General features: G+C 50.5%; 9 protein-coding genes and 2 long non-coding RNA genes across 26 annotated transcripts; 7 read left to right on the top strand and 4 right to left on the bottom strand.

Moving 5' to 3' along the window:
* The first annotated feature begins 8,488 nt into the window (after positions 1 to 8,488).
* Positions 8,489 to 11,868, top strand: FAM110D (family with sequence similarity 110 member D). The gene is made up of 2 exons (XM_033855620.2): positions 8,489 to 8,641; positions 10,433 to 11,868. The coding sequence occupies exons 1-2, from the start codon at positions 8,634 to 8,636 to the stop codon at positions 11,337 to 11,339; spliced, it is 915 nt and encodes a 304-aa protein (XP_033711511.1). The 5' UTR covers positions 8,489 to 8,633; the 3' UTR covers positions 11,340 to 11,868.
* An 855-nt stretch (positions 11,869 to 12,723) lies between these two features.
* C1H1orf232 (chromosome 1 C1orf232 homolog) lies at positions 12,724 to 17,534 on the bottom strand. Its single transcript, XM_033855544.2, has 4 exons — positions 16,100 to 17,534; positions 14,696 to 14,779; positions 14,487 to 14,584; positions 12,724 to 13,065 (listed from the first exon to the last, which is right to left on the bottom strand). Exons 1-4 carry the CDS (start codon positions 16,181 to 16,183, stop codon positions 12,783 to 12,785), a joined length of 549 nt encoding a protein of 182 aa, XP_033711435.1. The 5' UTR covers positions 16,184 to 17,534; the 3' UTR covers positions 12,724 to 12,782.
* Positions 17,483 to 18,457, top strand: ZNF593 (zinc finger protein 593). Its single transcript, XM_033840582.2, has 3 exons — positions 17,483 to 17,777; positions 18,013 to 18,075; positions 18,166 to 18,457. The coding sequence occupies exons 1-3, from the start codon at positions 17,578 to 17,580 to the stop codon at positions 18,305 to 18,307; spliced, it is 405 nt and encodes a 134-aa protein (XP_033696473.1). The 5' UTR covers positions 17,483 to 17,577; the 3' UTR covers positions 18,308 to 18,457.
* Positions 18,458 to 18,797: 340 nt separating this feature from the next.
* On the bottom strand, positions 18,798 to 19,274 carry ZNF593OS (ZNF593 opposite strand). The gene is made up of 2 exons (XM_073804107.1): positions 19,230 to 19,274; positions 18,798 to 18,944 (listed from the first exon to the last, which is right to left on the bottom strand). Exons 1-2 carry the CDS (start codon positions 19,272 to 19,274, stop codon positions 18,798 to 18,800), a joined length of 192 nt encoding a protein of 63 aa, XP_073660208.1.
* Positions 19,275 to 23,514: 4,240 nt separating this feature from the next.
* On the top strand, positions 23,515 to 33,970 carry CNKSR1 (connector enhancer of kinase suppressor of Ras 1). Of its 2 annotated transcripts, XM_033840551.2 has the most exons (21): positions 23,516 to 23,671; positions 26,492 to 26,649; positions 26,752 to 26,933; positions 27,512 to 27,596; positions 28,020 to 28,061; positions 28,141 to 28,245; positions 28,976 to 29,035; positions 29,148 to 29,216; positions 29,499 to 29,600; positions 29,687 to 29,757; positions 29,849 to 29,925; positions 30,069 to 30,175; positions 30,254 to 30,284; positions 30,698 to 30,870; positions 31,723 to 31,796; positions 31,960 to 32,031; positions 32,298 to 32,371; positions 32,520 to 32,581; positions 32,663 to 32,762; positions 32,854 to 33,035; positions 33,322 to 33,970. In XM_033840551.2, exons 1-21 carry the CDS (start codon positions 23,620 to 23,622, stop codon positions 33,574 to 33,576), a joined length of 2,133 nt encoding a protein of 710 aa, XP_033696442.1. In that variant the 5' UTR covers positions 23,516 to 23,619; the 3' UTR covers positions 33,577 to 33,970. The 2 variants fall into 2 exon arrangements, with proteins under 2 accessions (XP_073649894.1, XP_033696442.1); XM_073793793.1 differs by lacking the exons at positions 32,298 to 32,371; positions 33,322 to 33,970 and adding an exon at positions 32,203 to 32,257 and having other exon boundaries at positions 23,515 to 23,671; positions 32,854 to 33,029.
* Positions 25,666 to 28,599, bottom strand: LOC141276773 (uncharacterized). The gene is made up of 2 exons (XR_012326783.1): positions 28,534 to 28,599; positions 25,666 to 27,005 (listed from the first exon to the last, which is right to left on the bottom strand). It is a non-coding gene; the product is annotated as an uncharacterized lncRNA (long non-coding RNA).
* Positions 33,971 to 34,508: 538 nt separating the features above from the next.
* CATSPER4 (cation channel sperm associated 4) lies at positions 34,509 to 50,989 on the top strand. Of its 2 annotated transcripts, XM_033840570.2 has the most exons (11): positions 34,509 to 34,782; positions 34,910 to 34,984; positions 35,463 to 35,606; positions 38,793 to 38,894; positions 44,857 to 44,954; positions 45,122 to 45,242; positions 45,436 to 45,569; positions 46,849 to 47,023; positions 47,784 to 47,995; positions 48,541 to 48,706; positions 49,328 to 50,989. In XM_033840570.2, exons 1-11 carry the CDS (start codon positions 34,711 to 34,713, stop codon positions 49,379 to 49,381), a joined length of 1,353 nt encoding a protein of 450 aa, XP_033696461.1. In that variant the 5' UTR covers positions 34,509 to 34,710; the 3' UTR covers positions 49,382 to 50,989. The 2 variants fall into 2 exon arrangements, with proteins under 2 accessions (XP_033696461.1, XP_019793982.1); XM_019938423.3 differs by lacking the exons at positions 34,509 to 34,782; positions 34,910 to 34,984; positions 35,463 to 35,606; positions 38,793 to 38,894 and having other exon boundaries at positions 43,205 to 44,954; positions 45,493 to 45,569.
* A 12,889-nt stretch (positions 50,990 to 63,878) lies between these two features.
* Positions 63,879 to 65,609, top strand: LOC117312136 (uncharacterized). The gene is made up of 3 exons (XR_004526321.2): positions 63,879 to 64,085; positions 64,660 to 64,692; positions 65,235 to 65,609. It is a non-coding gene; the product is annotated as an uncharacterized lncRNA (long non-coding RNA).
* A 3,573-nt stretch (positions 65,610 to 69,182) lies between these two features.
* Positions 69,183 to 102,448, top strand: CEP85 (centrosomal protein 85). 4 transcript variants are annotated; one of them, XM_033840485.2, is made up of 14 exons: positions 69,183 to 69,301; positions 75,953 to 76,026; positions 79,632 to 79,784; positions 85,398 to 86,089; positions 86,911 to 87,044; positions 87,457 to 87,574; positions 88,635 to 88,820; positions 93,448 to 93,600; positions 93,824 to 93,978; positions 95,115 to 95,229; positions 96,160 to 96,210; positions 98,851 to 98,958; positions 100,113 to 100,338; positions 100,730 to 102,448. In XM_033840485.2, the coding sequence occupies exons 2-14, from the start codon at positions 75,972 to 75,974 to the stop codon at positions 100,888 to 100,890; spliced, it is 2,307 nt and encodes a 768-aa protein (XP_033696376.1). In that variant the 5' UTR covers positions 69,183 to 69,301; positions 75,953 to 75,971; the 3' UTR covers positions 100,891 to 102,448. The 4 variants fall into 4 exon arrangements, with proteins under 4 accessions (XP_033696376.1, XP_033696391.1, XP_073649843.1 ...); XM_033840491.2 differs by having other exon boundaries at positions 69,188 to 69,301; positions 75,878 to 76,026; XM_033840500.2 differs by lacking the exon at positions 98,851 to 98,958.
* A 1,134-nt stretch (positions 102,449 to 103,582) lies between these two features.
* On the top strand, positions 103,583 to 105,154 carry SH3BGRL3 (SH3 domain binding glutamate rich protein like 3). The gene is made up of 3 exons (XM_033840542.2): positions 103,583 to 103,824; positions 104,405 to 104,572; positions 104,686 to 105,154. Exons 1-3 carry the CDS (start codon positions 103,657 to 103,659, stop codon positions 104,749 to 104,751), a joined length of 402 nt encoding a protein of 133 aa, XP_033696433.1. The 5' UTR covers positions 103,583 to 103,656; the 3' UTR covers positions 104,752 to 105,154.
* UBXN11 (UBX domain protein 11) lies at positions 104,942 to 127,966 on the bottom strand. 11 transcript variants are annotated; one of them, XM_073793753.1, is made up of 15 exons: positions 127,917 to 127,966; positions 123,661 to 123,766; positions 122,887 to 122,915; positions 122,214 to 122,312; positions 119,688 to 119,788; positions 119,186 to 119,240; positions 118,643 to 118,719; positions 116,629 to 116,737; positions 109,225 to 109,439; positions 108,851 to 108,928; positions 107,801 to 107,918; positions 107,573 to 107,676; positions 106,275 to 106,324; positions 106,060 to 106,200; positions 104,942 to 105,979 (listed from the first exon to the last, which is right to left on the bottom strand). In XM_073793753.1, exons 2-15 carry the CDS (start codon positions 123,729 to 123,731, stop codon positions 105,823 to 105,825), a joined length of 1,404 nt encoding a protein of 467 aa, XP_073649854.1. In that variant the 5' UTR covers positions 123,732 to 123,766; positions 127,917 to 127,966; the 3' UTR covers positions 104,942 to 105,822. The 11 variants fall into 11 exon arrangements, with proteins under 11 accessions (XP_073649854.1, XP_073649848.1, XP_073649847.1 ...); XM_073793747.1 differs by adding an exon at positions 124,425 to 124,508 and having other exon boundaries at positions 104,942 to 106,200; positions 127,917 to 127,959; XM_073793763.1 differs by having other exon boundaries at positions 105,787 to 105,979; positions 106,086 to 106,200.
* Between the last annotated feature and the right edge of the window lie 9,202 nt (positions 127,967 to 137,168).

The following is a 137,168-nucleotide window of genomic DNA, read 5'->3' as shown; positions in this document are numbered from 1 at the left end:
AGTGAAGTCTTTAGCTTTCCCTCAAGCGAAATGAGGAGCCTTTTCTGGAATTTGAGCAGAGAAGTGACATGATTGACTTTTTTTTTTTTTTTTTTTTTTGGTACGCAGGCCTCTCACTGCTGTGGCCTCTCCCGTTGCGGAGCACAGGCTCCGGACGCGCAGGCTCAGCAGCCATGGCTCACGGACCCAGCCGCTCTGCGGCATGTGGGATCCTCCCGGACCGGGGCACGAACCCGTGTCCCCTGCATCGGCAGGCGGACTCTCAACCACTGCGCCACCAGGGAAGCCCTGACTTATATTTTTAAAGGATTGATCGAGCTGTTATGCTGAGAGTAGACTATTAGGGATGAGGTTAGAAGAAGGGAGACTTAGAGACTATTGCAGTAATCCAGGCAAGAGATGGTGATGGCTTGGACCAGGGTGGTAGGAGTGGAGGAGGATAGAAGTGATTAAGTCTGGATGTCTTCTGGAGATGGAGCCAACAGATGCTGCTGATGGATGAGACGTGGAACGTGAGAGAGATGTGTCCAAGATTACTCCAATTGGAAGGATGCTGAGATAGAGAGGGATCAACTGAGATGAGGAAGGCAGGAGTGGGAGAGATTTGGGGGAACAGGAGATAGATCAGTCGTTGAGCTTTGGACACGTTGATTCTTGGGTTCCCAGCGATTAGCATCAATTCAAAGCTAATGTCTAGTATTTCCTAAAAGGTCTGAATTTCCCCTTCCCCCTTCCTTGGAGGAAGATTTACAGCATATGCTTGTGGCATTGCTACAAGGTCCTCCCTGAAGGGACCTGGCCTCCTATTCAATCAGGACTTCAGGTCTGTGAACTGGCTTCGATGTGGAAAGGTTGAGATGAAAGGTTGAGATGCTCCCTTGTGACAACAATTTAAGTTAGCCTTCTGCCCATAAGACATGGAGGTTTTTCTGTTACATAGCTCAATCATATTTAGTAAGTTGCTCATCTATTTCATTCCTAGAGACACTGATCAAAGATCCCTGCAAGCCAAGGGAATTTCCTGGCGGTCCAGTGGTTAGGGCTCCATGCTTCCACTGCTGGGGACCCGGGTTCGATCCCTGGTCGGAGAACAAAGATCCTGCAAGCTCTGCGGTGCTGCCAAAAAAAAAAAAAAAAAATTCCCAGCAAGCCGGCACATCCTGATTCTTACTTCATCCTGCCTCATGTTACAGTAAAGGCGCCCGCCTTGCTTCAGGCAGTTCGGCCGCTTGGCCTCTTCTCCTCTAGGACCCCATCATCCCCAGTGAAGTCAGGGAGCCCATCTCAACAGTGCCTCCTTCAATATCCAAACTACAGAGGACACCCACCGTAAAATTTTTCAAGGATACTGATGCTGCTGTCACTAATGCTTATCTCAACACCTAGGTGAAGAATTATTCTCTGAGCCCTCTTGGGAATGTACTTGTTGGGAATAGGGAGTATATGCAATTTCATGCGCTAAATCTTCTCCAACATTCCTATCTTTTTAGACGTCAGATACATTCACCAGGAGAATGCTGGTATCTCCACCTCACAGAATACAGGTCACGCTGAGTACTAGGTTCAGTCAATCGAACAAGCCAACTATGAGAGCTACTTTCAGCTGCAAAACATATTAAATCTAGAATCTCCAGTAAGGGCGCTCATAACAATAAAATCAGTCTGATCCAGTGTTGTAGTCTTTCCTCCTTGACTCCACCCCAGCTCTACTCAGTTAGATTCTCCAAGGATGGAGGCCTGGCATCTGTCTTGTTAACAAGCATCCCAGGGAATTCCCTGATGGTCCAATGGTTAGGACTCAGAGCTTTCACTGCCAGGGAACTAAGGTTCCGCAAGTCGCCCAGCACAGCCAGAAAAAAACCATCCCAGGTAAACTTCATGTAGCCAACTGGAATCCACCCAAGGACCAGCTTTGGGGAACCACTGGTCTGATCCACTTTCCTCCTCTTAACAGATCAGAATCTGAGGGTGGAGAGAGAAAGTGACGTGCTCCAGACCAAAAGTGAGTTCATGTCCAAGTCAGGACCATAACTTTGGTCTCTTGACTCCTTATGGGAACTTCTGCTGCTCTTCCAGGCCAGCTTTACCACAAACCTGGAAATATCTGGTCAGCATACCTGAGAAATTCGTGTGGAGATGGGTTGGACTGGTGGGCAAACCAAGGCTGCACATGTTCAATGCTACAGGCACTGGGATGAAGGTGACCTAGTTTGGGAGAGAATGATGTGTTTCCTTCTGGTTGATCTTGGTTGTAAGGGACTATAAAATCAACCCAACAGGGTTAAGCCAAAAAGAAACGTACTGGCTCACCCGGTGTCAAGACCACGTGTAGGTTTGCTTCACACGTGATGAGATACGGAGGCTCCGCTCATCCAGGTTGGTTTTCACTGTCTGTTCTCTGCTGACTCTGTCCTCGGGCAGGCTGTCCTCTCAGGGCTCTGTCTTCCCAGTTTCTTGCATAGCAGAGAACAGAGGGAAGCTTTGTCTCAGTCGTCGCAGCAAAAGTCTCATCGGCTGTAATCAAGTTACATGTCCAGCTTTAAATGACGTACTGTAGCCAGAGAAATGTGATAGGCTTTTTGACCCACACTTAGGTCAAGTGCCCCACTGAGTCATGTTACCCCACTCTGGGAGCACAGGGACTGAGAGTGGGAGAAAAGTGGCCAAGATCAGGGTAAGAATGCCAGGAGAAAGATGAGTCATTGCTGAAAGGTCAAAACTGCAGATGTTCCCAGTCCTAGGAACGATGGGGAACCTGACAACGGCCCTGGAGAAGGTGGCGGTTATAATCCGGTGGTGATGTTAAGGTGTTGGTTATAATGCAGTGGTGGTGTGAGAGACGGTGGTTATAATGCCCACCTCTTGGGGTGTCCGCCTAGTCCTCAACCTCCACTTTCTCTGGGAATTGCCCTCTTCACGTATAAAAGGGTAGGTCCTCACCTTCGGGTATGTTCAGTGTGACACAACACCTCCGTGGCCATAGCTCAGTGGTACATTTACAAGTGACCAGAGAGGCTCCCACCCGTAAAGGGCCCTTGATATAAAAAGTACCCCAAAAGTCATTTATTAAGGACCACATGGGCATCTGCCACTCAGGACACAGTGCTCAGCGCTGCACAGTGTAAACTCAAACCCTCAGCATCTACTCAGCCCTAACACCATTCAGCCCCAGGGAAACAGACGTTTCTCCACACCTCTTGCCTCGTCCTCCAAACAAAAGACGATTGCATCGCTCTGCCGGAAGGTTTCCACTGCTGCTGAAATTGCAGACAGCCACTGTTTGGAGTGTGGGGGAGACTGGGGAAAGCCCTTAGGTAAGAGAAAATGCAGATTAATTAACTGGTCAAATCTTTCCTCTCAGGGAGCATGAATGTGTAGATTCCTTCATAAGGAAGTATTGTTTCCCAGAAAACGCTAGCATCCATTTTCTTGCTTCACTTCGTGTTCCAGTGGGTAGTGTGGTATTTGCCATAGTAGCGTATGATGGCTGAGGAACGTTCTGCAGCATTAAACAATGCATTTTACACTTAAATTTGTAAATGAAGGTGAAGCATAATATGGAAGATATATTCTTGCCGATTCTCTACTGTTATGAATCTAGACATTGCTTAATGAGATGGTAAAAGTCGTGATATAAGATATAGGGATTTATATGATGTCATTAAGATACATTGTAATATGTTCTGTGCTGATGATAATTTATCATATATACACCATTTAAATATTTGAACATGTTATGTAACACTTATGATTCATCTCTAAATTTAAGTATTAAGTATTGAAAATTTATTTTCAATTCTAACTGCTACTACCTCAGCAGACCAAAGTTTCCTCAAATTGAAATTTTAAAAACCTGAAAAAAAAAAAATCAGACTAAGGAAAGGTGGTCTAATTAGACATTACTATCAGCAGAATACAAATTATGTGAAAATTTAATTATAGCAACACAATTGGTAATTTTGCTGAAATCAAAGCAAGAAAACTAGGTTTTATGGAATGAAGATATAATAATTTATTAATTATTCACATCTTTGTTTTTTCACTCATCTAACATTGCTGACCCTCATCTAACAAAACACCCCTGTATGCTCAATGATAATTAAATTCAATCATCTTTGGTACTTTGATGACTTTCTCTGTATAAAAAAATCAAAACATATTTTTCAGTGTGTCATTATGAAAGCGTATTTGTCAAGGTAGGAGGATAGATTTCTTGCCATTGCTTTCTATGAGAAGCTCCTGATTCCCTTCCACGTGTTCCTCTACTTTCCTTAGTGTAGACTGGTTGCTTTTTGTTCCTTGTGCTCTATCTAAAGGCTACTTGGTGAAGACAGTGGTGGAAGGTGGAATGCTGGAGATGTTGTTGATAAAGACGGGATGATGCAAGTGTAGGTGATAAGGCCTGGAGCACAATGCAGTTGGGGCTGACCTCCTTCCAATCCTTGCTTGGGTCCAGAAGACTTGAAGTCCTGCCCAGCCAACAGAAAAGCAAGGCAGGAGGGCCAGCGGGCAGGGAGAGCAGACTTGCTTGAGCCCCGCCTGAGGGGTAGAATCGAGGCAGGCTGTGCTGCTCAGTGGGTAGGAGCCGGCTCTGGAGTCCCAGCTCTACCATCTGCAAGCTGTGTGACCCTAGGTGAGTTACTTTGCCTCTCTCTGCCTCTGTTTACTCACCACGTCACATGGGGTTTTGTGAGGAGTAAGAGAGGTACTGAGAGTCCAGCACTTAGCAGAGCGCCTAGCACAGAGTAAACCCTCAGTAAACGCAGTTGGTTTTGTTCTAACTCTAGGTTGTAAGCTCCTGAGAGCAGAAATCCTATCTGTTTTATTTCCGTTGTTCGTTAGCATCTTGTAGGTGTTCCGGGGGAAGAATGTTTAATGCCACCCTCCTCCCCTCTTCGGCCGCCCCCGCGGCGAGTAGCGGGCAGCAGGCGGCGCCGGCTCTGCCCAGAAGCCACACCCCCGGAGGGAGAGGGCGCGGGAGCCAGGCTATTGTTGTGGTCGAGATTCCTTCCGAAACGGAAAGCCCGGAATTAGGGGATAGCGGCTCTAATCTGTGCGGGGCTCACCCACGGCCGGCGGAGGGGGGCTCCTCCCGTGGTGCCGGGCGTTACAGACCCCAGCCTGAGCCCCTCCCTCTCTCTGAACTCTCCACCTCCCACTGAACCCCCGTCCCCTGCCCTGAGGCCCCACCTCTCCTCTAAGCCCCCTTCTCTCACTGAGCCTGCCTTTGCTCGGTGTCCCCATCGCCTCCCTGCACCCATCTCCTCACAGAAACCCCTCTCTTCCCTGCACCCCCTCTTCTCTCTAAGCCCTCTTGAGCACCGGCCCCCCTTCCCTCTCAGCAGCCGCCTTCCCTAGCCTCTTGCCCTCACTGAGACCCGGGCTCCTGCTGTCCCCTTAGCCTATTGCTCTCACCATCCCTCCCTCAACGACACGGCCCCCCCCCCCCGACCCTGCCCTCTACAGCCTCCCCTCCCTCCCATCCCACCCCCGTCAGAAATCCCCTGCAGACCCAGATCTGATACCCCCTCCTCTTTGAAAGCTTCCCACCCCAGCCCGGGCAGAACAGATGCCCCCCATGTGCCCTGCTTTGTTCAGCTTTGTAACAGCAGCGCTGCTCACACTTGAGCTGTGATCAGTCCTTCACACTTCTGTTCCCCCCACCCCTGCAGCAGGGTGAGCTCCCTGAGAGCAAAAGCCAGGTCTGACCCATCTGCTTGCACAGGGCAGTGTTCAGAAAGACTTGGTGATGTGGCTGAGAGTGAGACTGTGGGATTAGAAAAAAAGACTTAGGCCATCAGTGTCGGGGAAGGCGCTGGAGGGCGGGACCTGAGAAGCCAAGACTCCTGAAATTTACAAGCACCTGAGGCACCAGGTGCTTTCTCAGGCACCACTTCTTCGTGCCACACAAAAGCTGGTCTTGCTCTCATTTTACACAGAAGGAAACTCAGAGAGGTTAAGTTCTTGCCTGAGGCCACAGAGCCAGTGACTGACTGACCAGGATTAGAATCAGAGGCACCGAGGTGTGGTTGCCTGTGGTGAGGGGGCAGTAAGTAGCTGGCTGGTGAGGGAAGTGACACATTTCTCCTCTGTGACAGTGTGGATCTGGGGCCTGAGGCTGGAGCTGAAGGGTCTCCTGACCTGTCCTCATCACTCCTGACACTGACCAGAGATGTGTCCCCATCCTCCCACCACCCTCTCCTGGAAGGAGCCAGTTCTGACTCAGCCATTCCCATCTACCCTCATCCTCAAGGTGATCCGGGAATGAGCTCGGAAATAGGAAGGAAACATCCCTCGGATTTGGCCTCCCCCCTCAACAAAGGTCCTGGCTCTAGGGCCAGAAGGAGTCACTTTAAGGCTCTCCCTGGGGACCCATGACCAGAAAGACAGATGATCCGATTCAAGTCAAGTGTGACCAAGCAACGGGCAGAGCAGGCAGCTGGATCTCTCATGATCTCCTCCACCTCCCACCTCTTTCAGGGCTGACTCCTTCAGGGCTCTCTCAGCCGAAAGCCAACCCACTCAAACCTCGCCCCCACGACTCTGCTCTCCAGGACGGTAGTATGTGTCTATTGACATCCTGGGATAGGGTACCGTCACCCCTCAGACTGGGAGCTCCTGAAAGCAGGGCTCTTTGACCAGTCCCCACCCCCAGACTCCTGAGGGCAGGGCTGTGTCTGGCCCTTCTGACTGGAGACTTCCCAGGGCTGGGGCTGTGTCTCCCTACTCTGAGCACTCCTGAGGGGAGGTGGGCTCACTTTTAGTCACCCTCATCGGCCTGGGGGCTACCCCAGGGCAGCACCTGCATTGCACTCTGAATCCCCCTCTTTCTGTAGCCCAGTATCTGTCTGGAGCTGAGAAGGAGGCCCCTGCCTGCCCTGCCACCCAACCCGGATGCTCCTTTAAGACCAAAGGGATGGGGGTTGTATAAGAGTCAGACACAACAGCCCCATCCTCCCCCTCCTTCACAGGCCAGGTTTCCTGCCATTGACAGCATCCCAGCTGGGCCCTGCCCGGCCTCATGCTTAACCCCTTCATGACCAGATCTCAGGGCTACTGGCCTGCACCTGCAACCTTCATCTATAAAATTAGGAAAATAATTGGGTTGTTTTGAGGATTAAATGTGTTAATCATTGTGTGAAGTACTCAGAACAGTGCCCTAGGATATATTAGTCTCTCAATAAAAATTAATTGTTCTTCCTAACTGTGTGAGCTTGGGTGAGTCATTTCACGTATCTGAGCCTCAGTCTCTTTAGCAGTCAAATGGAGAAAATAACAAACCTACTTCCGAAACATAGTCCTGGGGATGAATTGTGATCATGTATACGGGAGCATTTTGTAGAGTGCTGTAACAACACAATATGGAACTATCTATCATGAACAACAAAAAAATACTCCCTCTAACTAGGTAATAAAAATCTCTTACCAGGAGATGGGCCTTCTGGTTTTCAGACTTATTACCTTACTTGACAGGCAGAGGGTGCATTGGAAAGAGTGGATTTGGGGTTGGAATTAAGTACCCCCCTTTAATCCTGTTTCCTTACCCATAAAGTGGGGTGGTCACTCCTGCTGGGTCCTCTGTTTAGGGTCCTTGGGAGGGACAAAGGAGATCAGAGAGCACAGGTGTGAATGTGCTTTGCAAACATTAAAAAGTGCTAGAAGGGAGGGAAAGGGATTTGTGAAAAGTGGCCATGGGGTGGTGGTGCAAGAACCGCTTGGCAAGGACATTGGTCTTTGAGCTCTGGGTACTGCAGAGTTTACCCACTGGGGAGAGAAGAGGGGCTCTCTTGGAACCAGCGTTGTGGAGCCAGGGCTCCCCCTGAAGACATGAGGTGTCAAATAAGAAGCTGTGCTAGCTCTAGAATTTCCCAATGGGGGCAGAGAAGGAAGGGGGTCCTTTACCCAGGCTTGGCCCCAGAATCATCCCGTCATCACCCTCTTCCCAGACAATCCCATTTGCCATCAGAGGACCTTGAGCAGAGGCAGCTCCAATGGGCTCCCTTGTGACCTTCATGACAAGACTTGCTGGGAGGGGCTCACCTAGCACATCTGCAGCACCACGGCCCCCCGCCTTTAGGTTGCAGATTCCTGGCCTCACCCCTCGGGAGAGCAAGCTTGACACCATCCACACACCTGGACCAGGACAGGTCTAAACCTGCTACAGAGGGAAAAAGCTGGTTAACTAGAACCCTGCGCCTTCTCATCTGAATGAGGATGATCTGCCAAGGCCCAGCAGAGGGGGCTGACCCCACGTGAATCGCATGTCCCCACCCCAGGCTCTGGAGGAAGCTTGGGAATCAGGAGACCTTGTTTGGGGTGCTGGCTGTGCCCCAAGCTCACTGTGCCTCTGTGCAAATCACTTAACCTGTCAGGGACCGTATGACCATCTATAAAGTAAAGGAGCTGGACGTGGTCCAAAGGTCCTCTCCAGCACTGAGACTGTGACCAGGAAGGAGTTAACAGAGGCCAGGCTCCAGGTCAGGAAGGCAAGGGTTAACCTGGGGGGGTGGAGGCTCTCTTGGCTTTTCCTGTGTAGAGTGAGGTTTGGCTGCCACCAAAGTTACTTCCAGTCCCTGCTGTCCCTCCTGCCTTCAGTCTGGACCTGCCTGGGGACCCTGGCATTCAGCCTCACCATGCAGAGGTGAGTGCATCCTGAGCCCAGGGCTGGGGTGGGAGGGCACCCAGGGACCCAAGGGCAAGGAGGCTGGCACCAAGCCAGTGAGCACAGTCCCCTAGCCTGCATCTGCATCCAAAGCCAAATGCTTGGGCAAAGTTCGGACCACTAACCCCAGTACCGGGAGAGGGTGGGCAAAGGGATGGCGGGCGCAAAGATGTCTGCCAGCCTTCTAGGGTGGAATGTCTGTGGTTGGGCACCAAGGCAGCCCAGAAGGCAGGGAAGAGGCAGTGGACAGCAAACTATTTTGGTCCCTGTGTTTAGGAACTTTTTATAGCCGCCTGCTCAGGGCTCGGAAGAGAAGGAGGGGACGGGAGGGTACCCTTGAGGTCAGACAAGCACAGTGCCCTCCTGGGACCTTGGAATCTGACCTATTGCCAAGTTTAGTCCTAAGGAGGGCACTGCCAGGCTTTCCTTGTTGCCTGGTTTCCCAGTCACCAACTACCTATGGACTGACTTGCTAGACCCTAGATGGGTGTGTGTGTGTATGTGTGTGTGTGTATACACACAGGCTGCCCTGGGGTGGGTAGGGTTGGCAGTCTCTGCCCCAAGGCCCCTTACCAAGGCTCCCCTTCCCCCATCCCTGGTAAGTTCTGTTCCTTTGTTGCCTGCAGACCCGAGGTCTCCTCAGCCCCCAGAACTGATGTGTCCCTCTCAGCTGAATGGAGGATGGGGGGAGCAGGGAAACAGGGATGGGGTAGAGTGTACTGAGCCGTGTGGGTGGCCCATTCTGTTACTGCCAGGGGAACTGTCAGCTCTTGATTTACAACCCCTCCGGCCCCCCTTCCCCAGCAGAAGGGAGCTGGATGAGAAGGGTCACGGGGTTTTAGGACGAGGGACCCTGAGGGCAGATTTCTGGGAGCGCAGGTTATTGGGAAGAATTAGTGGAAGGAAATTTTTAGTGAGATAAGGGGCCAATCTCTAGCAGAAAGTGCTTGGTTTTATAGCAGCAGGAATAGAAGCAAAACATAGAGGAAAGTTTTGATAGGCAAGTGAGATACTCATTTGGAACTAGTTCTGGACTGTAAAGCAAAGAGATCTGGGTTCCCGTCCTGGGCCCAAACTCTCAGTAAGGCCTGAACAAGCCTCCTCCTCCCTGGGCCAGTTTTCTCTTCTATGAAATGGAAATGCAGAGGTAAACAAGGTATACAGTTGGGCATTGTGGAATTCCCTTCGCAGGGGCACAGAGTAGGTGGCAGGTAGCTGGCTGAAGTGACCTGGTGACCACCTCCCTCTCTTTCCCTGATGGCCCTGCTGGGCCTGGGCAGGGCAGTTGGCTGCAATTACTGGAGGCTCCTACCCTGTGGTTATATCCCTGACCTCTGTGTTTGGGGGCGGGATGGGTGGGTCCTGCTGGAGCCAGCATGTGGCTGGGAAGCCTCCTTGTCTTGGACTCAAAGTTGCTAGGTTGGGAAGAGGTATTTTTTCCGGTTGAGGCTACTGTCGGGAATTGGGCAGGGACCAGCCCCATTTCCTTTTCCAAGTGTCCTGCTTGCCGATGCCTGCTTGGCATGGCCCTGTGGCCAGAATGGGGCACCCTCAAAGGGGCATATGCTTCTGGGTGGCCAGGGAGCCCCTGCCCATTGTCTCTGAGGGATGGGCGTGGGAGGGATACCTGAGCCTCTGCCCCCTGGGCATGGCACCTGGCTGACTTGGATGGGGGAGGGGTGGCTGGCTGAGCCTATTCCCAGGAATGCCTGCAGGAGAGGCGCAGGGACATTTCCTACTCTCCCCCTGACCATTCCTCTTTCTCCACAGGTCCCAGGAGGCCCCAGCCAATTGCTCTCAGCTCCTCAACTATCTGCCTACCTCCAGTGGCTTATGGGGCACCGTCCTGCCCAGTTCTGCTAAGATGCTCCTGGCCTCTCCCTCCACCCCATCCAGGGGACGGACCCCCAGCGCTGTGGAGAGGCTGGAGGCCGACAAAGCCAAGTATGTCAAGACGCACCAAGTGATAGCGCGACGCCAGGAGCCAGCTCTGCGTGGGGGTCCCGGGCCGCTCACCCCGCACCCCTGCAACGAGCTGGGGCCCCCTCCGTCGCCCAGGACGCCCAGACCTGCCCGCCGGGGCAGTGGCAGGCGGCTGCCAAGGCCTGATTCCCTCATATTCTACCGCCAGAAGCGCGAATGCAAGGCTTCAGTGAACAAAGAGAACGCCAAGGGCCAGGGGCTCGTGCGTCGCCTCTTCCTGGGCGCCCCCCGAGACGTCGCTTCAAGCAGCCCAGGCTCAACGGAGCGACCCGCGGCTCCTGGGGGTTGGGCCGCGCCCCAAGATGCCCCAGACGCAGCGGGAAAGCGGGCATTGTGCCCCACGTGCTCGCTGCCCCTGTCGGAGAAGGAGCGCTTCTTCAACTACTGCGGTCTGGAGCGCGCGCTGGTGGAGGTGCTGGGCGCCGAGCGCTTCTCTCCGCAGAGCTGGGGCGCCGACGCCAGCCCCCAGCCCGGAACGTCGCCGCCGCCCGGCTCTGGGGACGCCAGCGACTGGACGTCCAGCGACGGCGGCGCAGAACGCCGGGACCGTGCGGAGTGCGGTGGCTCGGAAGCGGCGGGCTCGGCGCGGGACGGGCGCCCCCAGGTGTCGGTGGTGGAGCGCAACGCGCGCGTCATCCAGTGGCTGTACGGCTGCCAGCGCGCCCGCGGCCCGCCGCGCGAGTCCGAGGTGTGACCGCCGCCGCTCGTGAGCAGGCTCTGGTGGAGTCCGGGGTCCGGGGAAGGGCAAGGGGTGAGCGCGGGGCTGGACCCAGGCACGGGCGGGGACACCCTGCCTCTCACGCGCCGGGTGCTTTTGGGCAAACCCTTCCCTTTGGATCTCGGTTTCCCCTCGTGAACCTTGGGAGGATGGGACAAAAAGATCCCGAAGGCCCTTCCCAGCGCAGGCGGCGGACGGGGAGGGGGCGGCCTCGTGGCCCCTGTGGAGGCCGGGAGGCTAGTGAAGACTGGGCGAGTGAAGACTCGGGTGGGAGATCAGAGAACCTGCTGAATAAAGTCAAAAAGTTATTTAAAGGAGTCGAGAGGCTGGATTACAGAGCAGACGCGCGAGGGTTTTGGAGTGTGGGTTCCAGGCAGACTGTGCCTCTCGGGACCGCAGACACACCCCCTCGGTGATCAAAGTATATTTGAAATGGTCACAAAGCGCTTGGCAAAGTTCCTGGCATATAGGAAGTGCTCAATAAACGAAGCCGCTATGACCACCACCGAATTAGCACTAACACTATTATGATCGTCTCCGCCACCGACTCCCTCCAGGAGGGTCCAAATTAGAGCTGGGAGCCAGGAATCGCGCGTTTGGGGAGTTTTGGGGAGGGGTCTGCTCCAGAAATCTGGGGTTCACCAGCCCCTGAAGGCTCCCATTCCTGGAGCCTTGCTACCCATTTTGGTTACTAGATATGAAGGGCTGAGATGTGGAGGATCCAGAATCGAGGACAATAAAGGACTCTTCAAACCAGGCCTTTGCAACCCGCAGGCTCACATCTTGTCACCGTCTTCCTTTCCCTCAAAGACAAACAAGGTCACCTGTTTCCTCACACGTTCACACCTGTAAGTCTTTGTTCACGGCCTTCTCCCTTTGCCTGGGTTACCTTCCCCTTTCTCTCCACTCATCCTTCTAAGATTACATATACGCATTCTCTCTCAGGAACTCCTGAATTTCCCAGCCGGGGTCATCTCCTCTGAGCTCCCAACTACAGCCTTATTTTTGTGCCTCAACTTGACCCGCTGGTAGTCTGGGTTCTCTTGTTAGTCACTGACCTTCCCCTAGTACAGGGACAGCCCACGTAGCAAGGCCACAAGAAACGTCTGTCGAATTAAAAAGGGCTGGACAGGGCGGCGGGACTTGTCCTTTAGGGTTCCCCAGATTCCTGGAAAGTTGTACCCTAAATCGAACACAATCTACCCTGATACCTAAGAGGTCTCTGGTCATTTTCTCCTTGTACGTTTGTGGGGGGAGAAGGCGAGGACCACTCCAGCTGGACCCTGCCCTGAGGTTGCCCACCCAAAAGCAGCCTTCCCCGCCGTATGGAAAAAAGCACGCGGTCACACGGAGTGTCGGGCCAGGGTTTTTTTTTTTATCGTGGGAGGGGAGGAGCGGTCGCCCAGTTAGGCCGGCAGACTAGTCGCCCTTGGGCGCAGCTTTCACCCTCATCTCGGCCAGTTTGTGGGTGAGAAAGCCCCACTTGAAGCCGGCTGCGGGATCGGCTTCCCGCGGCTCGGGGCGCTCGGCGGCCTCGTCCCCGGCTTCAGGGTCCCGGTCCGGAGTGGGTTCCGCGCCGCTCAGCATGGACGCTGCCGCCGCCTGCTGCTGCTGCTGCTGCCACCTGCTGGCGAACACGTCCCAGAACCCGGTCCCGCGCGTCTCCGCCGCCTCCTGAGAGGAGGGCTGCGCCGCCAGCGGGCTGCAGGAGAGAGGCGGGGTCAGGGGCTGGCCGAGAGGCCCCGGAGAGGACAAAGGACAGGAGGCGGGGTCACGGGACCAGTAGTGGGGCCAGTGGGGCCCGGGTGAGGTCAAGGGCTGGAGGGGCCCGGGAGACTGGCGGCAGGGCCTGGAGGCAAGGGGAAGGCTCAGAGGCATTGGGAAAGGGGGCTGGGGTGGGACAGGGTCAGGGGATTAGGTGAGGGGTCTGGGAAGAGGGGACCGGGATCAGGATCCCTGGGGAGAGAGCTGGGGTCAGGGGTTTAGGGTAGAGGAGAAGGGCGAGGCCAGAGGAGGCGAGCCAGAGGCGCAGGGTCTGGGAAGGTGGAGGAGGAGGAGCCCTGAAAGAGGGGCGGGCGGAAGGATGCGAAGAGACTGTGGGACCCGAATGGGAACGTTAGATCCGGGGAGGGGGCGGGGTCAGACTCTGGGGGCGGTCGTTCCGGAACCCGAGGGCAGAGCCCTGGGGAAGGAGACGGGGCGGGGACAGCGTTCTGGCTCCGGGATGGAGGAAAAGAGGGTCCAGAAAAATGAGGGTCGCTGGGTAGAAGGATGGGTGGAGCGACCCCGAGGGAAGGAGAAAGGCCTAGATCAAAGGCTTACGGGAGAGGGGAACTAGGGAGGTAGCAAGTAGATGTGGGGGAAAGGGCAATCAAGGAGCAGTGATGAGGCTTGAGGTAGGGAGAGGGGGTGAGCGGGAGGGAGAAAAGGAACCCTGGGGCAGGAGAGATGGGTGGGTCAGGGGGAACCTAGGGAAGAAAGGAATAGGGGAATGCCAAAAGGGAAGTGTGACTGGGCTGGAGGAAAGGGCAGAGATGAAGTGTGTGCCAAAATGGAGCTAGGAGGAAGACAAGGCCCCGGATCTGACCCTCTACGCCCCCAGCATCAAAGACCTGCTAAGACAGTGGTTCCTAAACTATTGTCCTCAAGTCTTCAGGGAGCTCGCTGAAAATATAGATACCAGGCCTCAGTCAACACCGGCTGAATCAAAATCTTTGAGGGAGGGTCTGGGAATTTGTGTTTGTCTCAAGTTCCCTGGGAGGATGAGGGTTAGACCAATACTTGGGAACCACTGATCTGAACCACTCGCTGTTCCAAACACCTAAAACTTCTCTCCTGGGTTCCCTTCTTCTAGGGAGATGACCCCTCCCACATGGATGGGGAGAGAGAGCCCGTAATACCTTTTAGCATCTCAATCCCAACAGCTGGTAAATTCCTCCTGAGATCTAACCTAATCTCCCAGATATGCTGATTGGGCCTCTTTCCTGCTGAGAGAAACAGAAACAGCCAGGGGCTGGCCCTCCCCAGTCCTCCGTAGTCAGAAAGACAAACAAACCAGAGGAAAGGACATGGGAGAAGGGGATCCCCAGGCCCATCCCAGACCCCCTCAACACACACACGTACTGGTCAGCACAGGGCTCTGGTGGCAGCAGCTTGTCCTCGTCTTCTTTGTTAAACAGAGACGACATTGTCAGCCAGCCTCTCACCCCAACCCCCTGAACCTGGGAGAGAGGGGCTGGGAGTCAAGGAGGGCCCCCAGCACCACCTCCCAGGACTCCACAGCAGCTTCTGCCAGGCTCCCCAGGGTTGGGGTGGAAGAAGGGAGAACTCACCCGGCGGGCCAGCTGTGACATGGGATTGAAGGCCTCTTCAGCTGGTTCTGCTGCTTCAGACTCCACTAACGCTGGGTTCTCCTTCTGGGACACAAGACCCCTACCCAGCGTGAGAGAGGCCCCAGAGGAATATGACTTCCCTCCCCCACTGCTAGCCTGGTACACATAGACCTGGCACCTCCAAACCCCATGGAACAAGACGCACACCTAGGCCCCTGACACCCTCCAAAAATACACGCAGCTGTACCTCTACGCAAATCTACCTGTCACACATTTCCTGTACAGTCAATGCCCGCAGACACCTTTGAGCTCACATACTGCCCACCCACAGACACATGCAAAACATGTGGACAAGAGCTTGCACGCCAGTGTAGACACACACCTGTACAGGAGCGTGCCTCCGCATGGCTACAACTCTTCCCCTGTATGTACACAGATATATGTGCTGTGAGGCACCTACACAAGGACACTTACACAGTTATACCATTCACACCTGTGCACTTCCACAACTGAAGACAGCTGCACGGAGACCCACTCACAGCACACAGAACCTCTCCACTCATCCAGACACCAAGACACAGATGTTCACACACACCCAAACACACACGCCATACAAACATAGTACCTGCGAATGCCTGCATGCCTCTGTAGACTTCTGCCCCAAAAAACACACCTGAAAACACCTGTAACCAGTTCACACCTGCACACACACCTTAAATGGGGGTTCCACGTGGACGCCAATCCCAATACTGACCCACAGACACTTCTACACAGGGCCAGCCCTAGACACCAACCTGTGTAGACAGACACGTGTTCACACTGACATACACACACCCCAGCACTAGTTCCTGCCTCTGCCGTGTCTGTTTGTGCAATTGCCATTTATCGCAGCCTCCAGAGGTAAGGCTGTTTTGGAGCCTTTTCAGTTTTTCTTTTTAAACGTCAGAATAAACATGGTCCAAGTATGGCTCTGTTCTGTTGCTGCTACAGTAACCCTCAGTGTACAAGTGCCACTTCCCCTACTTCCCGGGGGCTTGCTTCCTCTCAAGGTGAGTCATCCTGCTTTTGCTCAGCTCTGCCCATTAGAAAGTTGTGTCAAGCTGAGTGTATCTGTGTGGGTACTGTGCATTGGTCCTAAAAGGATCCCTTCCGTGTGGCAGCCCTTGAGATCTTTGGAGACAGTGGCCACTCTTCCAGTGCCCCCCAAGTCTTTTCTTCCTTGGTTTTCTGGAACGTCCTGACTTTCTGACACTGCACCGTGCTGTTGGTCATCCATGAATTGATAGTTGCTTCTGTACAAATCTCTCTTTCTCTCTCTCTCATAGCTAGTCCCTTGCCCTTAGTATCTTTCACTCCTGCTGCCCCTCTGCCCATGCCCCACCCAGCAAGCAGGATACTACCCACCTCCTCTGCCGGGTCCTCCTTAGATTCCCCACTCAGGGTCTGTAGGACTTTGGACTTGTAGGTTTTCCAGAAGGTTTGGTTCATGGCTGCAGGGGAAATGGGCCTGGCACCCAGGCACGGGAAGCACCCAGTGTGTCTGGCTCCAGGAACTTGGTGAGGCTGAGAGCCTGTCCCAGGGATCAGGTGACCTCATTAAAGATGCACCAGCCTCCCCAGATGGCACAGTGCCCAGCAGGTGAACCCGATCCAAAGGAGTCTGTGGTGAGAGCCAGCTTCTGCCACTTCAGCCCCTCGTCTTGACCCATATTCGCCAAGTATAATGAAGACTCCCTCCACAGAAGCCTCCTTCCTGGACCTAGGAGTTCTTGAATTTGATCATTTGGAATGGCTCCAGAAATATCCTCTTCCATTCACGAATTCCATTTACAAAGTCCTTGGGCTCAGGACCCACAGTGGTTCCCCCTGTGACTGTAGCCATACCAGCTGTGCCCTCAACAGGGCTCTGCCCTATGTCTGCACTCAGCCTCTGTGAACTGGAGTGGGAAGGTCCCAAAGGCTCCCAGTCGGTGCCCTGGGCTTACATTTCACTGCTTTGTCTGGGCTGGAAACTGATTCCTCTCCCCAGGGATGCACGTGCTGGTCTCCCTGTTTCCTGGCAACAGGTTCCAAAGAACCGGAGCCCCTGAATTATTGCTGAGTTCCTCTGGTCAGCCTGGAAGGCACCAGGCTCTGGTGCATGGGAAAAGGCTCTCTGGCCCTCTCCCCACTCTGAGCACACAACACCTGGGCTGTATCTCTCCCTTTGATGCCAGCCCACGCCTGGGAGTCCAGGGCTCAGAGAAGGGGCTCAAAGATGGGAGGTCCTTCTGTGAGCATCTCCTTTTCTTGTGAGAGGAGCCGACCCCTCTTGAGTCTGACAGTACGCCTAAGCACTGTGATCTCTGGGGAGGAATAACTGGGGAGGGGTGAGAAGTGGCGAGGGCTTTCTCAGGGACTAGAGGTATTTCTGTGGGGGCCGGGATCCCAAACTTATTCACTCTCGTTCATTTATTAATTTATTAACATCACAGACATTTTTCAGTGCCTCCCAAAGATGCAGCATCCCCCCCCACACGCGCAACGTGGAGTCTAAGATCTGGGAACCAGGAAGGGGTGATAAGGCCAGAGGACGGTGCTGTGGGCCAGGCGGGGCGGGCAGGGCAGCGGACGGGCCGGCATCCCCCCAGGGCACGCACCACCCTGCCCTTCCAGCGACGGAAGAGGACGCTTCGCGGGGCCCGGCCCCGAGCTCCGTCACTGACATCGACGGCCGCCTGGGGGCGCTCGAGGCGCGGCCCGCGCAAGTGACGTCATCAGAGGCGGTCTGGCTGAGCCTGATCATTCCCAGGGCGTCACAAGGCGTCATTGAGCAGTCCGGAAGCGCCCACACGTGTTCTCCCAGCTCGGCTCTGGGACCCCTAGTCCTGCTGTCACCCGCCATGGGTCGCTCCCGCCGGACGGGCGCGCACCGAGCGCACTCCCTGGCCCGCCAGATGAAGGCGAAGCGGCGGCGGCCGGACCTGGATGAGATTCACCGCGATTTGCGGCTCCAGGTTGCCGCACGGCCCCAGCCAGACCCAAGCGCGGAACCCGATCCCGACCTGCCAGGGGGCGGCCTGCATCGCTGTCTGGCCTGCGCGTGAGTTACGGCCGGGCCCAGTCTGAGGAGGAGAAGGGTCTGCGGGACGGGCCGGGGGTGTGAGATCCGGGTCCCGGGACGCGCAGGGTCTCTTCTCCTGGGACCAGTGGGTCTGCCGGCCTCCCATCCCTTCAAGCCCGGAGCCTAGCATCAGGGAATGAGCTAGGGTCAGGGAAATAGGCGTACCTGAGAGGCATCACCTTCTAACTATCCTCCTTACCCCCCATCCCTACAGGAGGTACTTCATCGATTCTGCCAACCTGAAGACCCACTTCCGATCCAAAGACCACAAGAAAAGGTATGAAGTAGTAAGGAGAGGATTGATGGATGTGTCCCGGGCAGACAGGGCTTGCATCTGGTCAGCTCTCAACTCCTATTCTTTTTCCAGGCTGAAGCAGCTGAGTGTGGAGCCCTACAGTCAGGAAGAAGCAGAGAGGGCAGCGGGTATGGGTTCCTATATGCCTCCCCAAAGGCTGCCAGTGCCCACAGAAGTATCCACCGCGGTCCCTGAGATGGACACGTCTACCTGACATGGCCTGAGGATGCAAGGCAGAGGAGCTGCCCATGGACAGTGATGCAAGGGCCAGGCTGTGAGAGACTATGCCAGTCTCTTTTGGTTTGGGAAGTAGATGGCCTCTGCCGGGTGCCCTCCCTCCCAATAAAGGAACTGGATAAGGAGAGCTTGCCTCTGACTCACTAACCTCCAGGCCACTCCTCCAAATTCAAGCCCTGTAAGGGTTTCTCTCTACTCCTGTGTACAGGGCCCAGGGTGTTTGCTCCCTACTTGACTCAGCTTTAGAACCTGCATCCTTTCCTTCCCTCAGGGGTCCTAGCATCTGAGCTGAAGCCCCCCATTGCAGCCCAGGTGTGTGGGGAGGATGGGTAGGATCAGGTTTATACTACCTTGCTTCCAATGAGGGCAGGGAGTGACCCCCCCTCAGAAAAGAAGTAGGCTTCTGAGATTGTAGCCCCCGCGAGTCACCTACCCCCCAGGGCCCAGGTGAGAGGCTGCCTACTTCATCATGGAGCCTGTGGCGGCCGCCGCTGCCCCACCATCTTCCAGACAGCATAGCAGGAGCCGCCCAGCCCGAGGATAGCCAGCAGTGCAGCCACGATCCCCACCAGCGGACTCCGGGGCTCTGCCTTCAGGTCCCCGGCTATCTGCATCTGGAGGTGCACAGAGGGTCCACCTGAGGGGTCAGCTGAGACTTCTGGGAAGGTGGGGGGTGGAAAGGGGCTGAGAAGCTACAGCTGCGGCAAGGAGATATGGATACCATTGCTGCCCCAGGGAGATTCCACCCCAATCTCTCTCGCTTCACTGCCTATGTGGGCTATGTGGGCCCTGGCTGCTCAGGCGGCAGGGAACGTGACAGCCTGGCTGCTGGGTATCATCCCAGCCATGGTAGGGGGAGGAAGGGGTCGGTCCCAGAAGCCACCATTTGGGGTGCTTACCTGTAGCACTCGGAAGTAGCCAGGTGTCAGGCGTCGAAATCGCATGGTGGGTGCCGCTAGTCCTCCTGATGTCCTGGGGGATGGAAGCGGGAATGAGGACCAGTGGCATTCATGGTACCAAGAAGCGGAAATCAGGACAGAGAGGATGCTCACCAGCGTCTGCCTTCCCAGGTCTGGCAGGGGGCGGGGCAGCTAGACCTTTAAATCTGTCCCTTCCCCCTCCTGCCCGCCCTGCCAGCCTTAGGAGCAGCTGTCAGGAGAGATCAGCATCAGGCCTGAGCAGCACCTCCCCCACCCACCAGGGAGTCCAGCCCGGGTAGGCAGGAGAGGCCTTGCCTGGCAGTGTTGAGAAGTCTCAGGCCTGGACCAGGTATGGGAGGGCCTCCCAGCCCTAGTCGTGGCCCTAACCCTACCTCAGACGATTGGATGTCACCAGTCAGCTCTCAGCAAAGGAGGGGTTGGGTGCCTTATTAGCACCCCCTCCGAACAGGAATAGGCCTTTTTCACTTGGTTTCTGTTGGATCAACCACACCTACCTTGGGGGAAGGCACATTCCACCACTTTCCCCAAGATGGAGTTCCTGTAGGGACTTCCTTACCCCAGCTTGGGGACAATAATAAAAGATCTGCATCTTAAGAAAGCTGTCTGAGGGCTTCCCTGGTGGTGCAGTGGTTAAGAATCCGCCTGCCAATGCAGGGGACACGTGTTTGAGCCCTGGTCCGGGAAGATCCCACATGCCGCAGAGCAACTAAGCCTGTGCACCACATCTACTGAGCCTGCGCTCTAGAGCCCGCGAGCCACAACTACTGAGCCCGTGTGACACAACTACTGAAGCCCACATGCCTAGAGCCTGTGCTCCGCAACAAGAGAAGCCACCACAATGAGATGCCTGCGAACCGCAACGAAGAGTAGCCCCCGATCGCCGCAACTAGAGAAAGCCTGTGCACAGCAGCAAAGACCCAATGCAGCCAAAAATAAATAAATAAAAATAAATAATAATAACATTAAAAAAAAAGAAAGCTGTCTGAGGTGTGCTAAAAAATAGTAGCTGACTGGGAGTTCCCTGGTGGCCTAGTGGTTAGGATTCCAGGCTTTCACTGCCATGGCTTGGGTGCAATACCTGGATCCTGCAAGCCACGTGGTGTGGCCAAAAAAAAATAGTAGTTGACTGTGCTGGGCATTATTCGTATGATTTCATTTGGTATTGATTAACTCATAAAAAGGGGGGGACAAGCATATTTCCAGAATACCATGTAGAGTATCTGCATATAGAGAGAATGGAAGAACACCCAGAAAACTTAACAGTGGCCCAACCTGGGCAACAGGATGGGGACATGCTGGGGAAAGGGCATGTCCTCCTTCCACTTAATGACCTACTGTTATCGCTGAAATTTTTACAGCAAATAGATCCAAAGACCTTTCATAAACTCACAAAACTACCTTCAGAATAGAAGCTGCCGTTTACTGTGCCCCTCACTGCCTATAGCCCTGCCACGTGTTGGGGACCCAGAGTAAAGGCACTGGTGTGGTTGTTAGGACCCCAGTCCTTTACAGGGAGTATCTGAGTACACGTGGTGAGTTCTTGTTGGTTTCTCCCCTACAGGATTGTGAGTTCAGGGAGGGCAGGGGCTGGCTGGCTTCTCCCCTCTATCTTGTGCCAGCTCAGGGTAGGTGTTTGATGAAATCAGGATGGTGGAGATAGGTCTGTGTTTATTGGATTTCCCCAGAGTGCCACAGGGAGGCCAGTGTAAGAAGAGGCAAAAACATTAAAGGGGAAAGCACCGAGGAGTGTTAAAGGGATACACACAGTGCAGCATATGAGGACGTGAGGCCAAGGACAAAGCCAGAGAGGCGAGGGCCAAATTGCAAATTGGGAGCCTACTGGTTCACAAATGAGGGAGCAAGTCCTATGGGGACCTGGTGAACTGGAGTCCCCTTGAAAGGAAGCAGCCGACGACGTGCACTCATGTTTGATGCCACGTGTGAAGGTGGGATGGGGTGAACAGAGCTGGCCAAGTTTCAAAGAACTCAATTTGTATGTGAAATTGTTAAATGATGACAAAACACACACACCACATGGACGTCTGTGGGCCAAATTCAGACTTCAGGTCTCTGGGTGACAATCAAGATCATGACAGGCTTTGGAGGCCAGGTATTGGGGCACTGGTAGAGATTCCAAGTTAGGTGACACAAAGGGGGCAGGCCTCCCAGGCCCCTCCCCACGGAATTAAAGCAATAATAACTCATATCTACCTCATATTACAGATTTCAAAATATTTAAAAGACATCCTCACAGAGCTAAGGTCTAGTCACACACACCCCCCCCCCAGCCCCTGGGTTTTAGAGAGGAAGAAACAGGTTCAGAGAGGTGTAAGGGGTGGGCTCAGTCACATAGCAAGTGGAACTGATTTTTTTTTTTTTTTTTTGGCTGCCCTGGGTCTTAGTTGAGGCACACGGGATCTTTTATAGTTGCAGCACGTGGACTCTTAGTTGCGGTGTGTGGAATCTAGTTCCCAGCAGGGATCCAACCCAGGCCCCCTGAATTGGGAGCATGGAGTCTTAACCACTGGACCACCAGGGAAGTCCCGGAACTGATTTTTTTTTTTAATTGAGATGTAGTTAATTTACAATGTCTTAGTTTCAGGTGTACAGCAAAGTGATTCAGTGATATATATATATATATATATATATATATATATGAATACATATTATATATATTTTATTTTTTTCTTTTTTCTTTTTTTGGCAGCACCACATGGCATGCGAAACTTCCCTGAGCAGGGATCAAACCCGTGCCCCCTGCAGTGTAAGCGCAGCGTCTTAACCACCACCACCAGGGAAGTCCAAGAATATATATATATTCTCGCATATATATTCAAATTCTTTTCCCTTATAGATTAGCACAAAGTATTGAGCATAGTTCCCTGTGCTATATAGTAGGTCCTCGCTGGTTATCTATTTTATACATAACAGTGTGTATGTTCATCTCAAACAAGTGGAACTGATTCTGCCTGATTCCAAAGTCCTGGGAGTCCCCTGGCCTGGGATGATGATAACTGCAGACACTTAGTCTGTGTCAGACATTGCTCTAGAGGAAGGCTCTTAACCTGGGCTTCCCAACTCAGGGGGCCTATAAACTTGCATGGCAAAAAAATTATATATTTATTTTCACTAACCTCTAACTAAAATTTACCATTTCCTTCTTTATGGATTGAAATATTAGCAGTATCTGTGGCTTTGTCACCAGTAGAAATCACAGATATTTTCATATCAAATTGTAGTTATCACAAGTATCCCAAAATATCACTTACGCTCATAACGATCTCAAAATGGTGACAGTTATTAACCCACTGCTAAATCACACTGTTTCAGACATTCCTGCAGCATAGCTGCCATTGATGGTGCCCAGTAGAGGGTCAGTGACCAAATGGTGACTCCATCTGCTCTCACATTGGTCACCCAGCTTATCTGTGACTCTCTTGCATCCCCTATCTGTAGGTGTTTGCTGATCAATAAGTGCAAGGAGGTGAGTCAGAGACCACCTCCACAGTTCGGTGTTATTCATGCTGAGTAACAACATGCTGATCGTTAGAAAAGGAATTTAATTTGCCAGTCTTGTTATTTAATGCTGATAAATGCATATTACTATATCATAAATTTGTGGGGTTTAATATATTTTGATAATAACTGTCCTCCTTGTAATCTTCAGCATTTTGCCTTATGCTTTTAAAAGCCTCATTCTAAGAAACTGTCCAGGGTTTCCACCAGATTGCCAAAAGGGTCCACGGTGCAAAACAAGAGGGGGCTAAAAACCAGTTCTAAAGGTTGTAGAGCTATTAACACAGGTACTCTGCATAGCAGCCCTCTGAAGTAGGAACTATTATATCCATTTTACAGACAGGGAAAGTGATGCCTGGTGGGTAAGCTTAGCCCTTGGTCACACAGCTAACAAGCTGCCAGGTCAAGATTTGCACCCAGGCTCTGGCTTCCTAACCTCTGCGCTTTGCTGCCGTGCTCACTGCTCACTTTTTGGCCCCTTTTTGAGGAGCCTTGAAGGTCAGGGTCGCACCCTGCCATTTGAGGCCAGTTTTGGGCGGCGATCCCAGGCCAGCTCTGAGGTCCCCTGGGTCACACATCAGTGGCACCACCCCCAGGTCTGGCAGCCCAGCTGCCCTAGGATGCCTGAAGGGCAGGGCAGGAGGTGGACAGGCAGTAGGCCAATGGCTGTCACAGCACCTCACCTAGCCAGCTTTGTGGGCCCAGGTATGCTAGTGGCTCCGCCCCCAGCCCAGCCCAGCCTCTCCCCAGGTCAGAGCTCTGGGAGCGGAAATTCCTGCGCGGGCGAGACGGAGCACGGAGCGGGTGCGGATCCGAGAAGCCGAGCTTGGCCATGGAGCCAGTAGCGACCTGGACCCCCGGGAAGGTGGCGGCTTGGCTGAGAGGTGGGTGGGGCTGGGGCAGTGTCGGGCTTGAGGGGCACTGGGACGGGGAGAGGAAAAGGACAAAGGACGTGCCGAGTCTGTCAGTTGGTTAGTCAGTCAACAAGTATTTACAGAGTGTCTGCCGTGAACCTGGCAGAAGGATAATGGACGTGACCCGGGGGGGGCCCCCCCGAGGACCCAGAGGAGGTCTCCCATCCCCCCAGAAGCCCAAGAAGCCTCCAGGGTGGCAATGGGGAGGCAGTGGTTGTGTAAGGAACACAGACGGTGTCTCCCCAGCTGCCCGCCCCCACTGTATCTCCTTCATCTTCCCTCTGCCCCAGGGCGCAGTGGGCTCTTATTAAACGTATTTTTCAGAAGCCGAAAACTACACACTGAGCCAGGAAGTGATTTGCGGAGGCTTTGGAATAGGGCCGGTGGGGTGTCTTTTCCCTTCCCCCCCACCCCGAAGCTCCCAGTGAGAGCGGAAGCCCCGGCCTGACTGGAAGGGTCAGCACAGCCCCTCCCTAGGCCTCCAGGAGGGATGAGCCCAGTTGGGTGGGAAAGGTCCCAGACTGTCAGCCAACTCAGAGAAGCGAAGACCTTCTGACCTGCAGCTGGGAGCCGGGAGGTGAGTCAGGACACTCCTCCTACAGGGAGGAGCCAGAGTGGAGGGGGCTGCCGGAGTCCACTGAGGGCAGGCTCAGGGTGACCAGCCCCGGTGAAAGCAGGGATGCAGGGCTGGCATCAGACTCCCAGACTGAGTTCCAGGCCCAGCCCCTCCACTCACCAGTTCTGTGACCACAAGTCTCAGTTTCCCTATCCATCAAATGGGAAAGGCAACTCTGATCTCATGAAGTGAACCAAATAAGACAATCAGGTTGAGGGCCTGGCACGTGCAGTTCCACATCAGGGTCTGTTGGGAGGGAGGCAGCACAGCACATTTGCTGTGTGCACAGGGAGGTGCTCGAGGGCCCAGAGCCACGGAGCCACAGGTTCACGAACTCCTAGTCAAGTGCTCTTAATGTCACACAGGGAATGAGGGAGAGCTATTGATCACAAAAGACCCTGGCTTGGAATGGCAGGGGTTCCTTCAAAGAGTGAGAAAGCTAACTGTTAACCTCTATTTGTATGTTTTCCCACCTGTGGAATGAGGGTAACAGTATCTCTGCTTTCTAGATTCGGTGAGGATTAAATGTGTTAATATGTATAAAGCCCTTAAATTTTTCCTAACACATAGTAAGCATTCACTAGATATTTTTCTTACTTGTGAGTGTCTACCTTGTAAGAGGCCTGGGCTGGAATGAGAGATGAACACTTGTTTAAGGCCCAGTCCTGGCAGAGCTCGTGATCAAGTAGGAGAGCTTAGTGCTTTGATGCAGGGGTTTGTGGAGGTGCAAGGGGCAGTGAGAGCAGCAGAGGACCCCAACCCAGCCTGGGGAGTTGTGGAAGGCTTCCTGGAAGGAGTAAGATGGAAAAGGACGTGAAGGAGCTGGAAGAGCACTCCAGGCAGAAGGAAGAGCACATCTGAGGACCCTGAGGCAAGACAGCATTCCAAGAGCTGCAGGGAGTTAGTGCTCTGGATCTGAAGTGTTGAGTTTGAGGGGCTGTGCGCCAAGAGATGACTGTAGAGGCAGGTGGTGGCCGGATCATACAGGGCCTTGGGGATCACGGTAAAGAGTCTGGCGATAATAATACGGGGGCTGTTACTGTCTACCATGAACCAAGGCAGCTGGCCAAGTGCTTGACATGTGTCGTGTCATTTAATACACATGATTAGAAGGTAGGCGTTTTTATTTTCCCCATTTTATAGGTGAGGAAACTGAGGCACGGAGTAAGTAATTAAGCTCAGTCGCTGTCACTCAGGTCTCCCTGCCTCCAAAGCCCCATCAAGCATGACTTCAGCAGCATCAGAACACCGGGAGGATTTGTTAATGCAAATTGCTGGGCCCTGCCCCTGAGTTCTGATTCAGCAGATGTGAGAATTCGTTTGTTTTTGTTTTTTTGGCCATGCCGTGTGGCTTGCGGGATTTTCGTTCCCCGACCAGGGATTGAGCCTTGAGCCGGGGCCATGGCAGTGAAAGCCCAGAATCCTAACCATAGTCACCATGCTGTACATTACATCCCCCAAACTGACATAAATAGAAGTTTGTACCTTTGGACCACCTTCACCCATTTCCCCTACCCCCTCCTACCCTGCCTCTGGCAATCATCAATCTGTTCTCTGTGTCTATGAATTTGGGTGTTTGGGATTCCACATGTAAGTGAGATAATACAGTATTTGTCTTTCTCTGATTTATTTCTCTTAGCATAATGCCCTCAAGGTCCATCCATGTTGCTGCAAATGGCAAGATTTCCTTCTTTATGCCTGAATAATATTCCCGTGTGTGTGTGTGCGTGTGTGTGTGTGTGTGTGTGGCATCTTCTTTATCCATTCATCTGTCAGTGGGCACTTAGGTTGTTTCCATGTTTTGGCTATTTCTCTTTTTTTTTCTTTTTGGCCATGCCACACGGCTTGAGGGATCTTAGTTCTCCGACCAGGAATTGAACCCGGGCCACAGCTGTGAAAACACTGAGTCCTAACCACTGGACCACCAGGGATTTCCCAGAATTTGTATTTCTAACAAGTTTTCCAGTGAGGCTGCGGCTGCTGGTCTGGGGACCATCCTTTGAGAACCACTGCCCTATATGACCCTACTTCTCAACTCAGTAGGCTTATTTGTGAAATGGGCAGGGCAGAACACTGCCTGGGTCTCAGGGTCATTAGGAGAAGGACTTTTGCACTGACCAGAAAGGCCTTGACACCCCCTGGCTCCCCCATGCTGACCCTCGTTCTTCCACCAGGCCTCGATGATTCCCTGGAGGACTATCACTTTGAGGACTGGGAGCTGCCTGGCAAGTACCTGCTCCAGCTCTGCCCCCGAAGCCTGGAAGCGCTAACTGTGTGGCCTCTGGGCCACCAGGAGCTCATCCTGGAAGGGGTGGAACAGCTCCGGGCCCTGGTGAGTGAATGGCGGCCACACTGGCTGCAGCTTCCACCCACCTTGGGGTGCTGATGGGGGGCTGGCCGCTGCCAGGAATTAACCTGCCCTTCTGTGGTACAGAGCTCCGGGCTACAGTCAGAGAACCTGCAGAGCCTGACAGAGGGGCTGCTGGAGGGGATCCGGGTATTCCAGAGCTTAGTCCAAGGTCGCCTGGGGGGCTGTGCTGAGCCTCCTGCAGATGTCCTCAGCGCGGCCATGGAGCTGGTGCATGAGGCCCGTTCCCTCCTCTTCTGGCTCAACAGGTACTTCGGTCTCCTCCTAGGGTCTGAGTAACTGGTGAGGGGACCCTTCTCATCCTTGGCTTCCTCTGGGACCTGGGAGAGAAAAATAGAGCTTTGCTCTTGTTCAGATGTAGTGGAACTGGGCAAAGAGGTTAATTGGTCTGTGTAGGGGCCCTGGGTTGCCTGGGTTCCCACCCCACCTCCTGCTTGTAATCATGACAGTCACATCAACAGCATTATATAAAGAGCTCTCTACCCCCTTCACTGGCCGCTGCTTGTCCCATAGGTCCCAGCTCTAATGTCACCTCCTCAGGGAAGCCTTTCCTGTTACACACTCTCAGAGCTCCCTACACTTCACAGCAGTAGAAGTTAAATCATTATTGATGTAATTATATGTTTAATGTCTGTCTCCCCAGTGCCTAGAACAGGGCCTGGCATTTATTAGGCACTTGACTAAGGCCTTTAGATGTATCAGTCATCTCCTTTACCCCAAATCAAAACCCATCAGAGTCTCAGATGTGTAGCCGGTGCAGGGTGGTTCAGTGGCTTGACTGTTAAGCTCAGTTCCCTAACCACTGCTCCATCCTTCCCTCTGCCAGGTACCTCTTCTCCCACTTAAATGACTTCTCATCCTGCCAGGAGATTGGGGAATTGTGCGGGGAGCTGGGCCAGGCCTTGCAGGAGGTAGGAGAACCAGAGGCCAGGCTTGGCCCAGGCTGTAGAGACCAAGTCAGGCTAGAGCTTTTTATAACTTGTGAATCAGCACAGGATCAGGTGTGAGAGCCGGAAGAGGCGAGGGCAGAAAGAGAGGAGGCCCGGCCACTGGGTAGGGGGTGATGGGGGCATGGGAGCTCCTAGCTGGTGAGGGCAGCACAGGAAGTCTGATTCTCAGGAGGGGGTGAAGCAGGGGAGGGCATGTGTGGTGACTTCTGGGGGCCTGGCGTCAGGGGGATGAGACCTTGGGGCGAAAGCTCTAAGGCCATGTAGTTCTGGGAAGGGGGCCAGGGTACGGGACGCCGGGAGGGACTGCAGGAAATCCCCCTGCCCTCAGGCGAAGGCAGTGCGCCCTGCTCAGGGCAGGCCCCTGCTCTCTCACTCTGCTTCCAGGACTGTCCAGCGGCTGAGAAGGAGAGCAAAGTCTTGAGGATTGTGAGTCTGGGGGGTGAGTGGGGTGTGGGGATGGGGTGGGACGGGGCTCAGGCTAGACATCCTGCTCTCCATCCGCCAGAGCAGCCACGTGGCCGGGATCTGCCACAACATCCTGAGCTGCAGCCCAGAGGAGCTGCTGGAGCAGAAGGCCGTGCTACAGCACGTGCCGCTGGACGATCCTTCGGTGAGCCCTGACCCCTCAACTCTCACCCCTGACCCCTCGGCAGCCTTGTCTGGGCCCTGAAATCTGGTTCTAGGATCCTATACTGAACCAGAATCCTATACTGTCACAGCTGGAAGGCCCTGTTTTTTTCTTTTTTTGGCCAAACCGCGTGGCATGTGGGATCTTAGTTCCCCCACCAGGGATCAAACTTGCGCCCCCTGCAGTGCAAGCATGGAATCTTAACCACTGGACTTCCAGGGAATTTTTGTACAGATGTTAAAGGCCCAGGGGACTTCCCTGGGGTCTCACCGTCATTCAGCCCCTTCTCCGGTCCTGAGGGGCTGCAGCTGGTGTGGTCTCAGGTGACACATCCCAGCCCTGGGACACGGACCTAGGGGAGAGGGGAGAGGACATGAACTTTTTTGCTTTAATCTTTGACCAGTTGGGAAAACCAGAGGCCCCAGCCCTGCCCTGTCCCGCTCCTGTCCCTGAGGTATGAGATTCTTCAGGAAAGTTGCTGAGCATCTCATACCTCAGAAGTCTGCAACCTGCTCCCCTCAGCCCTTAGGGGAGGAAGAGGCAGAGCCCAGAGAGGTGCAGTGGTGAGCCCAAAGTCACATGACAAGTCGAGCGGTGCCAAGCTGAGGCCAGCTCTCTCCCCCATTCCACTCACCTGTGAGTCCTGGTGCCTAGCAGGCGTCCTGGTCCGGCGGTCCCCACACCCTTAGTGACTGCAGCCTCTGCCCTGCAGGGCCTGGAGATCTACACCACCAGCAACTGCCTGCACTTTGTGTCTCGAGTGGGCACCCAGGTGAGGCTCCTATACCCTTCTCAGGCGCCCACCCCTGTGGCCCTCCAACCTGCCAGCCAAGCCTGCTTCCAGCTCCATGAGGGTGCACTCTCTGAATCCCACCCCCCACCAGGTCCCCACTGATTCCCGGCTGCAGATCCTGCCTGGAGACGAGATTGTCCAGATCAATGAGCAAGTGGTGGTGAGGGGAGGGGAGGAGCGTGGTGGGAGGAAGGGGGTCCTGAGTAGAACTCAGGTTAGTGGGTGGAGAGGTTCCCTTGGGGAGACCAGGGCTGTGGGAGCTGCCTTCCGTGAAGCCAACCAGCTCACACAGGTCAGAGGGGCTCGTGGAGGCTTCCTGGAGGAGGACAAGGTGAGGCTGAGGGAGTGCTCCGAGGCCGAGGGCTGTCGGGTTGCCTCAGAGCCTCCTGCCCAGTTCAGTCCCGCCCAGCATCCCTGCCCTGCCCTCTGCCCTGTCCCCCAGGTGGGCTGGCCCCATAAAAACGTGGTGAGGGAGCTGCTCCGGGAGCCAGACGGGGTCAGCTTAGTGCTGAAGAAGGTCCCAGTGCCGGAGACACCCTCACAGGTACCTGCCGCCCACCCCTGCCCCCAGTCTGCTTTCAGACCCCTGTCTGTCGCCAGCTCCATCACCTGTTTCTGATTATTCCTCAGACCCCTCCTCAGGCCCCAGGCCCCCCACGTCCAGTGAGCCCATCGCTGGCTTCGGCCCTGCCGTCTCCCAGGTGACAGGCTCGGGCCCCGGGTAGGTCTTGGCCCCAGGTAGGTCTTGGCAGGTGGGCCATGGCTCACCTCATCTCTCCCTGATCTCTCCAGGGCCCCATCGGAAGATGTCTTCACCTCCGACCTGACTTCAAACCCAAGTCCAGGACCCAGCCCTGCTGCCTGGACAGGTAATTTCAAAGCCCCACCAGTCAGCAGATGCCCTGGACAAGGCATGTGGGCTGCCTGACCCTGGACTCTTAAACCCCCACCCTACCACTGGGCCCGGTTCTGAGCTCAGGGACACTCCCTCTCTCTCCTCCCTCCCTGACAGCCTCGACCTCCCTTGACCCGGAGCCCCTGCCTAGCCCCCATGCACCCTCAGCCACACTCCTAGCTGGGGTAGCAGATGCTCCAGAGCCCCCAGAACACCCTGACAAGGTAAGCTCTGGGGCTTAGCAAGGAGGGGTCTGTGGCTTTGTACCCATATGCTTCTCTAACCTCCTGTGGTCCTTTCAGAGTCCTGTCCCTGGCCGCAAGAAATCAAAAGGTATGAAATGCACCTGACGGGGTGCCCTTCAAGTCTTTACAGTGCTGGGCAAGCTCTTACAAGTCTTTACAGTGCTGGGCAAGACCCGCCCCCGCTACCAACACACACTTCACACACAGCCTCTCCTAGAAACAGCTCTGTTTCTGGGGTCAGACAGACCTATGCTCCCAGCCTGGGCCTCTCGCCAGCTCTGTGACTTTGGACAAATAAGCTTGTCCTCTGATCTTCAGCTTCCCTGTCTCTAAAATGGGAAGAGTCATCCCCACCTCAGAAGTGACACGTGTCACATTCTGAGCCCAGAGCACGGGTTCAGAAATATCAGCTGGGGGTGCTCGTGGGGGGCAAGGGAGCAGGTTGGGGGTCCGGGACACCCCGCCAGCCCCTCACTGACCAGCCGCGCTGTGCTGCTGCAGGCGTGGCGATGCAGCTGAGCCGCCGGCGGGTGTCCTGCCGGGAACTGGGCCGGCCTGACTGTGACGGCTGGCTCCTGCTGCGCAAGGTGCCCGGGGGCTTCATGGGCCCGCGCTGGCGCCGCTGCTGGTTTGTGCTCAAGGGACACACGCTCTACTGGTATCGCCAGCCCCAGGTGAGACCCCATACACACACAGGTAAGCAAGTGAGTCACCTCAGGGCCTCGGCTCTTGTCCCTCCTCCACGGTCCACTCCCATCTGTGGTCGCAGGTGTGCCCCAGTGTTCCTATGTGTAAAACGGGGACAGTCTTCAGAGAGAACTGAGCCGATGTGTGTATAAAAGCGGTCTGGAAAAGGTATCACAGGCTGGGTAGAATCTCTTTGATTCCACCCGCCTTTCCTTCCTCTTCTGTTAATCTGTTCATCCTAGCTATGGGCCGTTCAAGCAATTGTTTATTCATTCAACTAACATTCAAGGTGCCTACTGTACACCACCTCTGGGCTGGGCCCTGGGACACAGGGAAGAATTGGACCGTTACCGTTACTCAGGCCGGTGGGGAGAGGGATGAATACACACTCAGGGACAATATGGGAACACATACTATGATGGCAGAAGAGCCAGGGGTGGGTGGGAACCCAGCAAAGGTGGCTAGTCCACCTGAAGAGTGGTGAAGGCTTCCTGAAAAATCAATGCCTGAGGGTTAGTCGGATGGAAAGGAGAAAGAAGGCCAGGCAGGGAAAGGAGCAAAGCAGCTTTGTCTGCCTGTGATGGAGCAAATGCAGGAGGGGGCTCCTCTTCCTTGACTGTTTCTCTGGATATCTTTGGCTCCCCTTGCCAGGCTCAGAGGCACCCCTTGGTCACACCTCCTGACCCCAGCCCAGCTTCCTGCCCTGAGCTCTGGGCACTGAGAGATGAGTGGTTAGAGACCCCAGGAAATGCCCTCTCCCCTCCCCCACCCTCAGGAGCCTGACTGGGCCTTGAGGGTATTGGGGCTTCAAGCTGACCCTCACACTGTGATCTCCCCAGGATGAGAAGGCTGAGGGCCTCATCAATGTCTCCAACTACAGTTTGGAAAGTGGACAAGATCAGAAGAAAAAATAGTTAAGTCCTGAGGTGTGACAGGCTGGGGGTGGGGAGAGAAAGGGAGAGGTAGGTGACAGGAGGGGTGGGTGGGGGCGGCAGGTAGCTGGGATGCCCCGTCCAGCCTCTCTGTGTTCTGGATGGGCACCCCCAGGTGAGTGAGGCCCCTCTGCTCCCTGGCAGTGTGTTCCAGCTCACCCATAACGTGTACAAACCCTTCATCTTCGCTGCTGATACCCTGACGGACCTGAGCATGTGAGTGCCACCCCCTTCACCTCCACAGCTTGCATGGGCATGCCCGGGGGTCTGGGCTCAGGAGCCTGGATTCAGAGCCCAGCTCTCTGACAGGGCTCATCAAGACACTCACTCCTCTAAGCCACAGTTTCATCTTCTCTAAAATGGACTAGTAAGAATTCCTATCTCTAGAGTTGCTCTGAGGATTAAATTAGAAGATGATACAGGCGAAAGCCTCGGGCGTACAGTAAGTGGAAACTCCCTGAGACCCATTTGCCCCTCCACAGGTGGGTGCGCCATCTCATAACCTGCATTTCCAAGTACCGGTCTCCAGGCCGTGCCCCCTTGCCCCGAGAGGAAGGTGGGTGCCTCACAGGGCTGGGTCTCTCCCTGAGCCTCTGCCTTCCCTGGGATGGGGGCTGGGAGCTCAATTCCCCCGAGCCCACCTCCTGGCCTGCCCAAACCCTGTGAAGCTGAGTGGGTTCCCCAGCCACTCTTGTCCACCCCAGACTGCTACAGTGAGACGGAAGCAGAAGACCCCGACGATGAGGCTGGATCCTGCTCAGCCTCGGTGAGTGGGAGCTGGCGCGGGGTGAAGAGCAGGGCGTGGAACTCAGACTGATACCCTTCTCTCCTTCCACCCTGCCCCCAGCCCAGCCCGGCCCAAGCTGGGAGTTCCCTCCACGGAGACACATCACCTGTGGCCGCCCTCACGCAGGGCAGCCCACGGACCTCCTTCGGCTCTCCGACAGGTGCCAAGCCAAGCCGGGGGGGCGGGGGTGCTGGGAGCCGAGATGGAGGGCTGGGGGCAGGCACACGCTCACCCTGCTTCCCCTCCCACAGACAGCAGCGAAGGGGCCCTGGAAGGAATGGTACGGGGGCTGAGGCTGGGTGGCGTGTCCTTCCTGGGCAGGCCGCAGCCCCTCACTCACGAGCAATGGCGGAGCTCTTTCATGCGGCGCAACCGAGACCCCCAGCTGAATGAGCGAGCGCACCGCATGCGGGCGCTGCAGAGCACGCTCAAGGTCGGCGGGCGCAGGGCACCATTAGGGGCTGGGCTCGGGGGCGGGCACAGGGCACCATTAAGGGCTGGGCTCGGGGCTTTCGGCTCGGTTCCTGGCCCTCAGCCCTGGGCTCTGCTGTGGACTGGGCTGAGTTCTAGGTTCCTGGAACCAGGCTCTCGATTTGAGGATGGGGGCCGGACCGGGCCAGGTGCTGGGTTCTAGGCCACTGGACTCCAGAGCTAGCTCTGGACTCAGGCTCTGCTCGCTCCCCGGGTGATCATGGCCCTAACCCCTACACCTCTTCCAGGCAAAGCTGCAGGAGCTGCAGGCCCTGGAGGAGGTGCTAGGCGACCCCAAGCTCACTGGGGAGAAATTCCGCAGGTGGAAGGAGCAGAACCAGGAGCTCTACTCAGAGGGCCTGGGGGCCTGCGGAGTGGAGCGGGCTGAGGGCAGCTCCCAAGTCCCGAACTCTGACTCCAGGGAACCGTCTTCCCACCCCCCACCCTCTCAGCCTGAGGAGCACTCCTGCCTCTGCCCCCTGACCCCAGAGAGTGACCTCTGACCTCCTGACTTCTAACTGGCCAGTACCCTAGTTCCTGACCTCTGGCCTTGAGGACCACCTCTGACACATCTAGGACAGAGCATCCCTGCATTCTGTTCCAGTTTGGAAGTAGTGCTTGTCCATGGTTCTGTCCCAAGCTGACTGCCTCTGCCTGAGCTGCTGCCATTTCTGCTCCTCCCTCCCCTGGAGTGGGGTGAAGTGAAGTGAGCTTTGTGCCAAGGAAGGAGCAAGAGGCGGGCCGAAAGAACTCTCTCCTACCCTGTGCTCTGTGGGGTCACAGACCTGCCCCCTCCGCCCCGCAGCACTTCGTTTGCCAAGCCATTCTGTATGGGCGTTCTTCACTTTACCCAGGAGATGCTTTTCAACTAAATAAAGTCAGTTTCTTTAACAGAAATCTACATGTGCCTTTGACTTCTGTATTAGAATCTGGAATCTGTTTCCCGGAGGGGACTGGGATGAAAGCTGTCAGAGGGGGGGTGAGTGCTTTTGGTAACTAACCCACTGTGTGGCCCACCAGCCTGGGCTCTGTACCTGAAGCCCCATGCCTTCCAGGGTGGTCGGGACTTCTACCCATGCCCATCTCTCCCCAGCCCTTCAGAGGCCGGAGTGCTCTCCTGCCCCATCTCCAGGGGCGAAAGGTGAAAAATAAGAGACCAGCCTTTCACTCTACAGCTGGGGAAACGTACCTTCCCTGGAAAGGCGGCCAGGGCTGCAGCCCTGGAGACTGGAGTGGTGGGATGGGGTAGCTGGTGGGCAGGGTTGCAGGCTGAGGTCTGCTAGGAGGAGGACCACAGAACGAAACACCTTTCTCCTCTTCTCTCCTTAGCCCAGTCCCACCTCCAGCTCCTAGATACAGAGCAGGGACCCGCCCCTGTGTCTCCATCCAGGCTGCACAGGAGACCTGACCTGCTCTTATCAGCCTCTGACCTCTGACCCCACCCAGCCCCTTGGTGTCCGTGGCCTCCTCTGTGGCATACTGAGGGAAATCAGTGGGAAGAGCTTCTCTTGGTGTGAGAATTCCTTGGTGGAATGCGGACAGGTGGAGGTCACAGAAGCCTCTATGATATCACCGAAGGGGGGCAGGACAGCTTGGAATGAAGTTTCTTTGAGGAGTGGGAGGGACACTGAGCAACTATGGCGCATAACCAGAGGACCTGGTGGCAGCACTGGACTGACACCACCTATATCAATCCTTTGAACCGCATGGTAGGTGGTACCTGCCTGGCTGCACTGCCCAAGCTGGGCATCCTGGGGCGGGACGGGGCACTGGAGGACCATACTGAGTCCGGAGGGGCAGTGGCTGCACTGATGGGCCCTCTCCTCGCCCTTGCAGAGGGCCGCTCACGAGCCCTACCTCCGGCCAGAGGAGCAAGTGCTCGTCAACCGCCGAGATATCACTAGCAGTAAGGTAAGGCCGAGGCCGGGCCTGCAGCCTGTTGGGGGGTCTGCAGCAATCCTCACCCCCACAGTGACCCTTGTGCAGCTGTGTCTATGGGGCAACCGGCCCTCAGAATACCTCTGCCCCTTCTGCCTTCTAAATGTCCCAGCTGTGATCCCTGCAGTGACCGCCCCTGCCATGGTATGTTAGTAACCACCCGGCAGTGCCCCTACAGGAGCCCCTATATAATGACAGCCACTCCCCAGCAGAGACCCCAAAAGAGTCTCCCTTACAATGACCCCTACAAAGACCACCCAGCAGTGACCCGCTTTTAGTGGCCATTTAGGTAGTGACCTCTACATTGAGGCCCCCGTTCCATGATCCCTTCTCAGGCAACTTCTTTCCCAAGAGTGGCCCCCAAGGGTCCCTATTCACTGAGAGCAAACTTCCAGGCAGAGGCCTCCTACGGTGACACCTGCCTGAAGGAAGGTCCCCCACCCTCTCCCAGGATGCCTGGGACATGCAGGAGTTCATCACTCGCATGTATGTCAAGGAGCTGCTCCGACACCCGGCCTTCCACCTGCTGCTGGCCGTGCTGCTGGTGGTCAATGCCATCACCATTGCTCTCCGCACCAACTCCGTTCTTGACCAGGTGGGACTCCAGCCTGACCTCTGACCCACTGATCTAACAGGGGCCTGGGCAAGTCACTTCCCTCTCGGGGCCTCAGGCTCCTCATCTGTTCATGATGGTTGGATTGGATGCTCTTCAAGGGCCTGTCAGTGCTGACTTTCTTAAAGATCAAGGAAGACTTCGTGGTAGGGGGGACCCAGCTTTGAGAAAGGCATTGGATTTGCAGAGGAAGGACAACAGAAAAGTGGTGTGAGCAGAGGCAGGCAAATGGGTGCCTTGTGGGGAAGGGTATCCCATTTTAATCAATAACCACTAAGTGAGAATCACTCTGTACCAGATACTGCACTCAGTGCCAGGTATGGACACAACAGACCCAGTTCTGTCTCAGATAGACAGACATATCATTCCAAATGCCTGGGTGTCACAGAGTATGTGGAAGCTCAGAGGAGGCATTGACCCTAATCTGGGGGTCAGGGAAGGCTTCCTGGAGAAAAGGACATTTAAGCAGAGAGCAAAGAATGAATAGGAGTTGGCCAGGCAGAGAGAGGTGGAGAAGGGTGTCTTGGGCAGAACAAACAGCATGGAAGTGAGTTCTGTGTGTCCAGCTTGAAGTCTGCTATGGCTTGGGTCTTACCCTTGATGTTTTAATTTCTTACAAGGAGTCTACCACATACGTGGATTGTGCTATTGAAAATCAATATCTTTAAAATGTCCAGTGTGGTGACTGATGAGTTCAGAGGGGTGGTCAGCAGCAGATCACACAGGGTCTCGTTAAAGAGGATGGGTTTTATCCTATGTCATTGGAAAGCCAAAGTTTATTTTATTTTACTTTACTTTTATTTTTTTAATTGAAGTATAGTTGATTAACAATGTTGAGTTAATTTCTGCTGTACAGCAAAGTGATTCAGTTATATATATATATATATATATATATATATATATATATATATATATATATATATATATACAATTTTTTTACGGTACGCGGGCGTCTCACTGCTGTGGCCTTTCCCGCTGCGGAGCACAGGCTTCGGACGCGCAGGCCCAGCGGCCATGGCTCACGGACCCAGCCACTCCGTGGCATGTGGGATCTTCCCGGACTGGGGCACGAACCCACGTCCCCTGCATCGGCAGGCGGACTCCCAACCACTGCACCACCAGGGAAGCCCTAGACATTCTTTTTTTATATTCTTTTCCATTGTGGTTTATCATAGGATATTGACTGTGGTTTATCATAGGATATTGTATAGTTCCCTGTGCTATACAGTAGGACTTGTTGTTTATCCAGGAAAGCCAGGGTTTAAAGTATGGCAACATGAGAGTGACTGGCATCTAGGTGGATGGTTGCCGAAGCTCAAGGAATGGATGAGGTTGCCTGGAGAGAGTGTTGAGTGAGAAGAGGACCAAGACAGAGCTCTGAGGAGAGCCTCCAAGTAGAGGGCAGAAAATAGAGGAGGAGATGCCAAAGGATGCTGAGGGGGAGTGGCCAGAGGAGTGGGAGGAACCCCAGGAGAGCGCATTACCAAGGGAGCAGGCACAGGGTCAGATGTGGCTAGGAGACAAGGCAAGGAAAGGACTATGAAGCATCCCTTGTTTAGCTCTTGTGACCTTGACACAAGCTGCCTGTGATGTGGTGGAGGCAGAAACCCAATTGCCAAGGTTTGTAGAATGTGTAGACTACAGGGCAGATCAAAACCCATCAATGGCTCATGAAACGAGTTCAGAGTGTAGATAGCAGCATTCTGAAGTAGAATGAAATAAAATGAAAAAGAATGAAGTAGAAATTGTAGTGGGGGAGAGGGAGGGAGGGGAGGAGGGGAGAGGGAGAGAAAGCATTATGGTGTAAAATGTAAAATATATTTCTTTGAGTCCCAGTCAAAAATGCTAAAATCCCTGATATAGGATATGTGCCCATGAAGGTCAAATCCTAGAGACTTGTGAATGCCAGACTGGTTTTGAACCTCACCCTGCAGGCCATAGGGGGCCATGAAAGCTTTGTGGGTGGAGAAGGCAACTCTGATTTAGCCACAGATGTGCATGACTTGGAGAAGGCAGGGGGACTGTTGAGGAAGCTCTTTGAATAAATAGTAAGGAGAGCCTATTGCCACCAGTGGCCAGTGGGGTAGAGCTGAAGGGAAAGATGAAGGGAAAGAAAGCCCTTCCTTTTTGTAGGCAGATGTCCCTGGCCCATGATGCCCTTTGGGAATTTGGAACAGGCTGGAAGCCCATAAACTTTAGCTCCCATCTGAGTTTCAGAAACTCTGCCCAGAGAATTTCCTGGTGGTCCAGTGGTTAGGACTCCGTGCTTCCACTGCAGGGGGCCTGGGTTCGATCCCTGGTCAGGGAACTAAGATCCCGCATGCTGCGTGGTGTGGCCAAAAAAAAAAAAAAAGAAGAAACTCTGCCCAGCCTTGCACTGGCTGGTGGATGGGGTTGGTGGCAAGGTGTGGGGAGCAAGAGGCTTGAAGCACTGAGTCTGTGGGTCATGGAGGTGAGGAAAGGGAGGAGTCCAGGTGACTTTGGTAACTGCCAGGGTGGAGTTGGGGGCTGGGAGCTGTTCATGTCCCAAACTATATCAGAGTCACAGCTTAACAGGAGATTGCGTGAACATGAGTTGGGTTTTAAACAGAACTCAAAGTCATGGATCCATCCATCAATCCGTCCACCCAGGAACATGTCTTGGACCCGTGAGTAGGGGGATACCCAGGAGCTTGGTCAGGCCTGGCTGGGGGGATTTGGGAGCTGGAGCAGCAGGAGTGGTTGGGACAATCAGAGAAGCAAGGATGGGGCTTGGTGTCCTCCATCTCAAGGGCCAGGTCTTTTCCTCCCAATCCTGGAGTCTCTTCTGCCTTTCTCCACCTCCCTTTTCCTACTCTAGAGGTTAAGAACAAGGGTTTGTAGTCAGACAACAGTCTTTATCATTAACTGTCTGACCTTGGGCACCTCTCTGAGGTTCCCATCAAGTGCAAGATGGAAATTAAACCTACTTCCTAGGACGATGGTGATGGTAACATGAAATAATACATTTGTGGTCTTAGCACGGTGCCTAGCACGTACATGGAAGGGGTGCTCTAAAGGGAGCTACAAAGATGCTGATGAAGAGCAGTAAGAATCTGGGCTTCCCCTCCCCTGAAGACATGCTCTCTCCCTGGTCTTGCCACCCCCTACTCACCTCTCTGCCCTTCCTTTTCTCTATCTTCCATGTAGAAACACTATGAGTTGTTCTCTACCATAGATGACATTGTGCTGACTATCCTTATCTGTGAACTTCTCCTCGGCTGGTTAAATGGCTTCTGGATTTTCTGGAAGGTGAGATCCTGGGCCCTCCCTGCCATCACATCTATTCCTCCTTAGGGACAGCACCCCACCCCATCCCCATCCCCATCCACCTGGCCCTGCAAGGGGCACAGGTGGAGGGGTGTGTGTGCATGTGTGTGCATGTGTGCTCATGCAGAAGGAGAAACTAACTACTTCTGAGATGTCTGTGATGTGGCAGAAAGTAATTTGTACTACAAGTGCAGCCTCCCGGGGTTCCAGTTCCTGACCCAGCCTTCCCTAGTTCTGCAATCCTGGGCAAACCTTGATTTCCTTATCAGAGAAATACAGTTGAGAGTATCCACCTTAATTTACAGGGTTCAAGAACAGGGGTCAGTAAAGATTTTCTGTAAGGGGTGTTGACCTTAAGAATAAAACAGTTATTTTACCAGCAAAAAAGGGTTTATCTGGGAATAGCAGAGGAATCGCAAATCAGGACTAGCAAACGACAGCATAAGCCATAGACTAGTCCAACAAACAATTGAGAGGAACGTTATTTTATAGAGAAAAAGGAGGAAGTTGGGAAGGGTTGTTTTGAACCAAAATCTACTGGCGAAAAGTGAGAGTTCAGGGTGATGGTGGTCTCTCATTGGCTGAGTTGCTGGAATAGTTGATTTCTTGCAGGAGATGCAATGTACATCTTTTCCTGTTGGGGCCTGTAATTGATGATTCTTTCCCCTTTGGGATTTTTCTGTTCAAGTCTGTAATTGACAATTCTTCCTGTAATTGACATCTAGTGATACTGCGTGAGAGCTCCCCCTTTTGGCCTCCCAATTCCATTGTAGTGAGGTTTCCCTTTATTAATTTTCACAAGGGCCAGATAAATATTTTAAGCTTTGTGGACCATACAGTCTCTGTTGCAAACACTCACTTCTGCTGTGAGAGCACAAAAGCAGTCATAGACAGTACATAGACAAATGAGCATGGCTAGGTTCCAAATCAGTTTTATTTGTGAATACTAAAATTTGAACTTTATGTAATTTTCACATGTCACAAAACATAAAACATATATATATATATATATATATATATATATATATATATATATATATATACACCATTCTAAACCTGAGGGTCTTTAAAAAGAGGGGCTGCTGGTCAATTTGGCCTTTGGGCTATAGTTTGCCTACCCCTCTTCTGGAGGGTATCAAAAAGCTGTCTGGGTGGGAACAGATCTTAACATTACATAAAATGAGACAAAGACTCAAATTCTTTGTTTCAATAGGACTTATAGAGTTAAGGGATTTCTGGAGTCAAGGGATTTATCTTGCCTTTGGGCATGTGCAAGAAGAGGCTTTGAAAAGAAACACCTATCAGATTTTTATACCTTTCATAAAAAGGAATCATCATTTAAATACCTTTACCAGGAAAACCAATGAGAATTACAAGCTTTCCAGGGGTTAGAGGTGTCACTTCATAGAACACAGAATGTAGAACCTAGAACAATATTTCTGAAGTCCAGATATATATTTTTTAATACATTTATTTATTTATTTATTGGCTGTGTTGGGTCTTCGTTGCTGCACACGGGCTTTCTCTAGTTGCGGCGAGCAGGGCCTACTCTTCGTTGCGGTGCACAGGCTTCTCATTGCGGTGGCTCCTCTTGTTGCAGAGCACGGGCTCTAGAGCACAGGCTCAGTAGTTGTGGTGAACAGGCTTTGTTGCTCCGCAGCATGTGGGATCTTCCCGGACCAGGGCTCGAACCCGTGTCCCCTGCATTGGCAGGTGGATTCTTAACCACTGTGCCACCAGGGAAGCCCCAGATGTCTTAAAGTATGCTTTGTGAAAACAACACTTGGGAGGATGTTTATTAACAGAAAATAGAATAGGATGGTGCATATTTACATGTCTCCACACTGGAGAGGAGAATAGGTACCATGCTTTTTGTGAACATTTCAATGCACCACTTTTTCAGAACTAGCTCTAGGTTACAGGCAGACATCTGTTGCATGAGAGAGAACATTTCTTCCTTCCTGTAGAGGTGAGATTTCTTTTGCTACCGGCCAGGGTTCTTGGCCTCCTTAATTAATAGAAACTGATCAGAGGCCAGACAAGAAATTCAGGGAAGGCTTTATTGGGGCCCCTGCTGCAGCAGGGGGGAGAGAGAACAATTAACAAGTTCTCTTGCCCACTCTCTTCAGAGGGGGGATGAGCTTGTGGCTTGGGTGGTTTGCCCACCCCTTTGGTGATGTGTGCAAGGGGCATGCACAGTACCCTGCTTTTGATCCCAACCCCCTGCCTTTGCTCCCTGCTCTTCAGAAGTGGCATTTGGACCTTTTGTATCTTTTTGTCCATAATTTGCCCCAGCTGCTCATGCATGCAGTTATTTTTAGTCCCTTATAGTTTCTTTGTATTTTGTTGCTCCAGGAGTCTTGTATCAGGTGCAGGCACTGCAGCCAAGGGTCCCAGGCCCCAGCCTGTCTCACTTTTAGCAGCAGTTAGGAAGGCCTGCACTTTCAAGGGGCCTGCACTTTCAAAGCTAAGCTCCGTTTCATTAACACAAGAGGACTGGAGCAAGCCTGAGAATCTTCTGTTCTTCCAAGCCACTCTGCTTGTCCTCTCAAGGGCAAGATTTCTCAGCCTCGGCACAGTTGACGTGTTGGCCTGGATAATTCTTTGTTGTCGGGGGACTGTCCTGTGCATTGTTTAGCAGCATTCCTGGCCTCTACCCATTAGATGCCATTAGCACCCTCCTACCTGTGACAATCAAGGATGTCCCCAGACATTGCCACATGTCCTCTGGAAGGCAAAACCACCCTCCAGAACTAATGGCTGAGAACTAATGTCCCAAACCCTAACCTTCCTCTGGGGCTATAGCCTCCCAGGGCCAAAAGCCAGGGCTTGTTAGAGGCCCTCTGCTGTCTCCTTCCCCACCCCCAACCCCTCCCCTGGTCCCAGTGTACAAGGACTGCTCCCTGTTGAATGGGTAGATGGAAAGGGAGAATGCAGGGGAGGGAGGAAAGTCTGCAAGTTAATATCTCAAATATTACCCAGGCACGTGGGGCTCCCCAGAGTTTTGCCCCTAGTGCCCCCTTTTCCGTGGCCCTTGTGTGGCTCCTCCCTCTCCTTACCTCCATAGCCTATTAATTACTATTTCACCACCTAAATATTTCTCAGATTTCTTGCTGCCTCTGCATCTCTGCTATCCCTGTTCTAGCTCTTACCTTGTCTTCTCTCACCAGGATGTTGCTATGGCTTCCTGTGTACCCCACCTGCCATCAAAGTAATTTTCTGAAGGCCCAAGACAAAGTAACTTAAACTGCTCCAGTGGCTCCCTATTGTTTCTAGGATCAGGGCTAAATGCCTCACTGTGCTTAAGGCCTTCCATGATGTGGCTCTTGCTTGCTTTTGCAGCCTCATCACTCCTGGCTTTACCCTTGGGTATTCCAGCTACATCAAGCTGCTTGTAGTGGCATTCCCCAACACACACTTTCAAGTGCACGCACACACACACACACACATACACACTGCTGTTTCTCACCTCATGCCCATGCTGACCCCTAGTCTATAAAATCTCTTTGCCACTTACTCACTTGCTTTCCTCCTACTTACAGCTTAAGACTCTTGCAGATGTTTTCTCTTCCAGGAAGTCTTCCTGTCTCTCCCAGGCTAGGTTAGTTGTTGCTCTGTCTCCCTAATGCTTTGTACTCACCTCTCACCTGGAGTTAAAACTTACTGTCTGGGGCTTCCCTGGTGGCGCAGTGGTTGAGAGTCCACCTGCCGATGCAGGGGACAGGGGTTCGTGCCCCAGTCCGGGAAGATCCCACATGCCGCGGAGCGGCTGGGCCCGTGAGCCATGGCCGCTGGGCCTGCGTGTCCAGAGCCTGTGCTCCGCAATGGGAGGGGCCACAACAGTGAGAGGCCCGCGTACCGCAAAAAAAAAAAAAAAATTACTGTCTATCCACCTCCCTCAAAATAGTCTGTGAGCCAAGCAGGGCGAAATCCTGTATCTTCAGGATCTGATTTGAGGTGTGGCATATAGTAGGAGCTTAATACTGAATGGATAGAGGGATGGATCTGTAGACAGGCAGACTTGTGTCTCCTTGTGTATGTTTAGGCACCGACACTTTGAATGTGAAACACAAGGAGGGCTTGTGTTTATTGGACTGCCTAATTTAAGAACTTTTTCTCCATTAAAAATCATTTTCTTTTTGAATATTTAATGCAGCTACATAGGGCTTCCCTGGTGGCGCAGTGGTTGAGAGTCTGCCTGCCAATGCAGGGGACATGGGTTCGAGCCCTGGTCTGGGAAGATCCCACATGCCGCGGAGCAACTAGGCCCGTGAGCCACAACTACTGAGCCTGTGCATCTGGAGCTTGTGCTCCGCAACAACAGAGCCCGTGATAGTGAGAGGCCCGCGCACCGCGATGAAGAGTGGCCCTGGCTTGCCACAACTAGAGAAAGCCCTCACACAGAAACAAAGACCCAACACAGCCATAAATAAATAAATAAATAAAATTAAAAACAAAAAAAAGTTCTCTTAATGCAGCTACATATTGGTCAAAACTGTATTGAGAGACTGTCATATAGAATGAAGTAAGTCAGAAAGAAGAAAACAAATATCATATATTAACACATGTATGTGGAATCTAGAAAAATGGTATAAATGAACTTATTTGCAAAGCAGAAATAGAGTCACGGACGTAGAGAACAAACGAATGGATACCAAGGGGGGAAGCGGGGGTGGGATGGATTGGGAGATTGGGATTGACATATATACACTACTATGTATAAAACAGATAACTAATGAGAACATACTGTATGGCACAGGGAACTCTACTCGGTGCTCTGTGGTGACCTAAATGTGAAGGAAATCCAAGGAAGAGGGGATATATGTGTACGTGTGGCTGATTCACTTTGCTGTACAGCAGAAACCAACACAATACTGTAAAGCGACTATACTACAATTAAAAAAAAAAAAGACTGTACTGAAAGGCACACACAGAATTCTTGTTCCCACTCCTGACCTTTCTTCCCTTTCCCTCACCCCCACCCTCTTCAGATAATCTTCGTTATTTATAATCTCTTGTTTATCCTCCTAGTGTTTATTTTGCAATCATAAGCAAATATGTACATATTTTTAGTCTTCCCTTTCCTAACAGTAGCATACTGTAAACACTGTTCTGCACTTTCCTTTTTGTCACTTAATGGATCTTTCTGTATCAGTACATGGAGACCTTTCTTACTATCCTATACTCCACTGAATGTGCAGTAGTTTATTCAACCAGTGTCCCAATTGCTGAACACTTTGGTTATTTTCAGCCTTCTACAAATGCCATTTTGTACGTGTACTAGAGTTTGTGTGGGTCGGATTTCGAGAAGTGGGATCACTGGTCAAAGGTAAATGCGGATTGTTTATTAGAGCAAATTCTCCTCTGTAGTGGTTGTGCTCAAATTTGTCATACACCTGAGCTTCCTTCCTCCATCCCCATTCTAAAAGAGTTTGTGCCATATTGGACAAAGGGCTTGCAAAATGTGCCTTTCTTCTGCAGTGAGAGTTAGTTCACCTCTGACCTGGCTATTGAAGCACTGTTCCTTAATGTTGTAATCAGTATTTATTTTCATTTTATTGTTAATTGTAGTGTGTGTCACACAAAGCTGGAGCATCCAAACACTCTCAGGTCACCTAACTGCAGGGCAAGGCCATTGTCAGCAGCGCAGTAGCCAAGGTGGGCGCTCAGCTTAGGAACTGGCTGTGTATATATGAGAGACTCCACTGTGTGCTTCAGACACTGCACTTGGCTATTGACACATGTATGAGACAGCGAGCGCATGCATGTTTTGTGGCGTGTTTGGGGCGACAGCAGGATGAGTAACAGCAGTGGATGGCAGATGACTGGCCCTGCTTCGAGAGGACCACTGAGTCCCCCATCCTTGGGGTGTACGGAGGGCAGACCCAGGATGAACCCATGGGCTGGGCCTGACAGACCCTGCTGGGGCTGGCCCACCCCCCAGGACGGCTGGAACATCCTCAACTTCCTTATCATCTTTATCTTGCTCCTGGGGTTCTTCGTTAATGAACTCAGTGCCATCTCTATCACCTACACCCTCAGGTAAGCTGGGAACTGAGAAAAGGAGGGACCTGTCTGGACCCTGGGAAAGAGAGGAAGGGGTTTTTACCAGGTGGGGATCAGCTCTGCCTTTCTGGGCAGGTGGGGGGATGGTGAGGAGGAGGGGTCTGGGAAGGGCCGAGGGGCACCCCTGAGAGGCTCTGCCACAGGGCACTTCGTCTGGTGCACGTGTGCATGGCAGTGGAGCCCCTGGCCCGGATCATCCGTGTCATCCTGCAGTCAGTGCCCGACATGGCCTACATCATGGCGCTCATCCTCTTCTTCATGCTGGTCAGTGCCCTCCCCTGCCCCCGGCTACTCCCCTTCCCTGAACAGGCCCCTAGGTCCCTGGGGATACAGGGTGTCTGGAGAAGAGGAGAGGCTATGGGCCTGAAGCCCTGTGACTCCCCTGGCAGCTCATTTGCATGGCCTGTCCCTAAGGCCCTCTGGTGAAGTCCGGGCGGGTCTCTGGTCTCTCTGGCAGGTGTTCTCAGTATTCGGGGTCACTCTCTTTGGTGCATTCGTGCCCATGCATTTCCAGAACATGCAGGTTGCCCTGTATACCCTCTTCATCTGCATCACCCAGGATGGCTGGGTGGACATCTACAGTAACTTTCAGTGAGTGCCCATGGGGCTTCCAGGGGAGGGGGGTGGGGCCCAATCCAGGCAAGCTAGCCAGGGAGGGGCTGGGCTCCCAGGGGCAAAAAACTGACTGGGGAGGGAGACGTGCTGCTCCAGGGCTTGGGATGAGGATGGCACAGCAGGAGGGGGATGCCTGGGGCTTTAAACTGGAGAAAAGCAGGCTCCCTGGAGCTGAGGGCTCTGGGTTTGTAGTCTACTTGAAGAGTCATTCCCAATGAAACTCCACCCATTCAAGGTCCCACTGCAGGCTATTCAGGGAGATTTCTCCCATTATGCTCAGCAGCTGGGCAGCTAGGCCTTGGGCAAGGGAGCAGGTCTGTGGTTGCATCTAGCGCTCCAAGGCAGCCTCCCAGCCCCCACTGGAGCCCACCAAACTGCCTGCACTCCTGAGAACTTAGGGTCTCATTTATTCATTCTGAGACCCACTGCCCAGGGTCATTATTGGCCACAGATGGCTGCCTGGGTTCTGTTCTTTACCTCTTTCCCATTAAGCCTAAACTCTATTTGTTTCCAGTCCCCTCCAGGGAGTGGGTCCCCCTGACTGATTTTCTTTTTATCTCCTTCGTGTGAGAGTAGAAGCCCAGCTGGTAAAGGGGCTTCTGCACTCATTACCCATTATGATGTAGGCAGTAGAAAAATCATGGAGTGTGCAATAAAGGTGGCCGGGGGTTCTGAGTCTGCTCCACTGCACTAGCCGTGCAGCCGTCTGAGCCTCCGTTTCCTCATCTGTCAACTGGAGATTAAAATACATTATTAACCATGTCATGGATTGCTGTGAGAATTAGCAGAGACTGGCACTGTGTGCACGCACATGCACACACACGCATAGCAGGAGAGAGAAAACTATTATTTGGGAAAATATTTTATGGGAGATTTATAATAGGTATTAACAGTGGGTGGGATTTTTTTCCTGTATATTTTCCTTCTGATCTTTCTACAATGAGCTTGAATTACTTTTTATAATAAGAACGACACGACTAAAGAATATAACCAATAGATTAAACTCGGTAATGCTGACGTACAAATCCCCACCTTGCAGGGCTGGCTTGAGGACCGCCCACTGTCTGGCAGTACAGCTGGCGCTCAGTAAAGAGCAGCTGCGGGAACAATTAGGAGTAAGGCATTAGAGCTCCACAACAGCAGTGAGGCAGCAGAAGTCCCAGCGGGCCTTGAGATAATTTCCCCATCTCATAGATGAGGAAACTGAGGCCCAAAGGGCCAGGGAGGTGATAGGGCCCCTGACTGCCATCTCCAGGATGGAGACAAGGGAGTACGCAGTGGAGATTGGGGGCGCCATCTACTTTGCCATCTTCATCACCATCAGTGCCTTCATTGGCATCAACCTGTTGGTCGTCGTGGTCACCACCAATCTGGAGCAAATGATAAAGGCAGGCGAACAGGGGCAACAGCATCAAATAGTCTTCAGTGAGGTGAGTGAGATGGGGAGGGCAGAGGGGGGTGAGGCAGAGTGTATATGAGTGCTGAATTGAGCGTGTGTGTTTGTGCGCGCGCTCACACTCGAGGGCCTGAAGAAAGCCAAGCCTGAGATGCGGAGGCAGCATTGCCCACGGCCAACTCACCAACGGGGGCTTCTGAGGAGTGTGGAGTTCCTAGGTGTTTTGTTCTATGGCAACTAAAATCTAAGCAGCTGAGTGACCTTAGGGCGTTTAACCAATCTAAGCCTCAATTTCTTCTCCTGTAAAATGAAAATAATTATAGTACTTCATAGGGCTATTATGATAATTTCATGGGTAAACGAACAGTACTTGGCACATACTAAGAACTCAATAAATATTAGCTATAGTGTTACTCATTCAGGGGTAGAGCTTCCGAAAGGCTGGAGAGTGTAGGGTGGAGTATTGCCTAAAGTGTTGAGGGCTGTGGGCTGTGACTTGAGAGTAGATAGGGTTTCAGAAGTTTGCTGGGTAGGATTTATCAGGAGTGAAATGGTGGGGGAAGCACTAGGTTTTGAAAAGGGGTGAGAATTTCCAAAAAGGTGAGGGATGGGCTCGCGCATTTCAAGTTAAGCTCCCACAGCAAAGGAGAGAGCCTAAGATTGGTTAGAGCTGAAACAAGGGGCGTTAGAACCCTGGTGACCTGAGACTCATCCTCCCTGAAGCCAAGCAGGAAGGGGCAAGGGGAGGGGGTGCCGGCTGAGCTGTCCTTCCCTCTCCATTTCCCCCTCCCCAGACAGGCAGCGAGGAGGGAAATGGGAATAACGAGCTGCCGCTGGTGCACTGTGTGGTCGCCCGTTTGGAGACATCTGGCGTCCCCCAGGAGCCGTTTATGGGGGGCCTCCCGACGAACCTCTCAGAAAACACATTCGACAACTTCTGCTTGGTGCTCGAGGCAATACAGGAGAACCTGATGCAGTACAAGGAGATCCGAGATGAGCTCAACACGTAGGGCGGGTACTGGGGGTACCCTCGAGTCTCGTGAGTCAGGGCTGAGTGGAGCCTCAGATTCTTCTGGCCTCACGCCCTCACCATTTTTTTTCTTTTGCGGTACGCGGGCCTCTCACTGTTGCGGCCTCCCGTTGCGGAGCACAGGCTCCGGACGCGCAGGTTCAGCGGCCATGGCTCACAGGCCTAGCCGCTCCGCGGCATGTGGGATCTTCCCGGACCGGGGCACGAACCCGCGTCCCCTGCATCGGCAGGCGGACTCTCAATCACTGCGCCACCAGGGAAGCCCACGCCCTCACCATTTTATCATGCGGACCCTGGGGCCCAGAGAGGTTAAGTGAATTGTCCAGGTTTCCCCAGCCTGTCGGTGAGGGAACTGGAATCCAGACCTCCCGGTTCCTCGCATCTCACAAGAGCCTTAAGCCTCGGCCTGGGTCTCTCTCAGAGTAAAGGGAGAGGGCGAAGGGGGCTGGACACCAGGGAAAAGATGGGAGGGCAGCCTTCCAACCCTCACCCTCGGAACGCACTCACCTCTCCGCCCTCAGGATAGTGGACGAAGTACGCTCCATCCGCTTCAACCAGGAACAGGAGGAGGAGCTGATGCACAGGCACTTATCGTGGAGCCCGTCGAGGGCAAGCGGGTCCTCCACAGCCACCCGTGAGATGACTTGCCAGCAAGACTTGATCACTGCGCTCGTCAACAGGGAAAAGGTGCAGCTTCCTTCCCCTACCCAATGGGTACTCAGCTCGCCACGCCACCCAGCTCAGCCTCAACCCCATTAGTCAAGGCCTCTGTCTATTCCAAGATCTGGTCCGCCCCCTAGACTCCCAAGCACCCCAGCAGTCACCGCCAATCTGGTTAGGTTCCAACTTTTCCTTCTTCGGGAGGCCCCGCCCCTCCCATAGGGCTCCAACCACTGAGCCATCTTGGTCTTCAGCACCGTGAAACCTACCCTTTCTTAGTGAGACTTGAGCGGTTCAGTCCCTGCTTAGTGGCAGATACTCAGGCCCACTGGGGGCATAGGACCCCCAGGTCCTGTCTAGGGTGCATAAGAGGAGCAGCCTCCTGAGGGAGGAAGATTCTATGGAGAAAAAGTCACACTCCCACATTATTTAGTTTCTTTCTGCTTCCCACACCATCAGACTGGGAACCTTGTGAATGTCCACGGCCTGAGCTCCCACAGTCGGAGAGCAGACTCCGCAGGCTAGAGTTAGACGTGAAGGACTTCCTGCCAGGCCTGGATGAACAGCTGTTGAGCTGAAGGAGGGGAGTAAGGGGGCATCTGCCATGTCAGGGTGGGGGCATTGACAAGAAGACCTCTTGGTTTGCAGGTTCAGGAATCCAACACAAATGTACTCCTTAACAAACACAAATTGAGCCGCTGAGAGGGCAGGACGGGAGCCAACGGGCATGAGCACACACACCCAGCCACTGCATCTTCTGCATCACTAGCATGACTTGGCACATCCTGGCCTGAACCCATCCTCTCCCTTACCCCCCGGGCAGATGCCTGGGGATGGAAGGGGGCAGCATCTCTAGGGCTTGTGCCTGTGAGCCCCAGGTCCAGAGGAGCCGGGATGGAGAAGGATGCTGGATGAGAGTGGGAGCCCTACCACAAGGATGAGCACAGAAGGGGGTGCTGGCCAAGGCAGCCAGGATTTGCCCTAAGGATGGGCATCCCTGGTATCCTGCTAGACCAGAACTAGATGGAGTCTAAGTGGGCCCAAGCACAGAGAGAAGAAAGGTGAGGCCAGTGGGGCCAAGTATCTGTATCAGGAATAAACTTTTGTGTTGGGACCAATGTGTCTGACTGGTGGATCTCCAAACCCTTGAGGCAGCCTTGCCCCTCAAGAGCCTGTTTGTCCAATGGGAGAGTCACTGGCTGTCCTCCAGAGCTTCCAGTCTAATGGGAGAGAAAATCCACACCCTGAAAATTTTTGACTTAACGGTAGAGATGTAATCCCTGCCCTCAGGGTCCGAAATTCTGGGGGTGAAAATCTGGTCCTCACAGTTCCTCACAGTTGGGAATGCCTCTCTTATGAAGGAGACGCCCTACCCTCTCTCTGTGTCTGAAGGTGTAGGAGACTGGTCCTCATTCTGGGGAGTTCTAGTCTGATGGGGTCACCATCGACCAAGTCATGCAGGTACAGGAAGCTCTATCCTGGATCAATGGAGAATGGCTGGGCGAAGTGTGGGTCCTGGCAGGCTCTCTGGGGAAGAAGAGCACTGAAGCTTCCTGGAAGGCATCAGGAGGAATTTGAGGGTCAGGTGGATGAAGTCCGGTGGAGAACTTGGGACCTGTGAGACCTCTTTGGGAGCTTCATACAAAGACCATCGAGAGCCACAGCAGGTCCTGAGCTAGGCAATGCAGAGTCTGAGAAAGCTGTGGCAGTCGTGGGCACTATGAAGAGCTGCCTCGGTGGATTCTCATCCTTGGGCAAATCACTGGGCCTCATTTTCCCCATCTGAGCAATCGGGAGAGGATAAGATTGAGCACCAGCTCTAAAATCAAACGGCCAGCACTCAGCCCCAGAACTGGGAGACTGATGAGATCAGCTGTACGGTTGAGACTCAGGTTCCCTGATGTTGTGCGAAGGGAAGGCTGGAAGAGATGTGTGAGAGTTCTGCCCAGCTGTTCAGCAAAGACTGACAACTAGGGGCCTTGGGGATATTCACCAGTTGGAATGGGAATCCCCAGAGGCCCACTGATTGCAGGTGACGGGAAACTCCACCCTTCATCCCCTCCCACTGGCATTGCTTCCAGCCCTGAAAAGCCCCCTGGGGCCTGCTGGGAAGAAGTCTGGACAACTGGGGCAGGGGTGGTGCACTCAGCAGGCAGGTGAGAGGTGGCACCCCAGCAGTGCTTCACTGTCTTGGAGTGCTATCTGTTCCCCTGTTTGGGCCAAGACTCCAGGACCATCAACCAGCAGAACGATGGGCAGCCAGTGGCTTTTGCTGCTTCTGCTGCTATTTATGGGGAATGGAGCCCTCAACCTGCCTGGTGAGTAGCCACATACACCCTTTCCATCCATCCTTCTCTGGGGGCTCTCACAGCCTTCTTCTGGCTCACCAGGGAGGGGAAGAAGGTGGTAGAAGATCAAGTAGTATCCCCAGGAAGATCTCATGTGAGCACAGCCATTCCCCAACCCACCCCTAAATTGTCTGAAAGGCTTGGGGCACCAATGAGCTCGGGGGAAGGAACATGATGGGATGACCTCCAGAGAGCTTCTGGCTTTGCCCATCCATCCTCATCCAGGATGCTGTATTTGTCTGTCTATTCCCTCCATTCTGTCTGTCATCTCAGCTGTCTCCCCTTTTCTGTCTGTCCTTTCCATCTGGGCTGGGCCAATAGCTTGGGGTTTCAGTAGGCTAGTTCCCTCTCAATCTGGCCCAGAACTGAGGGCCCAGGGGCTTGGACCCCTGCTGCCCTCCCCTGCCCTACTCCATCAAAGGTCAGCCGCCACCCCCAATGCCTCACTGAGTCCGATGGAGGAGTGCAGCCCTGGATCCTGAGCTCCTAGGACAATATAGGGGAACATGTTGGGAGGTGGCAGGAAATTGCATGTCTTAGCAATCCCATGAGTCATGACTTTTTCCAAGGCCAGGAGTATCCTTGGCAAAACACCCAGGAAGCAGATAGCAGTTTTGGTGAGAGGCACAGAAGGGGATAATTATTATCAATAGCAGTTTCTACTTATTGAGCACCTACTGTATGCTAAGTACTGTGCTAAGTGCTTTACATGCATTATCTCATTTAATCCTCATGACCACCAGTGAGGTAGGTATTGTTTTCACTGCTGTCTTACAGTTAAGGAAACCGAGACTCAGAGACATAAAGTGATTTGTCCCCTCATCAGAGCTGGGAGTCTGTCCCAGGTCTGACTTTAGAGTTCAGGCCACATTCCATTGCTTCTCAAAGGAGCTGCTGTCGGCAGGAAACTTCAATATCACATAAATGTCAGTTCTTACCAAATCTTTAATTGTGACACACTTCCAATCAAAATCCTAACAGGGTTTTTTGTAGAAGTTGATACGCGGATTCTAATACACATAAGGGAGAACAAAAGGCCAGCAACTGCCAAGATAACTTTGAAGAGCAAGATGGGAGACTCACTCTACCAGATACTAAGACTTACATTAAAGTAAGATCATGTGGTGGTGTTGCAACAATAGACAAGCAAACCAATGGAATAAAAGAGCAGGGAAATCAGTCTGGATGCGTAATAACAGGTAGCATCACAAATTGATCAGTGGGAAAAGGATGGATTTTTCCATAAGGGGGCAGGGACAACTGGTTAACCACATGGAAAAAACATAAAATCAGATCCAGTGGAAACATCTCTTCCCACACATAAAAACTCGAGACTCCCGTAGCAAGACATCTGTTCATTTCAGCCTGGAATTTTGTTGCAAACAGACCCACGGATCACTAGAGTTTAGAGGACTCTTGCGATATTAAGCCCAAGTCCCTCACTGTGCTGAGGGGGATGTAGAAGCACTGAGAGTGGGGGGGTCTTCCCCAAGACTACACAGCAAGTCAGTAACAGAGCCAGGTCTAGAGCCTAGATCCCCCACTCTTTCCGTGCATCCTGGCCAGCACTCCTGCTCTATTGTGACCCCTTAGCTCTATTCAGGGCTAGAAGAAAGTGGGAGGCGGAAGGAGCAGATGCCAGATGGGGGCGGGGTCAGGGAGAAGGATCAGTGCCTCTTTGGAGCTAGGTTGTAGGAAGGACAAGCCCATCACCTCCAGTTTTCTAAACTAGTCCTTTGACAAAGACCAAGGTTGCAATGACAGGGCATCAGGTGATGCGCCTATTTCTGCCCATTGCCCAGGGGGAAGAGGAAGGTTTTCAAGGGATCCAGCTCAGTGTAGCTGATTTGGGCCTTTTTCTCTAGAGAGAGTGGCTGGCTTGGACATGAGAATGAAGCAATGTCTTTGTGAGGCAGTGCAGCATGGTAGGGAAGACATTGGGCTCTGGGATCTGATGGATCTGATTTCAAATCCAGTGCCACCACTTCCTGGCTGTGTGACCTTGAACAGATGCCTTCACCTGTCTGAGCCTCAGTTTCTTCATCTGATAAATAGAAATAATTTTCCTTACTTCAGGGTGGATGTGAGGATTCAGTGCACCAACACTTGCACATTGGAACAGCACCTTACTCAGACAAGGTGAAAAACCAAAGGTTGTCAAAATTATCTTTGACTGCTATTGCACTAAATGAAGCACTTGGCTTTTGATGAGGGGTCACGTTGTAAAAAAAAAAATTGTGTATCTTTAAATATTAGAATCATGTTCAATGCAGTAGGAAACACATCAAAAAGCCATCGAGAAATCAAAGATCAAGTGTGATAATAGATTTCCATCTTTTTCTGACTCTGTCTCTGTAATAATTCTTGAGTGGAATGAGACATAGTTGCCTGATTTAGTTAAATTCGCTCTCCCTGGCATGCATCAGCTGAGATCTATTAGCACAGAGCTGGCACATAAATGAATGCGCGCCAGTAATAATGTAGTTGGTGTTTTGTTTTTTGTTTTTGTTTTTGGCTGCGTTGGGTCTTTGTTGCTGTACGCAGGCTGTCTCTAATTGCAGTGAATGGGGGCTACTCTTCATTGCGGTGCACGGGCTTCTCATTGCAATGGCTTCTCTTGTGGAGCACGGGCTCTAGACGCGCAGGCTTCAGCAGTTGTGGCACGTGGGTTCAGTAGTTGTGGCTCGCAGGCTCTAGAGCGCAGGCTCAGTAGTTGTGGCTCACAGGCTTAGTTGCTCCACATCATGTGGGATCTTCCCAGACCAGGGCTCAAACCCGTATCCCCTGCATTGGCAGGTGGTTTCTTAACCTCTGCGTCACCAGGGAAGTCCCATGTAGTTGGTGTTGATATCATTTTTTTTAATCTTCCAATAAGGATATTTGATAAAGTGAGAACATCTGAGAAGAACTCTGGATTGGTGGAGGGAATGGGTATATAGGTTTCTTTTTGTTTGTTTTACAGGCATTATGACAACCTGGGGTCAGCTACAACATCTTCCACTAAAGACTATGGAACTGTGGGAACTATAGAGTGTTCCTCCACAATTTCATCTCCATCCAACAATGGGAGAGACAATGGCCCTGCAGTTCCACCTAACACCTCACCAACAACTGGCAGAACAGAACCGTCTGAGTCCCAGCAGCATATCACATCAACTGCTCCTCCAGTTTCACTACCAGCCAGCAGCTCTGCTGGGTCCACTGAGCAGACAACCCCAGCACATGAGACTCAAGAGGAGAGATTAAGTACAGTTATCACCACAACCTCTGAGGGCACAACGCTGCCAAATTCCATGGTGACTTCTACATTGAAGGACCAGGGAGGGACAACCAGAAGCACAGCCTCATCCAGCATGGCCACCTCAGCAAACCCCTCAAAACAGAACCGGTGTGCTCCAGCTGCAACCCCATTCGCATCAAGCTCCGGAGCCAATGGATTGGAGTCATCAGTGGTCGCTGACTCTCCAAAGGTCAGCCACGATCACAGCTCCAACGGCCTTAAACACACCAGGCAATGACGTCACATCATCGGGGTCCATGAGAACCACTGTCTCTGAGAAGTCAGCTACAACGCTATCCCCCGCAACATTGGACGAAATCCCTGATGTGAAAGAATCTTTACCTGTGACAAGCAGTGCAGTTATACCGCTTTGCTAACCATGACCACCTGGGGACAGACATGCCTGGCACTCAGGCAGGGGTAACTACCGCTGCACCCCCAACCCCAATAACAGCCCCCACGATGAGCATGCTGTCCAGAAGACATCACAACACCATCACACAAGCACCTTCCCATCCAGTGGAATCAGCCCCCAGTGCTGGCACTGCAATGGCCCAGTCACCTGAGACAACAGCTGCTCATTCAACAACCCTTATTCCCAGCTCCTCGGGGATGACAAAATCTGCTGCCAGCACTGGAGCCAGTCAAGCCTCCCCTAAACACACCAAGAACAGTAGTCCTGGAGCAGGAGTCTGTACTTCAGATGAATACCCGGCGGACAGGAGAGTTTGTATGTGCAATAACAGCTACTATGCCCATCAGGTAAGTCTGAGGAACTCATGTCAGTACAGCGAAGAACTCTTCACAACTCTCTTCACATCTGAAGGCCCAGATGAACACATGTCCAAAGGGTGTGGGAGGGCCAGTGAGGTTTGGTCAGATATTGACATCTAAAGAGTCCATCTGGGCAGAGGTGATTTCTAGTGAGAGGAAAGGTAGCTGAGCATATGAATTTGTCTTAGTCAATTCAGGCTGCTATAACAAAATACCATGCACTGGGTGGCTTATGAACAGCAGAAACATTTCTCACATTTCTGGAGGCTGGAAGTTCAAGATCAAGGCACCGGTAGGTTTGCTATTAGGTGAGGGCCCACGTCCTGGTTCATAGAGAGCTGTCCTCTTGCTGTGTCCTCACATGATGGAAGGGCCAAGGGAGCTCTCTGGGGTCTCTTTTATAAGGGCACTAATCCCATTCTTAAGGGCTCCACCCTCATGACCTAATCACCTCCCAAAGGCCCCACCTCCTAATACTGTCACATTGGACATTAGGATTTAACATATGGATTTGGGGTGGGGGTGTGTGCAAATATTCAGTATATAGCAGAGGTAGAACGGACAATTCATCAACCCCCAGCCCCCAGGATTCTAATTACTGACTAGAGATTAAGCCTTCCTGGGGGGAGTAGATGATGATCCACCAAAGAAAAAGGCTGTAGCCCCAACACAGGCCTGGAGGGCTAGATAGGGAAACGGAGGCAAAAATCTTGTTGAGGCAAGACCAGTGTGGCTGGGTTCACAGGGTCTCCCTGTGTTAGTAGCAGTACAACTAACTCCCAGGCTCACCCTCTGGCAGGGCAGAAGCTGGGTCCTGGGAATCAAAAAAGATGATGGTGTCCCCCACACATATGCCTCCTACAGTTGAAATAAATCTAACCCCCCAAAAATTTCAAGTTAGCAAAATTCTGATTTTCCTAAAATGACTAGCCTGTTTGTTTTTTTTTTCTTCTTTTGGCTGTGTTGGGTCTTTGTTGCTGCATGGGTTTTCTCTAGTTGCAACAAGCGGGGGCTACTCTTCGTTGCTGCGTGCAGGCTTCTCAATGCAGTAGCTTCTCTTGTTGCGGAGCACAGGCTTCACTACTTGTGGCTGGTGGGCTCTAGAGCACAGGCTCAGTAGTTGCGGCGCATGGGCTTAGTTCCTCTGTGGCATGTGGGATCTTCCTGGACCAGGGATCGAACCTGTCTCCCCTGCATTGGCAGGCGGATTCTTAACCACTGCACCACTAGGGAAGTCCTACCCTGCTTTTTAAAATATCAAATTTCTTCAGAAAATATTTCCTTGGCATTCCTGCTTTGGTCTGTTGGATAATCCAGCCTTAGGATGAAGCTCCTATTACATTTAAAACTAGGCGGTGCTTAACTTATGGGCCAGTATTTTCCAAAATGTATTTTGTGGGACACCAATGCTATGGGATTTCAGTAGACATTACACTAAAACAAAAGGGTTGTATTGTCAAGTATATTTTGGAAATACTGGATTAAACAAAACTGTTTTTTGACTGCAGGACTTTTCAGAGCCTTTAATATTTAGTATTCCACTGTTCACTGTGACTCCTTTCAAAGTCAGATTTTTAAAACAGATTATGGCATGCATTTTCCAAGAGTGTCCCCAGAAACCTCATTCTTAGGAACATTTAAGCAGTACCTTGGAATATACCCTGTTGCCAACGAGGGAGTTCAGATGAAGTTGAGCAGGCTGGGCAAGGTAGAAGTGACCAGGATGACAAGTCTGACCCAGGGGGGCTTTAGTCAAACTCTGGCTCATTAGAGGTTTGTCCCCATCTCAACAAACTCTCCTGGGGAGACCAGGGTTATGTACCCACTTGTACAATGCAACATGTGTCCCTCCACAGAATATAGGAAGTATATCATTGTGTTTTCACACACTGAGAATGAGACACCTTTTCTTTTCGTGTTAACTTTCTTCCCTGTGAGTAAGAACATGGACTCTGCAAGATAGACTGTCTGGGTTTGAATCATGACTCATTTTCTTCTGCTGGAGATAATATGATCACATTAACTTCCGGGCATCAGTTTTTGAGTGTTAGCTATTACTGATATTATTATTTGGCATTCCATATCACAATATACTATTGATTGCAATAGCAGAAAGTTATGTGACTGACTTATACTGCTCCCCTTCCACCAACTCAGGTTGGTACAAAACATCTGCTCTTTTTTTTGGGGGGGGGAAACTTCCCCCACCAGGGATTGAACCCGGGCCACAGCAGTGAAAGCCTGGAATCCTAACCACTAGGCCACCAGGGAACTCCCAAAGCACCTGCTCTTATATTGCAGCCCATCCCTCTGACCAAACATGCCTTCCAAGATAGAATCAGTGAGCTTTTAAAAAAACGGAAAGGAAAACAAAATCTTTAAATTCAAAGTAATAAAACAAGTCCAGAAATATTTAGTATTTCCATAACATTTTACTTTTTAATGACTAACTATAAGCATTTCATCCCAAATTCAACAGCAAGTGTGGAAAGAGCAGACATAGAAAGAGGGAAGGGTTAAATATTGATATTAGCTTCTCCTTCATCACCCGAAACCACTGGTGCCTGACATGTATCAGGGCACCATGTGGTGCCAGGGGCAGAAAATCAACACTAACTGGCCTGAGGAAAATTAATTAATTATAAAAATTGAAAGCATTAAACAAAATAAAACAAAATTTGTTGCCTCATGAAACTAAGAAATCCTAAAAAGGACTTGAAGACTCTCCCTCATGGCTCTCAAAGGCACTCCCTCCCTCTCCTCCCTCAGTAATGTCTCTTTGGGAGTTCAGGCTTTTATAAGACAGAAAGAGCCATTGATTTCAGACAGTTTAGGTCCCTCAAAAACCCCTAAGGCCCAGGTTACCTGCTGGAATGAGAAGGAAATCAAAGAACAAAACAAATTAATATCTCCAAAAATAATCTGCCAGGCAAGTAACAGAAACCAACGGGGCTGGAGAAGGGGAAACAGGAGAACTTATTACAAGGGCATCTCATGGAGCCCAAGGGTAGCCTCCAACCAGGGTCTCCAGGGACTTGGAACCATGCATGTGGTGGAACCCAGGGCGTTGCCTCTCTCTTCTCTCAATCTTGCTTCTCCCCTTCTGCACCTGTACCTGCTTTGTTCCCTTCTCCACACACTGGCTTGTCCTGCCTCTCAGCCCACGTGGCAGAAAAGGGCTGCCTCACAACTCTCAAGCTTTATACCGCCTCCTTTCAGGCTCAGTTCCTGGGAAAGTGGTTCTGAGTGGATCAGCTAAGTCCAGGAATCAGGGTCCCCCAGTGCAATCATGGCAGAGGGGTCTCACCTCCCGCTGGGGAGAGTCTTCGTTTAAGCGAGTTGTTATGGGTTGGGCTAATATCCCCACAGTGTTTCCTCCACCCAGATTAGAATGCGTACCCTTGCCCATGGCGTCATCCCAGGAGCCTCAGGAGGCCTCTGCCCTGGCTCTTGTCCTCCTGCAGAACTATCCAGGGTGTTGGTGGCCCTGCACTGCCAGCTGCAGGAAATTGAGGTGGTCCTGAGCAGCTGCTTCCTGAAGACTCGCCACTGGATCCTGGAAGAAGGTGCCTTTTCAGGATGCTCCAGTGTCAGTAAGACAGAGGAGGGTCTTAGTGTCCAGGTCTTCACAATGGAGAAGAAGGAGGGTACCTGTGGACTCCGCCTTTCTGTGAGCAATCTGGGAGGGGCCCTTTGATAGGAAGTTGGGCTGTATGTGTGTTTTGGGGGTGGGACTGGGAAATGAATGATTGGGCACCATTTGTGACTTTATTTCCATTTAACCGAAGAATAATTATCTGGAATGGAGTCCAGTCTTGGCAGTCAGACCAGTCTTTTTGGGGAAGAGACCACGTTGTCCCCCATCAGATTGGGAATGCCTTTATAAATGGTGCCATGATTGATGGACTGGGAAATCGGTTTCCAAACTTGTCAGCCACAGAATCCTTTAAAATAATCCTTTAAAATAATAACTACTAATAAAATAATCCTTTAAAATAATAACTACCGCAACCACAACCAATATTTATAAATTTCTTACCGTGTACCATGTGCTGTGGGTCAAATTCTTTTTTACGTGCACTATCTCACTAAATCTTCACAATAATCCTGTGAGGTTCCCATTTTACAGATGAGCAATCTAAGGCTCAGAGAAGTTGAGGGATTTTCCCAAGTCACACAGCTAGTTATTAACAGAGCAGGTTTGTGCTCCTAACTGCTCACTGTGCTGTCACTTCCTTTCCTTGGAAGGGATCTTACATAAAAGCCAAATATAAAAATAAATATATAAAAGCAGGGCAGGTCTGATTGAATGGAGTGGGAGGAAGAGTGCCCTGCTGGGTCAGCTTCCCCCTAGCACATAGGTGGGCTTTAATGCCCCTTCAAAGAGGCTCTGGAGCTCCCCAGGCTCACTTTGAAAACTAGAGTTCATTCTAACGGCAGGGTGGGGTGGGTGATTTAGTTCCTCCAGTGTCTTGTTCTGCCACCCACAGAGTCATGGTTTCTCTTGCCTAAGTCATAGAACAGAATCGGTAGTTTCAACATGTAATAGCTAAGTCTTTGGCTCTGCCCCTAGAATTCTCTATCAGTGTTCTTTTTTTAATAAACTGCTTGATTTATAGCAATAAAACAAATCATTTTGATTCCTTTTTTAAAATCCTATGGAAACAATGAAATACCAAAAAGATATCTGAATCTTGGGATAAGGACCAGGACTTGGCAATTTTAACAAGCCCCACAGTGATTCTTTTATTTTTTTCCAAGAGATTCTAAAATGCACATTGAAATTTGAGAACCACTGGCATGGAGTTTAAGAACATGGGCTCTGGGATCAGAGAGATGTTGAATTCTGGCTTTGTTAGTTGCTTTGGGCAAATATTTTAACTTTCTAAGCCTCAGTTTACTGTTCAGGGAATACCATGGCGGTCCAGTGGTTAGGACTCTGCGCTTTCACTGCTGAGGGCCCGGGTTCAATCCCTGGTCGGGGAACTAAGATCCCGCAAGCCGCATGGCACGGCCAAAAAAAAAAAAACAAACTTCAGTTTACTCTTCTGTAAAATGGGACTAATAACAGAACCCTCCTCAGAGAGTAATGGTCAGGCCACAGTGCCTGGAATACAACCCACGCTCAGTAAACTTTAGTCATTACTCTTATTTAAATCAACAACTTGAAGCAAATGATGATGGAAGAAAGTGATTCCCCTGGAGATCTGAGAGTAATGGCTGCCTCCCTGTGTCTTCTAGACCAACAACAGCCATGCCCTTTATTCTCTGGAGGCGCAGCTTCTGCAGGTTCACCCTGACTATACCAATGCTGGTTCCACAATGCTCAACTTCAGCTGCACGTACCCTCTGGTGGTAAATGTCAGCCAGACCCACACCTACCCGGTGGTCTTTTTCCTGTGAGTTCTTTTCTGTCAGCTGCCTCTTGGGCTGGACCCTGTGGAGGCTCTCGAGTTCCCACTGCTACCTATAATCCAGGCAAAAGGAGTCAACACCCTCAGGATGTTGCCCCGCCATGCCCACCCATCATAGGTACCTCTTAGATTGAGACTCGGAGTATTACTGGAAGAAAAAGATGTTCTGTGAAGTAATGCATTATGGGTTGTTTATGTAAATTACCTTGAGGTAGGATGGCTCAGATGGCTTCAAGGGTCCTGGGGTCTGGGGATCTGTGATGTGGCCCCTCACTTTTTAGGAGGTCCAGGAGGAAAGTTGGAAGTTTTGCTCCTTCCCTCCCCTAGTTCTCTATGGCTACCAGTGCTCAGTGACCTAGGGTGCAAGGCAGAATGCGAGTGATGCCCCTACCTCTAGGGTTTTGTGGTGAGGGTCTCATTCCCATCCCTCTCCAGATATATCACTATCCGTATTATGGGCACTGGGAACACCATTGTCATCCTGGGCATCTTCACAGACCCTCAGCTCTCATCTCCACTTGAGAACAGACCAGTTTCCCTTGGCAAGCCTCTCTACGTGGTCCTCAGAGCCACAAGTAGTGGCCCAGACAGATTTGCCCTGGTGGCCAATGAGGTCTTTACCAGCACCAGCTTCTCCAGGACAGGTGCTGTTAAGGCCACCTACTACTTTGTGAAGGAGAGGTAAGTACCTGTTGGACTCTGGTAACCTCTTTTCAGTGCCACACTAGCTCTTGGACTGTAGCTTGTGCTGGATGGTTTTGTACCTATGAGCACAGATCCTGTCACTCTTCTCTGTATCACTGGTACATAGACAGTGGGAGAAAGTAAGTGCTGGGTGAATGTTTGTTGAAAAATATTCAAGTATTATTACCATTCCCATTTTTCAGATGAGTAAATTAAGGCGTTGGGAGATAAAGGTCTGTCCAACATTACAGCCAATTAATGATACTCATTCCTTGTATTCTTTCCTCAAACAATTACTGAGGACCTACAGTGATAAAAGTAAAAAAACAAAAACAAAACTAACATTTCAGGGTGCTATACACTACATAATATATTTGACATTTACTCCATGCCTGACCCTGTTCAAATCACTTCACATATATTAACCCACTTAAGCCTCACAACACACTCTACGAGATAGGTATATTTTTGTTCCCATTTTATAGATAGAGAAACTTCACAACTCGAAGTAGGAGATCTTGCTAAATTCTGGGCCAAGTCCTTACCCTCAACAGCTCATGGTCTAGGGAAGGAGCTGTGTCTCCTGTCTTCTGGTTGTATTTCATTAATATTAACAAGTCTTCGCAGAACACAGTGAATCATTCATTACCTCATTTATACCTGAAAACAACACTGTGAAGTATTATTTCCCCCACTTTAAGGATGAGGGGATTAGAGAGGGTACAGAGTTTAATGACTAGACCAAGGACATAATGCTGGTCTACTCATGCTCCAGAGTCCTGGTTCTGAAATACCTCAAAAACAGTCCTAGCGTGCAATTCTTCCTTTGTCAGGAGGAAAGAGAACCTAGTGATTAAGGGTATGGGAGGGCACTGCAGCCAGGTTGCTACCTGAAGAAACTTGGACAACCTACTTAACTTCTCTGAGCCTCAGTTTCCTCATCTTTAAAAAATAAAAAGACCATCAAGGGGGGAAACTAGAATGGACTTATTGATGGTGAGTTTGATTCCTGGAATAAAGATCACAGGGTAAAAAAGACTAAATGGGCTTCAGGAAGCACAAGAGACAGAGTTCAGAGGTGACTCCCTAATGCCCACAGGAGGTAGCGTCTGTGTGGCTGGTAACTCAGTGGGAAGATAATTTGCTGTCCCTTAGGCTTTTGCATTGGATGTTTTCTCTTCCTGGAACCCTCAACTCCCTGATACCCATATGGCAAATTCTCATCTCCTTAGTCTTTGCTAAAATGGTACCATTTCAATGAAACCTACCCTGTCCATGCTATGTAAAATTGCAACTACCCTGCACTCATCCAGTCTAGATCCCTATTTCTTTCTTCTATCTACTTATCACCTCCTTTCATACTACATTACATGAGATCATTTATTTTTTTTATTAAGTTATTTATTGTCTGTCTCCCCTCACCCACAAGAGAATAGGAGGTTTGGTCTGTTTTGTTCACTCAGTTTTCTAATTCTCCCAAGCACCTAGAACAGGGCCTATGTATAATAAGACTTTCTTTCTGCCCATGGACTCTACACCACAGGTCTATCCAAATACTACCAGTTATAGTGAAAGGGTTACATCTAGGTTATTGTTACCTCAAAAAAAGTCACCATGACAATAACGTGAACAGTTCAAGCCTACCTCCGAATCTCTTAGCTCAGAATTTTCTATGTCTACCAGAGTTTGCCACCAGTAACTAAAGTTTCCTTTTTTAATGTGGAGAAGTTACTGCTAATAAGTGATCACTGATAAGCTATGCCCAGTCAAGAAGCAAACTTTATCGAAGGGGAGAGTCTTAGAAAAACAAACAAACAAGAAAATTAAAGGTCATCTTGTCATGATTTACTACCACCACACCATCAAAATAATAATAGAAGAGGGGAAGGAGAAGAAAGGAAAAGACAGAGGGAGAGAAAATGTGTTAGGGAAAAGAAAAGGAAGGAAGGAAAGAGAAAGAAAGAAAAAAGAGAGGGAGGGAGAGAGAGGGAAGGAAAGAGGGAAAGAGGGAAGGAAGGGAGAGAAAGGAAGGAAGGAAGGAAGGGAGAGAGAGGGAGGGAGGGAGGAAGAAAGGAAGAAAGAGGACGGGGGCAAAACTGTCTTCCTGCTAGCACTGATGTGAGGATGAAATGAAATAATGCATGCAAATTTTCATTATGAGACCCAGCATCTACACCCACAGGACAAGCAAAAAATGGGAAATCAGTGTTTGCCGGGGCTCCTAGCAGTGGGTGACGCTGCCTCTCCCCACAGCTGCCCAGTCAGCAACAGGCTGCTCGTGGGGCCTGCGGGCCAACGGGGCCTCCCTGGAGCTGACGCTGGCCTTCAACCTGTTCCGCTTCTCGACTAAGCGATACGCTCTACCTGCAGAGCCAAGTGACCCTGTGTGACAAGCGGGCGGGACGCCCGTGTCCGCCGGTGAGCAGACAGGCAGCCCTAGAGGCTCCGGGCAGTCGCTGCAGCCTCCGCCGGCCGCAGCTCCGGGTGGCTAGCTGAGGAGCCGGACTCCAAGCAATGCAGTCGGGTGGGGACTAAGGAGGGGCCTGCAGGGACTAAGGAGAGGGGGACCAATAAGGGCCTGACTAAGGAGGGGCCTGGAGGGCGGCGGTGCTGGGGATTGGCCTATCCCTCCGGAGGCGGGGCTGAAGGCGGGGCCGAGGGCGAGGGGCCTGTGGATTGACATAAAGGGCAAGATTTTGGAGACCTCACTGGGGCTACCTGGGGATCTCGGACAAAGGCCCGCCCAGGCTGGGGCGGGAAGAGACCTCGCTACCCTTCTGTTGTGTCCCTGCAGACCTGTAGTCAGAAGAGTCCGCCTGGGAGGAATCGAGCCTGGGAGATCTCAGCTCGGGAGGGTCTGGAGAGCGGCGCTGGCTGGATGGTGTTCGGGCCCATTAGATCAAGTGGTAACTGGATCATATGGGGGGCCTCCTTGACTCCTCTTCCAGTTTTTCCCACTGACCTGCTCTGAGACCCCGACCCTTCACTGAGCCTCCTTCTACCTGTGTGTCCTCAGACTCCTCCCTCAATTCTAGTCCATGTCCTCCCCAAGCCCATATCCTCCTCGGCTCCTCCTTTGCTCTGGAGAGGTCTCCTCCCCTCACCCGGTCCCGGTTCCATTCTCACTCATTAAGCTTCTCTCCTCCCATTCTCATCTTTCCTGCCACACCAGACCAATCTTCTACCAGTCTGTTTGTCCCTTGTGCCAGTATGCTCTTTGTAAATCCTCCTTGCTGGTCTGAAACCATCTCTCCTTTCTCTCTATTCCCTGACAACCTTCCAAAGCTCTGACCCTTGCGGGAAAGCCTATCTTCTTAGTAATTCCATTCTTTAGAGGCAGAAGGTTCATCATCACACCTTTCTGAGTCCCTGCTTCAACAAAGGGTTCTTTTTGCCCAATCTTTCAATGATGGGAGTGTGCTGACCTGGTACTATCAGGATGCCTCCTTAAGCTTAATCTTTCTTCCTTTGTGGTTTCAGAGCCCAGTGCCTCCAGTAGCAGGAGTTTGGCAGGTTGGTACACAGCGATTGCTGTGATAAAGTTCTGATGACTGCGCTAGGGTCTGGGGGTGCACACTGGCTTCTGGAGGGTGCTGGTCTTGGATCTCGTCCCTGCTTAACAGTATGTGACTTGGGAGAGGTCAGTTACCCTAAGTCTCAGCTTCCTCAGCTGTACATGGTAGAGTTGTCATTGTGAGGTTGTTGGTAGTCATAGTTAGACTTTTATCCCTCATCAGAACCTGAGGCTTTCCAGAAATGGTTTAGGGTAGGGGTTGAAATTTCAAGATAGAGGGCCATGAAGATAACAACAAGTGAGAGAGGTTGAGTGGGGTCCACACCGAGATAGAGAGTTCATCTCTGTGTCTCCAACCACCTCCCCCCCCGCCCAGTCTAACAGAGGAACTGGCACATGGTGAAGTCCCTGGAAGGTTTTGTTGAAAAAATGCATGAATGACTTACAAAACAATCCCCGAAGTGGAGTATCTAAGCCTAAAAAGTTTCCCAGGCTCTCAAAGCCACCTAATTCTGCTTTATAATTTCTTTCTTTCCTGCAGGATCCTGGATGACCATCTTTCTTCTGATGGCAATAGGCTGGATGCTAGGATAAAATCCTGCCCAGATACCTGCCCCAACTCTAGTCCTTAGCCTTTAGTTTAGTTGCCTGAGGCAAAGGTAGGGTGGAGGAAGATTTAGGGAGAGACAAGTAGTCTGTCCTCTTGTTAGGGACCAGAGAGGTTGAGGGTGAAGATGGAATCCATGTGTGACCCAACTACTGTCTGGTTAGGAGTGGGACCACTGAGCCTTGGGCAGTGCTTCCTCATCCCACCTTCCCTTCCCATCTCTGGAACTCTTCCAATGGTGGGATTGGGCAGCTCAATATGATAAGGGGCAGGGCAGAGGGTATGGCCAATAAACAGCAGGGAACTTTCCTACTTTGTCTGACTCCTTTTCTGTGTTATCAGACCACAAAGCTTCAAGGCTTTATGAGAAACAGTGTGTGTGTGTGTGTGTGTGTGTGTGTGTGTGTGTGTGTGTGTGCATGTGTGCATGTGAGAAGTTGCTTTGTTCTCTATGGGTCTCAGTTCCCCCATTTGTAAAACAAAAGAATTTGACCAGATGATCTCTGCTTCAACATGGGGACTCCATGACTCTCATTTTAGGGTAAGTTGTTGGGCCTTGGCCAACTGGTTCCAAATCTCCTTTCTTCTGCAGAATGGGCAAGAGCTATTTAATTTCAGAATTAGGATTAAATGTGTCCATATAATATTGTTCTGACCATTAATTATTTCCAACTTCATTAACTCCTGTTTCCTAATAAAGGGTGGATACAGGCAACAGTATGCTATCATTTATTCATTCAGAAACAGGTTGGAATCTACTATGTTAGGCCCTGGAGATTCAATATTACACAAGACACAGGCTTGGACCTTACAGAGAGGACAGTTGAGTTCAGGAAGCAGGTGGTGTGGATTGGGAAGCAGGACAGGCTTTAGAAGTTGACAGAGGTGGCACTTTCACAAAATCACAAGAAGGCCCTGTGCCTCTTTTTGTTGTTTCATTTTTGAAATACTACTTTTATTGATATCTATGATCATTTAGAAATTAATTTCTTGGGAAAATATGTTGTTCCAAGCAACAAAATAAATATTAAATTCAACAGTCTCAACATTTAATTTACAAAATCTCTTCTTGTCATTTAATGGTTTAATAGCTCCAGAAAAAATTAAGTCAAATGATTAATCCATATTATTTTTTCATGTACATAAAAATCACACACTTATTAAATCAGTACAATTAATTACATTTCATTGGGAATTCATATTCACTTTATAAGTCTGGAGTAGAAACTGTTTAAATATCCCTCTTGACAAAGGCATTAACCCTTGCCTGTATTTAAAATAGATCCTAAAGGATAAGGGAAAAATATCATTTACTATATTATGCTTAAATATCTCAAAAAGAAAATAGAATGAAACAAAATGAAGTTAACAAGGAAGCTATTGAACTTAAATTATATTTAGTTGATCAGGTTAAAGAAGCCTCTGTGCTGTGTAACAATAGATGCTTATAAAATAATCCACCAGACAACACTTAATGCATGTGAAAGTAGCTCTAATTACATGATTACGAAGATGCAGTTAATTTTCTCACTTTTCTTGGTTAAATTAGGGTGGGACATAACTGGCCAACTCTAGTCTTTTTTCAGTTATGTCAGGTGATAGTTCCATTCATATATCTTACTGAAATATGCAAGTGTTTTTTCTTTTTCGAATTTTATTTTATTTATTTTTTATACAGCATGTTCTTATTAGTTTTCCATTTTATACATATTAGTGTGTATATGTCAATCCCAATCTCCCAATTCATCACCCCCCACCCCCCGCTGCCACTTTCCCCCCTTGGTGTCCATATGTTTGTTCTCTACATCTGTGTCTCTATTTCTGCCCTGCAAACTGGTTCATCTGTACCATTTTTCTAGGTTCCACATATATGTGTTAATACACGATATTTGTTTTTCTCTTTCTGACTTACTTCACTCTGTATGACAGTCTCTAGATCCATGCATGTCTCTACAAATGACCCAATTTCGTTCCTTTTTATGGCTAATATTCCATTGTATATATGTACCACATCTTCTTTATCCATTCGTCTGTCGATGGGCATTTAGGTTGCTTTCATGACCTGGCTACTGTAAATAGTGTGCAGCAAGTGTTTTAAAATAATAAAGTAACTGAAGATTTACTATGTCATAACTAAAAATTGTGAATGTTCTCTGAAATTAGTGCCAAAATTTTTCGTTAAAATATAAATGAGAAGTCATTCACATTTGAAAATTGGTATTATAATAATGGAGTTACTTTTTTTTTTTTTTTTTTTGTGGTACGTGGGCCTCTCACCGTTGCGGTCTCCCGTTGGGGAGTACAGGCTCCGGACGCACAGGCTCAGCGGCCATGGCTCACGGGCCTAGCCGCTCCGCGGCATGTGGGATCTTCCCGGACCGGGGCACGATCCTGTGTCCCCTGTATCGGCAGGCAGACTCTCCACCACTGCGCCACCAGGGAAGCCCTGGAGTTACTTTTAAAATATAGATACCCATTGGAGAAAACTGTACAAATGTACTGTTTGCCAATTGTAAATTTAAATCTCAGCAGTTCCACTGTTTCCAGTCTGGTTTTTCTTCCATTCTCCACATCAGCTTTTCAAATCTTCCCCATTCTTCTCAGCCCTCTACATGCCTCTGTTCCCTCCCTCCTTACAGTTGCTTTTCACCAAAGAAATAGAAGCCATCAAGTGGGTGTTCCCACCACCCACCAGCCCACAAATTTACTCATTTACACACCTATCCTTACCATTTATATTTTAATAAAAGACTTCTGGTCTTAATTTCAGAGAATACTCCCTAAGTTCATCTATCATATCATACCCAGATTCATTATCAATTAAATCTTATTTTCTGCCATCTATATTCTTACCTTAAAACACTATAAGAGAGGGCAAGCAATAGAACCCCAGAGCCCTTCCTTTAGAGTGAATTTGGTCCTGCTTCCCAATCCACACCACCTTTATGTCTGGTTCTTCAAAGTTAAGAAATCACACAACTTTTATTTTTCTTTTGCTGAGTTATAATTGGCATACAGCACTGTATAAGCTTAAAGTGTACAGCATAATGACGACTTATACATCATGAAATGATTATCACATTAAGTTTAGTGAACATCCATCATCTCATACAGATGCAAAAGTAAAGAAATAAAAAAGAATATATTTTCCTTGTGATAACTCAGAATTTACTCTTTCATATATAAAATACAGCACCGTTAATTATATTTATCATGTTGTATCACACAACTTTTTAATGCCTCTCTCCCTCCCAAGTCGAGTTTCCAGATACCTGGAATTTTACTGTACTTTGGCTGATGGCTTTGTTCCTCCTTTTAAACAATTTCAGTCTGATTTTTCAAGTATGTATTAATGCAAATAAACTTAGTTCCTTTTCCTAGGGAGCGAGTTTGAGCAGGGAGGCAAGATTGATCCCTTACCCTTCAACCTGTGTCCTGATCACAGATTGACCACTGACTCTAATCCAGACCAAGCCCTGACCCTGATAAGACAGTGACTCTGGCCACACCCTAACTCCTGGTCACAACGTCACCCCCTGCTTCAAGTGGGAGTACTATAGATGGTGAGGAATGGGAGGAGGGTGGGCAGGTTAGGAGGGATCCCGGAATGAGTTGCGCTGGCTGCCAGCTTCTCGATCTGCACAGGCCAAGCAGGCCACTTCAGGCCGAGGTGAACAGGGCTCCGCCCAGAGGCGAGACCCACCAAGGGGTAGAGGCAACGGCAGAGAGCGGCGGCGGGCTCATGCGCAGAGAGATCCGTCGGTTCTCTGCGCCGAGGGCGGCGTGCAGGGGCGGGACACCCGCGCGGCCCGACTTCTGATTGGTCGTAGGAGGGAAGAAAGGGGCGGGACCAGGGCGGTGCGCGCTCTGAGGCGCGCGGCCTGGCGGGTGTGTAACGGCCGTTAGGCGAGCTGAGGCGCTGAACCGCCGTCCGCAGCCGACGTGGTCGCAGTGGTTGGTGTCCCTGAGTGAGGGATTTCGCTGCCCGCTTTCAAGCTCACGTAAGTCCTCCTCCCTTCGGGGGCCCCCGTCGGACTGACAGACCCTGTCCCCTGCCTAGAGAGCCTTGGCGGAGCCTCAGACACTCTCGACCGTCCGCCGTGGTGGGGAGGGCCGCGGGAGAGCAAAGAGCATGCGCAGAGCGACTGAGCCGTTCGCCTTGGGTCTCTGACGCCCCGGCTTTCTGAAATAATGCCCCCCGCTCGCCTCCTTGGGTCTCAGTGGCCTCCCGTCCTCATCGCCTCGCTCTCTCCCCGTCACTCACTCCGCAGCAGTTGCGGGACCTTTGCGATGGACGGGCCCAGTGCTGGTCGCCAGGGCACGGCGGGAGGGAAGTTCTTGCCCTTCAGGAGCTCGCAGCCCCGGGAGAGGAGTGGACATCCCGCGGATGGTTGCTCGGCCAGCACTCAGTAGTGCAGGGTGGAGAAGTATGGGAACGCGGAACCCAACGCGCCGACGGAGTCTGAGGGGTCGGGGAGCCCTCCCCGAGGAAGTGAAGTTTGAGCCGAGATTTGGAGAAGGATGGAGGAGGAAGGTCGGGGGACAGAGAGCCCGTGTGAAGGCGCTAGGCTGGAGTTTCTCAGCCGGCGCGATTTTGCCCCCCACGGGATATTTGACAGTGTCTGGAGACATTTTCGGTTCTCACAACTCGGGGATTACTCCTGGGATCTGTTGGGTAGAAGTCAGGGGTGCTGCTATACAGCCTGCAGTGTACAGGACAACCGCACATCAAAGACTTACCCGACTTCCAATGTCGTTAGTACCGAGCATGAGGCACCCTGCTATAGACAGGGAGGAGCTGGTTCTCTGGATGAACAGAAAGTGTGTTAGAGCTTATGTATGCAATAGAAGCTGTTCAGAACTTACTTCATCACATTAAACCGGGAGGATCGGAGCCCTGTTTGTCTTTTACACCGGTCTACCTCCACGATATGGCACAGAGCCAGGCAAACAGGCACTCAGTAAATTTTGGTTGATGAATTGAGTACTGTGTGCTAGGAAGGGAGGAGTAGTGATACAAGGACGATTAAGAGAACCATGTTTCATTACTTGCCCTTAGGCCTTGTCTGTTTTATTATGTGGTGGTGTTCAGGACCTGTTCTTTGTAAAGGCAGCATCTTGGCAAGGATTTGGCTTCTCTTTCTTTAGGTTTGGTTTAATGAATGATCGAGGTGATGAAAATAGTGTGATGGTGTGAGGTTCTTAGTGTGTCTGTGTCAGCTGTCTGTGTTTCCCTTCAAATCCTCTCCTGTCCTGATGTGGTTCTGTCAACAGCTGCCAAGTGTGTTCCACACCATTAAGATTATAATTCTTCAAGGGGAGAACTAATAACAGCCAAAATCTAATTCTCGGGTAGCAGCTTGGGAAATAGAGCCTGGGTGGTGACCAGGGGCAGAGTGAAGAAATTACATGAGCTGCCCCTGCTCCTAACTGCTTTAGGGCTTGCAGCTCTGGCTATGTCTGAGGCATAGAAACTCCAACTTGTGGTGCCTTGGTAACTTCCTTTATTTCTTTTTGTCACAGCCAGAATGCTGACTAGACTTCTGTAGCATTAGAGCACAGTCCTGGCTTTGAAACCTCTTCCTAACTGTACAGTCTTCACCTTTCTAATCCTTTATTTTCTCATCCATAAAATGAGGTAATAGTAGTAACTACCTCATAGGTTTGATATGAGCATTCAGCATAACACATGATACTTGAGAGCCTTTAGCACAATGCTTGATGGGTAGTAAGGACAGGCATACCTCAGAGATATTGTGGATAGGATTCCAGACCACTGTAATAAAGTGAGACACACATTTTTTTGGTTTCCCAGTGCATATGTAAGTTATGTTTACACTATATTGTAGTTTGTTAAGTATACAATAGCATTATGTCTTTTAAAAATCTACGTACCTTAATTAAAAAATACTTTATTAAAAAAATACTTTATTGCTAAAAATTGCTAACCATCATCTGAGCCTTCAGTGATTCGTAATCTTTTTGCTAGTTTGCTAGTGGAGGATTCTGCCTCGATGCTGACGGCTGCTGACGGCTGCTGACTGAACGGGGTGGTGGCCTCTGAAGGCTGGGGTGGCTGTGGCAATGTCTTCAAACAAGACAGCAGTGAAGTGTGCTGCATTGATTGACTTTTCTTTTTTTTTTTTTTTTTTTTGCGGCACGCGGGCCTCTCACCGCTGTGGCCTCCCCCGTTGCGGAGCACAGGCTCCGGACGCGCAGGCCCAGCGGCCATGGCCCACGGGCCCAGCCGCTCCGCGGCATGTGGGATCCTCCCGGACCAGGGCATGAACCCATGTCCCCTGCATCAGCAGGCGGACTGCCAACCACTGCGCCACCAGGGAAGCCCTGATTGACTTTTCTTTTCACAGACGATTTTTCTATAACATGCAATGCTGTTTGATACTATTTTCCCCACAGTGGAACTTCTTTCAAAATTGGAGTCAGTCGTCTCAAACCCTGCTGCTGCTTTATCAACAGAGTTACTTAATATTCTAAATCCTCTGTTGTCATTTTGACAGTCTTGACAGCATCTTCACTGGAAGTAGTTCCATCTCAAGAAACCACTTCCCTTGCTCATCCATAAGAAGCAACTCCTCATCTGTTAAAAGTTGTATCATGAGATTGCAGCATTCAGTCACATCTAATTTTAGTCCTAATTTTTAGTCCTTCTAATTTTAGTCCTCTTGCTATTTCCACCACATCTGCAGTTACAGTAGTAACATCAAAGAGCACAGATCACCATGGCAGATGTAATAATGTTGAAAAAGCTTGGAATACTGCGAGAATTACCAAAACGTGACACAGAGACGAAGCGACCAAATGCTGTAGGAAAAAATGGCACCCATAGACTTGCTTAACACAGGGTTGCTGCACATCTTCAGTTTGTAAAAAATGCAATCTGTGAAGCTCAGTAAAGTGAAGTTCAATAAAAAGATGTATGCTTGGACTTAATACATGTTAAATTCGTTGAATGCATAGTTCTGTAGTTTAAACAGCTTTGAAAATGGAAACTATCAAATGTTGGGTGCTTTTCTTCTGTCTGCCTCCATTATTCTTACCTTTCTTGGCTGTATAATTGGTTATTTGTGTTACTGCTATTTATTTATTTATTTTAAATTAATTTATTTATGTGGCTGCATCGGGTATTAGTTGGGGCATGCAGGATCTTCGTTGTGGCCTGTGGGGTATTTTGTTGTGACTTGGGCTCTCTAGTTGTGGCACGTGGGCTTAGTTGCCCCGCGGCATGTGGAATCTTAGTTCCCCCACCCAGGGATCAAACCTGCATCCCCTGCATTGGAAGGCGGATTGTTAACCACTGGACCTCCAGGGAAGTCCCTGTGTTACTTCTTATACATTCATTTCTCTCACTTTTATCTCCAGAAGTCTGTCTCCTTCAAATGGTCCTAAAAATTTCCACCAGTAGGCCATCTACTTCTGAACTTAAGGAGGAAGAAGTTTAAAATTATTTATTCTGTACTGTTTTACTCCTTGGAGTTCTTTTTTTTTTAATTAAGGTATAATTCACATACCATAAAATTCAATTTTATGTATGCCCAATTCAGAGGTTTTAGTATATTCACAAGCCATCATCACTATCTAATCTCAGAACATTTTGATCACCCTAGTAAGAAACCCCATACCATTAGCAATTGCTCCCCATTTCCCCCTCTCCCTGCCCTCCTCTTAGTCCCTGAGAACCACTAATCTGCTGTCACTATGAATATGCCAATTCTGGACATTTCATATAAATGGAATTATACAACATGTAGCCTTTGGTGTTTGTCCTCCTTCACTTACTATAATGTTTTCAGTAGCAGGTATCAGTGCTTCATTCCTTTTTGTTGCCTAAGTACTTCGTTCCTTTTTGTTGCCTAATAATATTCCATTGTGTGGATGTACCACATTTTACTTATCTATCAGCTAATGGACATTTGAGTTCTTTCTATTTTTTGGCTATTATAAATAATGCTACTATGAAGATTCATGTACAAGATTTTGTGTTGACATATGTTTTTATTTCTCCTGAATATATACCCAGGAGTGGAACTAGAGTCATAGGATAACTCCATCTTTAACTGAGAGTTCTTTTGTCATCCCATTTTCAACCCCTCTGAACTTGGAAAGGTCTCAGAATCCAACGCGCCTACCATTTTGTTATATTTTAAAGAAAGGGGGACTTCCCTGGTAGTCCAGTGGTTAAGACTCTGCGCTCCCAATGCAGGGGGCATGGGTTCGATCCCTGGTGGGGGAACTAAGATCCCACATGCTGCACGGTGCAGCCAGACCAAAATAAAATAAAAGATCCTTAATTTAATCACATCTGGAGGAAAAAACCCTTTAGAAAAAACAGAAAGGGATTAAAAAAAGCATTTTGATATTGATGATTCGGTATGACTAGCAGGTAGGGCATCCTTCTGTGTCACGAATAAAACACTGAATAATACTAGCCATAAATGGAATCTTTTTTTTTTTTTTTTTTTTTTTTTGGGGTACGTGGGCCTCTCACTGTTGTGGCCTCTCCTGTTGCAGAGCACAGGCTCCGGATGCGCAGGCTCAGCGGCCATAGCTCACGGGCCTAGCCCCTCCGCGGCATGTGGGATCTTTCCGGACCGGGGCATGAACCCGTGTCCCCTACATCGGCAGGCGGACTCTCAACCACTGTGCCACCAGGGAAGCCCCTGGAATCTTTTTTTAACTGAACAAAGTTTCTCTTACCCAGTATGTAGAGACCTGGGATTTCAGGGGATGGTACAATTTCTGTTGTAGATACAGTGAATTAGTGAGGGTTTGTGTTGTTGTTACTAAGAGGAGACTATAGAGGTCAGTAAAGCACATCAGAGAAATAGTACCATATAGCTTTTTTTTTCCGCCACCCCCCCCCCCACCTCTCCAAAGTTAAATTTCACCTCTCAGACTTGTGTTCTGTTGACAGGGTTTATCCCAAACTCTTCTGGGGCTCTTATAAATTCAGAGTTTCTAAATTCGTACTTTATCTTCTGAGGACTGTACTGTGTCACTTTTTATTAACATAAACTGTTAATATGCCAAGTATAACAAAAACATTAATTAAGCACTTAATATGTGTCAGGCACCATTGTAAGTTAATTATAAATGAATTAGAATGAATTAGGTCCTGGCTTTATCCTCATTTTTTTTTTTTTTTTAAATTTAATTTATTTATTTGACTGTGTTGGGTCTTCGTTTCTGTGCAAGGGCTTTCTCTAGTCGCGGCGAGCAGGGGCCACTCTTCATCGCGGTGCGCGGGCCTCTCACTTGCTGCGGCCTCTCTTGTTGCAGAGCACAGGCTCCAGACGCGCAGGCTCAGTAGTTGTGGCTCACGGGCCCAGTTGCTCCGCGGCATGTGGGATCTTCCCAGACCAGGGCTCAAACCTGTGTCCCCTGCATTGGCAGGCAGATTCTCAACCAGTGCGCCACCAGGGAAGCCCCTATCCTCATTTTTATATGAAGGAACTGAGGCACAAAGATATTAAGAAATTTGCCCAAGGTTACACAGCTAATACGTTGCTCGTGTCGGGCTTCAAACCCGAACTGTCTGATCAAGAATCGATACTCTGGGGACTTCCCTGGTGGCACAGTGGTTAAGAATCCTCCTGCCAACGCAGGGGACACGGGCTCAAGCCCTGGTCCGGGAAGATCCCACATGCTGCGGAGGAACTAAGCCCTTGTGCCACAACTACTGAGCCTGTGCTCTACAGCCCGCGAGCCACAACTTCTGAGACCGCATGCCACAGCTACTGCAGCCTGCATGCCTACAGCCTGTGCTCCACAACAAAGAGAAGCCACCACAATGAGAAGACTACACACTGCAACAAAGAGTAGCCCCTGCTCGCCACAACTAGAGAAAGCCCGCGCACGGCAATGAAGACCCAAAGCAGCCAATAAATAAATAAATAAATTTATAATTTAAAAAAAGTCAATACTCTGAACCACTTCTCTTACTCTGTACTGCCTCTCAGTTACTGTGCATTTACAAGATATTATTATTATTTGCTATTATTAATTACAGTTAATTAAAACTTTTGTTTACATAGATAGTAATCAGACTTATGCTGAATTCTCAGAACCTACCATTAGAATAAATATAAATGTTTTAAGGAATGAGGTAATGGGAAGAAAACCTCATGTTCCCAGCTGAGTATTGAGGTTCTGCTTATGACCAAAAAATCTATCTTTGTACATCATATGACTAACTTTCAATACTGGAAGGAATCGGGGAATTCATTTTACGTTAATCATAATTGAAGTTATAATACTTCACTGTTGGTTTGGTTATTTAGTTTTTTTCCCACCTCACTCTTCCATCCTGTTCCCATGGGTAAGTAGATCCATGGCAATGTTTGTTAATTAAAAGTAACATTATTTTAAATTTTTGCAACGATTGGATGGGCTCTAGACCTAATAGGATCAGTATTGGGAATCTCTATTTGGTTCTAGGTTTTTTCTTCTTGCTTCAGGAGAAGTAGAGTGGAATATTGGGAGTTGCTTTGCCTTAAAAAAACATCCTCAGGAGTAAAACATGTGGAAGAATACTTGAATATTCTGTGTGTTTTTGACAGTTTCAGCTGAATGAGAACAAGTTACAGGGAATTAAAAGATAGTGGCGAGATCTGACTGGTTCCTTCATTCTACAGCTGGCTCAAATAACTGTTGATGGCCATGCAGGAGAAATACCCAAGTGAGCGGTTCTCTCATGCCACATCACCAGGTGAGTAGTCAGAGTTTTCTGGGTTAAATTATGACCTTTGCTCTATTATTTTATAACAGAAATTTCCTTAAAAGGAAATACTGAACAAACAAGCATTCACTGAAAGGCTGGCGCTTAAAGAACAAAAATGACATGGGGCTACATTGAATAGAAAAATAGGTCTCTCTGAGAGAACAACTATTTATCTCTGGTCCTGTGTAGCTTCCAACAAGACCACGTGATTGACTGGGAGAGGAGGACACATAAAGGATTGGAACAAAGTGACTTTGGAAGATAGTTCCATTTGAAATCAGAAAAACACAGCATAAATTACTGTGTTCTGTGTTGTCTTTGTAGTCCTGTGGGTGGGTCAGTCATCTGTTAGCCCACAAAGATTGGAATTCTTCTTGGATGCCAACAGTCTCACTTGTGTTGTCACTAGAGACTCAGGAATTTATCTCTAGAATGGATTTACAGGGTTTTGAAAGCTCAGTAGATATCCTAAGTTGATATGTTAAAAGTTTGTGTATGTATTTAATATATATATTAAAACATGTAAATATATACATATACTCAATAGACAATATTAAGTAGATATGGTATATTCAAATAGGAAGTAGCATTTTAGAAAAATAACTTTTGAATTTGGGGGGATTTATGAAGAAAGAGTACATTTGATGGAACTAATGGTATGTTTTCTTTAACTTGAAAAATCCCACAGTGCCTTATAGCAGACATTTGGTAGATATGTTCTCCTAGGCATACTGCCTTGCATATAATAAGCACTTGTAAAAGCATTTGTTGAATCAATTCAAGGTTCATTCAGCAAATATTTATTGAACATTGCTATGTGCCACGCACTGCCTTAGGATTGAATTATGCAATTTCTTATGACACTTATGTGTATAGTGCACCTTCTTGGAATGTAGAAATTCCTAACAAAGCTTACTGCTTTTCTGATGGCTTTGTTTTCAGTAGTCTCTCATTTCCTACTTTTTTTTTTTTTTCTTTTTTGCGGTACGCGGGCCTCTGACTGTTGTGGACTCTCCCATTGCGGAGCACAGGCTCCGGACGCGCAGGCTCAGCGGCCATGGCTCAGGGGCCGAGCCGCTCCACGGCATGTGGGATCTTCCCGGACCAGGCACGAACCCGTGTCCTCTGCATCGGCAGGCGGACTCTCAACCACTGCACCACCAGGGAAGCCCAGTAGTCTCTCATTTGATTGATAATGGTCTTAATATTTGATAAGGATGCTGCTGATAGGACGTGATACCAGCTTTCAGACTTGAATTTTGAAATAATCATAGTCTCTATAACTACACCAAAACATTATTTTAGCAAATATCACTTTTAGAATTGATGTATGGAGTGGGTGAACAGAGAAGTGGTAGTGGTGAAGAAGATTAGTAGTAGTAACAGGGAGTGATTTCCAGTAGGAGGCCAGGAACATGGTAGTCGAGACCCTCCATTGATTTTCACTATTTCAAAAGACCTGACAAATTGTACACTGACTAGAGAGATAATGCCATATAGACTCACCAGGAGGTCAAATTTCTTTGCTTCTCGCTAGAATTATGTTAATTTAGTATAGTAACACTGACTAATCTTATGCTGATCAGATGCTCTGATTTTTGGCTGTGTTTTCTATTAAAGATTGTTACAGGGACTTCCGTGGCAGTCCACCTGTTAAGACTCTGGGTTTCCATTGCTGGGGATGCGGGTTCGATCCCTGGTGGGGAAACTGTGATCCCACATGTCACGCGGCACAGCCAAAAAATTTAATAAAAAAAAGAAATTGTTACCAATTACTGTGTGTATATAGATTCTTTCAAATCAGGCAGTCCACTGAGACCCAAAGAATAAAAGGAGTTCTTGGGGGAAGTGAGGTTGTCTTCAGTAGAAAGCAGAAGTAAGGGTAGCAAAAAAAAGGAGCAACTGTAGAAGAAAGTAGGTTCAAAAGATGGGAGAAGGGCTTCCCTGGTGGTGCAGTGGTTGAGAGTCTGCCTGCCGATACAGGGGACGCGGGTTCTTGCCTCGGTCTGGGAAGATCCCACATGCCGCGGAGTGGCTGGGCCCGTGAGCCGTGGCCGCTGAGCCTGCGCATCCGGAGCCTGTGCTCCGCAATGGGAGAGGCCACAACAGTGAGAGGCTCGCGTACCACAAAAAAAAAAAAAAAAAGACGAGAGAAGCACTAAATTCAAATATCATTTGCTTCCCGCTAAATCATAGAGTCTGTAGAACCACATTTTCTGATTTCAGCTCAAACTCTGATGCTTTAAATGGATAAGTAGCTACCATTACCTGTTTGTTTACATGGATCATCACATAAAGTTTAGAAAAATTACAGTGGTTTTTAAAAAATAATTTGAATTTAATTCTTTGCTAGTATATTAGTAAATCAAGTATTTATTGAACACTTCGTATCTACCAGCCCTCAAACAGCAAGCTGATAAAGTCAAATAAATCTCATCAGTCTTGTTTCATCTTACCTGCTCAGAAACTTTAGTAGTTTCTTTGCATTGCCCCCGCCCCACAAACTCTTCAGATTAACTTATAAGACTCATCTTGATCTGGATTTACCTTAACCACAAGGGTACCCTGATGCAGTCAAAGCAGTGGTTTTCAGCAGGGGACTGGATTGCCTGTTACCTTGCAGAGCATTTGGGAACATATGGGATGTTTTCAGGTTTTATAGTGATGGTGGGATGGAGTGAGGGCTGCTGCTGGCATTTAGTTGACGGGGAGGGACTAGGAATGCTTAACCATCCTGTAATATGTAGACTATACATTGAAGAATTGTCAGGCCCAGAATGCCAAAAGCACCTGTAGGAAATCCTGTAGGAAAGAATGTGGTTATTGGAATCAGAACAGCCTGGGTTCAAATCTCAGCTCTGTCCTCTGCAAAACAGGGGTTATAATACTTTTCAGTGAGTAGGTAGATGAGATCATGTTTGTAAAGTGCTGTGGCTTCTAGATTGCAAAGAATGGAGCTGCTATTAACTATTACTGTCCCAGTACCCCTGGATTCTTGGTAGTTTTTATTTCTGTCTTTGAACATTCTCACCTCTTATGCTATTTCCATTTAAAATTAACTGGGCTTCCCTGGTGGCACCGTAGTTAAGAATCTGCCTGCCAATGCAGGGGACACGGGTTCGAGCCTTGGTCCAGGAAGATCTCACATGCCGCAGAGCAATTAAGGCTGTGCGCCACAACTACTGAGCCTGCGCTCTAGAGGCCGCAAGCCACAACCACTGAGCCTGCCTGCCACAACTACGGAAGCCCGTGCACCTAGAGCCTGTGCTCTGCAACAATAGAAGCCACTGCAATGAGAAGCCCATGCACTGCAGTGAAGAGTAGTCCCTGCTCGCCGCAACTAGAGAAAAGCCTGTGCACAGCAACGAAGACTCAATGCAGCCATAAATAAATAAATAAATAAATAAATAAATTTATTAAAAAAAAAAAAAACTCCCTAAAATTAACTAATTCAGAGTAGCTGAAATAGGCACAGGAGAAAGAAAGGTGTGGGGTGCCACTATTCTCTAATAGGTTTAAGCGATTTTTTAAAAAGTCTTGTGGGGTTACCTGAGCAGGTTCACACTAAAGGTGGGAAATGCCACTTGTTTCAGGTTCCAATGTGATTCAGAGGGGTGGTTCCCTGGGGACTGAATGGCAGACCCCAGTTATCTCGGAGGCCTTTCGAAGCCGCTTCAGCCGCTGTTCCAGTATAGCCGACAGTGGGGACACAGCCATTGGCACATCATGCTCAGACATTGCGGAGGGTAAGTTTGGATTAATGATTTGATTACCAAAATGTGTTGTCAATTTCAAATTGTATTCCACGTACATTGTCATTTCCAGAGTATTCATAAGCCAATCCATTCAGTCAAGGAGTCTTCCTGATTCTTCTTATCCTATGCTCCTCACAGCCCGTCCCTTCCTCTCAACTTCTACTGTTTGTCCTGTCTGAAACAACTTTCTAATAGGTTTCTTGGCATCAGGTCTTTCCCTCTCCTACCAGATTAATCTTTCTAAAAGCCTGATTTCATAGTTTCCCTTTCCTGCAAATCCTTAGTTGTTTCTTTTACTTGGAGGATAAAGGTCAGAGTCCCCAATTCTGTGATATGGCCCTATCCCATTCAAACATATTTCTTACTGTCACCAGGTATGTTGTCTTAACTATGCTACGTGCAGAACCTTTTTTTGTTGTTGTTACTTGAGCTCTTTCCTTCTTTAATCTGGGCCCCTTTATGCTGTTCTCATCTCCTCTTGCCCCTCCCAGCTATGCTTATCTTATCTTATGATTTAATTACACGTATGAAAAAGCTTTTCCAATTTCTTCCTCCCATTACTGATCTTCCTTTTTGCAATTTTATATCTTTATTTTTTTCTGTCACTTGTTTTTGCACTTAAGTATTAACTGTCAGACTGTACTTTACAAGAGTATTTTGTTTCTTCATTTAGATGGTGGGTTCCTAGGAGGGCAGAAAACCTAATGATAATAATTAATTACTGTTTATCAAATACTTTATGATGCATACTGTGCTAAATTTTTTTCTACATTTTTTCATTAATACCTTTAAGAACTCTATGAAACATTTTATTTCCAATCTACAAATGAGAGAGCTGAATTTCAAAATGATTAAATGAGCTGATTAAAGTCACAAAACTAATTACCTTGGTACTTGGTGCATCTGATAAGATGTCACACCCACTAGGATGGCTATAATCAAAAAGATAATAACAATCGTTGGTGAGAATGTAGAGAAACTGGAACCTTTGTACATTGCTGGTGAGAATGTAAAATGTTGTAGCTGCTTTGGAAAGCAGTTTGGCAGTTCCTTAAAAGGTTAAACATAGAGTTGCCTTATGACTCAGCAAATCTAGGTATATATACGCAAGAGAATTGATGAAAGCATACATCCACACAAAAACTTGTACACAAATGTTCGTAGCAGTGTTATTCTTCATAGCCAAAAATTGGAAACAACCCCATGTCTATCAGTTGACAAACAGATGAGTAAAATGTGGTATATCCATATGGTAGAATATTATTCAGCCGTAAAAAGAAATGAAGTACCAATACCCCCCACAAACTGGATTAACTTTAAAAACATCTATGCTAAGTAAAAAAGCCAGGCGCGAAAGACCACATATTGTGTGAAATATCCATAACAGGCCAATCTGTAGGGAGGTAGAAAATAGATGTAGTGGTTGCCTAAGGCTAGGGAAGTTAGAGTAAATGCAGCATGACTGCTAAAGGGTAAAAACGTTTCTTTGGGGGGTGATGAAAATGTTCTAAAATTGATTGTAGTGATGGGTACATAATTCTGTGAATGTACTAAAAACCATTGAATTGTACGTTTCAAGTGGGTGAAAGTTGTACAGTATGTGAACTGTATCTCAGTAAAGCATTTAAAAAAAAAAGAAATGTTTGGAAAAAATAAAAGAAGAATGAAAAGGAGAAAAACAAACACATCAACTACATCTACTACTAGTACTGACTCCTGGACACCTGGCATTTAATTTTTTTTTTTTTTTTTTTTTTTTTTTTTTGCCACACCACGTGGCATGCGGGATCTTAGTTCCCTGACCAGGGATGGAACCCACGCCCCCTGCCGTGGAAGTGGGGAGTCTTAACCACTGGACTACCAGGGAAGTCCCTGGGATTTAATTTTAATAGTTTGACAGCTGTGTGTATATGGGCCCAGTGTCAATAAATATTGAGTTAATGGAATCATAGACTTTAAGGTAGACAGAACTTTAAAATCACTTAATCCAGTTTTTTGCAGGTGAGTAGCAAAAATTCCCTGAGGGGTTAAGTAACTTGCCTGATGTCACACAGCTAGTTATCAGATTCAGATCTCCCACCTGTATTGTTCTTTCCATCACTTGTGTAATCAAAAGTGTTAACTGTCAAGGTAGTTGTGACTTGTTAAGGTTTTGTCTACATGCGCAGTCATGGTACCTTTTTCATTCTGACTAAATAATAGGACTTACAAACATCAAACAATGGTCTAGATTTTTCCCCCCCATTGAATTGACTGGCTATATCTCATTCAGTCAAATTGTTACACAGATTGTGTGTGACTCGATGTGTGCTTTTTATTCCTTTGGGGAAATATATATATTAATTGCATAGTACATTCTTTTTTTTTTTTTTTACGGTACGCGGGCCTCTCACTGCTGTGGCCTCTCGCGCTGCGGAGCACAGGCTCTGGACGCGCAGGTTCAGCGGCCATGGCTCACAGGCCCAGCTGCTCCGCGGCATGTGGGATCCTCCCGGGCCGGGACACGAACCCGTGTCCCCTGCATCGGCAGGCGGACTCTCAACCACTGCGCCACCAGGGAAGCCCATTAATTATCTATAGTAGTGTGTATATGTTAATGCCAAACTCCTAATTTATCCCTTCCCCATCACACCTTTCCCTTTTGGTAACCATAAGTTTGTTTTCTAAGTCTGTGAGTCTGTTTTCTGTTTCGTAAATAAGTTCACTTGTAACATTTTTTTAGATTCCACATATAAGTGATATCACATGATATTTGTCTTTCTCTGTCTGACTTACTTCGCTTAGTACTATAATCTCTAGGTCCATCCATGTTGCTGCAAATGGCATTATTGCATTCTTTTTATGGGTAATAATCCATTGTGTATATGTACCACATCTTCTTTATCCATTCATTTGTCAATGGACATTTAGGGTTTTTTTTTTTCTGGCTTCACTGTGCAGCTTGTGGGATCTTAGTTCCCTGACCAGGAATTGAACCCAGTCCATGGTAGTGAAAGTGCAAAGTCCTAGCCACTGGACCACCAGGGAATTACCCATTTAGGCTTTTGATTCTACCCTTCTCTAAGGTGTTTTACCTTGAAGATTCTCAAGGGACAGGATAGAGGTGGGTACTGGAGAGCTCAGAAGGCTTTCAGTTTTTTGATAAAGACTGAAATTGTCACTGGCTTAATTCAGACTACCATACTTCATAAACCAGTAAGTGATGTAGGCAGAAGTGATCAAAATTTAGCAATAGCTAAGTCTACCCTTACCAAGAAAGGGAGGTTGCTAGAAGGAACAAATTGCTTTAGGCGGGGATGGGGGTTGAGGGGCAGGGAGTGTGTTTGAGGAAAGGAGAGATTTAGAAATATATCCTTGAAGTGGCAAAAACCCAGTGATTTGGGGAATTGTAAACTTCTCATAAAAATCACGTATCCCATACACTAAATTTGGAAAGCCTTTGAAAATTATAATAGTGACCCTTTTGAAAATGTGTTGCTATTTCGTTTCAGAATGCTCTAAAACACAAACCAGACTTAGCAAGTGTGATGTAACTTGACATTTTATAGCACTTTCTGAGGATTACAGTTTCCTTAATATAAATAGATAAACCCAGTAGATAAGTGACAAATGCTGCCAAAGACCTCACTTCATCATCCGTAGGTGGACCACACTCACCAGAAAATTAGAAAAACCATATTCTCTTGGGCAGCTGGTACCTTTCTTCTTGGCTTTGTTTTTGCCATTACTGCTAGGCATTATGGACTCAAAACAATTTGGTGAGTCTTTAGAGAGAGTGGGGCTGTGGATGGAGAATGGAAGGAGGTGTTGCTGAGTTCAGCATAGTAGCAGCCCTCACAACCACAGTCTTACTGTCCTCTGTTCCATAATTATATTTTGGGAGTGGGGACACTTGGTGAGAGTGGATATTATGGTGCCATTATGGAAGATTTCAAATAGAGACCTTACTAGTCTTAGAAGTCTTCATCACCACCAGTCTACCTTAACCCTGTTGACTAGTTCTGTATTTAAGTTTTGGGACATCAAAAACTGTGTCCTTTGACTCTGAAATGTCCTTTCTTGGTCCCGAGAAACTGATGCATGTCATCAAAAATTACTGGTGGTTTTGTTTCTTGTTTGTTCTTAGTATGGCATTTTATATATCGCACGATCATCTGAGTAGAGGAAATTAGAGACTATGCATATATTATAAGGGATAATTTGGCTTGCCTGTGTTTTTTTTTTTTTTTTTTTTTTCGATATGCGGGCCTCTCCCGTCGCGGAGCACAGGCTCCGGACGCACAGGCTCAGCGGCCATGGCTCACGGGCCCACCCGCTCCACGGCATGTGGGATCCTCCTGGACCGGGGCACGAACCCGTGTCCCCTGCATCGGCAGGCGGACTCTCAGCCACTGCGCCACCAGGGAAGCTCTTGCCTGTGTTTTTAAAGAGCTGCTTACAAACCCATATGAGAAGATGATAGCTGATCTATACTCATATAATTCTGGAAAAGGTTAGTGTCTGTCCTCATTAGCTGAGTGTGTTCTGTGTTGGTTGATGGAAAATGAAAAGAAACAAATCGGACGTCTACTCTTCTCTGTGGTAGACATGCTTAGTTTGGAAAAGAATACTAGACATAGTTGAAAAAGGAAGACGTTTATATTCCTTGTCCCCCTCACTCAGTTTTCTGCCTGCTGAAGGTAACGTGTGTGTTTCCTCATATTCCTGTATTGTTCTTCACTTGCAGCCCACTGTCCTGTGTTAATTCTGTGACCTTGTAGTCCTCTTCAGAGTAGCACTTGAAAGTTGCAAATATGTAGAAATATGAACCTTCTACAGCAGGGCCAATCAGCGAGTTGTCTCCCAAGACTAGGCAGGAGCTAAAGGAAACATAAGTCCAGTCTGAAGGAAAGTGAAAAATCACAGTTGTATACAAACAAGTGGGTAAATAAAAGGCAAAATATAAAAAAGAGGATTTCACTGTTTACCACTTGAGAGTGCTCACTGTGCTAGAATGAAACCTGAGAGTTACTAAGAATAACTTCACATATCCCGGCAGTCAGGTCTGGTGTGTGGGAGAGAGAACAGAATCCTGATTCAGATGCTGTGCTCCCTGCCCTAGATACAAAGCAGCACTATCCAGTTCGCCTTATTTTTCGGATAGTTTAGATTCATTGCTCACCTTCACAGGGGAGCTTTTGGAGATCACAGAGGATTCTGGCAGCCCTTGGAAAAGACATTTTTATTAGATTGGATTATAGCTTAGAGTTACCCAGCTCTTAGAAGAGTAGGATCTAATCCATTTCCCTTAAGTAAGTGATTTTTTTTTTAAGTTCCATTTTCAGCTTTGTTGACTGGCAGGATTTTTTATTCAAATACAAAGGACAGAGTATAAGTTAAAAGTGAAGCCAGTGTTGCCTTTTGTTGGTTTGCCTTGTGAATGGCATTTGAGGTCCTAGAACACACATCTCCTGTTTAGGCTGCTGTGTTTTTTGCCTGATACTTGTGATGACAGTGCCCTTTCTGCGTGGTCTTAGGACAAGCAGAGAATGTCTGGCATAGCAGCCAAAGTCAAGAAAGCTTGCTGCCTCTATTTTGACTTACGGAAGACTGTTCTCTCCGCAGATTTTTGCAGCTCGAGTAGCAGTCCTTCTTTCCAGCCCATCAAAAGCCACGTAACCATTCCAACAGCCCATGTGATGCCTTCTACTTTGGGGACCTCTCCTGCCAAGCCAAATTCTCCTGCCGGACCCTCTTCTTCCAAACTTCCTTTGTCAGGGTTGACTGAAAGTGTGGGGATGACAAGAAATGGAGACCTCGGTGCAATGAAACGTTCTCCAGGCCTATCTAGAGATTTCATGTATCTTTGTGGTGCTCCTGGAGAGAATGGAGTTGAGCAGTCCTGGTTTCCAGCAGTGGGCCATGAAAGAGAAGAAGAGGCAAGGAAGTTTGATATTCCCAATATGGAGTCTACTCTCAATCAGTCGGCAGTGATGGAGACGCTTTATTCAGATCCCCACTACCGAGCCTCCTTCCACAACCCAAGAACCGACACAAACAAGGAGTTATACAGAGTGTTGCCTGAGACCAAGAAGGCACCAGGCAGTGGGGCGGTATGTGAGCGGAATGGACCACACCCTAGTGGCAGCGGGGTTCTTCCTTTGGGACTCCAGCCTGCTCCTGGGCTCTCCAAGCCTCTACCTTCTCAGGTGTGGCAACTGAATCCTGACCCTTGGCATCCCCGTGAGCGATCTTGTGAGCTCAGCACTTGTCAGCAGCAGCTGGATTTGATCCGTTTACAGATGGAACAAATGCAGGTAGAGATCCTTCTTCCCTTGGATTTTGCAGTTTCTGTGCTGATCATAGAACTGTATAGGTTTTGTCCTATAAGTTTTGACTCCAAAGAAAGCATTTGTAAAAAGGAGGAAAGATGTTTGTAGATAGGAAATGAAGTCTTGTGAATGTCATCAAATCTGTTGGTGGTCTAATTAAACACCAGATAGTTTCTCCAAAGCAGAGGGTTATAAAGGGAAACCCAGAGTTGGGACACCAACACTGACTGTGTGTGTATGTATTTATGTACCAGTCACTAGGCTAGGTACTTTAACATACAGAATCTTATTTAATCCTTATAGCACTCTGATGAGGTAAATGTAGAAATTTACCAGTTTCTTAGAATAAGTAATCTGTCCAGGGTCACAGAGCTGGTGAGTGGCAGAGTTCTAGGGTTCAAAAACTATCTTTGAATCCCAGGTTCTTTCCACTATAACACTTTTGGGTTTAAAAAAAAAAAGTCCTTGTGCTGCTTAAGAATGGGAAGAAAGGAAGCAGGACACATTCTCCTTTCCTGGTTGGTGAGGACATCTTAGCTCCTGTTTAGCTTCTGTTGCCAGATAATGAAAGACAACTGACCTTTTCTTAGAAACTGGAGCCTTTCTGAGCAGGGAGTGTCCAGCTGGCAGAAGTCTCCCTAGCAGGTTCTTTCCAGTCATACATCAGAGCTAAAATTATTTCATAAACAGTGGGCCTTCTCAGACTGAGCCAAAGTAAGCCTTGACTGCAGACCCAGCTGTAGCTCAGGTGTTTTCAGGTGCCTATAGGTCAAGATTAAGCTGCTCTGGGCCTGCTTGTCTTTCAGCTTCAGAATGGAGCCATCTGCCACCATCCTGCTGCTTTTTCTCCTTCATTGCCCACATTAGACCCAGCACAGTGGATCAGCATCTTGAACAGTAATGAAAACCTTCTGAAGGAAAAGGAGCTCCTTATTGACAAGTAAGGGGGCAAGGGGTGTCATAGGGCTAGCCTCTGCTGTCCCAGCCCCCACTAAGGAGGTCTTCCCAAGGGCAGTGCATCTTCCTCTGTTTAGGACCCTGCCTTGCCTCATGGTAGAGCTAGGTCAGTAAGCAGCCTAGTCCAGTATGTGAGTAATGTGATAGGCCAGTTGCATATCTCTGCAGGGGCTGTGGGGAGTGCCTAAAGGAGGCAGCTGACTCTTCGCAGCTGATCTTTCTTCATTTCCCCTGTCAGTTTTCTCATTTGCTCTTCCTCCTTCAGGAAACAGCACTGACCAGAATCCAGGGTCTTTGCTTACAAAGTGTGGTTTGTACCTAAGGGAAGTGGGGGCTTATATTGCAAGTGGGTTTGTGTCAGGACCCTGGACCTCATTCTATTCCGGCTTTTGCAGGCAGAGGAAACATATCTCTCAGCTGGAGCAGAAAGTGCGAGAGAGCGAACTACAAGTCCACAGTGCTCTTTTGGGCCGCCCTGCCCCCTTTGGGGATGTCTGCTTGCTGAGGCTGCAGGTAAGCCTTGGCAGCCAGGATGGCATTCTGCTTGTCATAACCCAGTATCTTCCCTGTGCTTGGCACTGTTAGGCATCCAGGAGATAGAAAATGAACCAAGTGATATAAGGTGTCCCTGCCCTCAAAGAGTAAACATCTTAATTATAAAGTATCTCCTGTTCTGCCCTTGTGGGGGCAGAAAAGGCTTGAGGGTAGATCAAGTGGAAGTCCAGGTGCCTTGGTATCAGGACATACTTGGGAGAAAAGGAAGGCAGAGCAATGTACTGAGTGATGTTTTGAGAAGTCTTAATGTACCAGCCCTGGCCAAATGGAGGGGGAAGCAGAGGTAATGCAGGATTTAGAACCATTCCCACATTTATTCTTCCATGTCTAGGAGCAGCTGAAGGAAACCATGCTCTCACTTAGGTCAGTAGCCCTAAAAGAAGTTGGCCAAGCTTCTTCTGTAATTTGGGCTTTTGAGTGATGTCTGTTAGACAGATTATGGTACTGTACTGGCTTTGCCACCTAGTGGGCCTGTTAAGATAGTGTTCCATCTTGTAGAATCAGAATGTTAGTGTGAGAAGGGCCGTTAGATAAAAATCTAGTTCGGTCCTCTAATTTACTGATGAGAAAATTGAAGCCCGAGAAGGAGGAAGAATTTGCCTGAAGTCATACAGAGAACGAGTGGAGGAGAACCAGGCCTTGAGCCCAGGTCTTCTGATACAGTGTCCTGTATTCCTTTGTTACACTGCAACTCATCAAGTATTGCTTTAAGCCAGTGGTTCTGAAATTTGAGTATGCATCTGAATCACCTGGAGGGCTTGTTAAAACACAGATTATTGAGACCCATCCCCAGAGTTTCTGATTCACTGGGCCTGGGAGTTAGGCTTAAGAATTTGCATTTCTAACAAATTCCCAGGTGATGCTGAAGCTGTTAGTTCTAGGACCACACTTTGAGAAGCACTGCTTAAAGAAATTCTTAGAGAAAGGTGATATTTGACCACAAAGTATACTAGGTATAAGTAACGTATATGGGACTGTCAGGGTAATGAACAGTTATATATTGAGAATCTCTCTGCAGGAATTGCAGCGAGAGAACACTTTCTTACGTGCACAGTTTGCACAGAAGACAGAAGCCTTGAGCAAAGAAAAGATGGAGCTTGAAAAGAAACTCTCTGCTTCAGAAGTTGAAGTCCAGCTCATCAGAGAGTCACTCAAAGTGGCATTGCAGAAGCATTCAGAGGAGGGGAAGAAACAGGAAGAAAGGGTGAGCTAAGGAGCTGATAGCTTTCTAATTCACAAAGGAGTTGGCAGTCAGCCCTCTCCTGCCAGACCCTAAGCTGTTTCTGGCCCCTATTCTTGGAACCTGGAGGAGCCAATTGGGTGAAACCCCCTACATTGACTTCTTATGCAGGATTGATCTGTTAGAAATGGAACCCCTCCTTTCTGCTTCATCTGAACAAAACTACCACAGAGAGGGAAAGCCGTATAATCCCTCACTGTCCCAGGTTGTGATGGGCTACCAGCTGGCCTGGGTGGAAAATCAGCCTGGGCAGTCATACGAGATTGTGCTGTGGCAAGATGTACCTGTGGTACATCATTCAGCCTGGTTTCTCCTCACTCTACCTAAAAAGTAGGTGAAGAATCCCATATATGCAGGTATTTTGGGAGTTTTAACATTTTTGCCAGTGCTCTTAGAATTGCTTAGGGTGAGATTGGTTATCATAGAAGGAGCTAAATCTTTTGGTTCTGTTCACAGGTTGCACTAATGCAGACATTCTTGGGGGACCAGTTTAATAATGTTTAGTTCTGGACCACTTGCATCAAAGTCAGCTAAAGCAGTGTTTCGTAAACTTTAATGTGCTTAAGAATCATTTGGAGATCATGATAAAAATACAGATACGGGGCTTCCCTGATGGCGCAGTGGTTAAGAGTCCGCCTGCCAATGCGGGAGACACGGGTTCGAGCCCTGGTCTGGGAGGATCCCACATGCCGCGGAGCAACGGAGCCCGTGTGCCACAACTACTGAGCCTGTGCTTTAGAGCCCATGAGCCACAACTACTGAGCCCACACGCCACAACTACTGAAGCCTGCGCGCCTAGAGCGCGTGCTCCACAACAAAAGAAGCCACTGCAATGAGAAGCCTGCGCACCATAACGAAGAGTAGCCCCAGTAGCCCCTGCTCGCTGCAACTAGAGAAAGCCAGCGCGCAGCAAGGAAGACCCGAAGCAGCCAATACATACATATGTACACAAATAAATACAATTTATTTAAAAAAAAAAAAAAAAATACAGATACGGATTCAGTAGTTGTGGGAGGGAAGGGGGCCCTGAGATCCTGCATTTCTAATAAGCTCCCAGGTGATGTTGGTGCCATTGGTACAGCATAGACTTAGAGGCTTGTTAAAAAAGAAACTTTTAATCAAAATAATACATGTATCTAAGTTAAATAACCAACATGTTATCAAATATCAACATATTTATAGTAAAAATTAGTGGTTCTGTGCCCAGCCCCACTCCACAGAATTATCTGTCCTCAACTGTTTTCTTTCTTTCTCCTGATATATACCTCTATATTTCTGAATAGTAGTATTTTTTTTTTTTTTTTTTTTTTTTTTTTTTGAGGTACGTGGGCCTCTCACTGCCTCTCACTGTTGTGGCCTCTCCCGTTGCGGCACGCAGGCTCAGCGGCCATGGCTCACGGGCCCAGCCGCTCCGCGGCATGTGGGATCTTCTCGGACCGGGGCACGAACCCGTGTCCCCTGCATCGGCAGGAGGACTCTCAACCACTGTGCCACCAGGGAAGCCCTGAATAGTATTCTTTTATTGAATTTTTTGCTGTTTTTGTTTCATGAATGCAATATCTTTTCTCTGATGATATTGATTATACCTTTTGGGATATCTGCATCTGCTCATAGTGTTGTTTCTTGTTTCCTTCAGGTCTTTTTATTTTGGTGTCTTTCATGTTAGAGGCTTGGTGATCCTTGAACGAAAGAGTGCTCATATTTAAGAATGTAGTATTTTAGAGACTTCCCTGGCGGTCCAGTGCTTAAGACTCCACACTTCCACTACAGGGGGTACAGGTTCAATCCCTGGTTGGGGAACTAAGATCTCACATGCCGTGCGCTGCAGCCAGAAAAGAAAAAAACAAAAAAAAACCCACAACGTATCAGTAGTATTTTAAAGCTGCGTGGAAGCTCTGGGTTCATGGTAGTTGCCCGGTGGGCTTCCCTGTGGGATGATCAGACTTAGTCTGCCCTTTGCACTTGGGAACCCTCAAATATCAGTATCTGAATGTCTCATCTCACTCTGTCTAGGAAAGAATCTTCAGCCTGCTGCCTGGTGGAGAGACTGGGGACAGGAATGATTTTGGCCTTTGGGTTCTCAACGCTGAGAAGGAGATTAGGTTTAAAGTCCCACAGTTCTATACATAGATTTTTACTTATACTGATTTTCAACACAGTGCTTCTCTCTCTCTCTCTCTCTCTCTCTCTCTCTCTCTCTCTCTCTCTCTCTCTCCTGTGACTGATATCCCTGAGCTTGACTCTCTCTCAGTTGCTTTCTCCGGAAAATAAATCTCCAGTCTCCTTTTGGGGAAACCTAGGCTGAGAATGGTATCCAGCTAACCTGAATATAGACTTCTAGTGAATCCCCCTATTTTTCAGGTCTATGGCTGATACATACCTCCCTCAGGTATCTGGTGCTTCAAGTACAGGGGTTCTTGCTGGTTGTGAAGGGCACATTGTTTTCCAAGTTGTCTGTAACTCCTACTGCAGATTATAACTCCTTTGCTCCAAGTCATTTATCCCCCCAATTACTTTTATCTTCTGAAAACATGTTGAAATATCTTGTATACTTTTGTCTCCTCTTTTGACTTTTAAAAATCAGTACTTTATTTTTCTCCTGTTGTTTAGAGATGTTTTGGAAGAGAGAAAAGATAAACATCTCTGGCCAGTCTACCATTTTTTTAATTCACAGTTGGTTATCAGCATTTTTAATAAGCTTCCCAGGTGATTCTGATGCATATTAAAATGTGAGAATCTGGAGAATCACATGGAGCTTAAAGATTGTACCTGGGGTAAAGGTTTTGACTGATTTTCAGGGATCCCTCTTAGTACTGTGTTATCTTTGGATTAAATTAGGCCTGTGCCTCTTTGGCATCAGTAGATCTGCCTTACCTTTTCTCTGCTTTCTCTTACTTCCTCCAGCTTCCTTTTTCATGAGCCAAAGAAAAAGCCATAATAGTGAAGAAAAAGTTTCCATTCAACAAATCTTTTTTTTTTAAATTTATTTGTTTTATTTATTAATTTTTGGCTGTGTTGGGTCTTCATTGCTGCGTGCGGGCTTTCTCTAGTTGTGGTGAAAGGGGGGCTACTCTTCATTGCAGTACACGGGCTTCTCATTGCAGTGGCTTCTTTTGTTGCAGAGCATGGGCTCTAGGCGGTGGGCTTCAGTAGTTGTGGCACGCGGGCTCAGTAGTTGTGGCACATGGGCTTAGTTGCTCCACGGCATGTGAGATCTTCCCAGACCAGGGCTCGAACCCGTGTCCCCTGCATTGGCAGGCGGATTCTTAACTACTGCACCACGAGGGAAGCCCCATTCAACAAATCTTAATTGATTGCCTGCTCAGTGCCAAGCATTGTGCTGTGTGTTGGGGATATGATAGTAAGCAAAATGGACACAGCCCCTCCTCTCAAGGAGTTTAGAGTCTCATTAGCCCTTCCAGATGATTGCTTAGCTTTATATCCTATGTGGTGCTTAGGGAATAATGCATTACCTATCTCAACAGAACAGACCAGACCGGCTGTATGTCTACTGTATATACAGTTATATTTACTTTTGCAATTCAGTTCTGATGCAGACCACTTAGAGTTAGCATCAGATTCCACAGGTTTAAGGGCATGGTCCCCCAAAAGACTATGCTTATTTGTTACTTCCGATGCCAGCTGCAAGTTTTGGGTTCCCTAGACTGCCTATATACTTCTGACCAACTGGCTATAAATCCAGGGGTTCCCATGACCCCTTCAGGTTCAGTAATTCACCAGAGCAGCTCAGAACTCAGGATTACTTAGGATTACAGCTTTATTATAAAAATACAAATCAGGACAAGCCAAATAAAGAGACAAATAGGATGAGGTCTGGGAAAGTCCTCAAAGCAGGGCTTCTATACCTTTTCTCCCTTGGAATCAGAGCATGTCATCCTCCTAGCACATCCATGTGTTCACCAACCAGGAAGCTCCACTGAGCTTCGGTGTCCAGAATTTTTAATTGGGGTTTTATTATGTAGGCATGATTGAACTCAATCTCCTGTCTTTGTCCCCTCTTCACAGGGAGTTGGGCTCAACTCCATCGGTCTTTATAGTGACCAGTCTGCATTCTGGGTCATCTCATTAGCATAAATGCATTTATGGTGGGCTCTGGTCCATTAAGAAAAACAAAGATACTCCTTTTCTATTATTCTAAGAGTTTAGAAGTTACCTCCCAGGAAGCTGGACAAAGACCAGACAAATTTTTTTTGGCTGCACTGTGCAGCATGTGGAATTTTCCCAACCAGGGATCCAGGGATTGAACCCAAGCCCCCTCCAGTGGAAGTACGGAGTCTTAACCACTGGCCTATCAGGGAAGTCCCAGATTCCTTATTATATGGTAGAGCTACCAATTTTTGAAAACTGCCAAAGGAGCCCCCCTTCCTTGCCCTTGATTAGAAAGTTCTTGTGTGTTAACTCTGCATTTTATGCGCTAATCTCAAATGGCAAAATTTTATCAGCTTCCTGCATTCATTGTACTGGAAAACATTCATAGCCCTAAGGGCAAAGACATCACTTCAAAAAAAGTTGATGTTCGGGGTTGTAGAGGAGTCAATGGAGACAGATTCTCGACATTTCTTCCCAACAGGTCAAGGGTCGTGATAAACATATCAATAATTTGAAAAAGAAATGTCAGAAGGAATCAGAGCAGAACCGGGAGAAGCAGCAGCGTATTGAGACCTTGGAACGCTACCTGGCTGACCTGCCCACCTTGGAAGACCATCAGAAGCAGAGCCAGCAGGTAGCAGCAATGTCTGGGCATACCTGGGGCAAGAAGGGAGTGGCCAAGCAGGGGGGCTTTCTCAGCCTCTGCTGCATGCAGTTACCTTGTGGCTTTCTGAAAGGAAGATCCCAAAGGAGTCATGTCCACACACTCATATCACAACTGAACTGCAAATTTTTTGAGATACCCAGACAGAGTCTTCCTTGGCCTGTTGACCTAAGCATGGAATCCTGTCTTTCAGCTTAAGGATTCTGAGTTGAAGAGCACAGAGCTGCAGGAGAGAGTGACTGAGCTGGAGAGTTTGCTCGAGGAGACCCAGGCAGCCTGCAGAGAGAAGGAGGTTCAACTGGAAAGCCTAAGACAGAGGGAAGCAGAATTCTCCTCCACTAGACATAGGTAAATACCCCTGTGGGGTTGAGGAAAGGAGTGGAGAGCTATGTTCTGGTGCTGGCTACCCCACTCATTACCTGTGTGACTTTGGGCAAATCACTTCACTTCTCTGAGCTTCATTTTCTTTGGATTGTAAGTAATAGGAAAGCTGTTTATGGACAAGGACTATGTCTTTGAGATGGAATGTGGGGGGTATAGTGGTGTAGTGGGGTGGGATTTGTCACTGTATCCTTTGGAAGGCTCCAATCCAGTACCTGGCATAATAATACTAGATAATAATCCTTGAATATGTATGTGTTGAATGAACGGGAGCACTTCATAAACTGGAAAATGAGTATCTCTATATTTGCAAAAGTAGATCCTGGTGCTGAGGACTGGAGGTTATCCACATTTTGAATCTTGCAAGGTAAAGCCTACCAGGAGCATCTGTTTCTTCTCCTCAGCCCTAGGGATTGCTCTCGATTGCCACAGCAGGTTCTGAGAACAAAACAGGATGCCATAATGTACTCTCAGGGTGTCTTGGGAGCCTCCTCCATGTTAATAGAAGTTTCTGAAAATGTAGTGGCTGTTTCAGCAACCTCTTGGACCAAATCCAGCTGCTAATGGGATGGATTGGATTTCTCATCCCATATTCAACCACAGTGACCCTGTTGTTTATTTCAGCAGATGGGCCATGATGAAAGTGATTGTGGGGATCCATGGGAGGAGACCACTGGTGGGAGTCAGAAGCGAGGTTAGGGGACATAGCTGGGTCTGCCCCAGACTGTATGTGCAAAGAAAAAAGATTTTTTTGGTATTTTCTAAAATTTCTGCATTGTATACATGTGACTTTTATAATTTAAATACATGTGATGAATGTTTACTTTTAAATATCAAAACAAAGAATAAAAAAACGTTGGGCAGGTAGAGAATTGGTAGCACATTGTAAAGATGCTGACCTCTAGGGAATGGAACTAGCATAGACTGAGCAAGCAGCTTCTGTGTGGCACTCCCTACGTTATACAGACCTAAGACATTATCCCCACCTATGGCTTGGAAGGGTGTAAATGTCTTGCCCCAAAACATACAGTAAATAGCGGAATCAGGAATCAAAGCCACATCCCTCTAACTTCAGAGTTCTTTAAGAGGCCACTGTTTTTCAGCCTGCAAGATAAGCAGTGTGTGGAGGCGGCCAGTGGAGAAGATACAGCTCAATGGGGAGAAGGTCCCCAAGTGGAAATGGAGTCCTGGCAGAAGGAATGTGATTCCCTTCGAAAGGTGACTGAGGGTGTCCAGGCTGTAACGGGGTAGGCTTAGGAAAGAAAAGATTGGGTATTGGTAGGGAACCATGAATTTCTGACCCTGAACCCTCTAGGATCTGCTGCCCAGAGTTTTTCTCTCCTTCTGAGAAGTCATCCCTGCATAATAAATTTGCATTTTAGATATTCATCCTTATGACTGGCAAGCAACGTTAGGGAAGGACATGCCTCTGAACATCCAAATTTATATGCTCCAAAATGGTACACTGAAGCTTGGTGCACTTCATTCATGGCTCAGGCCCTATTCAGAACCTCTTGCATTGGGCAAAGTTCTACCCAGTGAGGGGGCTCTAATTCAGCAGAGAAGAAGGAGCTCGGGGCCTAGCAGTGAGACTGGTTGAAGGTCAGCAAAAAAGAAGACCCAGAAATAGTTCAGAGAGTACCTGAGGTCTCAAAGGACAGGAAACTAGGCCTGTTCAGGTTCTCTCCTCGAACAGTCAGTGTGACCAAAGCTATAAGTAATGATAACTGTCATAGCCCTGGATAGGACAAGCTTCATTAAACTGAATTTTCAGTCATGTCCTTTACCAAAGAACCAGAATATACACTGGCTGTATATGAAGTTGATTCTACTGGCCTACAATCATCAGGGTGAGGGTGTCTCTCTCCACCCGACTTCCCCATGGTGGTCATAGGTCCACACTACATTCCTCTTTGTTTAAATCTCTTTGTGACTAGAGAACAGGAGTGTGAAGCTAGTTAGCTAGGATAGGGAGTCTGGGTTATTTTTCTGTAGGTAGAGCTAACTTGTCTTCACTCTGTTCTCACTATTGACTGGCTGTAGCCAGTTGGGCTAAGAGCCAGACCACAGATCCTAGTACAGCCTCTTGCCCTCTGACCTCACTATCAGCATGTGCTTACAGCCTTCCTTGATAACTTTGCCTTTCAGATTGTGGAGAAGCAACAGCAGAAGATTGATCAGTTGCGTTCACAAGTACAGGTGAGCTGGAGTCCTCGGGACATGGTGGGCAGGACTTAATGATGGAATTTCTAGAATTCAACCAACACTATTCTCTGCCATGCAATTTACTCGGTGTTAGGAGCACAAGAATGAGACCCAGTCAGTGCTTTTAGCCTACATTCTTGTTGGGAAGGGGTTTTAGCACAGTACTGTTAGAGCATCCATATTATCCTGGGGGAGCGTAGAAGAGTCAGTGGAAGTAGAGAGGTCAAGGAAGGGTTTCTGGAGATCATGAGCCTTCTTTTTTTTAAAATTAATTAATTAATTTTTGGTTGCATTGGGTCTTCGTTGCTGCACATGGGCTTTCTCTACTTGGGGTGAGCGGGGGCTACTCTTCATTGCAGTGTGCAGGCTTCTCATTGCAGTGACTTCTCTTGTTGCGGAGCACAGGCTCTAGGCACGCGGGCTTCAGTAGTTGCAGCACACGGGCTTAGTAATTGTGGTATGTGGGCACAGTCGTTGTGGCTCGTGGGCTCTGGAGCGCAGGCTCAGTAGTTGTGGCGCACGGACTTAGTTGCTCAGCGGCATGTGGGATCTTCCCGGCCCAGGGCTTGAACCCATGTCCCCTGCATTGGCAGGTGGATTCTTAACCACTGCGCCACCAGTGGAGCACTCATGAGCCTTCTTGAAGGAGGAGGAAGGGTTAGCCAGTCGATGAGGAGGCACAGGATAGGATGGTATTTCCTGATAGAAGGAACAGCATGGGTAGGAACATGAAGGCATGAAACAGCAGGGTTTGCACATGGAGCTGCAAGCAGTTTGATATTGTTGAAGTAAGGTGGTAAATGGAGAACTGGGCTATGGGAGGGCTGGGACTGTTCAACCAAGTTAGCTTTTATTCTTTAGGTAGGTGATGGGAATCTACTCTAGTATTTAATTGGGGCGTGATGTGGTCAGGTTTGCAACTCAGGCTTGAGTGTGGAAGAATATTGGCACTTGGAGAGTTACAAGGCTGGAGGCCAGTGGACTGTAGCAGAAATCCTAGTGAGAGATGATGAAGGATGATGCATAAGGCAGCATTGCAAGAAGGAGTTGTGAGGGGACAAATTTAAATGAATTTTAGGAGGTAAAATTGAGAGGAATCAGTGACTGATAGAATGTAGGAGGTTGAAGAATAAGGAAAAAGACAACTCCTGGTTTCTATTTTGGGCCAGAGTAGGAGTGTCCTTAATTGGGTTCTCCAAGAAATCCTAGGTACAGATTCTCTTTGGACTCTAATAGAGGTTTTCACACCAAACAGGAGAGATGCACGTCCACTGAGGAAGAACTGAAAGCTGCAGTCCTACCCTTGTCATTATGTGGGTCTATTTAGTTCACATATTTCAAGTCCTGTAAGGAGATAGTCAAGCCTAGTGAGTGTTTACATCCATTTATTATTATTATTATGACGATTAGCTGCGCTGCTCGGCTTGCGGGATCTTAGTTCCCCGATCAGGGATTGAACCCAGGCCCTCGGCAGGGAAAGTGAAGAGTCCTAACCACTGGACTGCCGGGGAATTCCCTACATCCATTTAAAATCCCAGGATTTTAGTAGTTTTTAGTGGATCTCAAAGTATGTTTCTTGGAACTCTGAGGTTCCACAGCATTTAAAATAGTATATTTACCCATGATGAGACTTTGGTGGAATTAGGTGGATTCAAAATGGTCACCTTGGGTGTTTCATAGTGGTGAGACGTTTTCCTTGGCTGCTAAATTTTTTATTAATACAAGATGGAAAAGTTCAGAAATATTATTTATACTTTATTTGTTCAAGTCAGTTTCAAAACTGGGGGGAAATTGGAATGAACCAGAATGAGAGGCAGAAGATAACAAATATAAATACCTCCCTCTCTTGACCCTGACTACCCCTACGCACGCACGCACGCACGCACGCATTATAACTGGATTAGGTGCCGAGAGAGTGCTCTCTCTACCCCTTCTCATCTCTGTCAAAAACATTTGATATACAGTATTGTCAAGGGCATTTGGCTGTGAGCTCCTCAAAGACAGGGATTGTTTGGTATTCTTTTTAGTATCCCCAGTGCCTGTCAACAGTAATTGCTCGATAAATAATTGAACTCAACTCAATGGACGTTCCTTGCCCTCAAGAAAGTTATGGTCTAGTGGAGGGAGGAATCATGTGCACAGCCAACAAATGTACTCATGAGCCATGATGGAGGTATGAGTAGCAGGGCAATATTAGGATTAATTGGAGCTAATTTGCAGATTAAGGAAGGTTCTGGCAGAGCAGAGGGGCATTCTGGGCAAAGGGGAAAGAGGAGTGAGCAACAGTATTGGAACTGTAACCTTTGGGGATGAAGGCCAGTTAGTGGTTCAGTGTGACTGGAGTAGAGGCTGTGTGGAGGGTAGAAAGAGATAAGGATAGAAAAGTAAGTAAGGGCCAGACTGGCCTAGAATGCCCTGCTGAGGAGCTGGCCTCTATTGCTACATGGTCAAGGGCTAGAGAAGGGTTTTGATGCGAAGTCACAGACCAGGGCTGTTGTAAAATAATCTCTTAGCAGCAGTGTGTGGGCAGGGTGGAGCTTTACTATGTATATAGTCCAGACCAGAGGCGATATGGTCTGAAGTAGACTTGTTACCCCTGATGTGTTCTCCCACCCTCCTTGCCATGGGATGCAGAGCCTAGAGCAGGAAGTGGCTCAAGAAGAAGGAACAAGCCAGGCCCTGAAAGAGGAGGCCCAAAGGAGGGAGACAGCCCTGCAGCAGCTGCGCACAGCTGTGAAAGAGGTGAGCAGCAACAGCTAGGCCTCTTGGTACTGTCTTTACAAACCTGATTTCTCTGTATCCTCCCGATCCCTTCTCCCACAGGAGCCCCCACGTTTGGGAGGTCCCTGCTAAGCTTTTTTGGCAGAGGAGTAAGAAGGGACATTGCATCATCCTTTATATTAGAGGTCCTAAGCCTTTGAGTGGCCATAATTACCCAGGAATGCTTTTTGGATATGGACGATCACTCTCTCTTATTTTGTATTCCCACAGCCACAGGTTTGTGGGGTTGGGGATGAAGGGTTCAAGAAGATTGAAGGTTTGGTGATCCTCATGGAGTAAACAGAGTTGTCGGCAGGGGGCGGCCAAGGTCACTGCCCAAGTGCTGAGGAAGGAGTCTCCCAGAACTAGGATTGTCACATGGCCCAGTGTGGGTGAAGGGTGGGGACTGGAGGAGAAAGTCTATTCAGTGTCTTTAAAACAGAATAGAGGTAGGAAGGGAAGGAGTGTGCATTAAGCTGTTCTGGGAAAGGGAGGGAAAGAGACACAGATAGACGTGAATAGCTGGTCTCTGTAGTGAAGCCTGACTCCACTGAGGTGAAGGATTGAAAAGGCAGGACACGTTTCAGCACTATGTCCTCCAGGTCCCCAGCTGCTTCAGCCCTGCCTCGTCCCAACCCACCCAGTGGCCACTAGCTGTCTTGTTGTCTTTCTTGCCTGCTTTATTCCTCTGACACACTCTGATCCGGCTGGCTGGTGGCCACTTTTGTCAGGGTGGCAGGGAGAGATTGAAACCAGTGTCTCCTCAGATTTCACAGTTCACGTTAAACCTTCTCTGATAGCCTGGCTAACAGAGTTGGCTGAGGGACTGGCTTCAGATAGAGTTCCGAGGGGCGGGAGTATCTTCTCTGGTTCCTGAACAGAAACCTGGAGGCTGCTGACTCAGTCTGCTGGGGTGCAGTTTCCCCTCCAATGCTGCAGCCCTGTGGGCCCAACCTACCTGCAGGAGAAACTAGGCCTGATATTGAGGGGGAAGAGGGGAGTGCAAGGAGGGGGGACATCGCCTTTGACTCATAGCTTCCCCTCCACGCACATATATACATATATCCACACTCATGCACAGATACTCTGCTTTTCCCTGGGCCTGGGTTAATGTGCTCGCCTCTCTGTCTGCTCAGCTTTCAGTACAGAACCAGGACCTCATTGAGAAGAATCTGACGCTCCAAGAACACCTGCGCCAGGCCCAATCAGGGTCCCCATCTTCATCAGACACGGCCCAGCTGGCATTTGAGCTGCATCAGGAGTTGGCCCGTTGCCTTCAAGATCTGCAGGCTGTCTGTAGCATTGTGACCCAGAGGGCCCAGGGGCATGACCCCAGTCTCTCCCTGCTCCTGGGCATTCACTGTGAGTCCTCAGGCCAGTCTGGGACCCAGGAGAGAGTGGCTTTCATTCTCCTCTCACCCCTATCTACCTTTCCCATCATTACTGGTAATGTGTGAACTGGGCTCCGTAGACCTGGTCACCACCCTCTGGGAGTTTATGTGTTTTGCAAAGTAGACGTTCAGTAAATCTGTTTTGGAAACAGGCATCCTTATGGGGTACCTGGGTGAAGGACAAACACAAACGTGGCCCTTAGGCAGCAAGATTTCAGCCCATTATGCCTAGGTGCTTTTTAAAAAGTGCCATGTTCCAAGACCACAGGCCTTATGGCACTGCATATCCATACTGCGCTTTCCACAGGAAAGTGTCTCCTGAGTGATTTACTAATAATCTCTCGAAATGCTCTCCTCCCCAGCTACACAGCACGCAGGGACTCAGCTAGATTTTCAGAAGCCGGATGTGATCAGGAGGAAACTAGAAGAGGTTCAACAGCTACGCCGTGACATCGAGGACTTAAGGACCACCATGTCAGACAGATACGCCCAGGACATGGGAGAAAACTGTGTCACACAGTGAGGAATGCTGGGGGTGGGACAGGCTGTATTCCCCAAGGGAGAATCTGGTCTGCTGAGAGCCCGGTCCAGCAGGTCCTGCCCTGACAATCTCTTGCCTCCTGTCTGCTGCTATTCCCAGAGAGAAGGGATGGAGGGGAGGTATGCGCTGCATCTGGGGCCAAGGGCTGATTAGAGAATTTTGTTTGCCCTGCCCCACTCTGGCTTTGCCTTGTTGGATTGCATTTGTCCTGTCATCCTGATTCACCCTTTGAGGGTGAGTTAATAATTAACTTTTGCAGGTAGACTGGGAAGTCCTCACAGACTGTTCCCAGTTGCTGGCTGACGTCAAAGGCAAGCAGGCCACTTACCTCCTTTCTCCATCCTTTGGGATGGCTCCACATTCATTCCCACTCCATACCTTGGTCGTGCTGATGCCCAGAGTTCCTTAGAGGGGCCAGGAAAGGCTGAGTACCAGTAACAATGGCCATTTGAGAATTCTCAGGCCCCATGTGCCAGCCTTCCTGGGACCTGAGCTGGCTCTGGGTTTTCCTAGGCCCAGTCCCACTGCTTCTTCCTCAGGGCTCTTGTTCTCATAGATGCCTCAGGGTGATCTATTCCTTAGCAAAGTACTAACTAGAATTGGGAGCCCAGGGATTATAACCAGGGCTTCTTCATCTGTGCTACCATGCCCGTTTACAGGAGACCCCACTCTAGTTGCCCTGTGCCCTTGAGGCCCTGGTCGTGTGGTTAGCACAGCCCTTTCTCCTTTGTTCTCAGGCTGGCCAGGTAGCCCCCTTGAGTGCAAACTCACTCCTCTATGGTTCTGGGTTTGGGCAGGATTTTCCCCCAGGATACCGCAGGGCAACTATCAAGCTGCTCACCCCCTTCCCCCCGGGGCTGGGGCCAGTGCCTGGCCTTCTGATTTGTGCCTCTCTTGTGTTTGGGATTGGGGGTCCTTTCCCTTTCCTGCTCTGGGCTCCTTGAGAGTTCAGAGTACCCAGTACAGGTCAGCTTTAAGGTACAACTTTCAGTGTTTTTCGTTGTTTCTCCGGGGCCTTTGGACCCTCTGCTTTCTGGTTTCTCTTGCCTCCTCGTTGAGGGAGCATCTGGTAGTTGTTTGTATCTGGTTGTTGGGCCAGCCCCGGGCCTCCTCTAGATCTGGAGCCAGGCCAAGCCAGGCTGTGTGTGGGGAAGGGGGAGCACTGAGTAGTTCAGGAGTCCAGAGCCAGCCATTGGGAGATTCTTGCTAAGCTTCGGGCTGGCAGGGCAGCATCCTGGACCTCACTCCTGGCCTGAATGAGACTCCTTCATAAGTGTTTTTACAAGTTTGTGTTTTATTTATGGAGTGACTTATCCCTTCCATTCAGAGCAGCCCCACCCAGCCATCCCCTCAGCCTCTGGGCTCCTGCCTCCTAAAGGCAGAGCTGCCTGGTTGGTCTCCACCCTGTATTGGCAGCCCAGCCACCATGCTCACGGGTATTTTTCCTCATAAAGTTTATAAGCAGTTATTTATATGAATCCTTGTTATGTCAACTGGTTTGTATTGCCTATTTTGATTACAAAATAAAAATTTAACAGACTCCTCGGTTTCCCATTGCTTTCCATCACCATCAGCTCGTACTCCACCCCTCACTTTGGCTTGTTGGAGCCAAAGCCTGGGTGTTTAGCCAAGTTCTCCAAACAGCAGCAAGGAGGGAACTTTGGCAGGTCCAGCCTCAAGTCTATTTCTACCACTTCTGCTCCTCTGTCTTTCTGTGGGGACAGATAAGATCTCTTCCCACAGCACTTTCTGTTGGGTGAAGCTGCCCTGAGTCACAGAGCAAGTTTGTCATTGAGTTTCAGTAATCCTCTGAGGAGGAAGTCTTTGCCTGTGGGTTGCTGTAAGGAAGTGGCTTCCCCAGGGCAAGGCAGGACTCTGTGTTTGCCTCCAGGAGCTAGGGTTGTCTTCCTGGGCTGTTCTCGGAGCCCTGGACCTGGGAGGACTAATGAGGGGTGTCATGTCCAACCCCAGACAGATGGCTGGGGGTCCAGTGTTGGGCTGGTTGCTTCCTCTGCACCCTGTGCCATCTTCTGCGAGGAGTTGGGGTGGGGCTGGGGCCACCCCAAGACCAGCAGTGTATCTTTAACAAGGGCCCAGACTCTCAGGAGTCCTGACACCAACCTCTACCTCCACCCAGTCCAGAACTAGAAACCTCTTTCATACCTTGGCCTCCATCTGGCTCTGTGAGGGTGTGGCCCCGTCTCCTGCCACCACCCTGACTTGTCTAAACCTGCCGATCTGAGCGGAGATGAACTCTGGGGAAATCTCTAATCAGAGGCCCTCCGTGCTGTGGTGTGCCGCGGGGTTAGCTACATGTGGGTGGCCCCTGGGGCAGTGTGTGCGTGTTGGGGTCGGGGGGCATCCCGTGAAGCGAAGCTCCCTAGCGGGGTAACTTTAGGTTTGAAAACAGCCCAAGACTTCAAAGCCCGGAGCGGAGCAGCGCTGTCGTGGCACCGGGGGTGGGTAGTTAGTTGGGTGCAGCAAACCCGCGCGAGGCTGAAGGGGAGGCCTCTGCCAAACCCTCACCCACGCCCTCCCCGGCCCTTCCTGCCGTCAGCTCGCTCCCCAGCCTCACACTGTCAGCCCCAGCTCGGAGGGCTGAAAAGGGCGGCCCTGCGTGGGACAGGGGTCCTCGGTGCGCCCGGTCCCCAAGGGGGGCGGGAGGGGGCCCGGCGCTGCGTGGGGCGGGGTCGCGCAGGCCCCGCCCCGGCGCGCGCCTGTCCGTGCCGCCCATTGGTCCCGAGAGCTATGACTCGCGGGCTGAGCAGGAAGGAAACCGCTCCCGAGCGCGGCGGCCTCGTCTCCAGGCCGTGCAGCTGCTGCCACCGCTACCCCGTCTGCCTGTCGGCCCGTCGGCCCATCCGCAGCATGAGCGGCCTGCGCGTCTACAGCACGTCGGTCACCGGCTCCCGCGAAGTGAGTGCGCGCCCTGGGGTAGAGCGCTGGTGGTGGTCCTGTTGCTCTGGACCCGGCGCCTGGGACCCGCCCCCAGGGCGGGGGCGGCGAGGTGCTGGACACGGCCTCCTGAGTTGGGTGGGGGCAGGCTCCGCGGCCCCATCCTGAACACCACCTTCGGGCATCCTGGGTCGTCTGCACACCCACTATCAGGCTGAGCCTTGACCATGTCCTTATCTTGCCCTTCCTCTCCTCCACTGTGTGTGTGTGTGTGTGTACCTGGGGGCGGAGGTGGCGCCTTACCCGTCTCCACCCAGGCCTGCCCTGCTTTCTCTTTGCCGAGCTCCTGGCTCTCCCCACCCTTAATTTATCTCTTATGTTTACTGACTCCCCTCCTCATGGTTGGTGGTCCCTCTCTCCTTCCACACCACCACAATCCTGACTCCTCCTCCCAACTCCTAGTGGCCAGAACCCTCCCCTAGGGCGTGGAGCGCGACAGGGGGACAAAAGCTCCTGGCCACACTCTCTTTTTTTCTGCCCAGGGTTCCCCCCATAAACCCTCTAGTCTGCTCACTAACCCCTGCCCGCCCTTTGCCCCCAGATCAAGTCCCAGCAGAGCGAGGTGACCCGCATCCTGGATGGGAAGCGCATCCAGTACCAGCTAGTGGACATCTCCCAAGACAACGCCCTGCGGGATGAGATGCGAGCCCTGGCGGGCAACCCCAAGGCCACCCCACCCCAGATTGTCAACGGGGACCAGTACTGTGGGGTATGGGCCTGGGGGTTGGGGATGGAGGGAGTGTTGTAGGAGGATACCAGCCAGAGTCAGACCTGAGACAAAGCACCAGTACTCAGGTGACCACCTCTTGTCCCCTCCCCCAGGACTATGAGCTCTTCGTGGAGGCTGTGGAGCAAAACACACTGCAGGAGTTCCTGAAACTGGCCTGAGCCGAGTCAGCCCCCTGGACTCCATCACCACGTTCCCCCCAGCCATCACCCATGAAGGACCTTGTGACAACTCCGTTATTCCTAACCTTCCGACCTTGGAGCCCCTCCCCCCAACCCAAGACCTACCGCCTCCCCTAACTGTAGCTCCCTCTTCTCTATTCAAAGGCGACATTCCTTACCCACTAGTCTCAAAGGCAACATTCCTTACCCACTAGTCTCAGAAATTGTCTTAAGCAACAGCCCAAGTGCTGGTTGTCCTCAGCCTGGCCCTGAGGCTGCCACCCTGCCTGGCACTGGCTGATAGGCACCCTTCTTGGTTCCATTAGCCAGGGCTCTGCCAAAGGCCCCGCAATCCCCATCCGGGAGCACCGCAGAAACAATTAAAGGTTCCATTCCATTGGCATCGTGTCTTTGGTGTGGCGTGGACATCCTGGGTCCCTGCTCTGAGCAAGTCTGGTAGATGTGATTGTGCTGAGGCTGTGCTCCCGTGTGGCACCTCTGTGTGCGATTGACAGTGCGTGTGTTTGGATATATGTCCAGCACACACATACCTGTGTGGACCAACGGTTTCTAGAGAGTGTGGGTGGGTCACCCTCCAGCGCACATGCACGTGATGGTGTCCATTACCTTGGTGTATACTGCACGTTTGCATGCCAGTCAGTAACGCGGCTGTGCCTCGTGGCCACCTGCCTGTGTCCCAACAGCTCGGCTAGGTGTGGGTGTGTCATGGAAGTGGGTGCCCAGATGCAGTTCTGTCAGCGTTGGGGCAGTGGCTTTGATGCATAGTGTTGAAGTGTCCCCACGTGCTTGTGGTCCTGCGTGTGTCTGTGCGCAGGGATCTGCACACTGGCAAAAGAGGCGCTGGCCTGGGGCGGGCCCTCTCTCCCCTGGAGCAGCTTAGCCCTTCTGGGCAGAAAGAGGAACCTAGAGGACAAAGACCCAGCGGCCAGGCCCGCCAGCTGGGGCTCGAGTTACAGAGGGGCGGCGCCGCCCCCTCCTCGGCAGAGCTAGTGCTGCTGGGCTGCCCTGCCAAGAGAGCCTCGCAGAGCAGCCGGCGTTGGGGTGGGCGCTTTATTCGGGGCCGGGGGCGGGCAGCGGAGCCCGGCGCGCCCGAAGCAGCAGCGTGGCGTTGGGCACCAGGCCCGCGGCCTGCAGCGTGAGAGCGTCATTGTGGTAGACTGTGGGCGGGAACGTACTGAAGATCTCGAAGGTGGTGGCCTCCACGGCCCTGGGGACAGGGAAGAACGAATCAGGCCGGGTCGTGGGGCCAGAGCCCCGCTGCGGACGCCAGCTGAGCCCCGCGCCCACCTGGCCTGTGCAAGCAGGGTGCGCACATCACCGACTGTGTCCTCCGGCCGCATCAGCAGCAGGAAGGCCTGCTCGCCATTCTCAGACTTGATGCGCAGCGTGGAGAGCGCGGGCACGGGTGACTCCGGAGACTCCTGGCTCCTGTGGACCCAGAGGCCGTCAATACCCCCTGGTAGCCCAGTCCCAGGGTCCTCACCTCTCCACTCTGCCCTCACCTCTCACGCTCAGCAGCCAAGGCAGGCGTCTCCACCACGATCTCCTGGATCTGGACACACAATGGGCAGCATCGATGGAGTGGACAGAGCCCTGGGCCCTGCCGGTCACACTCTCCCCCCAACCCCTACAGGGGACTTCTCCTGACCAGGGATGGATGAGACCAGTGAGCCAAAGCGGGAGGGGGTATTCTGTGTAAATGGGGGCCCAAGGAGAGGAAATAGAAGGGAAGCTTTGGGAGGTAGCCCCATCGTTCCCTTCCCTCATTCTAGTGGGGGAGACAGAACCCCACACAGTGACCAGGCTGGGTGCCTAACCTAGGAAGGCTTCCCCAGGGAAGGCTTCCCTGGGGAAATGACACTTGAGCTGTGACTGAAGGATGAAGAGGAGTCCTTAGAAATGGGATGGGGGGCAAGGATATTCCAGAGAGCATAGGTCAGGGAAGACTTCTGAGAAGAGGTGATATATTTGAGAAAGTGTCAGCATTCATGTGGCTGAAGCTGGAAACCAGGTTGGACTGGAAAAAAGAAAAGGTTAGAGGTGGCAAGAGGACCAGAAAGGAATGACAGGCCTTACCTAAGAACCACTGGAGGGTTTCAACAGGGAAGAGCCAGGATCCAATTTGCATTTTTAAAAGAGCACAGAGGCTGCTGGGGGAGGATGGCTGGCAGGGCGGGAGTGGAAGTGGGAGGCCAGTGAGGGGCCACTGCAGTTGTCTGGGAGACACTCTGGGGCCTAGGCTAGGATGGTGGGCGGGGGGAATGGAGAGAAGAGATGGATTCGGGAGCAGTTCTGGGGATAGACAGATCTGACAGGACTTGGCCACTTGTGGTGAAGGCAGAGTCCTGGGAAAGGGGTTTGGTATCTTTCACAGGTGGAGACGAGGGAGGAGTAGCAGGATAGTGAGTGAGGAGAGAGGATGATGAGACCTGTGAAGGCCAGGAAGGTGTATTTCGGTCTGGACCTCAAGAGGGTGGCCTGAACTTGGGCTCACCCCCAACCTAGACTCCCGACTTTCCCACTCTTACAGCCACACTCCTGCGTTGGCCAGTTGCTCTCTGGTCCCAGCTCAGAGAGACCAGGAGACAGTCTTGAGAGCTCACCAGCTCCATCGTTTCCAGGAGACAGGGGAACAGCTCTGAGGAGCTCATCTCTCCATCCAGGCCATCCTCAGGGGCCCTCAAGCCTGAGCCTCCAGGTAAGCCGCTGCTCCGGTAGGCTGGGCCAGGGTTGATGGTAAAGCCGCCCCCCCGCCCCCCTACCCCGCCAATAAGGCTGGGGGAGCCAGGGCTGGACTCACCTTCAGGGTGTCCCGGATGGGGCCTCGAATGTCAATCACCTCGCCTTGTCGGATCACTAATTTGGGCAGCCTGTTCAGAAACTTCTCGGCGGTCATCCTGGAGCCTGCAGAGAGGGCATTGGGAGCCTTGGCCGGGGCAGAGACTGTGTGTGATGGTGGAGGAGGCTACCTGGAGCTTGTCCTGCACAGTGCCCCCACCACCTGGCTCAGCCTCAGGGCCGAGCTCACCTGGGTGCTCCATCCTGTCCAAGGGCTTTCGAATCCTCTGCCAGCCTACCACTCGGCCCTCGCCAGGGAACGGGTCCAGCCCATTCTCTGGGTAGACCTGATTGCGCAGGTCACTCACCTGTCAAGAAGGAAGGGAAACAGCGGCTGGCACAGCTCTTCAGCCCTGAGCTCCATGCCCACCCCTACTTGCCCAAACAGAGGAATAGGCCCAAGGGATGGTCTGATGCAATCCCCATTTTATAGATGAGGAAACTGAGGCCCTGGGAAAGAGCAGGAGAGCTGCAGTTCATGCTGCTCCCACCCACCTGAGCCCTGCTCTTCCTGCAAGCTCCCCTCATCACTCCAGCTGCAGCCACAGTACTGACATCCTCCTCACAGAGTCCCTCTCGGGAGCAGACCAGGAGGGGAGGGATGAGGGTGTTAGGAGAGGGCAAAGCCCTGCTTGGCATGAACTACCTCAAACACCCCTGGTCGTGACTCACGCTATTTTCCCCCTCACACGCTCTCACTGTGGAACTAACGCACCACCCTCTGGGACACAGCCTCATGTGCTCCCATCACAGCACCCTCATCTCACTGCCGACTGCCCCCACAGCAGGGGGCCGGCTCCATCTCAAGTCCTTTAGTCCCAACGTTTGCCCCCCAATGGCACTACCTTCCACCCCAACCAGGAGGCTCCAGGAGCCTCTGGGGGGAGCCAGGACAGTTTTACGTGTACTCCTCATGTTCCCCAGGCTGTCCAGGTGTCCTGAATGCTGGGGAGGAGGGGCAGTGGTGCCACGCAGCTGAGGGCTCTGCTTTCAGGATGCCAGAAGGGGGTGCTGCCTGCTGTTCAGCTACATACCTTCCCCACTGCTGATGCGGCAAGTATGGCTACGGCAGCCTTCCCGCTCCCTTCCCAGCCCCGTTTCAGGCTCACCCTCCTTCTGGAGGTCATCAGACTGGGGTCTCTGAGGTGGGGCAGTGCCCCTAGGTGATGCCTGAGGAAGCATTCCCACCCCCTCCAAAATCCCCACACTGGGAGTGAGTGGTTTGAGGAGAGCCCATCACCTTAAAGGGGACCCCGTCAGGGTACAGCCGCTGGAGCTCTGACGGGAAGAAGCCATCCAATATGTCTCGGAGGCAGCGCTGCAGGGGGAGAGGTAGGGTGAGGCCTGGCTGGCCCTGTGCAGTGCCCTACACCCTGCTTCCTGTCTAGATGGCAGGCTCTGGGCCCCGGGATCGTGGGGCCAATTACTCTCTGGATCAGACTCTGGAAACAGAGTCCCAGGACATGGTTGGGGTGGGGGGTGGTTCTGGAGGTTCTGCATGAGCCTGGGTGCTGGGGGTGAGCTGGGCCCATCATCTCCAACTAATGGTGAGCAGGGGGTGGGCCACCACAGTGGCTTGAGGGTGCACAGGCCTGTCCTCCCCGTCACTCCTACCTGTGTGGAGGGATCGTGGAAGGGCCGGAAGGGCCCATCGAACATCACGATGCCATTCCGGTAGAGCTTCAGTGGGATGGGCTCAAGGACACAGTGTGGCACTCTGCTGGGCATTGGTGTCAGCTGGGTGTCACTGTCTACCGCCAGCTCACTGAGATCCTTCAGGCTAGCCAGCAGCCTGTCAAAGTCTACCTCGGGGGGTACCAGTGAGTCTCCTGGCAAAGAGGATTGACACCCATGAGCCTCTCTTCATGGCTGCTGTGTGCTCCAGATCCCTGGCTTCCACAGCCCCCTCCTATGCTGGGCACGGGCCTTAGCATCTCTTTAAGTGACCACCTGGGGAGGAGGAAGGACAGCTAACACTAGATAATAATAATAGCTGTCTTTTAGTGAGCATTTACTTTGTGCTAGGGGTTTAACATCTATTATCCCATTTCTTCATACCAACCCTATGCTGTAGGGACTATAAACATCCCCATTTTCCATATTAGGAAACTAAGAGTTAGAGGTTAATGGCTGGCCTAGGGACACACACAGTAAGTGGCAAGAGCGGGATCAGATCCCAGATCAGATGTGCCAGGCACTGTGTTAGCAGCTGAAAGGCACAGTGCAGAGTTCCCAGCGGTCTGGGCTCAAATTCCAGCTCCTCCACTTCTACCTGTGTGACTTTGGTCACGTCATTTAACGCTCCGCACCACAGCATTCTCTTCTAGAAGGTGACGATGATAGGACCAGGATGGCTGTGAGGGTCCAAGATGACCACGTAAGAATTCCAACAAGCATCTGTCTGTGTTAGTTATTGTTGCCAGCTCTACCGTGCACAAATGGACCTCAGGCCAACCCAGAGGCCACGCAGCAGGGGTTATTTATCTCCATTTTATACATGAGGAAACAGGCCCACAGAGATGAAAAATGATTTGCCTCAGGCCACTTGGCAAGTTAGAAGAGGGGACTGACCCTGGAGTCTGTTCTTTCCACCCATCTGCACCATCAGGAGACAGAGGTGAGGGTCGGGACACCTGCTGGACAGGACATGGGAGACCTTGGGTTGCACATGTATTTGGCCTCCTCTTCTGACAAATGTGTTGTCCATAGAGCTGCTCATAAGGTTCACGGGGTGCAGGTGGGGTGATGAGGCAGCCAAGACAGATGCCAGAGCAGAAAGGATACAGGGCAGGTGGGGTGCTGCTGGGGGACAGGCCAGGAGCTTGTTCTCAGTCCTGAAGGGATCTTGCCCTGAACTAAGTCATCTACTAGGGTGTAACCCTATAAAACACTGGTGACTTTCTGGGCCTTCTTGGAAGCTGTTTTTCACCAGGACAGCCAGGCTGAGGCAGGATGTGGGTCAGGACTCTGGGGACCCAATTCCTTTCCCCACAGTGGTGCAATGGCTGTACCGGGGAAGTACAGATGTGGGCGGCCCTGTTTCCTGTTGCCTTTGTGGCTGCTGAAACGGTAGGCCCCAGCTGGCCTTCCCTTCTCCCCTACATCTCCTACTGCTGCAGGGGCTGCACCTGCGCCCCCCTCTTCCTGGGGTCCCCTGGAGTCCCTGAGAGTCCCAAGAAAAACTCACAGAACATCCTGGATATCCCTGATATGAGCCAGAACAATACCGAGACACTATTTTCCTTTAACAGCTGACTAAGTACTTTCAGAACACCCAGGTAAACCTGAAAATAACAGCAGAAAAGCTCATCACTGTCAACATCTGCCCCCATCCCTATATTCTTACAGATGGGAAAGTGAGGCCTAGAAAGTCACATGACTCGGCCAAGGCAGGCCACACAGCACGGCCAACAGGACGACTCAGAGGCGCGCGGACTGCTAATCCAGCTGCCTCCTGGGGACTGGGCTTTTTCAGGGAGCTGAGGTGTCGACAGGGGAAGGGGCAGGTGGAAACCCAGGGGAGGATGCCAAGAAGCAATGAAAGAGAAAAGGAAAGTTGGCGGAGAAAATCAGCCCGGAAGGCTCTCAGCCAGGGCTCGGGGGTGGAGAAGTGAAAGCAGGGTGGGCCTGGCAGGTATCAGATGCAGCAGAATGGAGGTGACACAAGGGGCCCAGGAGAAGGAACCGCCGCTCTGGACAGACCAGGGCTAAGAGAATAAGGCAGGAAGAGCCTGGCATCGCCACCTCACAGCCAGGAGTGCTCAACAAAAGCCTGGCCCCGTGCAGCCACGTCACATGGGATGAGGCAGGTCAGAGGTCAAGTGAGGCATTTCCTCTCTGAGCCGCAGCTTTCTTTTCCAGGGAATGGGTAGATAACAGAGATCTTCATCCTGCCCGCAAGATCCAGGGGTGAACTGACTGTGATGATGACTCAGCATTTACTATGCCAAGCCCCAAGAGGCAGGTCTTCTTCTCCCATTTTACAGATGAGGAAACTGGGCCTTGTAAGGTGACATGCCCCGGGTCATGCAGCTTGCAGGGCCCAGGTGACTCTAAGCCTCTGTCCTCAGTGACCACGCAGGCTTGCCTCTCAGTGTTGGTTCTTCAGATACTGCTCACTGGGGTTCCTTTCCAAGGAGGAGTACAGTGCAGGGAGATCATCTCTGAGGCCTCATCCAACTTCTGAGAGCCCATGATTTTATTTAAAAGGGGAGTGAACAGGCATGGAGATCAAGTCCAAGCTCCTTGGCCCAACTCCCAAGACCCTCAGAGCCCTGGCTCCCCAGGCTGCCCTCAACAAGCTCCCCCACTCACACTCTGAAGCCATACAGCCCGGGCTACCACTTCCAAGCTGTGTGACCCCGGGCACACGGGCCAACATCTCTGGGCCTCAGCTTCCTCTTCTATAAAATGAAGACAATAACAGCCCCACTTTACAGGGTTGCTGTGAGGCTCACAGGAAGTGCCTGGCAGACAGAGCTGTTGTTGTCACTAACACCCCACCCTCTTGATCATCACAGGGCTCAGGTGCCCTCTCACCACCTCCGTGGAGAAGCCTTGCCCGGAGCCCCTGCCCCTGAGCCTGGGCCTCTGTTCCTCCTGGGTTTCTGGAGCCCTTGGGCCCACTCCTGGCCCTCATCACAGGCTGCTGTCATTTTCTTTGCTTATTGGTCTTTCCAGCTACACCAGTCACTCCTTGAACACAGGCAAGAGCAGCCAGCCCTGGGCCTGGCCCACAGTGGGTGCTCAAGACGCACTGGATCCGTCCCTCCACCCCACCACCCCGCCATCCAGCAAGTGCGTCCGCAGCGCCCGTGCCCTGCCAGGCTCTGAGCAGCATGGCCACGCCCATGCCCAGAGTCCTGCCCTCCTCAGGCTCATACTTGAATGAAGGAGACAGGGTGACAAAGAGTGACAGTGGCATGTGTTAAGTGCCACTGTGGGGTTGCAGGGCCCAGAGGAGGGCCAGACCCTGCCCCTAGCGCAGCTGAGTGGTGAGCCTGCCCTGGGCTGGCCCCTCGCACCCTCACCGGGAGGACAACCTGCTGCCGTGAAATCCCGGCAGTGTCCGACGTGCCCCAGCTGGCCCGTCCCAGCACCACAGGCGAAGGCTGTTGAAAGGAAACAGGCCTGCTATTTCCACCCACCTGCACGCCGGGCCCTGCTCTGGGGACTTCACCTACATTCACTCTGCTCGTCAGAGGAGCCGGCGGGGAGAAAACGGGCTCCGAGAGTCTGGTCACCGCCAGGGCCACAGCCAGCCTGTGACTCGGCAGGAGCTGACTTCTCTGGCCCTTGCTTTGATCATCACGCTGCTTTTCCCCCACCTCATCCTGTACAGAGGATCGCCCCAGCGGGCTCTGACCATCCAGGCCAAGGGCACCCAGGCAATGCCTGCGAATCGCCTGCATGTGCACGTGCCCTGGCCTTCGGGTCGAGCCCTGTGCTGGCTCTCTGGAGCACAGCAGGGGTGGAGCAGTAAATGGACATGGTCATCATTCACCGACCGCATGTCCGCCTGAGAGAACACTCCACGTACTCCACACTGTGGTATTCAGTGCTCTCAGTTCAGGGCCTAGGGGTCAATCGTACCATCTCACCTCACCTCACAGATGAGGATGTGGACTCAGAGGTGAGGCAGGTTCCCCACACAGGTGCGATCTGACCCAGGCCCCCCTCTTCAGCCAGAGCCTTTAAGGCTTTCACTGCAACGCAGAGCCCCTAACTACGCGCCCGGGGCAGCTGCAGGGCGGCACAGCGCCTGGCGCCGAGCAGGCACTCCACGCACATGTGCTAGAGCAGGTGGGGTTTGAGCTGAGCTTCACAGGAGGGGAGAAAAGGGGGCAAGGCACTTGGGGGACACAGCACAGGACCGAGCTAGTGGGAGGGTGGGTGGCAGGAGTCCAGCCTGCCTGGGGTCTAGGCCAGGCCATTTCCAGGGGCCCAAGGGCAGCCCAGGGACAGCCCATGGAGGAGTCAGGCTGGCTTCCTGAGCAGGGGAGGGAAGAGGCTCCCACACAGATGCCGGAGCCTGGGCTTGGGGAAAAGGGTTGGGGAGGTGGGCGCTGGGAGTGGGAAGGGGAGATGTAGAGAGAGGGCAGGGACTTGATGAGGGGTGGGGGGGGGTGAGGAGCTCAGAGGTGAAGGGTCGGGGGAGCTCAGAGTTGGCTGGAGCTCTCAGCCCTGAGGCTCAACACCTGACCCGAAGGTGGTAGGACCAGAGCCGGAACTGTCCCTTTCATGTCTCCGCATACCCTGAAGCACCTGGCACGGCATCCTGTTTGCTACTCAACATACTGGTGGGAAGGGGTGAATGATCTGGCCTGAGGCCAAGCCCTTGCAAGGCTTCCTCTCCCCTGAGCCCCTTCATGGGCCCAACTGACCCTCCTCCCTAAGAGTCCCAGGCTCTAGAATGTTTGAATCAGCCCCAGTCTGCCTAATACAGATGCCCCAGCTCACCAATCCACTGGCCTGCTGCCCCAGGGCCTGTGGGGAGTGGTACCCAACAGAGGGAGATCCAGAGAAACAAGCCAGAGCATCAGGGTCAGCCAGAGGCTGGCTTCATGGACCCAAGGGCCCTTGGGGCAGGGGCAGGTTGGCACGTGGGGACAAGGCCATAGGGAGAGGAAGGGAAAAAGCCAGGAAAGGGGGGCGGGCAGTCCCAGGAGGAAAAGCTGCTAGAAATGAAAAACATGTTGTTCATCTGTCAGAAGAGCTAAACTGAGCCCCCTCCATGTTGAAGAATCAAAAGGCAAAAGAAGAAAAAGACACAAATCAGGAACTTGTGGCCAGGCTTTAGAACAAGGGGCTTGAGAACAGCCGTACTCTGAGCAAAAACAAACAACACAGAGCAGTTGGGGGCTGCTCTCTTTTTGGGAGGAGAGGGTGGAATCCACAGAACCAGGTCCAGAAACCAGCTGTCTGGTCTCACCCCTTCCCCAAAGGAGCAGGGAGGGCCCCACTGGCCGGAAGGAAGTCTGCCCTCCAACTAGTCAGCAAGGCCACATGAGGCCTGAGCCCAGCTCACCGCACAGGGGCAGTGTGTGTGTGAGTGTGAGTGCGTGCATGCGTGCGTGTGTGTGTCCGTAGTGCTGGCAGGCCTCTGGCCCTGGACCCCAGGAAGGGACATCCTTACAGCTTCTGGCAGTTGCCTAGCAGGGTCTCGCCTCTCACCCAGGGAGAACTTCCCATAGCACTCAGCCCAGGGTTCAGCTCCTGGCATGGCCCAGGTGCCATACAGCTCCCCAGCTTTGCTGTGTCCTAAATGGGACATCTTCCCCGACAGCTGTGCTCCCCAGGGTCATCCCAGGTTCCTCCCACCCCCTCCCTAATGTTCGAGCAATCGTCAAGGCCATGGATTCCCCTCCTAAATCTCTCTGCTCTGCCCCTTCTCACCAGCCCCACCAGTATCACCCTTATGCTGGGCATCATCTCATCTTTGGCCTGGATGACTGTAACCATCTCCCAGTGGGCTCCCAGCCTTAAGTCTTGCCCCCTTCACTCAACAGACTGCTTAAGTGCCTCAGTTTCCCCATCTGTAAAATGGAATAACCCCTGGCCTGTGCCAAGGCTATTTGTGAAAATGCTTTAAAAGTGGCAAATATGGTGCAAATGGAAAGTGATGTTTTTGAAACAAGGGTGAGGGGGTTTTCCCCTGAGATTTAGGGGGAGCTAGCCAATGTGCAGCAGGTGGGACTCTCATGTTTCCAGTCTGGGTTTTTACCCAGCAGGAAACTTATGAAATTAAGAAAGTACAGTTGTCTTCCAAACAGTCCCCTGGGAGCCAAGCTCATGTTCCCATGAGACTGCCACTGCCTTCTGACCATGGAAAACAATGAGAGCTCCCACTTGCGGGGCTGATGACATGCGAGGTGAGTGCTAGGTGTTGCGTCCAACCCACTGACTCGTAGTAACTCCATGGGAAAGAATACACTGATGAGGAACTACTGATCTACTGATGAGGAACTGAAGGCTCAGAGAATGGAACTCGAGTACCCAAGTCACACCTGGGTTAGGCGGTGGTGATGAGGACCCAGGTGTGACCAACAGAGCCTGGAGAACTACCTTCCAGGCAATGACCTCCATTCTTTGAAGAGAATGGACCAGCTTTCAGAAGTGGCCAGTTCCGGGACTTCCCTGGTGGCGCAGTGGTTAAGAATCTGCCTGCCAATGCAGAGGACACGGGTTCGATCCTTGGTCTGGGAAGATCCCACGTGCCGGGGAGCAACTAAGCCCATGTGCCACAACTGAGCCTGTGCTCTAAAATCTGCGAGCCACAACTACTGAGCCCGCGAGCCACTACTGAAGCCCGCCCGCCACAGAGCCCGTGCTCTGCAACAAGAGAAGCCACCACAATCAGAAGCCCACGCACCGCATCGAAGAGTAGCCCCCACTCGCCGCAACGCAACTAGAGAAAGCCCGCACACAGCAACGAAGACCAAATGCAGCCAAAAAAAAAAGTATATATATATATATATATATATATATATATATAAAGGAAGTAGCCAGTTCTATGGCCCCAAATCTCTGGAGTGCATCCCTCGGGATATTAGCAGTTGAGTTAAAAATAAAACGTGGTGGAGGCCCAGAGATGCAGGTAGATTTCAATAGTTTGCTACAAATGAACCTGGAAAGGGAGTCCACAGAGGAGACCAAGCCCCTGGCCTAACGGCCAGCTTCCAAAGCAGGGGGATTGCTTCTAAAGGCCACAGCTTTTAAATGGGTGACATTTTGTAAACTATGGTGCCTGAGACAAATGAGGTCTTGTTACGTTTTGTATCCCTGGGTCCCTGGAGCCTTAGAAAGATGAGCAAGCAGAGTCTAGGGTTAGGTGGTCAGGGATGGAGGCTGAGGCCTTTCCCTCCTGCTCCTGTGTCAGTGGCAAGCTGTGGGAGGCCTTGGGGCACCTTGTGCTGGGAGAAGGGGCATGAATGAGCTGGCCTCTGGACAGCTGTGGGCCATTGGGAGCTGTAGCGGAATTCCCTTTGCAGGAGGGTCCAGGGTGGACCCCGACTTTACCTGGCTTCCAGAACTTCTTGGCTGTCATCCAGTCCCTCTCGCCATCCTCCGAGTCCTCCTCATGCATGGGCTCACCCACCCACTGCAGGCCGTAGTCACCGAGGAACCGCTGTGGGGAGAGAAGAGGGAGATGTCGGGGGCACTGTCAGCTCAGCCCCTACCAGGGGAAAAGGCGGCATCAGCCCAGCCCCCAGCCCTAGGCCTCCGCTCCCAGCCCACTGGATGGGGCGATGGGCCCGGGGGTCTTGGCCACTTCCTGGCTGTGGCCTTGGGAAGCCACCTCACCTCCCAGAGCCTCAGGTTTCTCCTTGTAAAATGAAGCTTGTGAGGACTCACTAAGGTAACTCACGTCATGTCCTTAGTACGGGCCTGGCACAAGCAGGAGCTCGCGTAAGTCCGCCATCATGGCGGCGGAGAGCCATGTGGGTCTGGCCCGAGTGGGAGGAGAGGAAGGGACACCTGCTCTGCAGGTCTGAGAGGACATGTCCCCCCACATGTCCCACACGCCTCTCTAGGGCTGGCCGCCCAGCGCCTTTGCCACAGGAAAACTTCTGAGTTGTCTATGCTTCCTGTTGCTGCTTCCTCACCTCCACTCCTTCCCTCAACCCACTCCAGCCCGGCTTCCACCTCCACAACTGACTGCAACGGCTAACAAGCAGCCCCCCGCAACCTGCCTGCTGCCTAACCCAGCGGGCACACTTCTGCCTTCCTCTCTTGCAACATATGTTGTTCTTTTTCAGTTTCAAATCTCTAGCCATCTACACTTAGATGTCCAACAGGCACCTCAAAATGAACTTGGCCCAAACAGTCATGCCTCCCTGCTCCCACCTCCCAAGGCGGGGAGTGGCCCACGTCCCAGCTAGTCTCTAATGTGTTACCCTTTTAAATATTTCACCATATTCCGTACTTGTGTCTCTTCCTGTGTACTTGTTTATGTGTGTCCCCTCTAGACTGTCAGTGCCATGAGGGCAGGGACCCTCTCTGCATCCCAGTGTCTGGCAGGGTGCCGGGCGCACAGGAGGTACTTTGTCTGAGTTTGCTAAATTAACGAAGCAATAAACGTGTGAACAACGTGAACGTGGGAACCCCAATGCCCTCTGCCCTGAGGGGGCAGCCCTGACTCCTGTGGCAGCTGCTCAGAGAAGCCCCACGGGCTGCCGGCAGTCCTAGCAGGCCGCTCAGGGAGCAGCTGTTTACCCACAGCCCTGGGGTATGCACAGGCCTGGGTGGGAAGGGCCCTCAGCTGCAGCTGCTGCTTGGGGTTTGCGTCTGTGGTCTTAAATTAGGTTGGGGCTTTGGAAAGCAACTCGGTGTGGAGAGGGAGAGGCTAGAACCCCAGGAGGAGCTTCTGGTGGGGCCGGTGAGGCAGTGGGGGGCCTTGACGATGTATGCATGCCTAGGACCCTCCCTTGAGCCTGGGGTCCCTCCAGCTCAAGCCTTGCTGTGTGAACGATGGCAACAAAGGTGACACTGGGTGAGTGAGATGCCACGTCCAGAGGCAGGGAATGGCCATGACCAATGCAGTAAACACGCACAGCCAGGCCCCTGCCAGGTCCTGGGCGCACAGCAACGAGCAGGAGAAAAGTGCTCCCTCCCTCGTTCCCTCGTGGGGTCCACGGTCCCCAGAGGAAGAGAGAGTGGAGCACCTGCCCTGGTCACAGGTGAAGGGGGTCCCCTGGGAAAGGGCTCCCACCTTGACTTGAGACTGAGGATCAGTGAAAACTTGCCAGGGGAAGGTAGAAAAAGAAATTTCAGGTGGAAGGAACAACACGGACCAAGGTCCTGAGGTGGGAAAGAGCTTGATGTGGTCAAAGAAGCAGAGGCAGGTCCCCGTGGCTGGAGGGGAGAGTAGTTCAAGCCGACACTGAGGAAGGGGGAGGGGCTAGCCCAAGCCTGAAATGGGATGGGGGGTGCCCCGGGCCCCTGTGTGGGATGTGCGGTGAGGAGACCCCAGAGAGGTGGGCTCTGACCCAGTCCCTGGGGGCAGACAGCCCTGGGCCGGCACCTCCCTCACCTCCATCTCCCCGACCTGCCGCTGCAGCTGCGCGCACGTGGTCTCCAGCTCCTCCTGCCGCTGCAGGGTCACCGTGCCTTCAGGAAAAGACGGGGAGGGGTTCCTGTGCCCCCCGCATGGAGGTTGCCAGGCCACTTCTGGCCATGACAAGAGCTTTGGCCTGAGGGTCATCTGGAGAAGCTGCTCCACGAGAACTCGAGGGATCCCTGGAGAAGCACCTCTTGGCCTCTCGCCCTGACCTTGAGAGGGGAGGCCCTGACTCTCGGGAGGCCACCAGCCCACCGAGCAAGGCTCCTGACGGGGCTGCCTTTCCTCCAGGCTTTGGCTGGCAGGCCCTGTGCTCAGGGCTGGGCTAGGGCTGCGCTCGGGGGACTCAGTCCCACACAGAAGGGCACCGCCCTGGGTGTCACTGCTCCTCTCTGGGCTCCATTGCCCAGACTCCACCACAGGACTCAGCTTGATGCTCTCGGAGCCCTGATACCCAGAGGTCGCCGGCCCAGGGGGTACAAAGGGGGGCTGACCAGCCCACAGAGGGCCTCTTACCCTGGTGCTCCTGGAGGGTCTCCACCAGCTCCTCCAAGGCCCGTATCTTCTGATCCTGCAGCAACGAGACAGGAGGGGAGCAGACCTGGTGGTTCCCAGAGCCCAAGGGAGCCCCTTCCAGATGGGAAGACCCGGCTTAAAGCCCCTGCCCCGCTCTGGCACTGCTCCAGTGCTCAGATGGCCCTTGTGGTCCCACTGAGGTGGGGGCAGGGGGTGGGCACCCCCAAGTGCCCAGCACTCAGCAGCCACTGCTGCCACCCAATCTGAGGTCTACGGGCCTTGCTCCGGTGTGGAGAAGACCCCTAGCCTCTCTGCTCAGGTCACAGGGACCCAGGTCAGTCCCGGGCCAGACCTGGCCCTTGAGTTGGGCGGTTTGCTCAGGGAGATGGTTCTAGAACCCATCCACCATGGTCTATTGCAATAGTAGCCTCACTGGCCTCCCCAGCCCAGGCCCTTCCACCCCTCAGACCAGACCCTGGCCCTCTCCCCCCTGGGGCCCCACCTTGGAGAGCATCTCATCCGCCTGGGCCTTCACCTGCCGCTCCAGATCCTGCACTTTCCTCGCCATGGTGGCCATCAACTCCGAGTCGTGGTACACAGGGACTGCCAACCAGACAAAGTCCTAGAGCCTGGGCCTTGAGCTGAGGCTGAGGTATGGGGGTCCAGGGGAGGGGAGAGGGAGTGGGGTCCAGGGGAGGGGAGAGGTAGCGGGCTCCCCAGCAGCAGAAATAAGGGTGGTAACAACTGCTGCCACCGAGATAATGGGGACAGTTCTACACACTTTTCATATGTCAGCTTTTCTGAGGAAATGAACTGTTTTGGGAAACTGAGGCACAGAGATTCTGTAATGCACCGAAGATGTATATACGAGGGAGTGGTACAACATACGGGTTACATCACCTTGAAACGCTGTCAAAAAGTTCACCCTTAGAGCAACTATACTCCAATAAATATTAAAAAAAAAAATGTTCACTCTCAGTTGAATCACTCCTCTAATCTCGCCCCTAATTCACAGGAAATACGTTGGATAGAGGAGCAAGTTAAACAGCACCGGACAAATCACTACGGGGGACATCCTGCGGGACAAGTAGCCCGGACGCTTCAAAAAGTGTCATTTTTTTAAAGAGGCAGGGATTCTGCTCTAAAGAAGTATAACAATCAAATGCAGTGCATGACCCTCAATTAGAACCTAGATCGTGGTGGGGGGGAAGCTATGAGAGATATTTTGGAACACTGGGATGTTAGAGAGTTCCTGGATTGTTCATATTCTTAGGTGAGATCACAGCATCGTGGTTACGTACTTCCTTACTCCTAGAAGATGCAAAGGGAAGTATTTAGAGCTGAAATGTCATGATATCTGCAACTGATTTCTAAATGGCTCATCCAAAAAATACACTTGTGTTCATAACATATGTGTATATGGATAGAAAGCAAGTATGGCAAGATGTCACTAACTGTTGAACCTAGGCTGAGGACGTATGGGTGTTTGCTGTACTATTATTTCAACTTTTCTGTTTGCTGACAAATTTTCAAATTAAAACATTTGTGAAAGAAAACAAGAGAGACACACGGGAAGAAACAGGCGCCCTTCTTCCCCTGGATGTTGTCTCTCTCTGTGTGAAGCCGGAAGTGTAGCTGTAACCACGTGACCATGTGGAGCTGACAGGCTCAAGGATGGTTCAGTGCAAAGCTGGAGAAACCTGAACTTCTGACAATGTCTTTGAGCTGTTGTCTCCCTAGGACTTCTTAGTATGTGGGATAATAAAGCCCCCTGATGTTCCTTGGTTGAATCAGGGTTTTCGTTGACTTTAGTCAAAAGCTTCTTAACTGATATATAGACATTTGGGAACTGTCAGCACACGGATGACGGCACATGTTTGAGGCAGAGTGGAGAGAGAGAGGAGATCCCAGGCAGGAGGAACATCACATGGAAAAGCTGGAGCTGGCAGGGAGCCGAGAGGGAAGAGCCTAGGAGGCAGGAGGATGGCAGGGAGGCCGTGTTATGGAGGCCAAGAGCCCGGGGTGTCCTGAGAAGAGGGATCAGGGAACTGTGTGGAATGTTTCCCTGCAGAGAAGTGAGACATGACAGGCAAGCCCTTGACTGTGAGCTTGGCAGGGGCAACCCCTGGCTGAGAGCGGGCTGAGGGGTGGTGGCGGGGGAGAGGCAGAGAGACCTGGGGAACAGCCAGTTTCTGTGGTTGCTGTTGAAAGATCCTGGCTTTGTGACCGAATGGCTGTGGGGCCGGGCTCTTCCGGTCTCCTTTTCCACCTCAACCCCTCCCTACCTGTACAGGGGAGGGGGCATTCGGTGCAGGATCAGAGACTGAGAGACAGAAACGGAGACAGAGAGACAGGAAGCTGCTTACCCAAGATATCACAGCTAGTGGAAAACTCTCACCTCATCCCCAGCTCCCCCAGACTCCCAGCTCAGACCCTGCCCCTGCCCAGTGCACCACACAGCTCACCCTGCCAGCCCATGAGTCCCCTGTGCGCAGGACTGCTCAGTCCTACCTCCTCTGGGAAGCCGCCCCAGTGAGCCCCATCCTACTTTGCGCACCTCCACGATTGCAGTGTTGCCACAGCCCTTGGCGGATGGTGTGGATCAGGCTAGGGGGACTGTCTAGGGGACTTGGGCCTTGTCCAGAGCCCTGCGGAAGCAGGAAGCAGATGCCCGGAGGCTGAGCTTCCCCCTCAGGCCCTTCATTCCTCTTGGACCCTGAATCCTAGAGCCACTGACATCACTCTTGATGGGGATTCCAGCCAGGTGTACTCCAGAGGTGCCAGCCACAGCCCGCCCTGGGGCTTTGCCAGACCTCCTGAGCTAACGGCCGGACCTGTGTGTGGCTTCACGCCAAGCCAGGCTCTGAACAGGTCTGGGGTGCAGGCCCAGGGCCACAGTCAGCCAGGAGTAGAAGCAGCGCCTCTGACCCAGCAGGTGGGAGAAGGTGCCATGCCTCTCAGGGCCTCCCTTTCCCCGGGGCCTCTCCTGCTGCCAGGGACACAGACCCCTTCGGGCCTCTGCACTCACCATGCCTACTCACAGGGGCACCTATGCCACCATAGCAGGAAGGAACAGAGATCCTTTCTTCTGAGCCGTGCGCGTCATTCAGCACGTCCACCTCATCTTCTGCAGACAGGGATGCCCAGGTCACTGCTCTGGGGCTGAAGCCCAGGCGAAACGGGGGCCCTGGGCCCTGGTCAAGATGAAGCAGCCTGTTCTCTGTCCCCCCAGCATATGAGGATAGAAAACTTGGGACGCTGGAGAGCAAGGATCCAACCAGAACAGGCCTCTTCTTGGAGTTCTCCCAACCCGGCTCCCTGGGGGGACCTGGGTGGCCAATGCCAGCACCACGGTGGGGGCTAAAGGAGGGCTGGGATGCAAAGGTCTGAGCCTGCGGGAGGCAGGGCAGCAACGTGAGGACTGGGCTTCAGGGAGAAAAGGCTGTAATGGGCTGCAGGTGGCTGTCGGAGAAGGAGGACTGGGGTCTGCCCCCCTCATGGCCCACCCCACGGTGAGTGGAGGGGTTCAAATGTTAGTGATGACATCTCCACTAAGGGTGTGGGGTGTCCAAATCCGAGAGCTGCAGATAGCACTGCAGTTGGCCAGCCACTCTGGCTGACGGGAGCTCATCACGCTCTTTCTCTCCATCTGCCCAAGTGCAAGGACATGAGGAGGACACGAGGGCAGAGCCCACACTTACCATTTCCGTACATTTTTATATCTCGCCTCCTGGGAATGGGGCAGGAAGGAGAAGGAAGACAGACAAGTTAGGACCCCCTGGATTGCCCTCGGGGGAGGCTCTGGCACCAGGTCCCCCATCAATCCTAAAGAAGGTGTCTCCTGAGGACATCCACCCCCAAATCCCATCCCGGCCCAGGGGTGAGCCAAGGGGCAGGCTTCAGGGTGTCCGACTCCTCCCAACAAAGAAGGATGGTGAAGAGCTGAAGGGCAGAGCCTTGGAGAGAAGATTACAAGAGTCCCCAAGCCCAGGAGCGCAGCCCCAGCTCTGCTCTGAAATGGCTGCAGGACCCCAGGCCTGTCACTTAACCTCTCTGGACTTCCTTGGCCATGATGCAAATGACTCAAAGTGGGCTTCAGAAGAGCAAGGAGAGAGGTAAAAGAATGCTTTGAAAAGATGAAACTGATAGATGAACAAACAGGATTCTCTTCACTGAGAGCCCAGCATGTGGCCGAGCCTGGAACAGGTGGGCCAGCAGTGTTTGAAGAACTAATTCATGACCAGTGAATAAACAGACGGATGCCGCCACCTCGCTAAATGGCACAGCCCAGTGTGTGCTTAGACACATGGAGAGCCTCCCAGAAGAAGGTTCGAGAAAGATAAGGTGATCAGAGAGAGATACATAACTTCTTATCGTTTTCCTCAGGACACTAGGAGTCAATCTCCTAGTCCACGGGAGGAGCCGGGAGGAGGCAGGGGCATGGACACAAAGATCCCACGAGGCCAGTTCCTTACCCCGGATTCACAGGCTCCGAATGCAGAGGCACTCGCCGGGTCTTGCCAAGGGAGGCCAAAGGTGAGCTCATAATTCTACTTCTAGTCTCTAGCTGTCAGGAACTCCCTGAGAAGAAAGAAGTCAGCCCTTGGGGACAGTCACTCAGGACCAGGGAGCGGCCTGAAACTTCTTCTGCCCTGGCTACTTTTCCCAGGAGGGAGCACTGTCCAGGGAGTGGCACCCCTCACTTCTTCCTACTGCCTCTGCAGAAGTTTCTGGAGGCGGCCTGGCCTCAGGATCCCTATGCTTGACGTCCACCTGCTCCGCTGGATATCCAGCTCTCTGCTCTGCTCTTGGAGGTCTCTGGCCTAGCAGTGCTTGGGAAAGGGCGATGGGGGTAGGATGGGGTGCAGAGGTGGGCCGGAAGCCTGGGACTTCCCCAGACTTCAAGCCCTGGCACAAGACTACCCAGCAGGCCTGGGGCTTCTGTCTATCTACCAAGGAGCTGGTCATCATGCCCAGGTGTCCCCTCCCCTCCTACCAGAACCAGGGGCCACCTCCAACTTCTCAGAGCCAGAGAGGGGCAACCCCAAGGCAGGATTCTACCAAGACACCACCTGCATGGCAGGGAGGTCAAGAGCCCAGACCCTGGATAGGTTCTGCCATTCCAGTATAGCCTGTGCCTCAGTTTCCTTTAGCGTGAAGTGGGGATGGTAATAGTACCAGCCAGGTAGGGGTAACACACGTAAAGCACCCAGCCCAGTGAGGCGCTCGAAGGAATTACTCAAAATGTGAATTGTGGCTGCCGCTGTTATTGGCACACGGAAGGCCCTCATAAATGCCGATTTCCCTTCCTTTCCTCTTCCTTCTGGAAAGATGAATGAACATCAGGGATGCAATTAACGGTCACTATTCAGTGAATTAAATATCACGTGGCTAATGTCTAGAAATCGAAGAATCAAACGACCTCCATCAGGGCCTGAATCAAGTCTTCCGTTCCACTTTGGAGATGTGTGGCACTGGCCTCCATCAGCCCCTGAATCTGCCCAGCAAGGGGACCTGCATCACCAGGAGGCAGCTCCCTTGGTCTTAATTCTGGAGTTTGGGACTCATGCCCCGCCCCTTTCTCAGAGGTGCCCTCCAAGGACAAGGTCCAGAGTTTCCTGATCTCCATCATCCAGCATCCAGCCTCCCAAACCTGCCCCCAGCCTGCCTGGTTCCTGCCGTCTTGTCCGGGCATCCTCAGGGTATGTGTGGCCAAGTGTGACGGCCCCTGTGGCTCCCTTCACCAGTCTCCACACACTGCCAGAGGAATCTTCTTAAACCCAAAGCTGACATGTCACTTCCCTGCTCAATACTCCCAGTGGCTCCTTCTCACCCACAGAAAAAAAAATCATGGATGATCTGGTCGCTGCCTGTGTCTCTGGACCTCACCCATCATCACCCACGGTCCCCCCGCATCCCACCCTCCACTTGAGCCACTCTGAACTGTCGGCCCTGAAATGCACCAGGGCTTTCTTTGCACACATGGCTCCTCAGGCCTGGGACCCGATCCCCCAAAATGGTCTCCCTACTCCTACCCACACCCTTCCCTTGGCTGGCTAACTCCTTTTCTTTTTCTTTTTTTTTTTTTTTTGCTTTTATCTAGTTATATTTTAACTTTTTACTTTAAAATTATTATAGATTCACAGGAAATTAGGACAATAGTAGAGAGGTCTGGTGTATCCTTCACAGTTTTCCCCAATAGTCACATTTTACATGACTATTGTACACAGTATCAAAATCAGGAAATTGACATTGTATAATCTGTGTGTCATTCTATGCCATTTCATCCCCTGTACAGACTCTGTGTAACCACCACTGCAATCAATATGTACAGAGGACTTCCCTGGTGGTGCAGTGGTTAAGAATCTGCCTGCCAATACAGGGGACACAGGTTCAAGCCCTGGTCCGGGAAGATCCCACATGCTGTGAAACAAATAAGCCCATGCGCCACAACTACTGAGCCTGTGCTCTAGAGCCCGTGAGCCACAACTACTGAGCCCACGTGCCACAACTACTGAAGCCTGCGTGCCTAGAGCCCATGCTCCGCAACAAAGAGAAGCCACGGCAATGAGAAGCCCACGTGCCGCAACAAAGAGTAGCCCCCACTCGCCGCAACTAGAGAAAGCCCGCACACAGCAACAAAGACCCAACGCAGCCAAAAATAAATAAATTTATATTAAAAAACGATATGTACAGAACTATTCCATCACCACAAAGATCTCCCTTGTGCTACTCCTTTAGCATCACACTCATCCTCTTCCTCACCACTGTCCCTAACCCCTGGCAACCACTACTCTGTTTCCCATCTCTATAATTTTCTTACTTCAAGAATGTTATATAAATGGAATCAAATAGCATGTGACCTTTTTTTAAAAAAAATACAGCTTTATTGAAGTATAATTCACACACTTAACTCTTTTAAAGTATACAATTCACTGGTTCTTAGTATATTCATAAATTCAGAGTTATGAAACCACCATCACAATCAGTTTTGGAACATTTTCATCACACTAAAAAGCCCCAGGCACTGTGCCTTTAGTAGTGAAAACTACCCTGCATGAACTCCCACCAGACCTGATTATCCCTCCTTTCTCCAAATTCTCATCACCATAATGACCCCTCAAAAGAAACTGGTCAAAAAGACAGAAATTAATAAGCATTGGCAAGGATGAGGGGAAACTGGAACCTTTGTTGGAATGTAAAATGGTGCAGCTGCTGTAGAAAACAGTCTAGCAGTACCTCTAAAGGTTAAACAGAGTTATCTTATGGCCTCCATGCCTAGTTATATACCCAAGAGAAATGAAAACTTACATCCACACAAAAGTTTGTTCATAAGCAGCATTACTCATAATAGCCAAAAAATGGAAACAACCCAAGTGTTCATCAACCAGTGAATGGATAAACGAATGTGGTATATCCTTACAATGGAATATTATTTGGCAACAAAAAAGGAATGAAATACATACCACAATGTGAATGGACCTTGAAAACATTATGCCAAGGGAAAGAAGTCAGTCACAAAAGACCACCAATTGTTATGATTCCATTTATATGAAATGTCCAGAATGGTCAAATCCATAGAGACAAAGTAGGTTAGTGGTTGCCTAGGGTAGGAGGTGCTAAAGGGAGACGGGGAGGGTGTGGGTGGACTGCTAAAGGGTATAGCGTTTCCTTTTGGGCTGATGAAAATGTTCTAAAACTGACTGTGGTGAGGGCTGCACAACTCTATGAATACTAAAAACAATTGAAATTTACATTTTAAAGGGGTGAAGTATATAGTATATGAATTTTATCTCAATAAAGCTATCACAGGAAAGAAAAGGACCTGGTCTCCAAACCAAAACCAACATCTTCCCTCAAAATAAGCTCCTCCCACTTCCCCCTTCTTAATGGGACCCCGTCATCCAAACACAAAAATTTTCCCTCCTTCTTTCCCTCTTAATCCCATCAGTTACTAAATCCTGCAGGTTAAACTCTGCAAGTCTCTCACACATAGCTCCTCCTCTCCATGACCATTGTTGGCCATCCTAGTGGGACTCTCACTGCCCTTCTTTGGGGCTGTCACAATGGCCCCAAACCGACTTCCCCATTCCAGTCTCACTCCAGGCCAATCCAACACACTGTCTCCAGATCCATTTTCCCATGGATTATAGGATTATCGTCGTCCGTGAGGACGACGATTGTATCTTCCTATCAGCCTGGGGACTCCTGAGCGCAGGGCTGTGTCTCCTCCCTCAGACCGGGGACCCTGAGGACAAAGCCACGTCTACTCCCTTCACTTTGGGGTCCTCCTGGGAGGACTGTGTCTTCCGCCTCAAGCCGGAGGCGGCTAAAAGTTAGGCTGTCTGCCCCTTCAGACTCAAGTTTTGAGAGGAAAGTTCTGTCTTATGCCTCTACATCTTTGGGAGTCAGATTTATCCCCCCACAGGTCCCAGGGCTCTCCAGCGCCGACAAGGACCAGCAGGCTGTACACCTTCAACCCCTAAACCCCCAGCTGGAAGCGCTCACCACGTGACTTCTACCACCAGTCCCGCCCTAGGAGCCGCGTCACCGCCCCCCTGCCTCCACGCGTAGCCACGGTAGGCGGGGGCCCGAATCTGCTCCCAGGGCGCGGGGGGGTCTGCTGGGGGAGCCGGGCCGCGGGTCTCGCATGTCCTCGAGGTTCTCGAGGTGAGGGCCCCAGCCTGTGTGTGTGGTTCCATGGGCAGAAAGGTCTAGGGCCGTGACTCACCACACAGGGTTGCAGAGCCGCCTGCGGCGCCGCCATCTTGTTGTTACACGGTTTCCCAGGCGACCAGGACCCGTGAGCTTCTCATTGGCTAATTCGAGGGGTGTCCCTGAGCAACCAGCAGGCAGCGGAGGCGGGTACAGCCGTCTGTGCTCGAATTCTATTGGCCCACGGAGTCTCAATTCATCGCTGGATACTGCAAATCCCAGAATCCACCGCTCTGAGCGGACTCGGGGTCTGGAGAAATGGAGGGCCCGTTCATGTCAACCCAAGGCACAGAAAGCGGAGAACCTGGGATAAGATTCACGAAGCTGCTGGAAGCCTCTGGACCTGAATGTGTAATCCCGACAATGCCAATCCTCCCAATCAATCCTCCCAATGATTTTGGGAGAAATTACATTTATCTCTCTGAGCCTGTTTTTTCATCTGATCAGTACAGTACTAAGGGGGCAGTTCTTTTAAGCATGAATGGAAATGATGCAAGTACTTAATAAATGTTTCTTAAATCTGAATTTCTCTGCTAACTTCTTGACCAAACGGCGCCCTGAAGGGACGCTCATATTCTATTTCCTTTTTGTGAAAATTTGGGTGAGACTCCCCCTGCCTTTGGATAAGACACTTCGTGTGATTTTGGGTGAAACATTTCCCCTCCCGAGCCTCACATGAAAAAATAAGGTGTCGGATTAAAGCAACTAGAGAGGGCTTCCCTGGTGGCGCAGTGGTTGAGAGTCCGCCTGCCGATGCAGGGGACACGGGTTCATGCCCTGGTCTGGGAAGATCCCACATGTCGCGGAACGGCTGGGCCTGTGAGCCATGGCCGCTGAGCCTGCGCGTCCAGAGCCTGTGCTCCGCAACGGGAGAAGCCACAACAGTGAGAGGCCCGTGTACCGAAAAAAAAAAACAAAAACAAAACTAGAGATAGTTTAGTTAAGAGCATGGACTTAGACCTCTGGAGTCGTGGATCCTTGGGCAAGTTCCTCACCTTAATTTCTTCTTCTGTAAAATGGGGATAATACCCACCCTCACAGAGTTGCCATGAGAATTAAATGAGATAATGCATACAGAGTACCTGTCACAATACCCATACAGAATAAGTTTTCAAAACATTTCGTGCTTTTAACTAGCATTATCATTATCTCAGTCTTCCAGCTGTGATCTGGGTGTCTATGATTTCTGGCACCCACTTCCTTATGCCTTGGCTTAACCACCAAAGCCCTTTCTCTGCGTGTCTCAAACTGCACTTACTAATATTTTCCATTTGACCTTCTCCTCTGCATTTAGGGGAGGGCAGGCTCCTTGAGGCATTCTTTACACACCAATTGAAGACTGAAGGAAGCTACCAATTATTGAGTGTCTTGCAAGTGCCAGATGCCAAAGTTATGAGCTTTACAGATGAGAAAACTGAAGCTCAGAGAAGTAAAGTGACTTACTCAAGACTATGCAGGTAGAAAGCAGAAAAGTGGATTCAAACCCAGAACTGTCTGCCTCCAGAATCTGTGCTCTTTCCAGAAGCTCCCACTTTAGTAAAACAGGCAGGCAAAGGTAAGCCAAGGTGCAGGTGGTACAGGTCTATGGCCAAGCGAAGGGTTCAGGTGGAAAGTGTGACTGGAAGTTGGAGGTGGGAGAGCTCTCTTGCCACTAAGCTGCTCCCAGAAAGTTCTCAGAGGCTTGAGATAGATGAGAAAGTTCGAGGTCATGCTGGGGCCAAGTGTTTTGGGGGGTTGGAGCCATCGTCAGGGGACTAGCAACCTTTTACTGTCACCTTGCTCATGTTCCTTCTGCTCTTAAAGATAAGCAAGGACCAACAGCAATGGGAGGCAGGGGGCTCTGGCCTCATGGGTCCTGGTGTGCCCGCTGCCTCCCACCTCAGCAAGACTGGGGAGTGAACTGGCATTTACCCAAGCACCAGAGTTTACAACATACCTCCCTCCTACCCAGGGCCGGAAGCATGGCCTGAGACTCTGCAGTAGGCAGACATTCAGCAAATATCTCGTTCCTGTGAGGGAGGTGGGAGCCCTCTAACCTGGCGGGCAGTTTATTATTATTATATGTATGTATATATATATATATATATATATATATATATATATTTTATTTGGGCTGCGTTGGGTCTTCATTGCTGAGCACAGGCTTTCTCTAGTTGCGGCAAACGGGGGCTACTCTTCGTTGCGGTATGTGGGCTTCTCATTGCAGTGGCTTCTCTTGCTGTGGAGCACGGGATCTAGGTGCCCGGGCTTCGGCAGTTGCAGCACGCAGGCTCAGTAGTTGCGGCACACGGATCCCAGAGCACACGGGCTTTGTTAGTTGCGGCACGTGGGCTCAATAGTTGTGGCTCACGGGCTTAGTTGCTCCACGGCCTGTGGGATCTTCCCGGACCAGGGATCGAACCTGTGTCCCCTGCATTGGCAGGCACATTCTTAACCACTGCACTACCAGGGAAGTCCCCAGTTTATTATTTTTTAAAAAACATTTATTGGGGGAAGTCAGGGCCTTATTATAAAAGTATACATTTTCATCATAGAAACTTGGAAAATAGTGATGGCCATCATTTATTGAGGAAATATTATGGGCCACCAATACTTAACAAGTCTATGGGGCTGGGCTCTGTCACTTACTAGCTGGCTGTTTCTGCTCCAGCTACTCCACTGAGCCTCAGTTTCCATATCTGGAAAATAGAGATTCTAATAGAACCCACCTTGCATGATAACCCTTATCATGCAAATTAAGTTTCTCATAATATTGTCATATTGTTTTTAAAAAGATGTTTTCCAAAAACAAAGTTATGAAAATGAAACAAGAGTCGAAGCTCGCCTAATAGTTATTTTTCTGACTTATATTTTTCTATCTCCCATCTTAGATGGTTCTGGAAATCTTTCCAAGGTCTCCAGACTTACATAAGATTTGAGTGTTAGGGACTTCCCTGGCCGTCCAGTGGTTAAGACTTTGCGCTTGTACTAGAGGGGGCACGGGTTTGATCCCTGGTCAGGGAACTAAGATCCCGCGTGCTGCCCAGTGCAGCCAAAAAAAAAAAAAAAAGATTTAAGTGTTAGAAGGACATTGGAGGAAAATTTGTCCAGCTTCCAAGCTCACCCAGGACTCCCTCTGGACTTCTGGGGTGGGGGCCACTTGGCCTCTTCTTGATTCCATCCTGGGGTGGATGCTCATTGCCTGACAATGGTGCAAAGGCCCTGGAATGGGAGGAGGGAGGCTCTTTCTGGGTCTGCTCCTCACCTGTGGGATGAGGAAGTAGAGGGTTACAGGGTTAGAGTGTTAGAGGGTTCTGGAGGCCTCTGTTCTTGAGAATAGAGTCCACTTTGCTTCTAGGTCATTTCCTGAAAAACCCTTACCAGTTATGACCCCTTTGGGGCTAAAGAGTTTATCAACTCCTAGCAGCTCAGGAGGGAGAGGTAAATAATAATGGAGAAAGAGGTCCTCTCAGTCCAAGCATTCCTTCAGAATAAAAACCTGGCTATCTCTCCCACCTTCCCCCTCTTCTCCACCCACATCACAGGCGCCTTGGGTCAAGCCCTCCCTATATCCTGTTGACATTTAGGACCTTCATATTATGTGTCCTGCCCTTCACCCTTCTCAGTGTTCCAGAAACTATCATGTTCTCTCCTATGTTGAGGCCTCTCCTTACAATGGGAACATCCTCCTTTGCCTTTTCCCCCTGGGAAAATCCCCCTCCATCCTTCAAGAACTAGTTCAAATGTCCCCTCCTCCATGAATACCCCCACTCCCCCCAAATAGAATTACACTCTACATTCTAGTAGGCCTGCTGCCATTATAACATTCCTTATCCTTTTTGTGATTTTTTTCTGTATGTGTCTCCTTCTTGGACTATGAACTCCTCAAGGGAAGGGATCTTTACTCATTCATCTTACCTGATACACAGTAGGTGTCAATAAATTGTCTGAAATGAATGGATGGATGGATGGATGGATGGATGAACAAACAGATGAAGATTTCCCTTGGAATGTTCTGTGGTGCTGTTGGATCACAGCCCTCTCTCAGTGGGGGTGAAAGCTGCAGGGCAGATCATACTGTAATATGTGCTGCAACCCCCTTCCTTTCTTCCCAACCTTGCTGTGTTCCATTCTGTCACTGAGCTCAAGTACATATTGAGCACTTGCCCAGTGTGAGACTGTGCAAGGCCCTGGGAACAGTCATTAAAGAACACTGTGAAACTGGGACAGGGAGTGGCCTGAGGTGTTTTGCTCACCCAGGTCCCTCTCGTTCTGCACAAACATTCCCTTTGAGTGGTCTTCCCTGAACACTAACCTATAATATGTCCTCTTCCCATTTCTCTTTTCTCACACCACTCTTTTGACTTCCTCACAGCATTTACTGAAATCTTAAATTACCATAATCTTTAATGTTTTCCCCCATTCAAATGTCAGTTCCATAATAACAGGGACTATGTCCTTTTTTTTCACTTCTGTAGCCCCAGTGTGTGCAGTACCTGGCACACAGCAGATACTTAACAACTATATTATGCTGTAATATTTTAGTATCATTTTCTACTTCTCTAACTCTCTCTTCATTTGTGTCTAATCTGATGTTAAAACTATCCACTGAGTTCTTAATTTCTATTATTGTATCTTTTAAAATTTATTAATTTATTTTTGGCTGTGTTGGGTCTTCGTTTCTGTGCGAGGGCTTTCTCTAGTTGTGGCAAGCGGGGGCCACTCTTCATCGCGGTGCGCGGGCCTCTCACTATCGCAGCCTCTCTTGTTGCGGAGCACAGGCTCCAGATGCGCAGGCTCAGTAGTTGTGGCTTACGGGCCCAGCCGCTCCGTGGCATGTGGGATCCTCCCAGACCAGGGCTCGAACCCGTTTCCCCTGCATTAGCAGGCAGATTCTCAACCACTGCGCCACCAGGGAAGCCCTCTATTATTGTATTTTTAAGTTCTAGAATTTACATTTGGTTCTTTTTTTTTTTAATAAATTTATTTTATTTATTTTTGGCTGTGTTGGGTCTTCATTGCTGCGTGTGGGCTTTCTCTAGTTGCGGTGAGTGGGGGCTACTCTTCGTTGCAGTGCACAGGCTTCTCATTGCTGTGGCTTCTCATTGTGGAGCACAGGGTCTAGGTGTGTGGGCTTCAGTAGCTGTGGCACGCGGGCTCAGTAGTTGTGGCTCACGGGCTCTAGAGCACAGGCTCAATAGTTGAAGCGCACGGGCTTAGTTGCTCCGTGGCATGTGGGATCTTCCCAGACCAGGCATTGAACCCGTGTCGCCTGCATTGGCAGGTGGATTCTCAACCACTGTGCCACCAGGGAAGCCCCTCCATTTGGTTCTTTTCTATAATTTCTAGTTTGTGGTCTTGTCTTATATGTCTTTGAATACACTAAGCATTGTTATTTAAAAGTTTGGTTGATAATGCCATTATCTGGATCTTCTGTGTAATTGTTTCTATTATCTGTTGTTCCTCTTTGTTTTTTTCGGGGTGTTTTTTGTTTTTTGATCACGTTGTCTTCAGTTTCTATGACGGGCTGGGCTGTTGTTTCCTGTTTACTCTTACTCCTCAGGTGTAACCTTTCATGGTCCCAACCCAAAGCCTAGTGGAGGGTGGGGGAGTTTACCAGGGCCCCCATTTCTTAGTAGGTCTTGAACTACAGTTTTTCTCCCCCAGCCCCATAAATCTGTAGAAAGCTCTGCTCAGTTTCTCAGCTGTCTCTTCTGGAAGTGGCAAATACTTTTAGGGGAAAAGCAGCCCCAAAGGGCTCACCTCTTTGTTCCCCTTAATTCTTTTCTTCGTTGGTAACTCCCCAGTACTTAGTTTGCTATTGCCCCATAATAAGCATTTATTGACTGCATGAATACAGGTATGCACGGCTTGGAGGTGGGAGTGATCACCTTATATTCACCCATTCATTCAGCTAGCCTAACTGCCATATTCTGTTTTTTTGTTTTGTTTTATTCATTTATTTATCTATTTTTGGCTGTGTTGGACTTCCTTTAGTTGCAGTGAGTGGGGGCTACTCTTCGTTGAGGTGCGCGGGCTTCTCATTGTGGTGGCTTCTCTCTCTTGCCAAGCATGGGCTCTAGGCGCACGGGCTTCAGTAGCTGTGCCATGCGGGTTCAGTCGTTGTGGCTCATGGGCTCCAGAGCGCAGGCTCAGTAGTTGTGGCGCACGGGCTTAGTTGCTCGGCGGCATGTGGGATCTTCCCAGACCAGGGCTCGAACCCGTGTTCCCTGCGTTGGCAGGCGGATCCTTAACCACCGCGCCACCAGGGAAGTCCCATATTCTGTTTTCTGCTGAGTTAAAGAGGTGATGAGACCTAGAGGGACCTGGTGTTGGGTCAAACTACTAGACCATATTCTTAGCAGGCACAACCTTTAGTGCAGTGACCAAGAGAAGGAGCTCTTGGAACACTGAGGAACTCCCTCTCTTTGAAGGCGTTGTAGGGGGTGTGGATTGAGATTTCCCATCAAGTCAGGTTTGGAGAAGGTGTACAGTAGGACAGGGAAGTCAAGAAATAGACTAGGTTCTCTCTCCAGCTCTGCCATTAACCTGCCCTTCTTGGGCCCTCAACTTTCCCATCTGTAAAATGGGGGTCTCTCTAAGCTCTTTAAACTTTGCGACCAGGGTTCTGTCTATCCAGATGGTGTCAAGACAGAATCAAACTGCTCAGAGGGCGGGAGAGGAAAAGGTTACTGACAGACTCCAGATATCCCTTCATGCCCCAAGTCCTTATGACCCTAAAAACCCTTCCAGCACCCAGATCCCCCCACCACTAGCAGCTCAAGCTCAAATGACAGCAGAGACCCAGGACGTGGAAAAGAAATTTCTTAGGTTTCTAAGAATATTTTTGCAAATATGAGCTTGGCATTTAAGTATCCTCACAAGAATCCACAGCATGGAGAAAGGGCATCCTGGCTGGCCCCAGGGTTTAGCCCACCTTAGCTGCCTCTTTGTCAGAAGGCAGAAGACTGCCCAGTATGATGGCATCAATTTTCAGCAGAGCAATCTTGGACTTCAACATGGGCCTCTTGTCTCCTGGGCCAGTGCCCTTTCCCTGCCTCACAGACTCTCATGAACCCCCAGAATCACCCACCCCAACAGGTGCACCAAAGGCAGCTGAGACTTGAACAGAGGGTCAGGAAAGGCCTCTGGTGAAGGAGCTGATAGGGGTGAGCAGTGACAGGTAGTTGAGGGCTCCACCCACTTCCTTCCCTACCCACCTCCCCGGGGGCGAGATTCCTACCCCTCTCTCGCCATTTCCTGGCTTTCTCTCTCCAGCCTTGACTTTCAGTTCTTTTCTGTTTCTTTTTAGCCAGGGCTGGAGGCCCTAAAGGCCCACACAGGTTTTTCTGAGGCTTGATACATGAGACACAAAAGCATAGAAGGGAAGTGAAAGGTTTTATTTTTTTCACTATCTGGCATGCAAATGAGACATAGAATAGACTAAGGAAGGGAGAGTAAGTGGGGCTGGAGCTGGGCTGTAGAGCCAATCCCTGGGTCCTCCAGGAGGGAGCCAGTCAGGGAACCAAGATTTAATTGGTGACTTCTAGGAAAGCCCCAGAGGTTACATACATGGCTGCAGCTTCAGACATACCTGGATTCAATTACACATGAAACTGGCTCCACCTTTTATTACCTTGGACAAGTCACTTAATATCCAAGCCTCAGTTTCTTCATCAGGAGAATGGGGATAATTATGAAACCTACCGCAGAACCCCACTGAGAGAATAAAATGTATAAAGAATGGAGCACTGTCCAGGCACCTTTGTGATTCACCTCATCCCCCACCCCTGGCTAGAACTTCACAGCCACCCCACCCCAAACCCCTTCCCCAGCAGTTTATTAACTTCTCGACCCTCCACTAGCCCTCCTCCTATCCATCTGAGATTGACATACACAATCTGTTATTTTCTTCATCCAAATCACAAGATGCTAGGTCTTAATAAACTTCAGAAATAATCCGCTTCAGTCTTCTCACTTGAAATGAGAAACCTGAGGCCCAGGGGGAATGGGCTTACCTAGAAGCTAGGTTTCTGGATTCCTAACACAGTGCTCCTTTGTTTTCACAGGAATCTCCTCCCCCACCACCCCAAATTTTCATGCTCCCCAAGCCTTCATTCTGAACCTGTGGAACAGTCTACAACCTTATCCTGAAACCTAAATTTATCCCAGCCTTTTCTCTTTCAGCGCCTATCCCCTGCCCCAATCTCCTTTTAATTATACTGTATTTAATTCTCTGGCAGCTCTTTTGTTAAAGGCTCAGAGACGGACAGTTTCTGGCCCAGGGTCTCGGAGTTGATATGTGATTAAACCAAGATTCAATCCCCGCTATGCATGACTCCAAGCCCAGGGTTCTATTTACTGCCCCACAGGTGCCTCGTGGATGCCTACCTCCCATCCCCTGGGATGTGCCTCAGTCCCTCTCCAGAACCCACCATCTGCCAGGGCTGTAGAGCCTAGGGCCTGGCACGCTCCACCCCAAGGTCTGTAGAAAAGCAGTAGCACCCCACCCCACCCTGTAGGCCCTCCTTCCTCTCCCTCCACCCCGCCTCCCTGCCTCCTTATCGTTCAAAAACAGCCAAGCCAGAAGAGGCCTGCAGACAGCCCTGCGTTCATCTCCAAAAGCTGCTACAAAGAGGGCCATTGAGAGACTCCCAAGATGAAAGGCTTCCTCTTCCTCCTATTCACCGTCAGCCTCTTGATTATGATTCAGGTAAGAGCAGCACCCCAGAGCCCCCGGCACCATCACCCAGGACTCCCCAGATCTGCCCGGCACGGGGGAGAAGGCATGCAGGCTCCTGGGCACCCAGCCTTCTTCCACAGGAGCAGAGGCTCCAGCAGGGGAACCATGGGCTCAGGGGGCCTGACTCCCAGCCTTCCAGTCCTTCTGGTTGGGATCAGCCCGCTTGAGGGCTGCCCCTGAGCAGGACTGTCTCCTGTACCCGAGGCTGGGGAGCACTTACAGGGTGCCAGGCATACTGAGGCACCCAAGGGGTGCTATGGAATAACAGGGGATTAAGAGGCTTGGGAAGACGGCCCTGAGAGAGGATGGCATCAACCCACAGGGAACCTGGGGGAATGGTCCTATGGGAGGGGGCCGGGAAATGTTCAAATGGAGCCTGATCCGGTTCTGGAGGTGGCAGGAAACCCCCCGGGAGAGGAGCCCGCGCGTTCGGCAATGCTAAGATAGAAATCTCCCACTCCGGAAACAGGTAGAGGCTCGAGACCAACTGCTATTCCAAGAGGCAGCTTGGCGGCATCTCACACGTTAGTCGGTGTGGGGCATGGG

Source organism: Tursiops truncatus, chromosome 1, assembly GCF_011762595.2.
Source record: "Tursiops truncatus isolate mTurTru1 chromosome 1, mTurTru1.mat.Y, whole genome shotgun sequence".
In the NCBI taxonomy this organism is placed as follows: domain Eukaryota; kingdom Metazoa; phylum Chordata; class Mammalia; order Artiodactyla; family Delphinidae; genus Tursiops; species Tursiops truncatus.
This window is presented reverse-complemented; position numbering and strand designations above follow the sequence as displayed.

Bases quoted from the DNA above. Each gene is read 5' to 3' on its own strand.
- C1H1orf232 (XM_033855544.2), bottom strand. From the start codon at position 16,183: ATGAACCAAACCTTCTGGAAAACCTACAAGTCCAAAGTCCTACAGACC. The intron at 14,780-16,099 runs GTGGGTAGTATC...CTTGTGTCCCAG, and splicing joins AGGAGGACCCGGCAGAGGAG to AAGGAGAACCCAGCGTTAGT. The intron at 13,066-14,486 runs GTACGTGTGTGT...TCTCTCCTGCAG, and splicing joins CCAGAGCCCTGTGCTGACCA to CCCGCTGGCGGCGCAGCCCT.
- ZNF593 (XM_033840582.2), top strand. From the start codon at position 17,578: ATGGGTCGCTCCCGCCGGACGGGCGCGCACCGAGCGCACTCCCTGGCC. The intron at 17,778-18,012 runs GTGAGTTACGGC...CCATCCCTACAG, and splicing joins CATCGCTGTCTGGCCTGCGC to GAGGTACTTCATCGATTCTG. The intron at 18,076-18,165 runs GTATGAAGTAGT...TTCTTTTTCCAG, and splicing joins TCCAAAGACCACAAGAAAAG to GCTGAAGCAGCTGAGTGTGG.
- ZNF593OS (XM_073804107.1), bottom strand. From the start codon at position 19,274: ATGCGATTTCGACGCCTGACACCTGGCTACTTCCGAGTGCTACAG. The intron at 18,945-19,229 runs GTAAGCACCCCA...GTGCACCTCCAG, and splicing joins GCTACTTCCGAGTGCTACAG to ATGCAGATAGCCGGGGACCT.
- CNKSR1 (XM_033840551.2), top strand. From the start codon at position 23,620: ATGGAGCCAGTAGCGACCTGGACCCCCGGGAAGGTGGCGGCTTGGCTG. The intron at 26,650-26,751 runs GTGAGTGAATGG...TCTGTGGTACAG, and splicing joins TGGAACAGCTCCGGGCCCTG to AGCTCCGGGCTACAGTCAGA. The intron at 30,285-30,697 runs GTATGAAATGCA...GTGCTGCTGCAG, and splicing joins TGGCCGCAAGAAATCAAAAG to GCGTGGCGATGCAGCTGAGC.
- CATSPER4 (XM_033840570.2), top strand. From the start codon at position 34,711: ATGGCGCATAACCAGAGGACCTGGTGGCAGCACTGGACTGACACCACC. The intron at 34,783-34,909 runs GTAGGTGGTACC...TCGCCCTTGCAG, and splicing joins TCAATCCTTTGAACCGCATG to AGGGCCGCTCACGAGCCCTA. The intron at 38,895-44,856 runs GTGAGATCCTGG...CCCACCCCCCAG, and splicing joins GCTTCTGGATTTTCTGGAAG to GACGGCTGGAACATCCTCAA.
- CEP85 (XM_033840485.2), top strand. From the start codon at position 75,972: ATGGCCATGCAGGAGAAATACCCAAGTGAGCGGTTCTCTCATGCCACA. The intron at 95,230-96,159 runs GTGACTGAGGGT...TTTGCCTTTCAG, and splicing joins AATGTGATTCCCTTCGAAAG to ATTGTGGAGAAGCAACAGCA. The intron at 100,339-100,729 runs GTGAGTCCTCAG...TCTCCTCCCCAG, and splicing joins CCTGCTCCTGGGCATTCACT to CTACACAGCACGCAGGGACT.
- SH3BGRL3 (XM_033840542.2), top strand. From the start codon at position 103,657: ATGACTCGCGGGCTGAGCAGGAAGGAAACCGCTCCCGAGCGCGGCGGC. The intron at 103,825-104,404 runs GTGAGTGCGCGC...CTTTGCCCCCAG, and splicing joins CGGTCACCGGCTCCCGCGAA to ATCAAGTCCCAGCAGAGCGA. The intron at 104,573-104,685 runs GTATGGGCCTGG...CCCCTCCCCCAG, and splicing joins ACGGGGACCAGTACTGTGGG to GACTATGAGCTCTTCGTGGA.
- UBXN11 (XM_073793746.1), bottom strand. From the start codon at position 123,731: ATGAGCTCACCTTTGGCCTCCCTTGGCAAGACCCGGCGAGTGCCTCTG. The intron at 119,789-122,213 runs GTGAGTGCAGAG...TCTGGTTGGCAG, and splicing joins TGCCCCTGTGAGTAGGCATG to TCCCTGTGTACCACGACTCG. The intron at 119,241-119,687 runs GTGGGGCCCCAG...TCGTTGCTGCAG, and splicing joins CGGATGAGATGCTCTCCAAG to GATCAGAAGATACGGGCCTT.